Source organism: Panthera uncia (assembly GCF_023721935.1).
Source record: "Panthera uncia isolate 11264 chromosome A1 unlocalized genomic scaffold, Puncia_PCG_1.0 HiC_scaffold_17, whole genome shotgun sequence".
NCBI lineage: Eukaryota > Metazoa > Chordata > Mammalia > Carnivora > Felidae > Panthera > Panthera uncia.
Window position 1 is genome coordinate 62,758,543 of NW_026057577.1, and position 144,179 is coordinate 62,902,721.

At 35.5% G+C, this 144,179-nt stretch overlaps 1 long non-coding RNA gene across 2 annotated transcripts; it reads left to right on the forward strand.

Moving 5' to 3' along the window:
- Positions 1-47,777: 47,777 nt before the first annotated feature.
- On the forward strand, positions 47,778-103,026 carry LOC125935808 (uncharacterized). 2 transcript variants are annotated; one of them, XR_007461800.1, is made up of 6 exons: positions 47,778-48,154; positions 59,972-60,104; positions 60,235-60,402; positions 97,373-97,479; positions 101,178-101,282; positions 102,701-103,026. It is a non-coding gene; the product is annotated as an uncharacterized LOC125935808 (long non-coding RNA). The 2 variants fall into 2 exon arrangements; XR_007461799.1 differs by lacking the exon at positions 102,701-103,026 and having other exon boundaries at positions 101,178-101,716.
- The last annotated feature ends 41,153 nt before the right edge of the window (positions 103,027-144,179 follow it).

Here is a 144,179-nt window from a genome sequence, read left to right on the forward strand (position 1 = left end):
TACATATCTCATGCTACATATCTCATGGAAATTAAAAGGATAATAAAGGAATACTACTACCAACTGCATAGCCAAAAATTAATAATCTAGATGAAATGGGTCAATTTTTTTAAAAAAACTAATTTGCCAAATGCATACGAGAAAAAATAATTGGCCTTTATTTATTAATGAAATTTAATCAATGGTTATAACCTTATACAACAGAAAACACTAGGTCTAGATGAGTTAACTGGTGAATTCTACCAAAATTTAAGGAAGAAATGATACCAGTTCTCTATGATCACTTTTAAAGATATACACAGAAGGAGTATCTCCTAATTCCTTCTATGAGGCCAGAATTACCCTGACACCAAAACCAGGAAAAGACACCACAGGAAGAGAAAAGTACAGATCTTTCATTCACATAGATACAAAAATCCTCGACAAAATATTCGCAAGTCAAATCCAAAAATATATAATAAGAATTAAGCACCATGACCAAGTGAAATTCATACCAGGTATGCAAGCCTGGTATAACATTGAAAAATCTTTTAACACAATCCATCAACAAACTAAAAAGAAAAGTCTCATGATCACATAAATAAGTGTAAAAAAGCATTTGACAAAATGCAACATCCATTCATAATAAAAACTCTCAGTAATCCAAGAGTAGAGAGAAAGTTTCTCAACTTGATAAAGAATAGCTAACAAATACCTACAGCTAACACCATAGTTCTAACTTTCCCATTAGATCAGGTACAAAACAAAAAATGACTCCCTCAACACTTCTTTTCAACATCATACCTGAGAGTTCTTGCTAATGCAGTAAGGCAAACAAAACAAAACAAACAAACAAAAAAACCCACCAAAGACAGAAATGACACTTCTTTACAGATAACATGGTCATCTACACAAAAATCCAAAAGAATTGACAAAAAAACCCACATGCAACTACTAAGCAATTAGAGCAAGATTGCAGGATACAAGGGACACAGGGTTAATAAACAAAAGTCAATGGCTTTCCTATATACCAGCAATGAAGAGGCCGAATTTGAAATTAAAAATATAACACCGCTTACATCAATGACTCCCCAAATGAAATAGTTATGTTTACATGTAGCAAAACATGTACAAAATCTATATGCAGAAAACTACAAAACTCCAATAAATGAAATTTAAAAAGGAAAACAATAGAGAAAGATTTAATGTTTACAGATAGGAAAGCTCAATATTGGCAAGATACCAGTTCTTTCCAACTTGATATGTAGATTCAAGCAATCCCAATTAAAAGTCCAGAAAGTCATTTTATGGATATTGGCAAACTAATTCTAAAGGTTACTGGACAGGCAAAAGACCCAAAATAGCCAACACAATGTTGAAGGGAAAGCACAAAGTCAGAGGAATGACAATAACTGACTTCAACACTTACTATTAAGGTACAGCAATCAAGGTGGTATGGTATTGGTGAAGGAGCAGACAAATAGATGAATGAAACAGAATAGAGAGCCCAGAAATAGACTCCAATAAATATAGGCAACTGATCTTTGATAAAGGAGCAAAGACAACACAGTGGAGCCAAGATGGTCTTTTCCACAAACGGTGCTGGAACAAATGGATATCCACATCCAAAAAGTAAATCTAGACACAGACCCTTACACCCTTCACAAAAAAGAACTCTAAAAGGACCACAAACCAAATGTGAAATTCAGGAAAACAAAACCAAAACCCTAGAGAGTACCATAGGAGAAATCCTAGATGACGTTGGATATGGCCATGACTTTCATAAATATAACATATAGAAAATATAACATCAAACACATAATTCATAAAAGAAATAACAGATAATCTAGCCTTTATTAAAATTAAAAAGTTCTTCTCTGCAAGACATTGTTTTTTAATTAAAAAAAAATTTTTTTTTAACGTTTATTTATTTTTGAGACAGAGAGAGACAGAGCATGAACGGGGGAGGGGCAGGGAGAGAGGGAGACACAGAATCGGAAGCAGGTTCCGGGCTCTGAGCCATCAGCCCAGAGCCCGACACGGGGCTCGAACTCACGGACCGCGAGATCGTGACCTGAGCTGAAGTCGGACGCTTAACCGACTGAGCCACCCAGGCGCCCCAAGACATTTTTAATAGAATGAGAACACTGTCACGGACTTTGTGACTTTGAAAAAAAGCACAAAAAACATATTATAACCTTATTCAAAATATACAAAGAACTTTTAAAATTCAACAATAAGAAAACAACCTGATTTAAAAATGGGCAAAAACTGGAACAGATACCCCAGCAAAAAAAGATGTACAATTGGCAAATAAGCATATAAAATGGTGCTCCACATCATATGTTATTAAGGCATTGCAAATTAAAAGAAGATACCACTACATACCTATTAGAGTGGCCAAATTCTGGAATACTGACATCACTACATGCTGGTAAGTATGTGAAGCAATAAGAACTCTTATTCATTGAGAGACTGCAATTGGAGAAGGGCATCTTGATGATTTCTTTCAAAAAAAAGTACACCCTTAACATGAATCCAACAATCTTCACTCCTTGACCTGCAGAGAAGTACCCAGTCATGTAAAGATAAGGACAAAGTAGTCCAGACAATGGAACAGCAAAGGAAAGCCTTCTGTAATAAGAATGAACAGAGGGAGACTGTTGGGACTCGTACAGAGTGTGACCAAAATGAATGAAGCAGTTCCTAGGACATAGCCAGGGCCACACTCCCTTATGGTTGAGGGTTCCTTATTCAACAGGACCCACCTTCTGTACTCACAGGTACCACATGTCTTTATCACATCTTTTTCAAGGGTCAGAGCTGCTTCTCATTCATTGAAATAGACCCCATAAATTAAAAAAAAAATGAAAAAAGGAGTTGAAAACCTATGTCTGCAAAAAAAAACTGTGCACTCAGATACTTAAAGCAGCTTTACTTATAAGTTGTCAAAACTTGTAAGCAACCAAGATGTCCTTGAGTAGGTAAGTGGATACTGTGTTATATCCAGACAATGGAATATTGTTCAGCACCACAAAAAATACGAATCAAGCCATGAAAAGACATAGAGAAAACTTGAATTCACATTAGTAAGTGAAAGAAGCTAATTCGAAAATGTTACCATATGATTCCAACTATATGACATTCTGGAAAAGGCAAAACTACGGACACAATAAAAAGATTAGTAGTTGTTAGTGACTGGGAGTAGACGGAGGGATGCATAGTCAGGGCACAAAGGATTTTAGAGCAATGAAAATACTCTGCATAAAATTATAAGGATGGAAACATATCATTACACATTTTTCCAAACTTACAGAATGTACAAAACAAAGAGTGAATCCTAATGTCAATTATGAACTCTGAGTAATTATGATGTGTCAATGCAGAAACTTCATTTGTCATTACTGTAGCACTCTGGTGGGGGGCGGGTATTGATAATCGGAGAGTCTCTGCATGTGTGGGAGGAGAGAGGATATAGGATATCTCTGTACCTTACCTTCAATTTTCTTGTGAACATTAACTTTATTTTTAAGAAATACAGTCTTACTAAAGAAAAATAATAATCAAGGAAACTATAATACATGGTATGTGTCCTTACAAAATTTGTGATCTAATTATAGTAATATATTGTAAGCCATGAGAAGTTAAATAACAAATGTAAGATGTGATTCATGGTATTACATGCTGAGTGAGTCAAGAAAGAGCGATGAGTTAAGAACAAGGAAATCTCTGAATGACCTGGAGTTTCCCAGGAAAAATGAAATGCTTGAGATATGAGACCCAAGTTGATACTTGACAGATAGTTTGGTTATAGGGAGAGGAGAATGAGGAACAACAGCATTCATACCTTTAGGTAGGGTCCCTGCCCTTCTTGTTCTGAGATAAATACAGCAGTTTGCTGCTCGTGAAAAGATGCTTGTGTTGCTTTTTCAAAGGACTGGTGTGTGATTGTTACATAGTGTGGACAATCTTTATAATATTATAGTACTGGGTTTGAAAATGAATTTGATAGGCCACCTGGGTGGCTCAGTCGGTTGAGCGTTGGACTTCAGCCCAGGCCATGATCTCACGGTTAATGAATTCAAGCTCCACATTGGGCTCTGTGCTGACAGCTCAGAGCCTGGAGCCTGCTTCGGATTCTGTATCTCCCTCTCTCCCTGCCCCTCCCCTGCTATCACTCTGTCTCTCCCTCTCTCAAAACTAAATAAACATTAAAAAAACAACAACAACAACTTTTAGAAAATGAATTTGAAAAACAATTTTTTTTAGAATGTTTATTTTTGAGACAGGGAAAGCATGAGCAGGGGAGGTGGGCATGGGGCGGGGGAGAGAATCTGATGCTGACTCTGAGCTGAGACAAGAGAGTCTGATCTAGACCTTGAACTCAGGATCCATGAGATCATGACCTAAGTTGAATCTGATGCTTAACCAACTGAGCCACCCAGGCACCCTGAAAAACAATTTATTGATTTCATGAGAAAATGCTATTCTAAAGGAAATTTTATATTAAGTAAAACTTGTCTACTACTGCCTCATTTAAAATGAAAGGGTAGACCCCTTTCTTACACCATTCACAAAAATAAACTCGAAATGGATAAAGGACCTGAATGTGAGACAGGAAACCATCAAAACCCTAGAGGAGAAAGCAGGAAAAGACCTCTCCGACCTCAGCCGCAGCAATTTCTTACTTGACACATCCCAAAGGCAAGGGAATTAAAAGCAAAATGAACTATTGGGACCTCATGAAGATAAAAAGCTTCTGCACAGCAAAGGAAACAATCAATAAAACTAAAAGGTAACCAACGGAATGGGAAAAGATATTTGCAAATGACGTATTGGACAAAGGACTAGTATCCAAAATCTATAAAGAGCTCATCAAACTCCACACCCGAAAAAAAAATAATCCAGTGAAGAAATGGGCAGAAAACATGAGTAGACACTTCTCTAAAGAAGACATCCGGATGGCCAACAGGCTCATGAAAAGATGTTCAACGTCGCTCCTCATCAGGGAAATACAAGTCAAAACCACACTCAGATATCACCTCACGCCGGTCAGAGTGGCCAAAATGAACAAATCAGGAGACTATAGATGCTGGAGAGGATGTGGAGAAACGGGAACCCTCTTGCACTGTTGGTGGGAATGCAAATTCCCACCGCTTTGGAAAACAGGGTGGAGGTTCCTCAAAAAATTAAGAATAGACCTACCCTATGACCCAGCAATAGCACTGCTAGGAATTTACCCAAGGGATACAGGAGTACTGATGCATAGGGGCACTTGTACCCCAATGTTTATAGCAGCACTCTCAACAATAGCCAAATTATGGAAAGAGCCTAATGTCCATCAACTGATGAATGGATAAAGAAATTGTGGTTTATATACACAGTGGAGTACTATGTGGCAATAAGAAAGAATGAAATATGGCCCTTTGTAGCAACGTGGATGGAACTGGAGAGTGTGATGCTAAGTGAAATAAGCCATACAGAGAAAGACAGATACCATATGTTTTCACTCTTATGTGGATCCTGAGAAACTTAGCAGAAACCCATGGGGGAGGGGAAGAAAAAAAAAAGAGGTTAGAGTGGGAGAGAGCCAAAGCATAAGAGACTCTTAAAAATTGAGAACAAACTGAGGGTTGATGGGGGGTGGGGGGGGAGGAGAGGTAGGTGATGGGTATTGAAGAGGGCATCTTTTTGGATGAGCACTGGGTGTTGTATGGAAACCAATTTGACAATAAATTTCATATATTAAAAAAAATAAAGTTTCTTATTAAAAATTTTTAAAAATAAAATGAAAGGCATGTCATTGGTTCAATGTAAATATAATTTTATAGTCTTGTGAATTTAAAAACGTTAAATGAATAAAGGAGATTTAAAAAATTAAGTAAAAAAATCTGTAATAAATTCTGGGTACCTTGAGGATAATACCTAGTTTTACTTATTGATGCTTATATGAAACCTAGCATATAGAAGACACTCAAAAATCTTTTTCTATGTTGATTTTAAAATAATTCTAATTTAAGTCTAAATCTCACACTAAACGGTTTTTTCACATTTTTGATAAGGGTCCTTAAATAACCAAGTCATGGCTATTATACTGTATATATATATTTTTGCAAACCTGCACATAAATATACATACATACACATTTAGATCTTAAAGGTCTGCATGTATGCAGATTCTAAAATGTGCTCAAAGATAATTATTACATAATATTTATATTTAAGAGTTGGTGATTTATGCACAGAATTTTGAATACAGTAACTTTTATGCATATAAATTTATAGACCAGCATATTTTGATTATGGAATGGGGATTCATCCCCTGTTGAACTTAATTATCTGAATGATACATTTTTCTCATATATATTATTTCATCTCCCCTTATTTACAAATTTTTTTAGCTATTTCTTTAAATAATCAAGCAAGAGATGCTTTTTTAAAAAATGACAGGCCAATTCACTGCTAACAACTTGTTCAACTTAAAACTTAGAAAGAGATTATTAAATTTCTGAGACTCATTCTGCATTAACACTCATTTATACTGATTTTGACAGCTTTTTAGTATATTGAGCTTGATATAAAATTAATATAAATCACTACTCAATGTTATTTAAAAGTTCCTAAGCCTATCTGTTGAGTAGCAGACATTTCTATAAATTGCTCAGGTATCAATAAGGCCCACATCTGAGCTACAAAGACTGATGTATGTGATATAAGGGCCATGTTCCATTCACTTATCTGCTAAAGCAGTCATGCTCAGTCTTCTAGTTCCTTTTAATGTCTTTCACACTTGGTGACTTCCACATCAAGAGTGATGCACCATCTTTAAAATCTCTCACTGACATATTCTACTTTCTGAGCACATTGCTGCATCCATTCAGTTAATGTGCTAAAGAAAGCCCTTTCCCTGAGTTAGAATTCTACAACATTTTGAGAATACCAACCTATGAATCCTATTGCTTCTGTCAATTACTTCCTTCTTTTGTTGCTCTCCTCATCACACCTGTATTTCATGATTCCTAATAATCATATTCTTGCAAATACGTTCTCCCTATCTTCTTCATGCTTGGACCCACTAACTGAATGGTTCTGATAAAAGCAAAGAAGTTCAATCCAAATAAATAAGTAAAACCCCACAAACGAGGAGTTTGGTTTCACTGTAAATGTGTGGTCACCTTCTACGTGTTTCTTTCCATCTTCTCCTCTCCCACTGCCACCAACTTCTTTCTCCTGATCTCTTCCTTTATACTAGTCTCCAACCTTAGCTATTGCTCTCCCTACTGCCTAATCTTTGACCCACTTTCATTGTGATCTTTGTGAAATGCAAATCACTTACCACCACTCCTGAGCTTCAAAACCTGTAATGGCCTTCAGTGGTCCTTAAGCACTACCCTAAAATCCCTTAAGGAAGTTTAAAACTTGACATCACAGAGCCTGTTTATCTGCTTCTGCTTCTTCTCTTAGGCTGTTTTCCTCTTCAGTACTCTTACTCCACAATTTTATTTCATTTCCTCAAAGATTCCAAGCTCTTTCTCACCTCATCTTAGGTCTTCTTTCATTCCTGTAGTTAGGTTGCTGGAAAGTCCCTTCTCATATTCAGGGAGACCTTCCCTCTTCTCCAGATCTAAGGTAGATTCACCATTATTACCTCTCAGAGGACCTTGTTCTTCTATCAGTTTTCACCATGGGTGAAACTTTTATAGTTTTCTTTGCTGACTCTTCAATTCTTACAGTAGACTCTATGTTCCAGGCAGCAGAAAACATCATTGGATGCCTTTTGCAAAGTACAGTATGTGGAACACAGAGACTGCTCAATAAGTATTGGTTAAATGGATAAATGAATGAATAAAGTGTGCTATTACTTGGCAAATACAGTAACTTGGGAACATTATACTCTAAATACCAGTACCTAACTAGAGAAAGAATCCATTAGAATTTTTTTAAATCACCAATGGATTGACATGTTTTTTCCGAAAATATTCTCTCAATAGGTAATTTGCTCCTAATACAATGAGGTGTACCTTCACTTCTCCCACACAGATGTAATTGTGTAATTACTGATTTTTGTATTTTTAATAGCCAGCAAGAAGTGAATACATCATACGATTCTAATTAAACCTTATTATACACAGGTGGAAACAGGGCCACAGAATTTAAAGGAATCTCCAAATGCCACTACCTACTACATGGCAGAAATGCTACCAGAATCTATATGTAAATCTTACATCTTCCTTTTCATAAACTGTAATAAAAAATCTTCCAAAAGTTGTTTAGGTTTTACCTAACTACTTATTAAAACTATCATGAGAGAGAGTTTTAATAAGCTAAGTTACTGAGTATTTTAGTTCATACAGTGTAACAATAATTAAATACTTTCCAGCTCAATGGAACCCAGTGTCACTCTGCTGTAGTTGGTTTCCACTGAGCCTGAGGCATCCGTCCACATTACAGTCGTCTCCCCTGATCTATGGGGGGTACATTACAAGGATGCCAGTGGATGCCTTACACTGCATACTATACCCAATCCTAAATTCTGTCCTTTTCCTACACATACACATCTGTAATAAAGTTTAATTTATAAACTAGTCACAGTAAGATATTAACAACAATAGCTAATAATAAAATAGAACAATTATAACAAACTAGAAATAACATGTAATACAAATCTAACAAACATAACAATATAAAAACAAAATAATAAAAGTAATGTGAATGTGGTCTCTCTCAAAATAACTTACTGCCTTGTACTCGCCCTTTTTCTTATGATGATGATGATGATGATGCGGGATAAAATGCCCATGTGATGAGATGAAGGGAGGTGAATGACAGGCATGATGACGGAGGGTGACGATATGTCACGAGGAGAGCCATCAGCTTCTGATAACCAGATGACCCTAACTGAATTCACTGAAGGTGAAATTGTAGCGGTGGGGGGACTACTGTATTTCTTTCTCTTCCTTATGTTCCTGGTAGAGGTTTTCCTATATGAAAGATACTTGCTTACTAACATGCACACTGATATTTAAGGTCCATTGAGCCTAATTCAGCTATCACTCTAAACTTATTAAATTGTATTTAGTTCTTGGTTGAGAGCTGAAGATAAGATCAGATCTGTCAATTTAACTGTTTCTCTAAGACTTCCAGAAAGGAATTTACAGAGGAATTAGAAGGAGACAGGCAGCCTTCATACTGAATCTCTGTCCATCCAGAGTAAAAACAATAGGCAGAATTTGTTGTAATTACATTCCTTTCTAAAATGAATTAAAATATATAAAAATAAAAATTACATATATATATTCCCCTCAGCTTAATACTTGTCAATATGCTTGGAGAGTAAATTGTATTCAGCTTCTTTCCTTATCACCACTCTTTCCCAATTCTCTCCTGTCCTTGTCTCATTGTTTCTTCTTCCTATGGCTCATCTTTTAGTTAACTCAAAAATATTGAGACTTCAACAAAATAACTGTCAGAGAAATGTTTCCAACTAGGCAGGTTCATTCAATTAAAATAAAGTGAGCTGTATTTCATTGGAATAGGTAATGTTCTAGAGTTCCAAGGCAGAGATAATTGCATCCACAGGTCTTACTGTTTTTATTTATGGTTTTATTAAATTGTATTGCTTATTACCATGTACAAGTCTATAACCCACACTCATTCTGCTTTCTTTTTGTATTTCTTTGTTCCTAAAGAATAATATGCCTCTACATCTATTTCTAACCTCTCATTCATAGGTTGTTTTATGTTTTTCCCCTTTAGTTTGTATTGTGATTCTCTCCACTTTGTAGAACCTTTATGTAGAGATCCCTGAGAGCATTAGCGACAGCTATTCATAGCTTGTCTCTGAATTTTAAAAAGGTACAAACACAGTTCTCACTACAATAAGCCTGGCTCAGTTCATCTACATGCCCATCACATTGCAAATCTCTTGATCTACAAGTGGTATGAATCTCAAAATTGAGAAGCATTGTTACCTTGGGCAAGTCAAACCTTTAAACTTCAATTTCTTTAGGGATAACAATACTGTCCCTATGCAATCCATAAATTATTATAAGGCTCAAATTACATATTCATTGGAAAGCAATTTGTAACAGATAAATATAATAAAACAAGCTATCATTAGGTCATTGTTCACTAAGTCACATGCAGAAAGTAGGAGTACATACAGGGGGCTGTTCACCAGTGAGAAAACTCCAAAATGTTTTAGAGATTTTGCAGTCTTCCTCAGCTTCTCTTCTACTCAAAGTAATGTCAGTATGGAACTCACAGACAGAAGTAAGCATTGTACTTCAATTTTTAACTTGCCGCATTAAGTAAAAGATAGCGGTTTTTTTTTTCAAACTCAGATTTTCACAAATGCAAAACTTTAGCAGGTACATTAAAGATATTGTATTTTAATTTTCTCAGATCAAATTTAATCTCCGTATTTTAAAACTTTGTACTGTTTTTTAAGGTTTTTTTTATGAATTTAGCATTAATATCTGTTTGATGGCTTTAATATTGTTAGGGTCACAATAATCTCATCCATTTGCTCAAGCACTGGAACTTACATGTTATCTTATATAAATTATTCTGTTAAGTTGCTTAAAAACATTTTTTTTACATTAAGGTGTGGCTATTTTAATTCTTATACAATTCAGTTAGAATTAGTTAAGTTTCTAAGTTTCTTTCAAATGGTTATGTTTGAAGCTTCATTTTAAATATTCATTTTTATTTTTCAAATATATTGGGGATGAAGGTACATGTTTTTGGGGGGAACAAGCCCTTTAAGGCACTAAGTTTTAGCTAACAAATCAGTTTGGTTATTGGCTTCACAGAGTTCTAACCTAACATCCTAAAATCAATGGGATTCAAAAGATACTTATTCCTGGGACACCTGGGTCACTCATTTGGTTAAGGTGCTGACTCTTGATTTCAACTCAGATCATGATCTCACGGTTCGTGCAATTGACCTGGGCACTGGGCTCGGGGCTGACAGCAAGGAGTCTGCTTGAGGTTCTCTCTTTCCCTCTCCCTCTGTGCCTCACCCACTCACATGAATGCTCTTTCTCTCTCTCTCAAAATAAATAAATAGACATTAAAAATGATACTTATTCCATCAAACATGGTTGGTGAACATTGCTGTCCTCATCAGAATTTACTGATAAATACTTAGCATGACTGGCTGTAGGGAAACTGGACATTGCGTGCTCCTAACATGACCATTGTTCTCAGGTGTGACTGCACATTAGAGCTTCCTGAGGCACCATGAGAAAATAAAGGCAGCAATAAAGAATGCCCAATCCATACTTCAGACCAGTTAACTACATCTATCTCTGGTGGTAGAACCCATCCTTGCGAAGATGGAGTGGTTAATTCTCCCAGGTGTGCAGTCAAGATTGAGGATGAGTTTAGCCAAATTTGAATACGATCAAGCCTATAAAGCTAACTTCTATTTACAGAAGGGAATTCAGGTGAGAGACAAGAGCTTTTCAAATTTGAATGTGTACAAAAATCACCTAAGGATCTTTTTAAAATGAGGATTCTAATTGTGGTCTGGGGAATAGCCCAACATTCTGAACTTATAATAAGCTCTCAGCTGTCTGGAATCCATACCGCTCATTGGCATCCACATTTTAATCAGCACTGGGACAGAAGACACGTCAAATGACACCAGGAAGCACAAAGTAAAAAATGTGAGATTTGGCAAATCAAAATTACTTTAGCCTTTTTTATATCCTTATGGGAATTTTGTTGTTGTTTTTATTGTCATTGCTGTCAGATAAACTTTTTATTATAAAATATAAAATTTACTATAACTATTTTTTTTTTTTAATTTTAAAAGTTTATTTGCCATGCATGGCTCAAACCCACAAACCCATCATGACTCTTGATTTTGGCTCAGGTCATGATCTCGCAGTTTGTGATATCTCCTGGTTTGTGAAATTGAGCCCCTGGTTGGGATTCTCTCTCTTCCTCATTCTCTCTCTGCCCCTCCCCTACTCATGCTCATGTTTTCTCCCTCTGTCAGAAGAAATATATAAACAAAAAGAGTGGATTTTCTTTTTCTTTTTTCATATTATGTATCCCTACTGCACCCTTGGATGAAGGGTTTCTTAACCTAATGCTTGTTATTTTTTTAGCCACAGTTCCCATTTCCCTATTTACCTTCCCACTGGCCATGAGATCCAGTTTTAACATGAAACCAGAAGTCCTTTGGGAACAAAACCTTTTCTGATAAAAAGGAATAGATTTGGTTGGTTCATTTATTCACTATTTTTTTAATAAATGCTTTTATTTTTTAGTTTATTTATTTGGATTGAGAGACAGAGAGAGAGAGAACATGCACAAGTAGGGTAAGGGCAGACAGAGGTGGGGGAGGGGGGGGAGGAAGAGAGAGAGGGGGAGGGGGAGAGAGAAAGAAGTCCAAGCAGGTTCCCAACTGTCAGCACAGAGCCTGATGTGGAACTGGAACCCAAGAACCATGAGATCATGACTTGAGCTGAAACCAAGAGTCCAATGCTTAACAGACTGAGCCACCCAGGGCCACCTCCCCCCACCCTCGCCATTTTAACTATTTTAGGTGTACTTCTCAGGGGCATTAAGTACATTTGCATTTTTGTGCAACTATCACTACTCTCCCTTTCTGGAACCCTTGTCATCATCTCACACTGAAACTCTCTACTGATTAAATAATAACTTCCAAATCCCCCCACCGCCCAGCCTCTGCTGACCACTATGTTACTGTCTCTAGGAATTTCACTATTCTAGATACCTCATACAAGTGGAATCATACAATATTTATCCTTTTGTGTGGCAGTTGAATCACTTAGTATAGTTGTCTTCAAGACTCATCGTTACAGCATCTATGAGAATTTCACCCCTTTTAAGTCTGAGTAATATTCTAATGTTATCTGTATACCACATTTTGTTCATCCAGTGATCAACATTTACCTTCTGCATATTGTGAATGCTGCTGCTATAAACATTACTGTATAGTTTGTCTTTTTGTAAACAACAGAAATATTTGATAATCTGTACTGGATGATTCAAAAGAATGCCAATTTACTAAGGTGTGATTGTGGCATTGCAATTATAAAATAAAATGGTTGGTTGTTTCATTTTGTTTTTGTTTTTTGCATAGGAGTGAAATAAGATGGTATTTGGAATTAAGTCCTAACAACATTTCAGCAATGAACGATAGGGAAGAAAAAGTCATTAATAAAAGAAATGTGACCAAATCTTGACAAGTGGTGAGTTTGGGTCTTGGGTTTGTTGGATTGATGCTTTCTATTTTTTTGGATATTTTAAAATACTCAAATACAGAACAAGATATATTTGATACTCAATTTCAGCTTCTGTATTTGTGAGTTTGCCCACTTGCTAAAATATATGGGTAACACCAAAGCCAGTGCTTGTGGTGCTTTTGTGGTCATTTGCCAACATGGACAGAGGGCTGAAAAATTTGAGTCCTCCAAAACCGTATTTTCCCAGCTGAGATTAAACAAGGCTACACTCTGCCATCATGATGCACCTCTCATACTATGAACAGATGCCCTTTTTGCAGTTTAGTGTTATGCTTTGTGAATTTTTGTGCTTGTTATTGATGATTTTACTGTTTGAAATGCTGCCCCCCTCACACCAAATATAGCGCTGAAGTGTTTGCTAGTGTTCTTAAGCTCAAGAAGGCTGTGGTATGCCTTATGGAAAAAATACATGTTAGATAATCTTTGTTCCAGCATGGGTTGTATGGCTATTAACAATTAATTCAGTGTTGAGAAACAAAATATAATAAATAAGCCTTCTTTAAACAAAAACACACATAAAAGAAAGTTATGTATTGGTCTATTGAGGAAACATGTGGTTTGTAGAGCCCTAACCCTCTTTCTCCCCTAGGAACAATCATTCAGTATTAGCTGATTTAGGGTTGGCAGTGAATTTATAAAATATAACTACTGTGAATAATTACAACTGACTATATTTGTTAAATGCCTAGATAATTTATCCACTTAAAAAATTTCAAACTGAGTAGTAAAAATACAATGTAAAACCACACATGATTATTATATTGGTGGCATCACACATAGGAGTTACAGGTAACCAGAGGAAAGTCAAAATGGCAGTGGTGTGTGAGGAGCCTAGACCAAAAACCTGGGGACAGACATTAACTGCTTATTCCCTATTATTCTCCATCTGTAATCAATCAATTTGGACATCATCCAATAAATAATATGTCTGTACAATCCATCATTTATTCTATCATCACTCTGGATATGTTGAATAATTTACTAACCATTCTTCCCATCTCTAATATTGTCCTTCTTACATCCATTCTATTGAAAAGGCCATAATGATACATTATTTAAAGTGCCACCCTGATTAACATAATTCAATGACTCCATAGGACTCTAGTAAGGACTTTTAACCCTGGTCCAAGAATAGTGTTCACGGATCAGTCTCCATGAAACTGTATGCAAAACTTTTAAAATGCTACTAAATGGCACACTCCCCATCCTTCGAGTAGACAATGTTTTATCACATTTTACAAGGAGTCTTGGTTACATATCCTTGCCAAAAATTAAAAGCACAGGTCCTTAACAAAGCCTAGAAGACATCCCATAATCTCATTACTGCTACAATTCCAGCCTTGGTTTTCACCCTTTCCTATTTATGCTGCAGCAACATTAAACTCCTCATAGTCCCCAGCACACCCCATGGCTGTGTTCATCATTACCACATTCAATGAAGTGCTTTTGATCACACATTCCTACACTTTACTTGGTTAAGTTCTTATTCTTTATAACACCCTTATCTAAAATTTCTAAATAAATTAGATGGGTTAAAGTAATAAAAAGATCAGCATATCTGAGCATGGGGAGGAGGGAGGTAAAGTGGTGTGAAACGATGTCAGAATATCAGAGAGGTAGTCAAGAGTCAAAATGTGTGGAGTTCTGTAGACTGGGCTGGTAAGTTTGGATTTATTTCTTAAGTCATGAAATTCCATTAGAGAACTGTAATAGTAATAAGGGAGTTCACAATATCCAATCTCCATGTTTACAAATATTCTGATATACAGTGTGGACTGTAGGTGGAATGATGGGCTGAAGTAAAGAGATCAATTGGGAGGATGTTGTAATAATCCATTCTAGATGGTTGTAATTTGTCAAGGATGGTAGTAGTGAAGATGGAAAGAAGTAGACCTTGTGGATTTAGACTGGGATATGTTTTGGAGGTCAAACTGACTCTATGTACTGATGGACTCTATATGGGAAAAATGGAAGAACTCCTAGATTTTTTACTCCAGTAATTGGATGGATGATTGTGTCTTTTGGTGAGGGAGCAAAAGAAGAAAGGAAGCCTGACTCCCAATACTCTTGCTTGGAAGACTGAGTGGATGGTAAAAGGAATTATAAATATATAATCCGTAAGGAAGAACAGATTTTCTAAGAGATAGACTGGATTATATTTAAACATATTGCATTTTAGGTACTTGTGAATACCTTCTTCAGAAATCTATCTCTAATTCTAAGTAAGTTTTGTTTTCAATGAATAAGTAGAAAGACTCTCTTAAAACCAATACTCTTACCCTGATGACGTTTATGAAATAACTCTGTGGACATAATAAACTCTGTGAGATGAAGTCTTCTGGCCCATCTGGAGAAGATTCACATTTAATACAATTATCCATACAGTGTTTCAGATTTTCATGTCAAGCTTTTAGGAGTATTGATGGTAGAGATTTATAAACGACTTGACTCGAATCATTAAAATTAATCCATTTTTGGGGTGCCTAGATGGCTCAGTCGGTTAAGCGTCAGACTTCGGCTCAGGTCGTGATCTTGCCGTCCGTGAGTTCGAGCCCCACGTCAGGCTCTGTTAGCCTGGAGCCTGTTTCAGATTCTGTGTCTCCCCCTCTCTCTCTGACCCTCCCCCATTCATGCTCTGTCTCTGTCTCAAAAATAAATAAACGTTAAAAAAATTAAAAAGAAATTAATCCATTTTTAAACAACTGACCTTCTAATAAAATACTTAACAGATTCTTAACAAAATCCTTTGGAAATTAGAGGCTGTAATTTTAAATCCTGACAGTTGTGAGAGGACAATGGCTGTAATTCTAACTGTTGCATAAAAGTGACAGAATTATTCTTTTGATCTTACTGCACAAATACTTCAATTTTTTTGGCAACTGTGGAATAAATACTTTGAATTACCTTTACTTAAACTATGCTTTATGACTCAAATTCAATTACCTCATTAGGAAACTACTTTTCTCCGTTCTTTATACTCCTTGGATTAAAACTGCTACATGCCATGCCATGCTGACAATGCTTCCACCTGCCCTCTTCGCAGTTACATATGAAATCCAGAAGGACATTTCCAATCTCAAAATTCACATGGTCCACATGAGCTCCTTATTACTCCTTCAAGTAATTTTTGTCACTTCCCCTTCCATATGCCTCCATGCACTTGAATTTACTTAACCTCACTCATTTAAAAGTTCTGGCTGACTTTCCATTTCCAAATGCCAGTATTTGCATCTCTGAGCCTATGGACTCTTTCCCCAACATTAAAAAACCCACTCTGAGAGTCAAATTGCTGTGGAATTAACATCATCCAATGAGTGACTTGGAGTGGACAAGCACTTCAGCTTTTTCAATACCAAGGTGGGATAATTTGGAGCTGAGGTGCTGTTTCCCAGCCTTTTCACAAAGCAGTAAGTCTCAGACACTCTTTGCATCAACTGGCTTAATAAAATCTATATTGGCAGGCTTCCCTTGTTTCACCTCCACACTTTCCTACTCATGTTCCTTCAACTTCCCAAATACAATCCTCATGTTTCAACAGTGTCCAAACAGAGATGCTCTCCTACAAACCTACTTTTCTTGACATCTTTCCTAGGTTAATCAAAAATGAAGATTTCAATTCTACTAGCTGCTGGGCTAAAAGCCAAGGTGTCTTTCTTGATTCTCCTTTTTTCACATCTCACGTTTGCTTCATCAGAAATTCTTGTAGAATCTATCTCAAGTTTATTTAGAATTTCACCAGCTGTCTCCATCTTTAGTGACTGTGTTCATCTGCTCTGATTGCCGTAACAAAATACCACTGAGGGGCTTAGACAAATATATGTAAATTTTCTCATAGTTGTGGAGACTAGAAGGCTGAGACCAAGGTGTCAGTAGGTTTGGATTCTTTAGAGGTCACTCTCCTTGGCTTACCTTCTTCCTGTGTCCTCACAAGGCCTCTGGTCTGTGAGTACATTCCTGGTGTCTCTTTGTGTGCCCTAATCTCCTCTTCTCATAAGGACACCAGTCACATTGGATTAGAATCCACCTAAATGGCCTGATTTTAAATTACTTCCTTCTTTAAAGGTTCTATCTACAAACAGATTCACATTTTGAAGTACTAGGAGTCAGGGATTCAACATATGAGATTTGACGTATTCAATTCAGCCCAGAAGAGTGAGTCTGCATCTACTGACCCCAGTTTGGCCAAGTCATTAAACTTATTCTGCCTGGAAAATCAATAGCCTCCTGTCTGCCCCACTGCCCTTTTCCTTACTGCAGTGAATTCTCAACACAACAGCTAGAGTTATCTCACTGAAACCCTCTCTACTCAAAACCCTTTACTGGCTTCCCATCTGACTTAGAATAAAATCCTATGGCTAACATCATCTACATTGCCTCCACTCCTTTCCTCTCTGGCATCATATTCTATTACTCTCTCCCTCTGTCACACTCATCCAACCGCAATTGCTATTCCCACATTAGGGCCTCTACACGCTGTCTCCTTTACCTGAAATGATAGTCCCTGCTACCTCTGCATGGCTGTCTCCATTCCTCCTGCCAGGTCTTTATTCAAAACTCACCTCAGGGAAGCCTTTCCTGACCACTGTATCTAAGAGAGCAACTCCTTCCTGATACTTCCCACATCCTACTACCATGTTCCATTTTCTTCTCCTTAGCACTTGTCATCTTCTAGAATATATATTTTACATGTTTATATGGCTTCTTGACTTTTTCACGAAAATGTAAGCTTTATGAGGACTAAAATTTTTGTCTGTTTTGTTCTTTTGCTACCACAGCAACTAGAAACATGCTTGCAACATGGCAGGTGTTCGAGAATGATCTGTTGGCTGAATGAGTAATTTTCTTCAGCATATCAGTAAAATCATCATTGTTCTAAGAATTTGATCTAATATTGATTTGTCTGAGTATTACAGAACCTTTGTGTGTATCTTCACCATAATTTTTAGAAGAGCTTTTGTCTTTGAAATGTGATATAGACAATGTACATTTTGTTATAACCTAATGACTAAAGTGAAATTCGCCTACTGTATTACCTACAAGAGATGAAAATACAGGAAAATAGTAGATGGAAGGGCAACACAACCTAGTCTGGCAGCCTCTGGAAGATTTCCAGAATGGCATCACCGTTCTGATGTTTAAGGGGAAAATACCCATTCATTTAGCAATGGTTCACAGATTATTATGAACGTGCCGATCACTCATTTAAAAGCTTGGGGTACGAAGACAAGTAAGGCCTGGGTTCTGCCTAGGAGGACTATCAAGTCCATAAGGAGTCATTCCTTCTGTATGATTCAAAGTTTTAATTTCCAGCTTTGTGGGGTTATAAATAAAGAGCAAGAGAAGGAGGATCAATCACTTACATGTTAGTAGTACTAAATTTCTAAGCAAACACACATAGAAAATAATGGGTGTCTTAATGGTTAAGTGAAAAAAAGTATTTTCATGACTGAAGGGATAGAAGAGAGGAGAGTTCTCTCTATAGGCAGCCCTAAAATGATGCGTTGAAGCATTCTCGGAAGGCCCATATTGTGTCTTACCTTTCTTCTAGTTTTGACACAATTGATATCCAGCTCATTATAGGAGTGACAGCATAGATGATCAAGCAACCTTAATGAGGCTTCTGCTATGCCTGCAGTTGGATGGAGAATGCATTCAATATGAAGAATTTTTAAACTGAGGCAAACTCCATATTTACAAATATAGATTTCTTAACACGTTTTCCCATCCTACTGAGAAGCCTGAACCTGATTTCTTTCTAGGCATGTGCGTTTGTGAGTGGGGAGAGGGCCTTATTTGGGGGGGGGGTGCTTAAACCTGGGCATGATTATTCCAGTCCCAATGCTTCCTCACGGGCACATAATAGTTGCTGTTAGCAATGTACTTTTCTAAAGTTCAAAGCTACAGCATAAGTAAAATAAATGTTTATAGATATCAGGCCTTACAGCCAGTGAAATTGAAACAAACATTCTTAAGTTGCTCCTTAGAGATGCACACAATTAATTGAAGACAGATAATTGCATGTGTAATGGCTTCTTGTACACTAAGTACCTGTTTACAAATCAAATTATTCAATTTCGAATCTCAAGTGTGTGCTGTCTCTGCTCAATTAACCCCTTATGGCTATGCATAAACACCTAGTTTGTAAAAATGTGGCCTTTAATATTTTTAAGATCATTTAAATTATGACTCAAATTTATACAACCAATTGTGAAGTAAAAATCTGTTCTCATTTCCTAAGTAAGGAGATGTAACATATCAAATATTGCTCTGAGTCATTTGCTGCTATTGGTTGAGGCTTATATCTTTATTTGTAAACTTGTATTGAAACAAGTTCTCTATGCAAGTGATACATACTCTAAGAGATATTAAAACATGCCTTATAAAAATCTAAAAAGGCAATTTTCTAAAGACATTTGAGAGCGGCAACCAAGCTTCTCTAAAAAGCTGATGCTAAATGCAAAAGTAGGTGTATTAGAGTTTCTCATTTAATCATATATTCATCTGAATGTTACTGCACACCAGATATAAAGCACCATGGAATGTGTGCAAAGAAAATAAAGATACGGTCCCTGCATTTGACACACATTGAGCTGAATCTGATTCATAATGCTCGATTGCTGCAGGAAGCATAGACATGGTGCTCTGAACTCAAATCCTGTTGTCACACAGCCTTTAAAGTTAGCTCCATATATCAGGAAGTGAAGAAGTAAGATTTGCATCATCACTTTTGGCCTCAGTTTTCCTAGCTATAGAAGTAGACCAATAATGTAAACTGCCCAGGTAATAATTTGAGAATAAAATGTTTAGCATATTCTAAAAGAAAAAAAATACACTTCATTGCTGTCAAAGAAAAATTATTTTTTCTCTTTTGCCATGATTTAGTTGCTGTCATCTTTACAGATGGTTAAAACTGGAGGAAAAAGACTCATAAAATACGTAATGAAGCAAAGTCAAGTAGGCAGGGTAAAGAGAAGCAGAGGTAAGTTTAGGATTCATATAGTCAAGTGAGACTATTTCCTGGAAGGTTGTGGGACCACATGGCTAAATAAAAGGCAGAGTAATAGGGTTAGAGGCAAACTGTAGAAAGTATGCAGTGGATAAAAATTATGCTTGTGTTTATATTGTCCTTTAAAATGTTTCCTCTCAATAATAAAATTTGCTTTGGAGAACCTGAGTGGCTCTGTTGGTTAAGCTTCCCACTTTGGCTCAGGTCATGATCTCATGGTTCTTGCAGTTTGAGCCCCACATCACGCTCTCTGCTTTCATCCATAGCCTGCCTTGGATCCTCTCTCCCCTTCTCCCTCTGCCCCTCCCCTGCTAATGCTCATAATTGTTCTCTCTCTCTCCTTCTCTCTCTCTCTCTCTCTCAAAAAAAAAAAAAAAGAATAAATAAACATTAAGGGCGGCTGGGTGGCTCAGTCGGTTAGGGGTCCGACATCAGCTCAGGTCATGATCTCGCAGTCCCTGGGTTCAAACCCCTCATTTGGCTCTGTGCTGACACCTCAGAGACTGGAGCCTGCTTTGGATTCCATGTCTCCCCCTCCCTCTGCCCCTCCTCTCCCCATGCTCTCTCTCCATCTCTCAAAAATGAATATTAAAAAATTTAATAAAAAATCAAAATCAACATTAAAAAAAAGTAAAATAAAGTTGGCTTTTTTAGTGGTAGCAAATGAAAATACAGACATAACCCTGGCATTGCTTCCCCCAGGAGAGGAAAGTTGAAAGAAGGTTAATTAATTTCCCGAGCACTATTGTTTTTAACATTCACTTTAGTGACTGAATATTGAATGTTTGAATTGGGTGAAGTTTGCTAGTAATCTATATTCATTTTATTCTGCTTCTGAAATATAACTGCATTGTAAGAGGCTTACAGGTTCAGGAAAAACAAAGCTTTCAAAAATGATTTTCTCTTTTGTTTCATCTCCCTCTCCTCCTCCCCTTCCTTCCTTCTTTCCTTCTCTTTCCCCTCCCTCATTCCCTCATTTTTCCAAAAAGGTGTAAGCAATGCTCCCTATTTAGGTTTATATTAAAAGGAAGAAATCTTTATTTTTAAATTACTGGTGACTTATGCTCACGATGATTTGACTACATAGGTTTATTGTGTAGTATAAATTAAGTTTAAACAGAAAAGACTGATTCTGTTTTTGTAAAAGCACTAGGGAAACAGCTAAGTTTTATTGCATATGCTCCCATTGTTATAGTTAGGTAGCAAATATATATTCAAAAATAACCATACATCTGTTGCATGCCTTGTGCTGCTCTTTGGGGATTATACTGCCTATGGTGATTGCACATTTCCAGCAGTGATCCAAACCATAGGCTTCTGTGTCCCTAATGCATCTCAGCCTTTTCTGACTCAGACAGCCTTTGAATATGCTTTTGTTATGGCCATTTTCTCCATGCTCAGCAGTGTTTCACGAATGCATTGAGTTGTCAGCTGAAGTATATTTGTTATATACTCATCACTAGAAGAGGATATGTGTGTAATTCCATTAGATGGAAGAGGATTGAAAATATTACAAATTTATCAAATATTCATTACTGGAAAGATGATATCATTATTGTAGCTTTTCAAAACAGTAGGCTGTGGCTTGGCTTGTGTCTGAAATAGTGGCAAGGAAATGGGAAAAGAATCCTTGACTCCATCTATCTCCTTTTGCACTGGTTCTATTCCTTTGTATTGTAACTCATTTTTAACTTTGTTATTTTTTGAAGACAAATGTTATTTAGAACATGGTGGTGGAGTAAAATATTTTATTTGAGAAAACTGAAGCATAAAAGCAGCAAATAGCTATCTTAAAAATATCGCGAAAGAAAAAAATGGATATATGTAAAATATTGATAATGGCAGAGCAAGCATTTCTTTTAAAATGTGGATCAGTTTCCCAGAGACAGAAAAATGTGACTTGTTGCCAAAGGTGTCACAGTAACCTTCATATTATTAATAAATAGGTAAGAAGATTTGCAGAAGTAGCATGGAATAATGGCAAACATCTGAGTCTAAAATAGCATGGCATCACTGAATCTGACTGTTGTTCTGATTTTTATTTCTCTAAAGAACATACGGTATTGGAATATCCTTATCTTTTACCTTTTCTACCTCTTCTGGTAGTGTGTGTGTGTGTGTGTGTGTGTGTGTGTGTGTGCGTCTGTGTGCACGCGCGCACACACACAAGGTTTCTTTCACCAACTGAAAGAAAAATATATCAAGATATCTAAACTGCAGATGTCAACTTATTTACTGGATGGTATGGGTATTTTCCACATTTCTCCAAAATTAAAAAATGAAATCTGGCATTTCTCCTGTTTATCTGCCACTTATCATTATGTATCAGAATTCCTTAGTTCCATGGTTTATTTTGTAACAAGACAACAATTATCTTCTGTGTTATAAGGTAGAAGTAATGTCTATTTTAAGTATCTCCCCCACACAAGCAACGGTGCATGAGCTCTGTGTTCCTACAGCCGGTGATGACCTCAGATGGCCTGGCATATTGTGCATGGCTCTCATCAGATTACAACAAACTGAACTAACAGTAGTATTTGCTAGTAACTCTAGTAACCATTCTAGTGATATTGGTTGAATATCTGCCTTATACCACGTACTTGATGTTTTGGTCATTTGGTTCCGTCTTCTTGTTCTCTTTTTAGGGTTTTGGTAGCGTAAGCTTTTAACACAAACATGAATTATTAATTGTGGACTTCCTGTAAATTCTACTAGATTACAATAATTCAAGCACAGTTAAAGTCTACATATAAAGAATGTCTCTGGAACAGTGATGAGACAGTAGGTGTTAAGTGTAGCAAGGGAAGTTGTGCGGGAGGGAAAATACCCGGGTTCTTCCACATCACATCTAGATAGTCAGTTGCACCCTTTAAACAACACCCTTCTGGAAAAGAGTAAGACTTCATTGTCTAATTCATGTTTATATCCCTTTAACACAAAAGCAATGCATTGTAAGTAGTGAAAGCTTGAGACATACTGACTGAATTGGAGAAATTCTACTTCTGGAGAAGCTCTGGAAGAGGTCCTATTCAGAAACATTTTCTGGAACTTTAGTGTTCTTAGTAAGGCAGTGTTATTTGCCATCTACCTCCCCAGATCCACAAATAAAGTAAGACCATCATAAGGTCAATTTATCAGACATATTAGAAATGGGACCTTTTTGTTAATCAATTATTTGAATATACATCTGCATACCTGCTATATACTAATGACTTTTTACATAGTAGAGATACAACAAAATACACTTAGTACTAAAATTATAGGTATGAAAGATAAAACTACATCAATGGGAATTAGAGTTAAGCTCTAGGAATGCTTGATGGGTTATCATTATAAACGTCAATTATCCTATTATAATTCAAGCAGTCAAGAACATTTACTGAATTCTCATAGGACAGAGCATGTAACAATTTACCTTATTGGAACTAAATAGATGGGTCAGTAATTTACTTTTATTCTTAGGTCTCTAGCCTGAAACCAGAAAAATAATTGTCAGAGAAATATTGACATCTTTGCTTTTTTATGTACTTTTATTGCCTTTTGCTAATATTTCTTAAGAAGTTTTACATTTTTTAATTTTTATAATTGCATTTTTCCTTTTTTTCTTTTAAAAAAAAATTAAAAATGTTTACTTATTTTTGAGAGACACAGTGTGAGCAGGCAAGAGGTAGAGAGAGGGAAACAAAGAATACAAAGCAGTCTCCAGGCTCTGATCTTCAGCACAGAGCCCAACGTGGGGTTCAAATTCATGAACCATGAGATCATGACCCGAGCCAAAGTCAGACACTTAACCGACTCAGCCACCTAGGTGCCCCATTTTTCCTTTTTTTCTTATAAATGATTTAGTTCTTTTACAGATTTTTAACATGGGGCAGATTTTTTTTTAATTTTTTTTTAACGTTTATTTATTTTTGAGACAGGGAGAGACAGAGCATGAACAGGGGAGGGTCAGAGAGAGGGAGACACAGAATCTGAAGCAGGCTCCAGGCTCTGAGCTGTCAGCACAGAGCCCGACGCGGGGTTAGAACTCAGGGACCGCGAGATCATGACCTGAGCCAAAGTCGGCGGCTTAACCGACTGAGCCACCCAGGTGCCCCTAACATGGGGCAGATTTTATATTCACATAAGTATCCCATGCTTTCCAAAAGATAAGGTTCTTTTTACTAACTTTTCTTCATTGGTTTTAATTTTTCCCTAGGAACCCAAATTGATTTTGAGAATAAAAACCTTATTCATCAACCAGCTGCTTAGGTAATGATGCGATTTTCTATTTTTATTTTATGTTGTTAAATCATATGATTTACAGAACAATGCTGAAGATTATCAGGAGAGATGTATGTTCTATGCTTAATAAAGAGAAATTCAAAAAGGTGAGTCATCAAGACAGAAATATTTTGAGAAGTAATATTTTTTCCCTGACTTAACCTAATGGGTTTACATTGATCACACTCTTATATTAATCTACTCACTCCACGTCATTCTTATTGTGTTCTGCTAATATAAAAATGCTACCATTTTAAAATATAATTTCCTCCATAGGGGCTACATATCCATTATGCTATAATATTTGGAAAACAACAATTCTATAGGGTGTTATTTTTTTTCTGAAAAAGAGTAATGCTTTCTTTTTTATTAGCCAGAGAAAATGTGAAGGCCAATTGTACTATAAAATGTTTCTATGAGTCACGAAACAACCTGATAACCTTGAGCCATAACAAGGAATAAATACCATGAACAGGAATATCTTTAAGGTATGACTATCTTCAAGGTATGACTGTCTTTGTCACCAACAATTTTTATCAAAAAAGATAGTGGCAACAGGATGAATGCCTAAAAAAAAATAAAATATGAAATGGGGTTTTGGGGAGATACTCTACCAACATGTTACCAACAAAGGAATACATATTGAAGTGTAAGTACAGTCATTAATTGGAAGGTAAAAAACAACAATATTGGAAGAATAGCTAGTTAGCTAACTTATGCTCTTCAGAATTTCTGAAATACATCAGAGAAAAGCATTAGAGTCAAGAAATCTGTGTCCAGAGATTTTCCAGAGAGTACAAAGAAACATCAGAAATCTGCGCGTGTATATTAGATTTATTATTTAAATTTTACTTGGAGTTTTCAGAAGTTTTCACTTAGAGCTACATTTTAATCCACTGTTTCTTAACCTTGAAAAATAAACTTAACACATTAAAAAATCATGAATTCATGGTGTTGACATAAAATATTTTAATCACAATGGTATTTATAGTCATAGAAAAATAGGGGCACCTGGGTGGGTCAGTTGGTTAAGTGTCTGACTTCAGCTCATGGTCTGATGGATGGTGGGTTCAAGCCCATGTTGGGCTCTGCACTGACAGCTCAGAGCCTGGAACCTGCTTCAGATTCTGTGTCTCCTTCTCTCTCTGCCCCTCCCCTGCTCACACTCTGTGTCTGTCTCTCAAAAACGAATAAACGCTTAAAAAAAATTTTTTTAATAAAATCGTAGAAAAATAAACCCATATAGAAGTCCCTTGTGCTTACAGCTCTGGCACAATTATAAAGCCAAACAATTTTACAAATTAAATATAAACTATAAAAACAATAAAATTCAAATTATCAATATCAATTTTGTTTGACAAATAATGTTGTTTTGCTGAAACTAAATAGCCTTTCATGATGCAAATAGCAGCTTCTTACGCACAGGCTCTTCCAACTGTCATAAAATTTTCAATTTCAAGCTGTACTAAGATTTTTATGTGGAGGACAATGACACTATTTACTGTTCTCTCAGTGTGAATTGTGTTATTGTGTCCACTCAGTTTTTTTTTTCCCGTATTAGCTGGTGACAAAATAGTACTATTGCCAACTCAATCATATAATAAACACAAACAGAGTCACGCAAATACAGTGATATTTGGTCTTAGGCATCTAGATGATCCAATATACACTAAAATAACTTTTAAGGTTTTATTACTGAGTACTGAGTGATCTCCTAGGATATGTCTGGAAAGTCTCAGAGAGCCATAGAACTCAGGAGGGGAATATTAAATCAATTATAAACACAATACAGGAAAAAAAAAAAACTTAAAAAAAAACTATCATCTATCAGAATAAGTAATGTCAGTAGACAATGTCACAAAAAAAAATAAAAAAACAAAATGAAAAATCTTCCAAACATCATGCTAGAGTATCAAAACGGGAGAAATACAGGAAAAAAAAATTGTTTTATAAAAACAAAAGCAAACTGAATTTCTAAAAATGAAAATTATGAAGTAGCAGTTACAATGCAAGTCCTTGTATTTTTATTTTTTTCACCCTCATAGAAAGATAAAGAGTGTTCATTAGGAATAAGGCTAGGAGGAGGGTGGAGTCAAATTGAAGGTGGGCCAGGATTAGGACCGGATGCAGAACTACCAGAGCTCAAAGCATATCCTACTTCTAACCGATTCAGAGCCCAAAAGAAACTAAAGTGGCCAGAAAAGGACAAATATGTTCACAATTATTTTTTGGAGATTTAATTTTGTTTGGCAGCCAGGCCTTTGTCCTTTGATGTAAACTGACTTCCAACTAAACTTGAAATGATTTTCATTCTCTTTTATTTTATTTTCTTATTTTTAGCATCATGATACAGAATGTTTTCCCTGGTTTTTGTCATCAGAAAAGGAGCTGCCTTGCAGGACAGAAGGAAGGGCCCTAACTATTTGATCTTCCCACAGAGCAGTCTGACTATGATGGAAATAAAACCTTCAATGGCATTCCACATGAGGGTTATCTCTGTAGTATCCCAGGCTTGTGTTTTCTCTTCTGTGACTACTGAAATGGTAATTCTGTTGTGGTTTAATACAGAATTTTTGTCATAACATCACCATTTCAATCAGATTCTTGCAGCATTTACTGCATTTCAATCAGATTCTTGTTTTAATGATTTTCTCGAGATGTGTATACTGGGTTGACATCTGTATTAACATTACAATTTAAAGGAAATCCAAATTTCTAACATTTCACAGGTAAATCGAGTCCCAAATTATATTTTAGTTTGGTAAAAGGTAAAAGTAAATAGTAATCAGAACTTCTAAGATATGTGCCAGAGATTTGCTGAATGTGCAAACTTTTAAAAACAGATTCTTCAACTATGGTAATCGATTTCCTGCTTGTAATAACAAAAACAACCATAATTACATAACTATTATATTTGGGTTTCTTCCTTATGTGTTTGCTTAAACACATTTTACATAGATATAATGCATGCTCTCTGTACAGTCTTGATTCCCATTAATATATCATAAGCAGTTTCCATTCTGCTATGTAGCATTTTAACTATAAGCCTTACCACTAAGTTTTATTAGAAAACATTAGATTATCAGAGAAACCCCAAAACACTGAAAAGCTAACCAGAAACCCAAAATCTAACCATCCAAATATTATTATTAACATTTTTTTAGATTTCAGATTTTCCTTTATCTAAAAATTTACCCCAAATTTCACCTAGACTCTCAATGACACATGTTCATGATGTCCTCTTGAAAACAACCATCAGGCTCTGCCTTCGAACTTTCTTCCCCGGGGAGCAGTCCTTGGTCAATAAAGATAAAAATTAAAAGATGACAAGCTTAGTTTCTTTGAAATTCAGGTGGGATGACTCTAAGATATTGTGGTGGTCCACTCCTAAGAGACACGGGACTCCTCCAAGAAGCAACTAAAGCTGGAGAACTTGCCATGAGCCTGCTAAAGCTCATGGAGTCTCTTTCTACCCAATCCTCCTCCATTCCCCACTTCTTTTCATAGACCTGCACTGTGGTCTGAAGACTTTCCAACTCCTCTTCCTCTACTATATTCTTCAAAGGTATTTTCCCAATAACCTCTCTTATATCTAATTCTCTCTTGACTACTTTTTAAGAAATCCAAACAAAGGTAGTGCCAGGAGCAGTTAGAGAAAGTAAGAGTAAGTTTTGGAATTAGCCAATTCATCATTCAATGGGAAAAGATGCCATTGGTAAGATAAGGAAAACATGAATAATAAGTTATAGCCACCACTTTGGGGACAAAGGCACTTTGGACTCCAGATGAGAAAAGGAGTCAACATGTTGGCCAGAGTAATTGACCCTCATAAGCAGAAGGTGGTGGAGCTGCTTTTATATACCTGGGGCAGGTGGAGTATGTATGCAACCTGGTGATCCACATGTGCTCCTCAGTATGCTCATGTCTCTTGTAACTGTGAATGGGCATTTGTAACAACCAAGGCCCAAGAAGCTATGGTTGCCAAGGGTATAGTCCCTCAGGAATAAAGGTTTGGGTCACAAACACAAGGTTAGGCATCAAAACCTGCCAAAGCAATAGCTGAGGGTGAGGACATTTTAGAATAGAAAGTGGAAAAATAGAGAATAAAGTGGAAAATAGCTGAGTGTGACTTAGGTCTTCAAAACCAATTGCAGTCGTGGGTGCTGTAGGTGATGTCCTCAATCACTCTCTTCAAAGTTTCCCCTCAAAAATAAAGGGCCATGCCAACTGTACTGGAGCTATTCTTTAAACCTACATTGAAAATCAGATGTATGCACTACAATGGATGGACTACAGAAAATCCACTCTTCAGATCTTATTCTGCAGGGATCATAGTTGACTAACAGTTATAACGGCCACCTATCTGGACCCGACCTGATTTTGTGCTGCAGTCATACTTCCCCAGGGCTGTTCTCAGTGAATGATCAAGTGTGGTGGACTGTTAATGTCAGCACTTTTTGCAGTAGCTGAGATAACTTTAATGAGTACTCCCAATGGGCCTGACTGAAAAACTTTTAGAACTGCAGTGCTGTTTTGTCTTTTTATTAAAAAAAATGTTTATTTATTTATTTTGTGAGATGGAGATAGAAAGTGAGCAGGTGAGGAGCAGAGAGAGAGAGAGAGAGAGAGAGAGAGAGAGAGAGAGAGTCAGTCCCAAGCAGGCTCCACGCTGTAAGCAGAGCCCTATGCGGCACTTGAACTCCTGAACCATGCATGACCTGAGCTGAAATCAAGAGTCAAATGTTCAACTGACTGAACCACACAGGCACCCCCATTTTTTTTAAAGTTTATTTATTTTGAGAGACAGAGAGAATGGGCAGGAGAGGAGGAGAGGGGGAAAGGGAGAGAGACAGGGAGAGAGAGAATCTCAAATAGGCTACACACCATCAGCAGGGAGCTGGATATGGGGCTTGAACCTACAAACCATGAGATCACAACCTGAGCAAAAACCGAGACTCAGAAGCTTAACCGAATGAGCCACTCATGTACCCCTACATTGCTGTTTTAGACTCTGCCTATCAAATCTTCTCTCCTTTCCCTTCTCCCTTCACAGGGCCATGCCTGCATTGTAATCTACATGCTCTCCCTGCCTACTTTTTCTTCTTTTTAATTCTTTACAGGAATTTCCCCAATGCATTTATTACTCATCTAATTTCAGTTTGGTATCTGCTTCTCAGAGCACTCAAAATAACACAGGCATGTTCCACATCATCACCTAGAGGTTCCCAGTAGGAACTGAGCCCAGTTGCACACATTAATTATTAATCTGCACATTAGCATACCCTGTTTTGAATATTTTCCATTCCATGTTTTATATTTTTATTCATCTATCATTCCTTCTTGAGATTAAATTAACATGGTGGTTTTAAAATAATTCATGCAGGTTTTGAAACATCTTGCAAGATGTGGAACCTAATCCCTCACCCCTTGAGTGTGAGCTGAAATTAATCACACAAGTCTAATAAAGAGAATATAGCAGAAGTGATGGCATGTTCAGGTAACAGCCAGCAAGAAACTAAGGCCTCCTGCCAATAACTATGTATGTGAGCCCTGTTGGAAGCAGAACCCCCTGGTTAAGTCATCAGATGATGGGCTGACATCCTGACTGCAACCTCAGGAGAGATCCTGAACCAGAATTTCCCAATTAAGCCATTTCTATACTCCCAACTCCCAGAATCTGTGTGAGATAATGTGTGTTTTAAGATGGCATGGTTTTAGGTAATTTATCACTAACAGATAAATAATGCATCCCTTGGTGCAGGTCCCACTTTCATTCCCATGTTACTATCCCTCCACCAAAGAATCTCCGGGGCCAAAGAATATCCAAGGAGACACTGGTATATACATACCTGGGTTTCTTTGTAATTGCATTGCATCTTGCTTTAAGAGCAAAACTCTGAAAGGACAGCAAGTTTCCAGAAAGGGAATATCTGAAGGGTCTTAGCTTCTTGACAATCTCATTCAGAGTTTTATTTTGAAGAGTGCTGTTAAGTTTCTCAGGATCCACATATGAGTGAAGGCATAGGATATCTGTTCTTCTCTCACTGACTTATTTCACTTAACAGAAGACCATGTAGGAAGGGAAGGGGAAAAAAAAAATAGTTTCAAACAAAGAGAGGGAGGCAGGCAAACCACAAGAGACTCTTAAATACGGACTCTTAAAATACAGAATCTTAAATACACTGAGGGTAGATGGGGGTTTGTGGGGGAGAGGGGAAAATGGGCGATGGGCATTGAGGAGGGCACTTGTTGGGATGAGCACTGGGTATTGTATGTAAGCCAATTTGACCATAAATTATATTAAAAAAAAGTAATGCATCCTTAAATTTACCACATATACTCAAATTCTTTTCTCAGGATCAGCTTCTGGAGGAATATAATCACACATACTGTCACACATGTTTATCTACATGATATATATACCAAGAATATTATCTACAGGTTTCTTACGTGCATGAGTCACTTAGAAACAAGAGTTTGTTTTTTACTATTAACATATTTTGAAAGAAATTTCACAAATGTCTCTATATAGCATCACATAAGTCATTCTATTCTATTGTTTTAGCGTCTCAATATGTTCTAGCATCCCCCTTTTTTGTGAGAAAATGAAGATATTTTTCATTTTTAGGTGTCTAATTATTTAAAAAAACGAATAAAATAATACTGGTTGAAAACCACTGATTAAAAATGTAGAAACTTGGGGGCACCTGGGTGACTAAGTTGGTTGAGCATCTGCCTCTTGGTGTTGGCTCAGGTCCTGATCTCACAGTTTGTGAGATCAAGCCCTCTGTGGGGCTCTGTACTGACAGTGTGGAGTCTGCGTGAGATTCTCTCTCTCTCCCCGCCACTCCCCAGTTCATGCTCTTTCTCTTTCTAAATTAATAAATAAACATTTAAAAAAAATGTTTTAAATAAAACCATAAAAATGTAAAAAAATTAAATCAGTCTGTTTTGTTTTGTGACATAATTCCTACTTATATTCATACTCATCTTACAACTATAGAACAAAGGAAAGACAGTAAAGGTTTAAAATGATGTGTTTATCAAAATCATGTGCACTGTGACATAATTTCTCACCATCACAAGTATCCATTCATTAGCTGCTCCACTGAGACAGGGTCAATAAAATTTCAATGTTAATAGAATAAGTCATTCCATTATCTAAATATAAAGAGCATATTTATTATCTAAGGGAAAACAAATAATGCCATGAACAAGTGTAACTTATAGTCTCATAGTTTTGTCTTCCTTAAATATAATAAAATGTTGTAAGAAGTCACAGACTAGTTGATGGATTAAAAAAATGAATTAATGGGATGCCTGGGTGGCTCAGATGGTTAAGTGTTTAACTCTTGGTTTCAGCTCAGGTCATGATCTCAGTTTGTGAGTTGAAGCCCCACATCTGGCTCTGCACTGACAGCTCAGAGCCTGCTTGGGATTCTCTCTTTCCCTCTCTCCCTCTCTATGCCTCTCCCCCACTTGTACCCTCTCTCTCTCTCAAAATAAATAAACTTAAAAAAAGAATAATGTAGATATTATTGTGGGTATATGTTAAGTTTCTCATTTTAGGTATGTCTCTTCTGCTTGAAAAGATATATTTAAAATAATCTTAAGCACACAAAAAAGTCTTATTATGAGACTAGCAGAGTGGCTCACGGGACACCAACAGAGGAATTTACTAGACATCGAAGACAACAGAAGACAAGGACTCCAATACCATCAATTTAGTTATTTCTTATTTTCTGTAAATGAAGGTACACCTGCTCTAATTTTTGGTCTATAGTATTCTTAAACAACAACAAAACAAAAGTAACAGTAACAACCATCAGTTACAGAGTATGTAATAACTTCCAGGTACTCTACAGATATTTTACCCTATGTAATCCTCACAGGAACCCCAAGAGATAAGTACTTTTATTATTACTGATTTACATATGTGAAAACAGACATCAATTACGTGATAAAGAAAAGAACCAAACTGAGTCAAGTCTGATTCAGGAGGCTGCACTTATTACTGCTTTTCACACTGCCGTCCAGAATTAACTTGATTTTCTGAGTCTCAAGTTCAAATTCATGAGAAACGTATCCCCTTTACCAGCATGGATCATCTCCCTACACCTATTTACTTAGCTGTGGCTTAAAGATTGGACCATTTTGTGCTGTGACGTCCTCTTGAAACAAAGGATAATGAAATAGTGGAGGCTTTTCCTAGAAATAAAAACAATGTGTGGCAAAGTACAAAAGAATAAAAAACAGATGAGAAAATATGAACAAATATGAAGTTTTAGCTAAATTTGGATGAGTAAATAATAGTAACTATTTTTGGTTTTCAATGGATAATTAAATAGTACAGGAAAAGAGCACACAGCGATTAAAGAAGTGTGACTTCTTATCCAAAAAATACAATGATGACAGATTCAATTTTAGAAGCTTAATTTTTTAAATGAATGTTCTAAAAGCATGAAATATTCTTTGCAGTAGCTCAATTTAAAAGTATATTTTATTATTGAATGACACAAACCTGCACAACATTAAACATCCTTGAGAGTTACATTTGATGCTGGGTAGAGTGCCTATAAGAGGTGAATTTATGGTTTGGGTAAAAAGATACAAGAAGGATTATAGTAAGAGGTGAGTAAAGTGTACTATCTTTTGTATATCCACCTATGTAAATGCCTATCCTCAACGAGACTTTCTAAACTGGTCAGAGTTTTATTCCAAAAGAGCCAGGTATCTTCCATCATTTCCCTAGTATCCAAGAGCATGTGTGTATATGTGTGTAAATGTATGTTTATGTACATGTACACACACATACATATATATATACACACACAGACATATACACATATACAAACATAGATATACATATATATATATGTATGTTTATATATCTATATCTAGATATAGAGATATATAGATATAGATATATAAATTGTTAGCCCAGTTTAGGATTATATGTTGGGCACAAATAGCAAAAAATCGGTGATAAGCAAAGTTTAATGTTACATGGGAAAGTGAAAAACTGTTCCAGATTATTTTTCTAAGTATGGGATTTTTACTGATAGCGTTTTGAGGGGTTTTTTTTCCCCATGATCATGGCTATGCTTATTCATTATTTAATTAAAATTAGTAACAGTATATACAGAGTCTACATATTAAGGCAGAAACTTAATTAACCTGGCAGAGGTGATTTGTTTTTTTGAGATAAAAGGAGAAGAATCCTAACAATACAGACGTATTAGACAAAGTCCAAAATTGAAAAAAGACAATCAACCCAATTGTTAAAATTAAGGGAATTGAATTTAAGAAGCATAATGCATAAGATGAAAAAAGACTTTCTTTTCCTCCCCATCTTCTTCAGCTTATTTTTGTAATCATATTTACAAAGTGCATACCACAGAACTAGTATTCAAAATCCAAGCATGTGTGACCCCCCAAACATTTAAGTAAAAACAGAACATGACTCAGACTCTAAATATGACTCAAAAATGATTTTTTAAGTATTAAAGTATACATCATATATAGTGATTTCTTTGAAGTCTGGTTGAATCAGTTTTAAGCTTTGGGTGTGGGGAGAGATTAGAACTTTGCCTCCTTTCCTTCCATACTTCTGAAATGTCACCCATGGTAACGCCGCTTTTTTCCCCTGAGTCTTCTATTGATTTTCATCCTTCCATTGTAAATAGTTCACATTCAAGTTCTGGCTTTCAGATTTCTATCTTGTTTCTTTTTTTCCTAACTGTATCTAATTATATGTTGCTGTGGGAAAAAAAAATACACCAAAATCAAGCACTCTAAAGCACACCCATTTATGATTTCACACTTTCTGTGGGTCGGGAATCAGGCATGACCTCTCTGATTCATGGTCTCAGGAGGCTGCATTCATTTCAAGGTTCAAAAGGATCAGGTCCCCTTCCAAGCTCACTCAGTGTCTGTTGGCAGGATTTTGTTCTTTGCAGGCTGTTGAATGAAATCCTGTTTTCTGGCTGTTGACCAAAGACCACCCTCATTTTTCCCTTCTAGTGGTCCTCTCCATCACAGCAACCATGTGAGAAGAATGGAAAAATACCAGAAAGATGAAAATCAAAGTCTTCTATAATTGAATATTGGGTGAAATCACATCACTTTTGCCATATTATATATATTAAAAACAAACCACTGGAAATAGCATACACTCAGGGGAGGGGACTCCACAAAGGTGTAAATATGAGAAGGCAAGGATCATTGAGAATCATTATAGAAGAGTACCTAACGCATTTACTCTGTACCAGTATCAACCAGGCAACATCAGGATTATTGTGGAGATTTTATTTACTTTCACTTTTTATTATGAAGGGATTTTAGACTTACAGGAAAGTTGCTATGAATAAAATCCCTAGGAATAAATTTACCCAAGGAGGTGAAGACTTGAACACTGCAAACTCTAAGACATCAAAGGAAGAAAAGGAAGATGACACAAATAAATGGAAAAATGTTCAGAGATCTTAGATGGGAAGAATTAATGCTGTTGAAATGTTCATAATATTCAAAGCAACATACAGATTCAATACAATCCCAAACAAAATTCCTGTCTTCTTTCACAGTAATAGAAGAATCCTAAGATTGCATGGAAACACAAAAGACCCTGAAGAGCTGAGGGAAATCTGACAAAGATGAGCAAAGCTACAGGCATTGTATTTCTTAATTAAAAACTATATTACAAAGTTATGGTAATCAAAACTGTATGCCATTGGCATAAAAACAGATAAACAGATAAATACAACAGAGGAGCGAGCCCAGGAGTAAACCTATGCCTAAATAGTCATTTATGACAAAGGAGTCAAAAATATACAATGAGGAAAGAATAATCTCTTCAATAAATAGACCTCAGAAAACTAGATGGTCACATGCAAAGGAATGAAACTGGATCCCTGTCTTATACCATACACAAAAATAAATTCAAAATGGATTAAAAATATGAATGTAAAATGTGAAATCATAAAACTCCAGTAGAAAACATACACAAATCTTCTTGACACTGATCTTGGCAATTTGTTTTTGGATTTGACACAAAACACCACAAAAGCAAAAATAAAAAAGTAAAACTGTATCAAATATAAAAAAAAAAATCATTTTTGTGTGACAATGGAAACGATTAAAAAAGTGAAAAATCAATGCAGTAAATAGGAGAAAATATTTCAAATCATATATTTAATATTGGGTTAAATCCAAAATATATAAAGAACTCAGATAATTCAAAAGAAAAAAATCCAGTAAAAATGTGCAGAGGAACTGAATAAACATTTTTCCAGATATACAAATGGCCAACAGGTACCTGAAAAGATGCTCAGTGTCACTAATTATCAGGGAAATGGAAATCAAAACCACAATGAGATGTTATCTGTCACCAGTTAGAATGACTGTTATTAAAAAATATAATAACTAACAAATACTCAGTAAGATTGTGGTAAAAAAGAAACACTTGTGCACTGTTGGTAAGAATATAAATTGATGCAGCCACTGTGGAAAGCAGTATGGAAGTTCCTCAAAAAATTAAAAATAGAATGGTCACATGATGGAGCAATTCTATTTCTAGGTATTTACCCCAGAGATATGGAATTGCTATCTTAAGAGATAATGGTATTCCCATGTATGTTGCAGCTTGTTGACAATAGTCAAGAAATGGAAACAATCTAAGTGTCCATCAAAGGAAAGATGGATAAGTAACATGTGGTGTATACATACAGAGGAGTATTATTGAGACATAAAATGGAAGGATATCTTGTGATCCTGCAACAGCATGGATGAACTTTGGCGGGGCACCATGTTTAATGAAAGAAGTCAAAGAAAGAGAAATATTGCAGGAAATCACTTACATATGGACTCTTAATGAAACAAAACAGAATTCATAGATACAGAGAACAGACTGATGGTTGTCAGAAACAGAGTTTGGGGAGATGGGGCAGACAGAGTAGATGAAATTATTCAAATGGTACGAGTTACCACTTATAAGATAAATAAGTCCTGAGAACACAATATACCATGAGAAGCATAGTTAACAATACTATATTGTGTATTTCAAAGTTGCTAAGACAACATATTTTAAAAGATCTTATCACACACATGCAAAAATTTCTAATTATGTGGGATAATAGATATTAAATGAACTTACTGTGATAATAATTTTGCAATATACACAAATATTATATCATGTTGTAATCCAAAACTAATACAATGTATGTCAGTTATATCTCAACTAAAAAATATTAAAATGAAAAAAAGTTGACACAGTATTTCAGAGTTCATTTATATTTTTAAGCCTCTTTAAACTATTTTCACAACTTACATAACTATAATACAACTATTAAGAACACAATGTTAATAATATTAAATGAACTAAAGACCCTGCTCAGATATCACTAATTTCTCAACAAATATCCTTTTTCTGTCTCTGGGTCCTATAAAAGATTGTGCACTGCATTTAATTTTATTTCTCCCCCTATAAAATGCAAGGTTCTTCTGAGCCACTCAAATACCTTGAATGTATAGAAAAATTAATTTCACGTAACAAATAAGCAACAGAAAAGTTTCAAACTACATATAGAATTGATGATGAGAAAGTAAGAGAACAAAGAATATAACATTCCAATGAACAATCCAAGTCCACTGGACAGATCTACTCATCTGCTCATCTTATCTGCTCACAGAAGAGATGAAAACCATAACCTAGCGTTTCCAACTGATGAGAAAATGACAGAGGCTAAGAGGAAGGAAGAGAGCAGCGGAGCAAGAGGACCCTAGGCCCACCCAGCCTCACAAACACAACTAGATAACTATGAAATCACCATTAATACCCTAGAAATTGACCAGAAGACAGGGAGAACAAACTCCACAACTAAAGGTAGAAAGGAGGCCATATGGAAGAGAGGGAGTGCAGAGATGAGGCTTGGGAGAGAAACAGATCATGGCTTCTGTGCTGGGGAGGGAGCTGTGTTTGCACAGAAGGGTAAGAGACAGTAGCACAAAGGGATTGCATGGGGAAAACAAATTTCCATAGCAGTTGGCTACAGAAATGAGAGGGACTGTACTTTGTCAACTCTTGCAACCAGTGGGGCTTGAAGCCTGGAGTTTTAAAGGTCAATGGAGACTTAGATAAGATAGAGCCTGGGAGTCACTGGGGCTGCTTTTGGAGAGAATGCAGTGCAAATAGCCCACAGACCTACCAGTGCAACCAGTGATCTGAACAGTGCCTGGGGCATACAGGGGGGGAGGTTTAGTTGCTTATTTTAGATCATGTCCCAGAGAAGCAGTGTTCACAGAGAGATCATTCTAGAAATACAAGAAATGGTAGGTGCCACATCCCTCTCCTGTCCTTCAGCATAAACACAAGGCCACCTCTCCAAATTAGGCGAGCCCTTGACCTACTCACTTCAGAAAAAGGAGGGACTTATAGCTTTCTGGGGGAAGAATGTTGCTATTTTGTAAACCAATCAGGAATAGTCAGGACTAAGGTTAAGGAACTCAAGGAAAGAATTCAACGTAGACAACAGGAAAATATCACACAATGGAAAGGATGGGATCTCATGGATTGGGTATCCTGGCTTCCTACCCTGGCAGGGCCCCTCCTTTACCTAATTTTACTTGTGACCATCAGCCCCTGTGTATTAAATACCCTGGTACGTTTTACTGAAAACACTGTTGCTCGTCAAATTGTAGCACGTATCTTAACCCTCCCAGGGGACCAACCCTAGAACTAAAAAGTGATGTCTAATAAAAGATTTTTAAAAAGGCATCAAAGGGGGGAATGTTGGGAAAATGAATAAAGTTTTACACCATAAATGGATGATGGGACTAAAACAAGCTCTGGTCTCTGGCTTCAAAACCCCTCTTCTGAGTTCTTGCCCTGTTTGCCAGGCGCACACATGAGCCCTCCTGCCAAATATGGAGGCTGACAACTATAAATTACCCCTCCCACTTGCATTCGGAGCTCAGATATTTGGAGAAAGAGTCTCTTCTGAGCCCGCTGGTGTTAAATAAACCTTCAATCCACCAAAAAACAAAACAAAACAAAAAACAAAAACAAAAACAAAAAAAAACACAAAAGGCCACCTGTGGGAAACAGTGCAGTGTCAACACTCAGTACCTAACTGGCTTATACCAAACTCCACTCTCTGGAACCCTGGAAAAACCACCATTCCCAGTCATCTTTGCCTCAGTCCCAGTGCTGTGGGTCTCCTGAGAAAACTGGCCTCAAAACCTGCCAATCCTGTGTCTCCTGACCCAGGAGTTTCAGAAGGCCTCAGTTTCATTGGAAAGAGTGACAACAGTTCTCATTTTACAAGCAGGCCAGAGCACACCAGTGAAAACATGCCACATTCAGGCCAGGGACCTATCAGTGCCCACAATAGGCAAAGAGAGACCCTGTACATGACTGGCATTAACATGACACAACAGCAGAGTGCACACATCTCTCGGGAGACACACACATTGGAGACACTCCTGGAAACACCAGGCCCTGGGAAACAGGGGACATTACTTGACAGGGCATTATAAAACCTCTTCTTTAGGAGCACCTGGGTGGCTCAGTTGGTTAAGGGTCTGATTTTGGCTCAGGTCATGATCTCACAGTACATGGGTTCGAGCCCAGTCTCGGGTTCTGTGTTGATAGCTCAGAGCCTGGAGCCTGTTTCAGATTCTGTGTCTCCCTCTCTTTCTTCTGCTCCCCCACTCGTGCTGTCTTTGTCTCTCAAAAATTAAAAAAAATGTTAAAAAATTTAAAAAACATATAAAACCTCTTCCTTATAAAGTCATTACCCTCAAGAAGAAGAGACATAGCTGATTTTCCTAACATAGACAATCAGGTAAAGAGACTTAGACAAAATGAGAATACAGAGGAATTTGTCCCAAATGTCAGAACAGGACAAGTCCATGGCCAGAGATGTGAGCAAAGCAGATATAAGTAACATGCCTGATGGCGAATTTAAAGCAATGATTATTAAGATACTAACTGGACTTGAAAAGAAAGTGGAAAATATCAGTGAGACTATTAACACAGAGATAAGGAATAACATAGCAGATATAAAGTGATCAATAAGTCAAGTGAGAAATATGATTGATGGGATCAACAGCAGGATGGAAGAAGAAGAGGAACAGATTAATGGCCTAGAAGACTGAGTATGGGAGAGTAATCAAGATGAACAAAAGACAGAAAAAAAGAATCATCCAAAATGGGAATAGACTTAGGAAACTCAGTGACTCCATCAACCATAGTAACATTCATATTATAGGAGTCCCAGAAGAAGAAGAGAGAGATGATATCTGACGCCAGTCAGAGTGGCCAAAATGAACAAATCAGGAGACTATAGATGCTGGAGAGGATGTGGAGAAACGGGAACCCTCTTGCACTGTTGGTGGGAATGCAAATTGGTGCAGCCACTCTGGAAAACAGTGTGGAGGTTCCTCAAAAAAATTAAAAATAGACCTACCCTATGACCCAGCAATAGCACTGCTAGGAATTTACCCAAGGGATACAGGAGCGCTGATGCATAGAGGCACTTGTACCCCAATGTTTATAGCAGCATTCTCAACAATAGCCAAATTATGGAAAGAACCTAAATGTCCATCAACTGGTGAATGGATAAAGAAATTGTGGTTTATATACACAATGGAGTACTACGTGGCAATGAGAAAGAATGAAATATGGCCTTTTGTAGCAACGTGGATGGAACTGGAGAGTGTGATGCTAAGTGAAATAAGCCATACAGAGAAAGATGGATACCATATGGTTTCACTCTTATGTGGATCCTGAGAAACTTAACAGAAACCCATGGGGGAGGGGAAGGAAAAAAATAAAAAGAGGTTAGAGTGGAAGAGAGCCAAAGCCTAAGAGACTCTTAAAAACTGAGAACTGAGGGTTGATGGGGGGTGGGTGATGGGTATTGAGGAGGGCACCTTTTGGGATGAGCACTGGGTGTTGTATGGAAACCAATTTGACAATAAACTTCATATATTGAAAAAAAAAAAAAAAAGAAGAAGAGAGAGAAAAGGGGCCAGCAAATTTATTTGAAGAAATAGTAGCTGAAAAATTCCCTCATCTGGGGAAGAAAAAAGATACTCACATGCAGGAAGCAGAGAACTCCCATCAAAATTAACAAAAGCAGACCCACACTAATACATATTAATTAAAATGGCAAAATATAGCGATAAAAAAAATATTAAAAGCAACAAGATAAAAGAAGAAAGTTAAATACAAAGGAAACCCCATAAAGCTATAGCAGATTTTGCAGCAGAAACTTTTCAAGGTAAAAAGAAGTGTAATGATATATTCATTGAAAGGGGTGAATGGGAAAAATCTGCAGCCAACAATATTTTTCCCAGCAAGGCTATCCTTCATAACATAAGGAGAAATAAAACGTTTATTAGACAAACAAAACTAAAGGAGTTTGTGACCACTAACTCTGCCCTGCAAGAAATATTAAAGGGAAGAGTAAGTGAAAAGGAAAGATGAAAACTGACACTATCAAAGTAGGAAGTACAAAAGCAGTAAAAATTAATATTTCTGTAAAAACCAGTCAAGGAACATACAACATAAAAGAATGTAAAACATGACACCATATTCCTGGAACGTAGGGAAGAGAGGAGTAAAGAATGGGTTCAAATTTAAATGGCCATCAACTTAACATAGACTGCTATATGCAGGTGATGTCACACACAAACTTAACAGTCATCACAAGTCCAAAACTGCTAATAAATATTCAAAGAATAAAGAGAAAAAAATCCAAATATATCACTAAAGAAAAAAACCCAGCAAACTATGAAAGAAAGACAAGAGATGATCAGAAATGATCTCCAGAAACAACCACAAAACAAGAAATAAAATATGTATCTATCAATAATTACTTTGAATCTAAATGGATTAAATACTCAATCTTAGGACGCAGGGTGACAGAATGGAATAAACACACACACACACACACACACACACGACTAATCTATATACTGCCTACAAGAGACTCATTTTAGACATCTTTACATCACCTGCAGATTCAAAGTGAGGGAATAGAGAAACATCTACCATGCCAATGGATGTCAAAAGAGTAGAAATTGCTTATATTGGACCAACTAGACTTTAAAACAGACTGTAACATGAGACAACTAATGACACTGTATCATAATAAAGGCAACAATCCAAAAGATAGAACAATTGTAAATATTTATGCACCCAACATGGAAGAACTCAAATGCATAGAACAGTTAATAAAAGCATAAAGGAAATCATCAATAATAATACAATAATAGAAGGGGACTTTAACACCTCAAATACATCAATGGATAGATCCTCCAAAGAGAAAATCAACAAAGAAACAATGGTTTTGAATGACATATTGGACCAGATGGATTTAACAGATACATTCAAAACATTCAACCCTAAACAGCAGAGAAGACATTCTTTTTAACTGCACATGGAAGATTATCTAAATAAATCACATATTGGGCAAGAAAACAAGTTTCAAGAAATTAGAAGAGATCAAAGTCATAACGTGCATCTTTTCTGATCACAACACTCTGAAACTTTAAGTCAATCATGAGAAAAAATCTGTAAAGACCACAAATACATGGAAGTTAAATAACATGCTACTAAATGATGAATGGGTCAACCAGGAAATCGAGTAAAGAAATTAAAAATCATATAGAAACAAATGAAAATGAAAACACAATGGTTCGAAACCTTTGGGAAGCACCAAAAAATGGTTCTAAGAGGGAAGTTTATAGCAAAATAGGTCTACATCAAGAAGCAAGAAAAATCTCCAACAACCTAACCTTACACCTAAAGGAGCTAGAAAAAGAAAAATGCACAAAACCTAAGACCAGCAGAAGGAAATATTAAAGATTATGGCAGAAATAAATGATATACAAATAAAAGAAATAACAGATCAATGAAACCAGGAACTGGCTTAAAAAATAAAATTGATAAACCTCTACCAGAATTAAGAGAGAGAGAGAGACAGAGAGAGAGAGAGAGAGAGAGACAGAGAGAGACAGAGAGAGAGAGAGAGAGAGAGAGACAGAGAGAGAGAGAGAAGGGACCCACCTTCAAAATACACCACAAAAATACAATTATAAGAGAATATTGTAAAAACTCTATGCCAACAAATTAGAAAACTGAAAAAAAATGAATAAATTCTTACAAACTTTTTAACTACCAGGAATGAAACAGGAAGAAATGGTAAACTTTAACAGACTGAAAACCAGCAAAGAAATTAAATCAGTAATAAAAAATCTCCCAACAAACAAAAGTCTACAGACATGATGGCTTCACAGAAAATTCCACCAAATATGTGAAGAAGAGTTAATGCCTATTCTTTTCAAACTATTCAAAAAAATTGAAAAGGAAAGAAAACTTCCCATTTCATTCTACAAGACCCATATCACTCTGATACCAAAACCAGGTAAAGACACCACAAAAAAGAGAACTACAGGACAACATCTCTGATGAACATAGATACAATAGTCCTCAACAAAATATTAGCAAACTAAATCCAAGAACACATTAAAGAAAATAACCCACCGTGATCAAGCGGGATTTATTCTTGGGTTGCAAGGGTTGTTCAATATTCACAAATCAATTAACCTGGCACATCACATCAATACGAGAATGGTTAAGAACCATATGATTATTTTGATAGACGCAAAGAAACCATTTGAAAAAGAACAATATCCATTCGTGATAAAAACCCTCAACAAAATAAGTTGAGAGGGAACATATATCAACATAATATAGGCAATAAAGGAAAAAGCCACAGATAACAGCATCCTCAGTGAGGAAAAATTGAGAGCTTTTCCTCTAAGGTCGGGAACAAGACAAGGATATCCACTCTCACTATTCTCATTCAGCATAGTACTAGAAGGCCCAGTCACAGCAACCAGACAAGAAATGAAAGAAAGAAACACAACTGGCAATTAAGAAATAAACTTTCACTGTATGCAGATGACATGATACAATATAAAGAAAATCTAAAAGACTCCACCAAAAAATGGCGATAACTGATAAATTCAGTAAAGAGGCAGGATGCAAAATCAATCTACAAAAACCTGTTACATTTCTATATAACAATAATGAAACAGCAGAAAGAATTAAGAAAACAATCCCACTGAAATTGTACCAAAAATAATAAGACATCTAGGAATAAACCTAACCAAAGAGGTGAAAGACTTGTACTTAGAACTATAAAATACTAATGCAAGAAGTTGAAGATGACACAAAGAAATGAAAAGACATTCCATGCTCATGAATTGGAGTAACAAATATTGTTATAATGTCTACCCTAGTACTCAAAGCAATCTCCACATTCAATGCAATCCCTATCAAAATATCAACAGCATTTTTCACAGAGCTAGAACAAAGCATTTGTATGCAACCACTAAAGACCCTGAATAGCCAAAGGAATCTTGAAAAAAGAAAAGCAAAGCTGGAGACATTACAATTCTGGACTTCAAGTTCTATTACAAAACTGTAGTGATCAAAACAATATAATACTAGCAAAAAATAGACACATAAATTCATGGAACAAAATAAAAAACCCATATATCAACCTGCAACCAAATAGTCAATTAATCTGTGACAAAGCAGGAAAGAATATCCAGTGGGAAAGAATATTGTCTATTCAACAAATGATGTTGGGAAAACTGGAAAGCAACATGTAAAAGAATAAGAGTGGGCCACTTTCTTATACCATACACAAAAATAAAGTCAAAAATGGATTAAAGACCTAAAGATGAGAGACATGAAACCAAAAAAAATCCTAGAATTTATTTTGTCTATTGCACAGGCACTAATTTCTCTGACATCAGCTGCAACATTTTTTTCCTAGATACTTCCATCAAGGCAAAGGAAATAAAACCAAAAATAAATTATTGGGACTTAATCAAAATTAAAACTTTCTGCACAGAAAAGGAAAAAAAATCAATGAAACTAAAAGGTAACCTCTGGAATAGAAAAAGATATTTGCAAATGACATATATGATAAAGAGTATGCAAAATATATAAAGAACTTATAAAACTCAACACCCAAGGAACAAATAAATGAAAAAATGGGCAGAAGACATGAACAGGTATTTCTCCCAAGACAACATAGAGAGAGGCCATCATATGAAAAGAGGCTCAACATCACTCATCTCCAGGGAAATGCACATTAAAACTGAAGGAGTCATCACCTCACACCTGTCATCATGGCTAAAATCAACAACATAATGAACAATAGGTGCTGGTGAGGTTGTGGAGAAAAAGGAACACTTTTGCATTACTGATGGATATACAAACTGGTACATCCACTCTGGAAAACAGTATGGTATGGAGGTTCTTCAAAAAGTTAAAAATATAACTACCCTACAATCCTGCAATGATACTACCACATATTTACCCATAGAACATAAAAATAATAATTCACAGTGATACACACACAACTATGTTTATAGCAGTGTTATTTACAATAGCCAAGATACAGGAGCTGCCCAAGTGTCCACTGATTGATTAATGGATAAAGAGGTGGCATATATATATATACAATGAAATGTTACTCAGCCATAAAAAAGAATGCAATATGGAAGTAGAGAGTATAATGCCAAGCAAAATAAGTCAGATACAAATATGATATGATTTCATCCATGTGTGGAATTTAAGAAACAAAACCAATGAACAAAGGGGGAAAAAGAGAGAAACCAAGAAATAGGTTCTTAACTATAGAGAACAAACTGATGGTTACCAAAGGAGAGAGGGGTTGGGGGAATGGGTTAAATGGTAATGGGGATTAAGGAGTGCACTTGTGATAAGCACAGTGTGATTAAAACAAAAACTTAAAAAATGATAGATGCTATGAAAGAACATCACAATTCAGAAAAGAGATTAGAGGAAAATATTTGATAAAAGGAGTAGTCAAAATAAATTAAAAATTCATTTTATAAATTAAAGCTAAATTACAAAAAAACAGTAAATAAAAGGACATTATTGAAAGAAGAAAGATTGAAGTTATGAAAGTTTAAAAATGAAAACAATATAATTTAAATATAGAAGATAAAGATTATATAAACACTACATATATTTATAGAAAAAATACATATACAGGGTGGGGGGAGGGGGAAGAGAGAGCGAGAGAGATACAGACAGAAATCCTGAAGAACAAAACACTCAAACAATGAAACATAACAAAAGTAGAACTCCAGAAAAACTTCCTGACCTAAAAGATAACTGGAGGCTACATACTCAGCACTGCTAAATCAACCAAGAATTCTAAGACAAGTCAAACTTGTCAAACTATGAGATTTTGAAAAAAAATGAAAAAAAAAATCCTTAAGGCATTCATGTATAAAGATTAAGTCATTTATAACTGAAAGAACTTCAAATTGTCATATTTTTCAGCAGAAACACTTCATAGTACAAGATATTGAAATAACATTTATGATAATTCAAGAAATTGTCAGCCATACTTTTTATCTAGTCGAAAGAAACTTTTTAATGAGGAAGCTTCAGATAAACTGAATGGAATATCCATCCCATAATTCCTTAGTGAAACATCTACAAACGTAAGCCAAAAAAAGAAAAAAAAAATCAGGATACACTGACATTAAAAAGGGATGGTATTAAATATACATTTAGCTGTTTACCTAAGACTAAATTATGGCTAGCAATACTGTATACTTTGCCAATGTGCATATGCTAAATTTGTTAGAATTGGAGGAAGAAGGGAGGATATATGTAGGTATTAACTGGGCTAAAAAGGCTATTCAACTTAGATTCTGGGGAGACAAAAGAAAAGAAAGCAATATGATATAAATGACCACATATAACAATATAAGTTGGCTTAACTCACCTAACACAACACAATTTTAAGAACAACTTCTGATTGGTGATTGGTTAACAAAGCTAATTCAACATTCTGCCATTTATATGAGTCTCACTTAAAGATATTTGGAAGAATTAAAAATTTAAAAGATGAAAAAAAGACATTCAAGGGAAATGCCAAGAGAAAGATGAAATTGGTATCTGTTAAGACAGAAATCAGACAAAAACTATTAAAAGAAACAAGGGGGTGCACCTGGGTGGCTCACTCACTTAAACATCCAACTTATGATTTCAGCTCAGGTCATGATCTCACAGTTCTGAGATCAAGCCCCAGATTAGGCTTTGAGCTGACAGCACAGAGCCAAGAATTCCTTCTCTCTCTCCCACTCTCTCTGTCCCTCCCCTGCTCATGTGCATTCCTATTCTATCTCAAAATATAAAAATAAACATTAAAAAAACCAAAGAAGGATACATTATAACATTAAAGACTACATTTACAATACAGGTATATTTATATCCAATAACAACCAGCAACTTTTTTTCAAAGCAGAAAACAAACCATGCCAGCAGAAACAGTAATACATCGATTGACATGATACATTCTCTCAAGTTTCAGCAAGTCAATAATCTTAGAGAAAAACTACAACATAATGAATAAAGGAGACTATATAACTAATCATGAATACAAACAATATAACCTATTATTAAATTCTTTTAATTAAAAAAAATTAATTCCAGTATAGTTAATAGTGTTATATTCATTTCAAGTGTACAATATAGTGATTCTACAATTCTATACATTGCTTGGTGCTCATCATGATGAGTGTACTCTTAATCCCCTTCCCTATTTCACTCATCCCCCACCAACCTCCCTTCTAGTAACTATTAGTTTGTCTCTATAGTTAAGACTCTTTTTCTTGGTTTGTCTTATTTTCTTTGCTCATTTGTTTTGTTTCTTCTTTTCCACATGTGAGTAAACTCTTATGGTAGTTGTCTTTCTCTGACTGATTGATTTCACTTAGCGTTATACTCTCTAGCTCCATCACATTGTAATATAACCTAGTTTTTAAATGTTTATTTATTTTGAGAGGGAGAGAGAAAGAAATAGAGAACGAGCAGGGGAAGGGGCGGAGAGGGAAAGGGAGAGGGAGAGAGAGATGAGATCACAGCCTGAGCCAAAATTAAGAGTTGGACCCTTAAACAACTAAGCACCCAGGAACCCTTAATATAGCCTCTTTTTAAGTGCACATGGCACACTCATGAAAATGGACCATATTTTAGGCTATACCAGCTTTGTATTGTATCATTTTAGTTAAGATGGAACTACAGTTGTCCTCTCTGGATGGTTCTGAGTTAGAGTTGGCTACAAGAACACTATTGTGAGATGTGGAATGTGGAATGTGGAATTGAAACAACAGACATGTTTTCACTCAGAAGGATGCTGTAGCTCATGTACCTTGTGTGGGATATACTGTAGCGCTTTGTTGCAGTGAAGTAGCAGCTGTGTCATTAACTGTTCCAATTCATACTGGTTATTCTGCCTCCTTCAGTTTTTCTAATTCCTGGACCAGTTTGGGTACCCGTCCTTGGCACAGTGCATCACCATTTCTGCATTTCACCTGCATCATCAAATTTGGAGGCCTGGAAGCAGTGAGAGACAGATCCAAGTTCTGGAGAGAGACTGGTGTTAGTTCCAGGTCATCCTTGTGAATTTTAGTTTGTAGCTATACTCCTGTACTTCGGTTCCATCTTCCATGCCAAACTTCAGGTCCGCTGCTGGACTCAGGGACCCAGACCCCTTAATCAGGTACCATTATTATTTAGATTCTAATATCTATCCCTTACACCACTCCCAGTAGAATCAGATTTCTTTTTCTAAAAATAACCTTACAATATTTCCCTTTCCAGAGATTCTTCCAGAATCTTGTTACTGTATTCTATCTCTCCTCTTGCTGAAACTGGGAGAGTTTTTACAATTGCATCAACTATTAAAGTAGACTGGAAGTGACTATTGGAACTTATGAAGTTACGTCATAGAAAGTGATAGAGCTTCTGCTGACTCTTTCTTAGGATGGGTGATGTTGAAATACGGATATGATAATGTGAGAAAGCCCAGACCACAAAGCAAGATGCATGAAACAATAGCTGAGACCCTCAAACTTCAGTCCAAGCTGAGTTCCCAACCACATCCTACATACACTAACTGGCAACCATGTTAGTGAATCATCTTGGAAGTAGATCTTTTGCTTTTCAGTTAAGCAACCCCAGCTAACATAAACAGAGCAGAAATGAACTTTTCCCATTAAGTCCTGACCAAATTGCAAATTTCATGAGAATAATAAATGATTATAGTTGTTTTAACCCACTAAAGTTTTAGAATAGTTTGTTACACAACACTAGAGAATTAAAACAGTCATTTGATATTGCTTTAATGAACCAGCCTACCATTTTCTTTCATCTGTTTTATGCCATGGCTGAATAACCGTATGAGTTCAGTAAGCATTAGATATCCTTCCCCTCTCTAAAAGATATATTAATAGAACAAAGCCAAAATGTTCAATAGCAAAAGACGCTGTGGTTTGAGGGAAGGGCATATTAATCATTTGCACCTTCCTTCCTCCCCCACTCCAATATTACTGTGTCCCCTTTGTACACCCAAGAGGCTGAGAGGGATCTGACCATCTTACCTTGGCCTCTCTGGAGTCAGTTAGCAGGCAGGAAATGAGAGCCAACACCTGATCCTTGTAATAAATACAGTGGCAGTCTCTTAAATAGACAAAGTGGAGTTGTAAATATTTTCATCTCACCCAATTATTAATCCAAGGGGTTAATTAATTCCTGTCTCTCAGTAACAGCTTTACAGGAATTAGAAACCCTGTGTGAGAACTAAAGATATAACAATTGATACCAAGATTTCTACTCAGAAGACATAGGGAAAAAATAAGGGAATATTTCTTCATTTATGTGATGATTGTTTTGTAGAGATTACATAGGCTATAATGCTAAATATACCAAGATTCAGTGGCAAAAATCATTTTTTTAATAATGTTACTACCACCTGTTTTTAGCTTGCAGCACTTACAAGCTACGAAAATAAAGAAAAATAGAGAACCTAGCCACACAAGATTTATTTCCAGTAAAACATGGGACACTGTCATAATTAATTGTTCAATTATATCACCTCAGTTTTGAAGGTGGCAAGAAGAAGGGTTGGAAACTCTGCTTTTCCCTCTTTGCAGAGTTTCTTTTCCACTGTCCATGTGAATTTTCCTAAAACAAGTCCCTGCCATTATACTAGCATTTTTAGTCTAAAACAGTATAAAAGTAACAATACTGTTTTCTAAATTAATACATTATCTGTAATGGTTTAATTCCCTTATGCTAAGTCACTAGAAAAAATTAGCTTTTCCAAAAGAAGTTTGGGACTCACAGAAATCTTGCTGGGAGAATCAGAAGGTTAGTCAATGCTTTATTCATATCCGCTCACAAGACTTTAATTTATTTAAAATACTTTTTCTCCTTATTTTTTCCACTTAGTAAGGAATTAGAATTTCTGAGAAGTCTTTCTGCTCAGATCCTAAAAATTCATTCCCTAATAGTACAGTACTGAGTTGACTCACTGTTAATTCATAGCAGGTCTTGGGCATGTTGCCTGGAGTCAAAGGTTGTGGTTAGAAATCATACCAGTGGTGTTTTCTAAATGGCTTCACTGTATATTATATAACACAGTCAGAATTTATGTAAAGGCTGAGGCCAAGAGACAAAATTCACAGTGACTTCTGACTCTACCTACTCATTTGTCTGTGTTTGTACATGATAGAATATTATTTAAAAAAGAAAAAACAACTTCATAGGCTATTCTTCTGTAAGATTATATTCACAATTTCCACCACCACCCCCTTACAGAAGGAATGGAACTAAATTACTGGAGGATTTTGTTTTTAAATCTGACTTGTATTAGTTGGTAGAGGAAAACTGGAATGTAAATATAAATAGGACAAGGACTGGCTCTTGAGAAATTAATAGTGAAATAAGCCATACTGAGAAAGACAGATACCATATGTTTCACTCTTATGTGGATCCTGAGAAACTTAACAGAAACCCATGGGGGAGGGGAAGGAAAAAAAAGAGGTTAGAGTGGGAGAGAGCCAAAGCATAAGAGACTCTTAAAAACTGAGAACAAACTGAGGGTTGATGGGGGGTGGGAGGGAGGGAAGGGTGGGTGATGGGTATTGAGGAGGGCACCTTTTGGGATGAGCACTGGGTGTTGTATGGAAACCAATTTAACAATCAATTTCATATATTGAAAAAGAAAGAAATTAATAGTCAAACGAGGGACAAAGGTATACAACATGATACACTATCAAAGGTGTTCAAAGTGAGATTAGAACATGCTTCTATGGAAGCAAGGAACAATTATGGATTAAGAAGAATGAAATTTAGAGCTCTCAGAAGAACGGAGAGGAGATATTCCTTTCTAAGAGAAAAAAAAAAACCAGTAAAATATAAAAACATACCAAGTATATTTTCTAAGGGTAGGTAGCTAAAGTGAGGTTATAGCATATGGATACATAACAGCAAAACAAACTGAACTTATATCCACTTGAAATTTGAGTTCAATGATCTACTTGTTTTGTGTTTTACGCATTAAATTTTCAACAACCTGTTAAAAAATAGGTAGGTATTTAGGTTTATTTATTCTAATGGTTTCACAGGCTCCTTTATTTTTTCTATTGTTCAGTTCGGTGCTTCCCTGCACTTCAACCTTAGTTCTGTTAAATTTTATTTTCTCTACCTATGCAGCTGCACCAGGTATCTTTAATTGACATATTTTATAGGTGCGAGAATAAATCAGCTGTTATGTTCCCTTTCCAGACTCCTAGAGGTACTGTTTACCACAATGAATACACCATCATCTTGTCAACAACTCCCATGTCCGCACTGTCTGGAAAAAAAGTATACTGGGAAGTGAACCCAACCTCAATGGCAGTAAATCAGGACATAGGATTGAGAAAACATCCCTTAAAGGGACCAAACATTAATATTCTGACACAGAATTAGAAATTAAACTGAAATAGAAAAAGTGATTTGGGTAATAAATTTCACTGAAGAGCAATTTCACTAATAGTTGGCAGAAGGTAAGTTGACCAAAGTTCATCAATAAGTAACAGCATGTTATAGTGACTAAATTTCCCAACAGTTCCATTAATCTTTATTCAGAATCATTATTCACTATTTGTGTATATACTACAAAATCCTAATGGTGGAAATACATTTTAGGATTGGGATCTAAGTTAAAATAGTGCACAACTTATTTGACATATTCACATGATTGGCTTTGTCAGAAATGTATTTGGAAACTTACCAGACCAATTGCCTCATTGTCATTTGCAATAATCCAGATGACAAAATCTGTCAGTGAAATATTTTTCCCAGCATGTGGCAGCATCATCAGCTGCTCCACTGTGGACTATTTTTACTGTAGGAAGTGGAAATGTTTACCTTTCTTTTTATACGCAAAAAGGTAAACTGTATGATCATAATCTATACTTCCAATAACTGATAATTTTGAGACTGTGAAAAAAAACCAATGGAATACAAGATTATGAGAAAAAAGAGGGGTGGAAGTCAGAGCTGGATCCAGTTATACAAATGAGCAAGGGACGTGTGGATATTAGTATCACACAGACATGGTATAGAGAAAGACTATTGGGCCCCAGGTTTTCAAAGAATTAGTCTAATAAATTACAATTACTGATTACAATATTCCCACATTCAGGGATTAGTAATCCAATATTTACAATTTAATTTTTGTACTTTAAAATAGTTTTAAACATCCTTCATTATCTTCATGAATGTCTTGGCATCTCACTTTTCTATATAGGAATTTCTTTGATTGTCCAACTTTCCAGGATCCAGAGTAGGTCATTGACTTCCTCAAGATTGTATGGGAAAAATTACATAGACAGATGGCAATAAGCAGATGAAAAGATGGCCCACACTGTAGGTCATGGTATTATAAATTAAAACAGCAATGAGTAGCACTACATACCTATTAAAATGGCTAAAATTTAAAAAACCAAAAATACCAAATGCTGGTCTGGTCATTTTTTTTCCAGGTAATTTTTCCATGTAGTCTATCATATCTAAAGTATGTTTTTTATACTTAAAAAGAGTCTCAATTCCCACTAACTTGAAGATGTGACATGTTTAAGGATTCAATTCCTCCTACTACACTTCTGTGTACTTTTATATCTGTAAAAATTAAGTTCATTCTAGATTTCACTGGATCCCCTCCTATTCTATGGATGTTTAGAATAGGTAAGATACAATCCAGGTAAATTGAGTTAACCTCAAGTGTTCCTTTGAGACATTCTAAATATATCAATTGTTTTATGTAGTTAATAAATCAGCAGGTAAGCAGGGTAATGCTAAATGAGACTGACTGATGAATAATAGTTAGTGTGATATATAATGGGGGGAAATGTTCCTATTAAACATGCAAGTATGCCAAAACATGGCTAACAGTAGCTTTGATTTTCCAATACTATATTGTGAGACTGTAAAGCCAAAGGTCTTCGAACTCTGATTTCATTTTATTCTGAAACTGCCTTTAATCTTCCTACATTAACGATTGAGAGGTACCATACATGCAGCTTAATGAACATGTTGTGAGTTCCTTATGTCATCATGTGCAATAGGAAGGGACAATCAACAATACCTGCCCCTAGGATATATACCAGGCCTTTATAGTAATGACTTTACATTGTATTCTAAGGCTGCCCGGAAGTGAACATTTTTGAGGGGTCCTTTTGGACATAGTTTGATTTGCTTATTCTCTCACTGCTGATTCCATTTAGATACAATCATGAGCTAAAGCATAGCTATTTTACTGCTCAGCAGTCTAGCTTTACAAAATCAAGCTGTCTTCTTTCTACATCCTTGAACAAACAGAATGATCATGGCTTGTGAACTGAGTTTCAGTAATCCATGTGAGGTGATGACATCTCAAACAAAAGCTCATGATTTTTGAAATGTAAGATACACCCTTAAGTGAAAAGCCACAAATAAATTATTTACAAGATACATTTAGCATATTGGAATGAGAAGTGAAAACCCAATTCCAAAATTTCAAATTTTAGCTTTATTTCATAATGCATCAAATTTCAAACTTTATTTCAATACAGATAATCTTTGTTTTCATATATTCACATTAAAGCCAATGTGTCATTTCTTATTTATGACAAAACTCATTTCCATTAAACATATACCTAAGGAAAAGGCTTTTTTTTTTTTTTTTTCTTTTTTGGCACAGAATACTGAATAGCTCAGAAACATTTTTGGAATAGTATTAAGAGTATAAAAAGTCTCATGACATGCTTAAACTTCTAACTTGGAAATACATATAACATGGTCTTGGTATTCTTGCCCCAATAGTTGAGAAAATAATATCCATGAAATTACATGTAAGACAAAGAAACTTCTGAGAAATATGTGAAATGCTTAGGTTAAGTATACCTTGAGATTCCAACAGAAGAGACAATGCCAGTAAAAGATTTTGGTCTCAAGTTATCTTTCTGAGGAAGACAAAAGCCTGATTATTCAGATCTATTTCTCAGTTGAAGAAAAAACACTGTCTTTCTAAAATTCCCTTTTAAGGAAGAAACTCTTCTTACAAAAAACTGCAGCCAGACCTCATATTTGCCACAATTGAACAGATAATTATGGCTAAACTAGCCCAGGATTTACCACAAAATATTTAATTCTACTTCCAGAATTTTATGGTAAAATATTTTTTCTACTTCTGCTATTAAAATGGAAACTTGTCATAAATTACATTGCAACTATATTTCGAAGTCTATATTTTATTTTAATAAACACTAATGGATTAGTGTATGTCTTGCATAATCTGAATTACTGCTGGATGGCTGAAGTCTCTATAACCACCTACCCTTAAACCCAGTCCCCTTTCCAAACTAAATTTAGATTTAAAAATATATAGTCTTTAAAACTAGGTATGTGTTCAAAACCTTGTTTTTCTTTCTTTTAATGTTTTTATTTATTTTTGAGAGACAGAGCACAAGCAGGGGAGGGACGGGGTGGGCGGAGAGAGGATTCAAAGTGGGGACTTCAGCCAATAGCAGAGAACCCGATGTGGGGCTCAAACTCACAAACTGTAAGGTCATGACCTGAGCCAAAATGGGATGCTTAACTGACTGAGCTACCCAGCTGCCCCTCAAAGCTTTGTTTTTCTGTTAGTAGCTATTTATTAGTAGCTATTCTGGGGCAAATCTCTTAGGTCATTTGACTTTTAGTGTCCTTGAATGAATAAAGCAGAGTGTAGTTATAAACTTAGAGATACTGTGGCTAATATGTCTGTTAAGTACTAGGTGCTAAATACTTCTTAAATTACAAAAGTATTGGAAAATTGGATACAGTATAATTATTCTGACATTCTCAACCAAGAAACTAGAGAGGAGTTTTTTGATGCTGTATCTACAGAATGAATTCCAGAGGTGATAAGTCTCATTCCTCAGAGATACAAGTGTCTTATCTCTATGACAAAGAACCTCTGGAGCAGAAGCCAGGAACAGTGTGAAAAACAAAAATGTTGTGTACCAAAAACAAAACAAAGCTAACAAAAAACAAAATCTTATTTCCCGGTTTTCAAAGCTTAAGCCTTGAGCTATTAACAAGAGAGGACTCTCCTAGTCTTAATCTATCACTCCAGGAAAAAAAAGAAAAAAGAAATCAGAATTCAAAAGTATGTGGATTTAGTAAATTCTAGTCAATCTCAAACTGATTGCTTCATTTTCAAAATATTTTTGCTAAGGAGAAATTGACACTAAAAATACATCCCATATGATGTTTAAAGAAGGTCACGTAAACCTCCTTCAATGCAAGATGCTAAGCCTGTGGCTCAAGTGTCTTAAAACCATGCATGTTCCTATATAGGCCAGGTTTGTATGATGTTCAGTCAGACCACCATCTGACAGTTGACATTTATTGTGGCACCAGACACGAATATCACTTTTCCATTTATAATTTTAGAGACACTTTAAACCAATTGCTTCAACTTTTGAAGCTTACAGGCTTGCAAATTTCAAGAATACAAGCTTTAAAAATGTTACTATTTTGAGAGGAGGCTTGGTGGGGGAGGGGGGGTGGACACACATCACTGATGAGAGTAAAAGGGTTTAAGTGGAGGATCCTTTACTTTCCAAATGTAATATGATAGGTTTTATAAAACCAAATTGAGAAACAGGCAAGCTTTTAACTATGAGGGAAAGGAACAGGGCGTTACATATGAGATGAATAAACGTCTTTAAGAGAAGAATGAAATGGGTATTGGATGAATCAATGCCTGACTCCTTTGAATGAAAAAATTGGGTAACTTTTAAGAAAATAAAACAATAAGAAAAAAAAATAACGATCTGGTAGACAGGAATGAAAAGCCCACATTTGTGAAGACTCAGACACTATGCAGATTTTTAAATGTACAGTCTAATTTTAATCCCATGTGTGCAATAAGAATTTTGATTCATTCTCCTGTTTTCCCGAATAAGTCTTAAATTAGAATGAAGTTTAAAACATAGTAAATGAGTAGTACAATCATTCCTTAAGGGGCTGTTCATATTATTGGGCCACTGGCTCACTTGTTCAGATGTATCTCCATATTTTACGTATTCCTTTCATATAGTAAGTAGGCACTGAAACATAACCAAGAATTAGTAAAACTGGAAAGAATATCCTCATTATCTTCAGTCAATTTAAGAATGACATTGAATGACAGGCATTGTACCAAAATCATACAGAATCAGAGGAAAGCTGCAAAATGTTTATCAGTTCACATGTTAATTTCAATAAATATTGCAATGTGTTTAATGGGATTTTATCAAAGTCATTAAAAGAGTATGCACTTCCAATGTAAAACTTAAAACCAACAGGGAAGTTTAACTTAATTTTTTTTCTTTTTTTTACTGACAGACTGTAGGAGTTCAGTAAAAATAGACTCTTTTCAATGTTATGCTAATGTATTTATGAGTCTATTTTAAATCAAAAAGATAAAAAATTATGAAAAATAATATTTATAAAAGGAGAACCAGAAAGCTTATTAAATATTTATGGAGGACTTATAATAGATAAGTATTTTAAGGTTTAACTAAACATGATGCTATTCTCTATTTTTATCAGTGCCATGTTTATGTTGAGTAAGAGAAAACCTATATATACATGGGCATCTTTATCTAGGTCTTTCCCACATGCTCTCATTTTTTTAAAAAGCTGTTTTTTCCCCATTAACTGGATTTTAATTATTATATAATAGCAAAGTATTTTAAAAACTGATTCATGAAACCAACAGGGTTTGGATAGGAACCAGCACATTTCTACTGAGATTTATAGGATATTGATATTTTCTGGCACCCTAAGAAACATACTGAAATCCCTCCAAGCCCTCAGATAACACAGTCAGGCTATTAGAATTTTTTTTTTTCAGTTTTGTTTGTATTTTCAGGAAAGATTAGGAGCGGCATGATGTTTTGGATCAAGTGTGAGCCAGAAGCACCGATGTGCTAGTTGGAGGTACAAACAGAAACTTTTTTTGGTGGGTTGTTCCCATCTCAGCTTAGATTTTACTTCCTGTCACTGTTATTTATTTCTTATTTATTTATTTTGGGGGTGGGAAGCTATTCTATGCACTGTCTTGGTGGCCAGAAGAACAGCTGGCACTTGCTATTCTTGAAAGAGGTGCCAAGGATAGAAATACGTGGGTAACGGGCAATGTAAAAGACTTTGAAATCTGTCTCAGCAGCTGTCACTGCAATGGACATAGTACAAACACTCAAAATGTTGCTCTTCACTGCCAAGGCCTTCTGTACTCTTGGCAGCATATCGGCAACAGTTCTGAATGCAGTGTGGCTGCCTTCTAGGTAGCAGGGCTGTGTGGGTCAGTATGTAGGAAGATGCTGGAACTTTCTTTTTGGGGCACATTTGCTGAAGGAAAACAAAGGGAAGGTATCTTTGTTTCTCTGACTTCATACATGTCCTTAATTTTGTTTGTGTCTTATGGTCCACTAAATTTGGTGGTTTTAATAATCCTGTGGTCCTTAAGACAAGATGATTTGGCAGAGGGAAGCTAAATCCATAGGTACAAAATCTGCCAGATATATTAAAAAAAAAGGGGGGGGGGAATCTGCCAGATGGCTCAGTTGTTTAAAGGTAATTTTATGTAAACAGCTATGGTTTCTTCATTGTCTACAATGTAACTTTAAAAAATATATTTTGTGAACTTCAAAGACCATGGGGTGAGAGAATGTAAATGACTCAATAGATCAAACTGGGAAGAACACTCTATCTCTACATTTTTACATTTTCTTTTTAAGTGCCTTTGCTATCTTTGTGCTAGGTCTATAAATGAAAATCATATAATTTGGAAAATATTGTAAGAACTAGGTAAATAACAATCCCATTAGAAAAACAAAACATTAAATTTAAATATATTGGGGGAGCATTTAGTCTGCCAGACTGGTAACTGCTATAAACAAATACTTTATACAACCTAACACTTTAAATGGAAGATAACACTGATTGGCCAAATACAAGCTGAAAGTTTTTAACATGTATCTGGGCTTGAAGCTAAGCACTTAGTAAAAGCCTTGTTGAAGGCTTAACTCTAATAGTAGGGCTTTTCCACATCTCTTCCAATCTATTCTTGCCAGTAGCTGAGTAAGATGCTATAATATACATTTATTGTGCCTCTAAACTCAAGTAAAACATATTTTTAAGTGCATTATATAGTGTTAAGAGACACTTATACTAAATGAAAATTATATTGCCTTTACTTTAAGCAGCACGCTGTTTAGGGAAATATCAATGATAGAATTATTTTTAAAATGCTTGGGTTAAATTGCATGGAGAGAGAGAGGGAAGGGAGTCCCTACGTTTAGTACCTTTCCATTTCCTTTATATTCTGGTGTATATAACCATACTATAGCTTACTTTACAAAACTTAAAATAATAATAATTTGTATTTGTCTAACTACATTTTTAATCCAGTAACTTTTTAAAATTGTTTGTTCTGGACTAAATAAACTGTTGCCTTTTGAGAACACTTCTACGTGCACACTGCGATTAAGCGCAGACTTTTGTATGAAGTTCTTAACTTACTTTGGTAAATACCAAGTAGCATGACTGTTAGGTCACATGGTAAAAGTTAGTCTGGTGTTGTAAGAAACTGCCACCCTGTCTGCCAAGGTGGCTGTACCATTTTGCATTTACACTATTACCTAAGACAAACATAGCTAAACATTAGATAAAGTGGTGAAAATAGATTTTATTCGTTAAGTACTGACAGTAGGGGAAAGAGATGAACCTCATTCCCATGTGTGCAAAAGTGATTGGGAGTTTTAAAGGGAGAATGGAATGGGGATGGTGCGCAGTAGTGCAGCAGAGTCAGAAAAATGAAAAATTACAAAGTGTAAATGAGATTAGGCAGGTTGCATTTGCTAAATTGTCAGTTATCAGGTTTAGGATTCTATCCTCCCACAGTTATTGGGATAAAGAGGCCCTATATAGTTCCTAATGATTACATTTCAAAGGAATGGACCTCGGATCCTTAAAGACTCTTCTGACTTTTAAGGGATACATATCCTCAGTTCTAAGTCTTTTTTAAAAAAAAATTATTTCTTTAAATTCAAGTTAGTTAACCTACAATGTAGTATGAGTTTCAGGAGTAGAACCCACTGATTCATCGCTTACATATAACATTCAGTTCTCATCCCAACAAGTGTCCTCCTTAATGCCCATCACCCTTTTAGCCCATCCCCCCACCCCCCTCCCTTCCAGCAACTGTCAGTTTGTTCTCTGTATTTAAGAGTCTTTTATGGTTTGTGTCCTCTGTTTTTATCTTATTTTTCTGAAGTCAGTCAGTCAGAGAAAGAGGAGTATCATAGGATTTCACTCATATGTGGAATTTAAGAAACAAAACAGATGAACATAGTGGAAGGGACAGGAAAAAAAAAAAAGTAAGCCACTTGTAGGAAGACTCTAAGAAACTGAGGTCAGGGACTTATGTTCATGTGTTGACTAGAAGGAGCAGCAAATTCTCCTGACAGTGCCCAGCCTTTTCAGGAACCTACGTAATGGAGGGCTCAGGTCATCTGAGGGACACACCCTGTGCTGCTAGAAGCCATGATAGAAGCCATTTTTCAGGGCAAAGATTTACAGCACATTATTATGTGTCGAGAGTTCTGCAGTTCTCTTCAGTGTTGAGTGTGAGCTCCTGTTGCTCTCCATCCTCACTGGCGTTTGGTGTTGGCAGAATTCCAGATTGTAGCCATTTTTAAGTGTGTATCGGTACCTTGTGGTTTTAGTTCATATTTGCTTGATGACATACAATGAACATCTATTCATAGGCCTATTTACCATCTATACATCTTTTTTGGTGAGATAGCATTTCGGGTCTTATGCCTGCTTTTACATCAGGTTGTTCTTTTTATTGCTGAACTTTAATAGCTCTTTGTAGATTTTGATTAATTGTGTTTTATTGGATAGGTATCTTTTGTAAATACTACTTCCCAGGCTGTGGCTTCCCTTTTCATTCTCTTGATATTGTCTTTCACAGAGTAGAAGTTACTGTTTTTTAAGTAGGCTCCACACCCAGCTTGGAGCCCAATGCAGGGCTTGAATTCACAACCCTGGGATCAAGACCTGAGCTGAGATCAAGAGTCGGATGCTTAACCAACTGAGCCACACAGGTGCTCTTATAAGTTTTTAATTTAATGAAGTCCAGCATATTATTTCTTTCATAGATCATGCCTTTATGTATCTCAAAAAGTCATTGCCATACCCGAGGTTGTCTAAATGTTCTCTTATGTTATCTTCCAGGAGTTTCATAGTTTTGCTAAAGATCCGGAATAACAACCACAATACTGAGAAGAATAAAGTCAGAAAACTGACACTACCGGACTTTAATAATTACTATAAACTGACAGTCATCAATGCAGTGTGATCCTGGCATAAGAATAGACAAATAGATGAGTGGAACAGACCCATGTAAGTATAATCAACTGAGGGGCAAAGATAATGCAATGAATAAATTAACAATCTTTTCAACATATAGTGCTAGACCAACCAAATATATATGAGCAAAAAAAATAAATCTAGCCATAGAATCTATACTCTTCACAAAAATCAACTTAAATTAGATTTTAGGCTGAAATTAACAAAAGAATTATCTTCAAGAAAATATTGATCTCTTTAAATGTATGTGGCAGTTCTTTTTACGCCCAGGCTTCCTACTCCCAAATCTTGAGAATATTTTTTTATAATATTGGGATTATCTTGTTCTTCAGTGTTTGACAGGATTCTCAATAAAATTATTTGGATTTTATCTTTATTTCAGCAAAAATTATTTAATTTCTTGGGGCACTGGAGTGGCTCAGTTGGTTCAGCATCCAACTTCAGCTCAGGTCATGATCTCTCTGTTCATGAGTTCAAGTCCTGCATTGGGTTCTGTGCTGACAGCTCAGAGCCTAGAGCCTGCTCTGGATTCTTTGTGTGTGTGTGTGTGTGTGTGTGTGTGTGTGTGTGTGTGTGTCTCTCTCTCTCTCTCTCTCTCTCTCTCTCTGCCCCTCCCCTGCTTGTGCTCTATCTCAAAAATAAATAATTACATTTTAAGAAAAATTTTTAATTTCTTAACCTTTTATAGCTAATCAGGCTTTCCCCCACTTTTGAGCCATTTTTAGTAAGTTATATTTCCCTGGGATGTTGCGATTTCTATCCAGAATTTCAATTTTATGTATTAATCTGTTCACAATTGGTCTTTTTAAAAGTGTGCTATATCTACAGTTGTATTTTAATTCCAAAAATATTTGTGGTTTTTTTCTCTCATTATTAATGTCTGAATTGTTATTTTTTATGTATTAGTCTAGCTTATCCCAGAAGCAGATAAGAAGATGCAAATAAATGTGCGAGAGTTTTATTAAAGGAAACGCCTATGTAAGAGAAAATAGGGAGGGGGATGTGAAAATCTGAGAAAGCTGTCAGACCACAGTGCAAGTCTGAACACAAGAAAAGAGGAGGAGCAAAGTTTCCTAAACTGCTATCCAGTCTTTAAAAAAAAGATATGGCAAAGCCTTTGGGGGGTTCCTTGAGCTTAAGTCTGCCATGAGAAGAGTTCCAGTTCCTCTAGTTGGACGCCTGTGAGGTTCATTCTCATGGCTGCTATAATTAGTCTCTGCAAAGAACCAGTTTTCTTGTTTGTTAATTCTATCTCACTTCATTTGCAATTTCATCATCTCTCCTCTAAACTCTATTATTTCCATTTTTCCTAAAAAACACCTAGTGTTTTTTCTAAAGTGTGATTCTTGCTGAATCTCATAAAGTTTTATACATAAAGCTTTATTGTGCAACTTTAAGAATTTTCTAATTTTTACCATGATTTCTATTATGACCATTACGTATTTGGAGATTTTTCAAGTTTACTACTTTTTAAAAAGTTAACATTTGGTTCAGAAGTCAACAAATGTCTTGAATAGAAACCATATAAATTCTCATTTTTAATTTTTTTTCTCTCAGGGTTTTTAATTGCTCAAATACTGCATGCTTGATAACTCTGAAGACTTTTTTTCTTTTGGTCACCTCAGACTGGTGATAGCAGCATGATCTTTTCATTTGGATTTTAAGTCATTAGCTCCAATAGGCAAATGCCAGCAAAGGGGCAAACTTAAGGAGAATTCAAGGCTCATATCAATGTGCTATTGTCCCTTTTCTTAGCCTCTCAAGTCTGGTTGTCATAGATATTTCCTAGCAATTTTTAAACATCTCTATGTATGTATGTATGTATGGTATATACGGCTTATAAAGTATAGAGATAAATAATATATAAGGTAAACATTCATCTCTAAACATATTTTATATGTACACATCTAATACAACATATATTTTATAAATATATGAATCAGCCTTTTACCCAGTACTCACCTTGTATAACTGCCTTCTATCGGAAGGTTAGTTTTTTTTGTTTTTTTTTTTTTAATAATTATTTATTTTTGAGAGACAGAGAGAGGGAGACTCAGAGTCTGAAGAGCATAGTCTATGACCTGTCAGGGCAGAGGCCCACACTGGGCTGAAACTCAGGAACCGTGAGAAGCTTAACCAACTGAGCCACCTAGGTGCCCCTGGGAAGCTTAGTTTGATACCAGTTATTCTATTATGTATATAACCTCAAGTGTGATTTTTAATCATAATTTCATGCTTTATTTGGTCTTCTCAAGGATACTTTAAATACTTTTTTTTTTGAAGTATGATTGACCAAAATACTTCCTTATATAATATTACTCTTTTTAAATAATTCAAGGACTATAGAAAGTGGTCTTTGATCATTCTTCTTCTCCTGGCTCACACAGTAGTTTAAACAAATATCACAGTTCTATGTTTTCTTCCCTTTTTATTTTAAGTTATCAGTCATTCTTATGTCACATTTTGTGGTCAATATAGGTTGAGATTTACCAAGCTGAAAACTTTCTTTACTTGCCAAATTTTTCTTGTAGTCAGGACTTCCTGTTAGGGGTGCCTGGGTGGTCAGTTGCTTAAGTGTCCAACTTCAACCCAGGTCATGATTTCATGGTTCGTGGGTTCAAGCCCCATGTTGGGTTCTAGACTGACAGCTCAGAACCTGGAGCCTGCTTTGAATTCTGTATCTTCCTCTTTTGCTCTCTGCCCCTCACCCACTCACACACTGTCTTTGTCTCTCAAAAATAAATGTTAAAAAAGTTAAAAGAAAGAACTTCCTTTTCTACTGCTTTCCTACTCCTTTATATTACTCCTAGAATTTTTAAGATTTTTGAAAACATTTTTTAAATGGACATTTTCTCTTAGTATTTTGGAAAAATTATTCCACTGCCTTTCCAATTCTGTTTTTGTTACTGTGAATTAAACAGCTAACTCTTACTAGGTAATTTATTTTCTGCCTCTAGTCCCTTTTCTTCATCTTTGATGTTTAGTTTTAAAATGAGGGGTGCCTGGGTGGCTCAGTCGGTTGAGCGTCCGACTTCGGCTCAGGTCACCATCTCGCGGTCCGTGAGTTCGAGCCCTGCATCAGGCTCTGGGCTGATGGCTCAGAGCCCGGAGCCTGCTTCGGATTCTGTGTCTCCCTCTCTCTCTGCCCCTCCCCCATTCATGCTCTGTCTCTCTCTGTCTCTAAAATAAATAAATGTTAAAAAAATTAAAAAAAAAATAAAATGATATGCATTTATTTTTTATTGATTTTTTGCAATAACTGTTTGTTGATTTTGAGTGTATATTTCCTCTCAAGAGAAAATACTTAGTCATTACTTCTAAAATGCCTTTTTTCTCTCATTTATTAGAACTCACTTTTTCAAGTTTCAAAAACCGTCTATTTTCTGACATTCATTTTGGATGTGTATGCTGGATAATTTCTTCATATAGTTCACTAATATTCCTATAAGCTATTTCAAATATCTTACCTCTAAATTTCTAATTTATAAATACGTACATATGTTTTCAAATCTTTTAATAATTAAAAAAATTATTTTTACCACCCTAATTATTTACAAATATTAACTAACTTGTTTTCAATTGAGTATTTCAGACTTTCAATTCTTGCCTAAAACACTGTGCCATCTTACTAGGAAATAGTAAACTGGTGCAGCCACTCTGGAAAATAGTGTTGGGTTTCCTGAAAAAATTAAAAATAGAATTACCCTATGACCCAGCAATACCTCTACTACGAATTTATTTAAAGGATACAGGAGTTCTCATTCATAGGGGCACATGTACCCCAATGTTTATAGCAGCGCTATCAACAATAGCCAACTTATGGAAAGAGCCCAAATGTCCAAAGATGTGTTCTATATATACAATGGAATACTACTTAGCAATGACAAAGAATGAAATCCTGCCGTTTGGAACAACATGGATGAAAATAGAGAGTATTATGCTAAGTGAAATACATCAGTCAGAAAAAGACAGATATCATATGCTTTCACTCATATGTAGAATTTGAGAAACTTAACAGAGGACCACAGGGGAAGGGAAGGAAAAATAAATTGCAAAGAGAGAGGGAGGCAAATCATAAAAGACTCTTAAACACAGAGAACAAACAGAGGGTTGATGGGGGAAAAATGGGAGATGGGCACTGAGGAGGGCACTTGTGGGGATGAGCACTGGGTACAATATGTAAATGATGAATCAGGAATCTGCTCCTGAAGCCTAGACTACACTGTATATGGTGTTATGTTAGCTAATGTGACAATTATTTTTTAAAAATAATAAACACTTAAACATAAGAAAATAAATTAAAAAAATTTAAAAAAAAGAATTGTAACTGCCTCCTCCCACAAGAATAAAAAAGAAAACTCATCTATTAAATAAAATGCATGCTAAAATACTTGTCAGAGAAATGTAAATCTGAAACTGTAGTCTAATAGGTAACCTGACATACTTTCTTTGTTAATATATTGCTATAATTAAAAACCTGTGAAAATAATAAATTAAGTGAACAAATAAAAAGGTAGGCTGCAACATGATATGCAAATTAATTTATTATATTAACATTTTTTATAAATTCCTTTCTGTGATACTTTTACCAAGTGTCAGGAAGATAGACACTCGATTTCTATGTTAGCTGCTAAAGCGGCATTTACTTTACTTAGTCAAATGGAGATAACGTGGGAGAAATATATATCCATAATATAATTTATAATACACTTAATAAATTAATGAATCATCTTATGTACATAGTATTTGGGGAAGATAAAAATGATCTCTTTTCTTTGGGAGTTTATATTCTATTCAAAAAGAAAATAGAGTAAAACATTGAGTGGATGTTAGTGTTGTCATTTAGGTGTGAGGCTGTATTTTCTCTAAATCCTGCTGTAACAAATGAATGCAGGTAAGTCAGTTCAACTGTCTTTTAGTGATCTTTCTCATTTGTCTATGTCATTACTGCCCTACCTAATTCATGGTGTCGTAGTGAGATACAACCTGGTAGTATATAAAATAGTGCCTTATAAAAATCACAACTATGGTTTTGATTTTTATAGTGGAGACATCACTAACACGGTTTCAAAAAAGAATTAAGTGTTGCTTTGTCTCTCAGAGAGTAAACCTGAGCCCTTAAGGTTAAGTTACTCAAGAACAAAACAAAACAAAACAATAACTTATAAATACATGTGAAAAGGATAATAAACAACTGGTAGGCAGTCTCATTCTGTTTTCAGTTCATAAGTTAAAGTCTCATTTCCAAAGACTATCTTGAATATATTTTTATTACAAAGGAGACTGGAGGAGATTAAAGAATGAGCATAATTAATAGAAAACAACGCATCTCTTCTAAAACCACACCCAACAAGGTAGCCTTTTTTTGGCTTGGTAAAATTGTACCATACCATGCCTCATGGAATGAAGAGTCCAGTGGTGTACAGGGACACTACGGGCAACTGAGAATGGTGTTCCAAGAGCCTCTTGAGAGAAAAGGGTTGACAATTTCCCTTTTTCTTTCAACTTCACTACTGATACATTTTTTAGTGATTGAGAAGAAAAAGTTTTACTGATACCGATGAGCAAAAAAGGTACCAAGCCTTCCACTCTATGAAAGGCAGCGAATGGGCTTTGGTGGTTACCAGAACTCACTTTGCCACCTGGATTATCATGAGAGAAGGCATTATAAGAAGCATGACATTTGGCTGAATCCTGAAACATTTCCTGAAAGTTACAGATAATTAATTAGTATTTTTTGATTTAGTGAGTGCAACATATTTCACTATGCATTTCAGGTGACAAATAAGTACAAACACCATCCTCTAAGATCTCACATGCTAAAACAAATGTTATAGATGTTAATTATATTATGAAGCAGAAACTAAGAAGCAACAAAATTAGACGATTTATATAAAATTAGATTAGCCTTCTACTATTTAAAATTGGGAAAGATTCTACAGATGAAATGGCATTTGAATAGAACTTAAAAAATGTAAAAAGTGGATAGATTAGTATAATATAGAGACATAGAGCAAGGCATTTATCACTGAAGATGGTAGATAAGAAGGGAGAAAAAAATACAGAAAAGAGATCTGGGTAGCAATGGTAGTATTTTTGTCAAGAAAGCCATGTATCAAGTCACAATATGCCTTGAATAGCATTTAAAATTAAAATATTCATTTCTTTTATAATCAGGGCTTGTAAAAGACATAAAATAATATAATCTAGCACCATGCCACACTTGCACTCAACTGAAAGAGTTTATAGTAAGGGTGATCCATTGGGAAGTTTTGTGCCACTGCCCAGACAACAAAGACAACGAAGTCGGAAAACAGGAGAGGGGAGGTGGGAATGGTGAAAACATGCTAATGCCAAACATTGTAGAGAAGAAAGATGGCAACTTTATGGTTTGAACTATACAGAGTCTCTTGTATACCTTGTATACTAACTCTGTCCTGGATTAATTAATTGTATTTTCCAACTTTCCTATTCTCTTTTCTGTTCTGCTCTTTAGTCTTAGACACTTGTCTTACATCATCTTCTCAGTTGGGGGGAGATGATTTTAAAAAACACAATGATACAAAATATATTAAAGGTCTATATTCCTATCAGAGCTGACTAAAATTTTGGTGTCATTTTTAATGTTCTTAAAATAAACATAAAACTGAAAGTTGTATTATTCATCACCCTCCTCATTGCAATTATCATGAGTTCTGATATATACAGTTCATATGTCAGTATCCAACTCTTTAATAGTTTATATTTCTAATGTACATTTACATATACACAAAAAATCATCTACATCTTGTCTTTTCACTGAACATTAAGCAACAAACTAAATTATGCCAACAATGCCTATGATCCATCAATTGGTCTTCTTGAAATATAACTAAAGAAGGATGAAAACTTATGACCATACAAAAGCCTGCACACATGTTTATAGCATATTTATAAAGGATTGTGAAAACATCGGAACAATCAAGATGCCCTTCAGTAGGTGAATGGAAAAACTGTCGTACATGTAGAAAATGGAGTATTACTCACTGCTAAAAGAATCAGCTATCAAGCTATAAAAAGATATGGAGAAAACTGAAAATACATATTACTAAGTGGAAAAAGGCAATTTGTAGAGGCTACATATTGTAAGATTGTAAGGAAACACTGTGGAGACGGTAAAAAAACAAAACAAAACAAACAAAGAAACAAACAAAAAAAAGATAATAGTTGCCAGGGGCTGGGGGAATAGAGGATGTATAAATGGAATATAACATTTCCAGGGCAGTGGAACTACTCTGTATGACACTATAATGATTATTAACAACACTAAGAATGAATCTAATATAAACTACAGACATTATATAACAATATTGTATCAATGTAAGTTCATCGATTATAACAAATATACCACTCTGGTGGAAGATGTTGATAATGAGTGAGGCTGTGCACATACTTGTAAAGGCAGAAAGTATATGAAAAATCTCTCTGTCTTCTGGTCAATATTGCCATGAGCCTAAAACTGCTTTAAAAAATAGTCTAGGTTAGGGGGGAGGAATCAAGTCTAGTAACACACATACACACATGCATGCACACATACACAGATGATGCCAGGGTTTGAGTCTTGATTTCTGAGAGATGGTACAGTCAACAGAAATAATGGTAGAAAAAGGAAAAAAGAGGGCCACGTTGGGATGAGGAGCTGTGTTCAAAGATCACGGGGGATGTGTGTTAAAGTCAATGTGCTGGCAACACATCTTGGTGGAAGGGCACATAAGAAAGGTGGAAATGTGAAACTCGATTTTCAGAAATACATCAGAACTTCATGGAAGTTATTCTCAATAGAAGTAACTCAATGGAGCCATTTACAATTTTGTATTTTAAAACTACTATTCAGACTTCAAAGTTTTCCAGGCCTTTCATTTCCTAGACTTATGACTGAAGGAAAAAAAATCAAACTAGGTAAAATCACCTTGATATATGTAGACCATTCTAATGTATTTTAATAAAAATTAGGGTTTCCTTAAGTTGAGACTAAACTTTAAAATTCCTCTGCCTAGTTTCAAAGTCAAGAGACATTATCATTTTTATATGAGCTACCAATATAACAATAAATAGTTGCTCTGAAGTATTATACTAAAAATGAATTATGCCCTCAAAACAGGTAACATGCCCTGTTTTCTTTTGAGAACTTTTTAATGTGTGTTTTAACAGGAAAAATTCTTTTCTTTTTTGCATACATGTAATTTGTTTTCACTTTTGTAGTTTTGTAGCAGAGTTCAATTAAAATTTTATTCACAATCAGGCACATGGTTTTATTTAAGTTACTTATTTAATTCAAATGGAAGAGTGTGCCCGAGAAGCCCTTTCCAAATAATTAAAAACTGTCTTTAGTTTAACCCAGATCAAGTGCTTATATTTTAAAACACATGTGAATAGGTTTCCTAGCAATTACCTGCAATCTGTCCCTGAGCTTTTGACATTAAACAATTAAGCTCTATTTCTTGACTTTCAATTAGTATATTCACTATCCCACTCCATATTTGAAAAGTTGATTAATGAATCACCAGAGCAATTTCAATCCTGTCAAAATAAGGGAGAATTCATGATGTTTGTTCTTACCGACTATATTTTAAATGTTAATTCAGTCTCTAAGACAGGGCTTAGTGCGGAGATCAGAAAGAAAGATGCAGAGTGGGAGAGAGAAGCGTAGGTGTCTCCAGAAAAGTTCTAGTGGCCATGTTGAAAGGAGATTTAGGTGTGGACCTTCCCAGAGAGTTCACAATGCTGCACACAAATTACCTTTTTTTATTATGGTAAAGTTATAGACTATTTTTGACTATTGAGAGGTTATAAAAATATTTGGTTCAGAAACATTCACTTCCATGTTTCCCAATACAAAGAATTGCTTTAATGATTCTGTTTGGACATCGGAGGCTGCCTCCCATCCCTCTAGGAACCAATTACTCATGCTGAAACATTTGTTTGCTGTCATGAAGACCTGGGTTAGGTGACAGAAATCACAGAATTTCAAAAGATTAGCTGAGACAGAGGAAGAAAATCTTTAAAGAGCCTGGGGGGCAAACATAGAAATAACCCATATGGAAAAATGATGAAAAATTTTTCATCATTTTTGAATGATGAAAAATTCCTCCTTTGATCTTTTACAGAGGCAAAAAAAATGTGGAAATCATGTTGCTCAAAATAAAATTTATTTTGTAGTTGTATGAAGCCACTTTCAAGGATTATATACTGTGGGAGGCGAAAGGTAACAATGGGTTTGTGTAGGAAACGTTTTATCATGGATTCAGATTTACTGATATCACATATGAGAAGATACATGCCACTGACTATTCAGGGGAGAAATGGAGTTTTCAGAGCATAAACATCAGAAGGCCCACTACATCTAAAATATTAAATACACTAATGAACGTGAAAGATGAGAATTTCAAAAATTCACAAATTCTCTCTAAAAGAGAGACTGGTTCCTCATTTGAGGCTTTGCAAATATAGGAGGGTCAAGTTCTATAGCTCACTGTACTGTTCCTATACAGTCAGCCAACCTTCTGCTCCCTACTTACATACCTTGAGGTAACCTATTATGTCCTTGTCTTCCAAACTGCTAGTCTTCAGTGTCTCTGCTTTGGCACCAAAATATTTGTGTTAAATGGGAATCACGGATCCTTTAACTTTTTTTCATGAACACATTTTGGCACGGCTATGTTTCCCTTATCTATCCTGAGGCCAAGTCCCAATTTCTAGTTTTACTGGTTCACTATTGGCTACACTTGCCTTTTGTCCTTTTCCATGAATGGTCATTTCTTCCCTATGACTCTCTCCACCCCTTCACTTGGCTGCAAACCAGGTTCTTGTTGTAAACGAGCAAATTCTCTCCACTTCATTTCCTACTCTAGGAGAAGAACATTTCTTTTCCAGAAATGTTTTCCCTAGTTGTCTACTTCATCGCATTTCTTTGTCTGAAATCCACAATCGTTTCCAAAATAGCAGTTTCCTATAGAGACTGCCCCAAGGAAGTCTTTTTTCTCTGATAGCCTGTGACTTTACCAAAGAAAAGGCTAATGAACCTGGTCCCTGTTCACCAATTTCAGATTGCTATTCTCTTTTCTTACTCAAAGGATTCACTGTTTTCAAGTATAAGATTCCATCATGGAGTCAGATTCTAAATGTTAGAGCATGTCTATTACAGATGTCTCTGCATGGGCATCACTCTTCCCCCTAATTTCCACAGCATCCCTCTACGTCACTGAACAGTCTCTCTCAATGGAGACTGTAGGTAGGGCTTGGTCTCTCTCTACTCTTTCTTCCTTACCATCTGTTATAGTATTGACTTGTGTACCAAAATGACATCAATGGTGAATTGTATACTTTAACATCAGAATTCTCTGACTAAAAATGACCATCATTCTTTGAAAAAGACTCAGATACTTGGATTTAAATTTACACCCTCCATTACCACATGATAAAATCTACTGTAAACTACTAAAACCACTTATATCTATAATTTTTAGAACATTTTTAATGCATCAAATGTCTCCTTTTCAGTAATGGATCACTCCCAGCTCTTCAGTCACATATGTCATATATTTCCTTACCGTACTTTCACTATTATGTAATACTAACCAGACCCAAATACAACCTTACTACCTCTCAGCGGTTCTTTAATTCTTGTTTTCTCCCAACTATATTCCCCACAATGTCTGCTTCAAATCTTTTCTGATGGTACATAACTGTGAGTCAGGGGCCCTGTAATCTTCATCTTTGCTTTTTCCATTTTTTACCAGAGAATGAGATGATTGACAGCATGCTTTCATCAACCCCCACAATCAGAACACTTTCCATACAATATCTGTGTTTCATCATTTAATTATTTCTTATCTCCTTTCCAAGATAGGTTGATACTCCTCTACTTTTTTAAATTTTTTTAATGTTTATTCATTTTTTGATAGAGAGAGAGAGAGAGAGAGCTCGAGTGGGAGAGGGAGACACAGAATCCAAAGTAGGCTCCAGGCTCGGAACTGACAGCACAGAGCCCGACGCGGGGCTCCAGCACATGGACAGTGAGATCACGACCTGAGCTGAAACCGGACGCCCAACCGACTGAGCCACCCAAGTTCCCCAACACTCCACTACCTTCTATGGTCTTACTTGTATGCCTCCTCCCCACCATGCCCCGTTTTCCCCCTGTAAGCTTTAATGTGACATTTCTCAGGATAAGCTTGGTATAGAGGTGAAGAGAATGTGCTCCAGCATAGGTCATCTGAATTCAGATATTCATGCTGCCATTTATTAAACCAAAGAACAGTTACATAACACTTGTATCAGCTCCCTCATCTGTACAAGGCACTGTACTCCTATCAGTGGTGAGCACAGTGTTTTCAAAAAAAAAAATTTAATGTTTATTTCTGAGAGAGAGAGAGAGAGGGGGAGGGGGGGAGAGGGGGAGAGGGGGAGAGAGGGGGAGGGGGGGAGGAAGGGGCAGAGAGAGAGGAAGACACAAAATCCGAAGCATTCTCCAGACTCTGAGCTGTTAGCACAGAGCCTGGCTCGGAGCTCGAACCCATGAACCAGGAGATCATAACCTATGCTGAAATTGGACGGTTAACTGACTGAGACACTTGGGTGCCCTTGAGCATAGCCTTTTGTATTATAAAAAGTATTTTTCCTAATTTCAGCATGACTGATTTTTGTACTCTGCCAGCTCTTTCACCACAATGTATTAAATGGTCAGATTACTCATTTTAAAATAAAATTCTCCATAACTGGCAAATGTAATTGAAATGAAATGACTTGTCACAATATTTTTATTAAGACCTGTGCACTTTAGTTTTAGAATCACACTTATAGGTTACTATATTCTCAGATCAATATATAGAAATTAGTGCTTACAAATATTTTTAATTGATGGAATGGCTTACTTCATCTAAGTATTAATAGTTATAATGGCTAGAAATGCAAAGTATCACTTGATGCTGTGATGTTACTATTAAAGAGCATTCACATATATTAAATCTATCTTTAAACTTTCCTGTGTGGCTTTTAAAAATGTCTTCCATGTATAGAATTGTTGGATCACTATTTTACACCAGAAACTAACACTTTACATTAATTATATTGGAATTTTTAATTTATTAATTTCAAACAAAAACAAAGGCCCGTCTTCCATGTTTTGTTCTTGGAAGGAGGGAAAGTCTTCCTTTTAGCTATTCAAATTTTATATTCCCCTGTTCTGCCTAGGATGAAACACATTCATTCTTGAATCCTAATCAAAGCATATAAACTTGTCTGTTACTTCCAACCAGGCAGATGTTACTAGGCTCAATGTCTCTCAGTTGCTATTACTATCTGGCGATGATGTTTGGAAGAGACCTGATAGGGGTGATTTCAGAGTTAGTGGATCCTGTTGGGCACCCACGTTACTCTGAAGAACACTTTGTAATTTGTCTCCATGCACATCATGTTTATTTCCTTAAATGGTAATGAAAATGTGCACATGTACAGATATGAATATTAGGTGTGAAAATACAGAAACGTAAATGTAAAGAATATTAGAAAAGAAAAAGTTTCACTACTGTGAAACTCTGCAGTGGTTTAAGACATATAAGCAATAGTTTAAAGCCTTAAAACATCATTTGCAATTCATATTGAAGCCCATATCTCTGTCGCAGGCTTTTTAAAAGGTTGTGTGCATCAGAGTAGAAAAAGAAATTGCCTTAATCTAAATATGGTCTTGCTACAACCGTCTGGGACAAAAATATCAAATTGGATTCTCTTACATTCAGTGTGTTCTGCCTTTGACCATTATTTACAACCCTAGTGGCTGTTTCGAAAGTACATAGGGAATCCATGTTAAATAATCAAGAATCACAAAAATAATATGTTATGACAAGAAAAAGTCACAGTGAATAGTTTTAATGTCTAATGAGATTTGTCTTTAAACTCTTCAATAAGTTATTTAAATCTAAGCTAATAAAAAAAAAATCACCTTTTAGCAAAGTTTTGGCCTCGATATACATGATAGAAGGTTCCCTTAAGAAGTAAATAATAAAACTCAAGAGATTGGGAACGCATATTCTTCTAATTTAAAATTTAACTTTAAAGGAATTCTTACAGTGAGTTGCATTCAAATGTAATAAAAAATGGCAACTAATTGTAGAATAAAATGCATGTTAAATTTAATTGTAGTAATTCAGTTTTGTTAATTTATGATTGAATTAGATTTCAATACTTGGGGAAATATTTTTTTTCTGTGCAACAATTCTAAAGTAATCAATTCTCATAAGTTCCTGATTGAAGGCCTATTTTGAATGTCAGAAAATACATAACCTAAGTATTTCAGAAAAATAGTATTTTCTGTGGCATGGACAATTATGCCTTAAGCAACACTACAATATCAATTTATCAATATAATTGACATAAATTCCTTTAAAAACTGACAGATATTTATCTATTTACTCAGCATCCAATCTAAAGGGCGCTGGCATTTTATACAGTACATTATGTATTATCTACCTATTTTCAGATTTATTGAGATTATGCTATTTAACTTGTCAAATTTACTTTATCTACATATTATGATATACTTTAGTAGTTTTTGGTTCTCAATAAAAGGTCTTTCTGTTTCATTTATTTTCTGAGATTTTCACAGTATGTCACAAGGACTAGAATATTTAGATAATGATGGTGATAATCCATGGTATTCTATAAACCTTACAGCCTGAGTACTTTGTCACTTCTAAATCTTCTAGAGCTGAGTATGATTCCTGCAGTTCCCAAGCAGGGAGAAAATGTAATGGACATAATCAGGCTATCTGCTCTAAGAGTATTCTAGTGCTTAATAGCCCTTTATAGACAGGTTTTGTCAGTAAAGAGAAAATGCAGGAACAGACTCTCTTGATTCACTGATAAAAACGGAACAATGTACAGATTATATTGGTTTCTGAATTTTTGATATGGACATCCCTCAAGCATATGAGGCAAATACTATTCCCTTGTCATTTTTTCTTCCCAAATAGGTTTGTATTATACTGAAGGTGTCATTTATTTTACCAACAAGCTATTATTTCTGTTATTTGGGGCACAAGTGAAGAAAGTATACACAAAAGATCTTAGGGAGGTATATCCTGCAAATTTGATAAGGAAGAACTATTTATCGCTCTTTCCCATCCTTTTTATGTTTTGCATTTTGGCAATTGCCCTATTCTAACAGATGCCTGCCTCGTTACTTTTGTGGCTCTCCTTCCCATCTCCTAATGGGACATTAGCGTAACTTCACGGATGCTGGGTCAGCAATGATTTTTCTGCTGCTTGTGGGACAATTCTTGATATGGAGGATAATCTCATGATTGTAGCTAATTACAGTTGATTAGTGTGTGATCTTTCCTTAGAATGTGATTGCCTTTGTGATAGTAATTCAGGAATCATAGGAAAGACATGTGACTACCTAAAATGCATCCTTCTATCCTGGTTAAGTTTTGGAATCCTTGAACAAGGCAACTCCTTTCATCATATAATTTTAAAAAGTTTTCAAAATGAAATACCTCTGATAACATATTCTTCTTAATTGTACACTAATGTAAGGATGTAAAATCATAGACAAGGAGAGCCAAGTGGCATTGATTTTTGTAATATTAAAGGAGAAGGGGTGAAGAAGGAATAAAAAAATGAAATTGACGTCAATTTACATCTTCAAAATTTTAAAAATACAATATGCATAGATTAATTATTTTTACTCTGCATTGTTGTGAGTGTAGGCCAACTGGTTGATTTTCTGCAACTATTAAATAGCTTCCCTGTTTAATGATGAGTCCCCTTTAGGCTTCTTTTCCTTTGGTTAGACCTTCAGTGTAACTTAACAGCCAGTTAAAAACATTGGTTTGAAATCATTCTGTGTTCTGCAGGTAGTAAACCACACTCACTGACTTGTATGAAGTGTAAAGACTGAAAAGTATTAAAATTACATTTTGATTTAATGACCAATGGCTGATCAAAGGCAATCAAGGAGAGAAATCTTTGAATAATGAAAGACTATTTTTAAAAGGGTAGAAGACCTATCTTCCCAATATTTGTAATACAGCATTATAATAATGGGGTTTTTTCCTCTTATTTTTATCCTCTTATTTTTTCCTCTTATTTTTACTTCTTTTCATCCTTCCTCCTTCCATCTCCTTTTCTATCAATCTTTTTCCTCTTCTGATTTTTCTTCAAAAAATAATGTCACACTCTGCCTTAATTTCCTTCCTCTGAAGCTATAGGGAAGCATCAAATGTCAACTCAAAACACCTGAAAACTTGTTTCCATTGTGGTTTGCTGAGGTTTGGTTTTCTTCCTGACAGTAACATGCCAAGAGTGGGTATTGAAATAATCCAGGCAGCAGGCATTGATCTGAAATTTTGATGGTTAATTACTGGATCAGGTATCCACAGGAAGTGTGTAATTATTATGATTTGTGAAAAGTAAGTCCCTTGTAGGCTCCTTACCTATTAAAGCTATAGCACGTGGCTGTAATGAGTGCAATGTGTAGCCAACTACATTTATAAGGATGATAAATGGGAATCAGATGCAATTATTCCTGATGCTTGACAGAGTTGTGCTGAGAGCATGTGTTTAGATAGTGATGCTCTGTTGAGTGCTTTTTGTTTGGGGCACTAGAGCTTCCATTACTGAAAGATTTTAGGCTTATTTTGTATTTAAGCTGCAGACAACAATAAGGGCTATTATCATTAAGGTAATTTGCAAGTATACTCCTCTCCTGGGTTCAAGTTGGTATTAGAGTATTTAGGCCACATATAGTTAAGTGTACAACTCTCAGGTTTCCTTGTTAGATGGGTTCTTTGGAAATTTTAGATGTTTACACTGGAGGAATAGCATGGTATTCATTTGTTATATAGTGAATTTATGTCTGTAATATATAGGGGAGAAAAACATCTGAAACTTTCCTTTTCCTTTCTTCAACCAGTTTTCTACTTCATGCTCATAAATAACAGAATACATCAACCACCCCATGATATTATAATAGTAAATGTTCATATCTTAAAACATATTTCCTCTCTAAAACAACTGCCTACCGAGAACGTAGGGAGAAATTTATTTTCATCTGAAATTTAGGAACCTCAAGGTCAGTTCCAAAATGTAAATAAAATGTGTTTGGAGGATGAAAATTGCTGCTTTCCTTCTACCTCACCTAATCACAAGTAAATGGTCTTAGAATTGGGAAATATCTTATTTCACTATTTGTCTACTACAACAAAATTTGTCTTTTAGAATATGAAATGTGTTATGCCCAATACATTTGCAAATTAAGATAAAGAAAACAAATGAGACCCTGGATCAAGGAAAGCTTTACAAAAATAGTTTCAATTTTAATAAAAACACAATTTCTTATTTGACTTTTCTTTTTAACGTCTTCTAGCAACCGTACCAGTTGGGTCGCTGGTGATAAAGCTATGTGTAAAATAACCTAGAAATACGTGAATCATGATTTAGAATCTTCACAAAATGAAAGTTCATAGTAAGTAAAATTGGGCTTTGGACTGTAGAGAAGAAAGATTAATTCCCAGAAGGGAAAAGTAAGAGAGGGAAGAAAGGACAGGTCTGGTCTGACCAAAAGTATCAAAGGTGAGAAATGGAAGATACAAGAGAGACCTGAGGAGGTGTCTCCTATGACCCTATTCTAAATAGGCTACAGCCATCTCACTGTACACACAAAAGGCAGTATGTCATGGAATTTCCCATCTGCTTTTGTTTATTGTCTTTTTTGTTTTACTTTGTTAACTTTTTTTTCGTGTTTATTATTTGGGAGAGAGAGAGACAGAGAGCAAACAGAGGAGGGGCAGAGAGAGAGAGGGAAACACAGAATCAGAAGCTCCAGCCTCTGAGCTGCCAGCACAGAGCCCGACGTGGAGCTCAAACCCACAGACTGCAAGATCATGACCTGAGCTGAAGTCGGTTGCTTAACCGACCAGCAACGCAGGCACCCCAAGTTTTACCTTGATTTTTAAATACAAAATCAGACAGTTATCTAGGGAGGCGGTGTGGAGAAATAGGACTACATTCACTTGAGTTGAAACTTATTAGGAAGAGCCTTGAAATACATCCAGGCTAATCAACTATGCACTGCTAGTAATTTTTAGCATTTTCCTTATTTTCTTATAGTCTCCTTTATTTCATTTCCTCTCATCATTATATATGTGGTTACATGTAGTTATTACATATGTAGTAGACATGACTACATGTTATGGTCATAAATATGTATTTAACAAGTTATATATTGTATATGTAATAGGCATGTGGTGATATATGGTTATATACAAATAATACATATGTATTCTATGTATTATGATTAATATGACTTCAAATTCTCAGTTCCTCAGAGTATTTCACCTTTTCATTTTAGAATTTCAACATCAGTACTATTACATTTTATGTAAAATGTTAAGATATTGTGGATATTTAACAGAGAATGCTTTAACATATAAAAGCAAATTAGTATATTGAATTCCAGGTCAAATTTGTGTCCTATAATATGATTTTCTAAGTGTGTATACATTCTATTTATATTAAATGTCTTAAAAATATTACATAGGTTTTAGAAGATAAAAGACTAAAAGATTTTAAAATTTTGAACCTAATTTTGCGCATGCATATGAGTGTGTATTAAGAGAGAGAAGGATGAAATATAGAAAAAATAAAGGAGAAAATGCAAATGGGAGAAAAGAGAGATAACCCAGCTTATAAGTCCTATAATTGGAAGAAGAGAAACAATAATTTCTTTAACTGAAAAATAGTTTCAGTTCAAAGTATGCAAAAGTTGGTGTGCTTATAGTCTCTAGCAAGGATCAATTTTTTACTTGCATGAATAATGTGAATGATCTGCTTGAGGGACAGGTTGACTAATACAAAAAATGTTCTGAAAATTTAATTTTAGAAAATTCAGTAAGCTCTCTGAAGTTGTTAATGGAGCATGACAATATAAGGCTGAGAATCTGAATACAAGTACCAGTCCTGCTCATGTAATTTCCAACTCATTGATTCCTAGGAAAGAGAAGGAAGTGTAGGAATTTCCCAAGTATTTTATAATGGGAAATTTTAATTAAAATCCAACAATATCTTTTGGCAAAGTTCAATACATTTAAAGTGTAAATCAATAGCATATGTCCAGAAATGCTTTAAGTTATAAATACTGAGTTTCTATAACTAAACAATTTCTGTGGATATAAACTTTTACATCATTCAAAATGTCTATTTTTTTTTCTTCTACTGGAGTTAAAACATCTGTGCAAATATATTAGGGCAATTAGCAAAATTTATATTGGTTTAGCTATTTTGAAACTCACAAAACAAGTATGTATTACTTAAAAATTGACTCACAGTTTACACCTAGAGCCTGCCTAGCTACCTTGAACAATCCTTCTTAATACAAAGATAGAGATATTTGATCTTGTCCAATGAAAAGCATAAAAATACATCAAATACTTTATTATACATTAAATGTTCAGATTTAGCATTTTAATAGTTTTTGATGTTATCTAAAGGCCACAGGATTTACTGAGTTTTAGGCCAAGACATTTTAATAGGATTTAAGATGAGAAATCTATGCTATTCGAACACACAATTTGACAGTAAAAACTGTAATAGAATCCACACATCTGACTTTATTTTATGTCAAATACACTGAACCTGATTAATCTCTCCCACAATCATGGACTGAAAAGCTGGAGGATAGATGCTATCCATCTCCTTTCTCCACTTACCAAGGTCATAGTCGTTCTCTAAGACTCATCCTACAAACCACATTTTCTGGAAGCTTTACTGTCTCAGGATTATTAACCCATTTTCTGTGCTCACATAGCATTCTGTCCCCCTCTAGTGTAACACTTGCACAATATTATAATTTTCTATTTCATTATGTGTCTCCTCACTAGACAGTTAACCTCCTAGACAGGAGGAGTATCGGGCAGTCAAATTTGTAAGTACAGAAAAGGATGATCAAATGGAGCACATAGATCATGAACAGATATTAGGAGAGTCACTCGTTCTGTCCTCTGAGGAATGTCACCTCAGAATTGAGAATCACAGAAAACAGTCTCTGATCTTGTTATAGCACCAGGGTCAATGATTATGATGTTTGGCTTAAAAACCCAAAGTATGCTCTCCTCGATCACCACCAACCTTAAATCCATATAGTCTGGTCCTGATTCGCTATTGTCTTGAAGTAGTGTTCTGAGGTACATTATCAGCCTTCCCTCATCGAGGACTGTTAACAAGATCCATGATTAACAGGGCTGTGAAGGTTTGGACTCTTGGAGAATACCTGTCTAGATAAACAGTAGTACTAGTTGCTCTTTCTTTTCCCTTTTCTGGGAGATCGATTCAGTCATTGCTGGTAAAGAAAATATCAGAAAGAGCCTAGTGTATGCATTACGTACTGAGTTAGAAAGAGAGGAGATTGACTTTATTTTTGTTGTTTCCTTTGCTGTGCAGAAACTTTTGATCTTGATGAGGTCGAGTAGTTCATTTTTGCTTTTATTTCCCTTGCCTTCGGAGACGTGTCAAGCAAGAAGTTGCTGCGGCTGAGGTCAAAGAGGTTGTTCCCTGTTTTCTCTTCTAGGATTTTGATGGTTTCCTGCCTCACATTTAGATCTTTCATCAATTTTGAATTTATTTTTGTGTATGGGGTAAGTAAAGCGGTCCAGGTTCGTTTATCTGCACGTTGCTGTCCTGTCTTCCCAGCACCATTTGCTGAAGAGACCATCTTTTTTCCATTGGATATTCTTTCCTGCTTTGTCGAAGATTAGTTGGCCATACATTTATTTGTGCATGCATTTCAGGGTTCTCTATTCTGTTCCAATGATTTATGTGTTTCTTTTTGTGCCAGTACCATACTATCTTGATGATTACAGCTTTGTAATACAGCTTCAAGTCTGGAATTATGATACCTCTAGCTTTAGTGTTCCGTTTCACGACTTCTTTGTCTATTTGGAGTCTTCTCTGGTTCCATACATATTTTAGGACTGTTTGCTCTAGCTCTGTGAAGAATACTGGTGTTATTTTTATAGGGATTGCAGTCAATGTGTAGATTGCTTTGGACTGTATGGACATTTTAACAATTTTGTTGTTCTAATCCATGAGTATGGAATGTTTTTCCATTTCTGTGTGTCTTCTTCAATTTCTTTCATAAGCTTTCTATAGTTTTCAAGGTATAGATCGTTTACCTCATTGGTTAGGTGTAAATGGAATTGATTCCTTGATTTCTATTTCGGCTGCTTCATTGTTGGTTTATAGAAATACAATAGGTTTTTGTATGATAACTTTGTATCCTGTGACTTTCCTGAATTCACAGGTGAGTTCTAACAGTCTTTTTTTTTTGGTAGAATCTTTCAGTTTTCCATGTACGATAACATGTCATCTGTGAAGAGTGAAAGTTTGACTTCTTCTTTGCCAAACTATATGCCTTTCATTTCTTTTGTTGTCTGACCACTGAGGCAAGGACTTCCAGTACCATGTTGAACAACGGTGGTAACAGTGGACATTCCTGTAGTATTCCTGATCTTAAGGCAAGAGCTCTCAATTTTTACCCATTGAGGATGATATTAGCTGTGGGCTTGTCATATGGCTTTTATGATATTGATGTATATTCCTTATATCCCTACTTTTATCAGGAAGGAATGCTGTGTTTTGTCAAATGTTTTTTCTACATCTATTGACATGTTCATATGGTACCAAAAGAATGAGAGAAGATATTTCCAAATGACATTTTGGATAAAGGGTTAATTTTCAAAATCTATAAAGAACTTATCAAAATCAAAATCCAAAAAACAAAGAATCCAGTGAAAAAATGGGCAACAGACATGAATAGACACTTTTCCAAAGAAGACATCCAGATGGCTAGCAGACACATGAAAACAAGTTTAATATCACTCATCATCAGGGAACTACAAATTAAAACCACAATGAGATACCACCTCACGCCTGTCAAAATGGCTAAAATTAACAACTCAGGAAACATCAGATGTTGGTGAGGATGCTGAGAAAGGGGAACGTTTTTGCACTGCTCGTGGGACTGCAAACTGGTACAGCCACTCTGGAAAACAGCCCGGAGTTTCCTCAAGGAGTTAAAAATAAAGCTACCCTACAGCCCAGCAGTTATACCACTAGGTATTTATCCAAAAAACACAAAAATGCTGGTTCGAAGGGGCACATGCACCATATGTTTATAGCACGGCTATCAACAATAGTCAAAATGTGGAAAGAGCCCAAGTATCCATCCACTGATGAATGGATAAATTTGTGATATATATATATATATATACGTATATATATATATATATACATATATATATACGTATATATATATATATACATATATATATACATATATATACATATATATGTGTATATATATGTATATACACATACACACACGTGCAAGGACGCACACATACACACACAATGGAATACTACTTGGTGATCTAAAAGAATAAAATTTTGCCATTTGCAATAATGTGGATGGAACTAGGGTGTATTACACAAAGCAAAATAAGTCAGAGCAAGACAAATATCATATTACTTCACTCATATGTGGAATTTAAGAAACAAAACAGATGAACACAGGGGGAGGGAAGGAAAAATAAAATAAGAATAGAGGGAGGCAAACCATAAGAGACTCTTAAATACAGAGAACTAACAGGGTTGCTGGAGTGGACATAGGTGGGAGAGATGGGCTAAAGGGTGATGGGCATTAAGGAGGGCACTTATTGGGATGAGAACTGGGTATTACATGGAAGTGATGAATCATGGTTTTCTACTTGTGAAACCAATACTAGACTGTATATTAACTAACTTGAATATAAGTAAATAAATACAAAAAAATAAAATAAACATGAGAAATACCAGGAGTGCCTGGCTGGCTCAGTCAGAAGAGCATGTGACTCCTAGTCTCGGGGTCTTGGGTTCGAGTCCCACATTGGGTGTAGAGATAAACAAACTTTAAAAAAAATAAGGAAGACCAAAGAGAGGAAACCACCTAAATATCTATCAACTTGTAATAGATAAATAAAACGTGGTCTCTCTATGCAATAGATTATTATTCAGTAATGAAAAAGGACAGACTATTGATATACACAACATGATGAATGTTGAAAACATTTTCTAAGTGAAAGAAACCAGCGACAAAGGACCATATACTGTATGATTCTATTGATAGGAAATGTCCACAAAAGGCCGATCTATAGAAACAGGAAGTAGATTAGTGATTGCTGGGGGACAGGAGCAGGAACAGAGAGTTAACCCTCTGGGCAAAAGGGATCCTTATGTCATCCATAAGGAAATGGAAATGTTCTAAAATTTAATTGTGAAGGCTGCACAATTCTGTAAATTTCCTGAACTTATTGTACACCTAAAATGAGTTAATTCTGTGGTATGTAAATAAATCTGCTTTAGAAAAAAATGAAAAAGATGAGAAATTTGACCTCTAGAAGTCATCACTTACCCATGAACACTCACTCCCCAGTCAGTCTTATGTAGAACAATGTATTTTCTACCAAATAATGAAATGTAAACTTGTAAACTGGCATAAAGAGACTAATCTGGGATTTGTTTCTCGTTTTTAGGTTATATATTGCTGTGTAACAAACCACTTTACTACTTACTTACTTAGAGCGACTATGGTTTAGCGTTTCTCACAATTTTATGGGTTGCTTGGGCAGTTTGTCTTTTAGTTTCTCCTGGGTTCATGCACATGAACATGTCTGGCAGTTAACACTGCTGGCTGGCTGGCCACACCTGTCTACTCCATGTGGCCTGTCAGCTTCCTGTAGGACTGACTGTCTTCCTTACCTTCCTAGCCTCTTAAAGCCTAGGTTTTAAAACTCACAATGTTACTTCTACCACTCCGCGAGAAGCTATTTAAGCAGCCATGTTTTCAATCTACTGCAGCATTCTATTACACATACAGTGTTCCCAGTATCCAACATCACCTTCATTCTGTCAAGGTCAGCTACTATTCATGGATAGAGATTAAAATCCTATTATTTGTGGTGGTTGTGCTTAGTGCTTTTCTCGTGTTTCCTCTGTTGACTTGCATGAAAAATGAGGGTAGATCAAAAATTTCCTATTTCTTTTTTTAAGTGAATACTCTAAATGAGTAAACAATGGATTTCTAAACATTGTCTCATGTTTGTGAAAAAAAATAAAAATGGAGAAAAAAACTCAAGAGTGAAAAGCACTTGGTGCAGAATGTTGAAGGGGGGGGGGGGTTCTGTTTCTCCTGCTTTCCTTAAAGGACCAAAGGTAAGGAAAGTAGTTTTTATTATTGTAGGACCATTATCCTAAAGACACCTCCAATGGATGGCCACTTTCCTAGGTTTATGAAGATACCACTAATCCTCTTATCCTTATCCCTAGTACACAAACCAGTCTACAGAAAGACCATAAATAAGCAGTTCACTAAAACAGGGGATTTCTAGGTGCAGTGTAGACGGGGTAGCTAGTAGTGTGTTTTGGGAGAACAAATTTTCATAAAGTAAGTAGCAGAGAGAAGAAGCATCCAAAAGAACCAATGAATGGGATTGCCAGCACCAGCCAGAAGGCTGTGCGCTTCGTGCTCTCCATACTGCTGACAGGCAAAAGCATATTCTAGGGGTCCCACTGGCATGGAGCACAATGGAAGAATTGAAAGCCTGTAGGTTGGGGGAATATACATTAATGTAGAGACTAAGAACGTTTTTGTTGTTTTTTTTTGGGGGGGGTTCTTTTTTTGCTTGGAAAATTGCAAAAGTCTGAGATTACGTGGAGTAGTCCTTCAAGTCAAGGAGAAGAGAAACTGCAGAAGTGGAGCGACCTGGACTCCCACTAAGGGATTTTCCATTGGGCTAAGTGGATAATCTGAAAGAAAGCCAGGCTTGAGGTCGTCTCAAAATTACCCCACCCAAAAGCATAACATTTTAGGGTAAGGGAACTTCTATAATAAGAAGCTGTGAAAGCACTTCATCGAGCATGAGAGAGGTTGGAAGAGATTCATAAGAGTATATTTCATAGACTAAGACCCACAGGACCTTGATGGGCCCACAGATGTGGCTTACAAGAGAACCTGCAGTGGGGTACCTATCATAAAGAGGTTATCTGTGACTATGTTACAACAGCATGAGCATTCTAAACTTTCTACCTGATCCTGACCCTCATTTCTCTATTTTAACAGAATATCAATTTCCTACTTTTCAGCTTAACATGTGCTATTTTAAGAAATGGCCAGTAACAAATTTTACTAAAACATAAACTTAAGGTAGGTCCCTCTGCTACTTAAAGGCAATGACCGGACACTGTTGAGGTGAATAAACCTCTAGGAGGTTCAAACATTATCATCTTAGAATCTTCCCTTTTATGTCGAGACTTGATACATTTACAAGGAGTTATGACAGACCCAACAGCATAAATCTAAACACTAGGTCATAGCCCAGTGATAAAAATAGACTATGACATTTACAGAATAAAATTTCTACAGCTTTTCACTCTAAAGTGTATTCTGTCTTTAGACGGATTATACAAGCACAGTTCCATTGCTTATATAGCTCATTTCCAGGAGCCATTTCTGAAAATATGAAGTATATTAGCTCCTGTCAGAGTGATCCAGGACAAAAGAAGATGTGAATTCAAAGTTATTGCCAGACCTTTTGCATAGTTTCAGCTTTTCTCCCTCTGCTAACCTTGTCCCCCATGTCCACACTGTCCCTTGCATTATTCTAGTCCCCAGTTGTCGTCTTCCTTTGACTGCTTTGTAGCTGCCAAGCCCTGCACTATGAGTTCCTTTACTTCCTTTCCTTGGTCCAAACACCAAGGTCTGCATTACACTGTCCCACCTGCCACGCATCTCAGAGCCTCTGTTCTAAGAAAAAACTAAAATATAACAATACATACTGCTTGATAAGCTAACACTCAGAGGTACAAAAAATGCATTTAAAATTTCATACAAAATAACACTTTTGGGTAATTGAAGTCTTTTTTAACTGCCTCAGATGACACCATTTTGTTTACTGAGTAAGACAATAAAGGGCATTGAAATTGATAACACGTATGCGGCATTTACAACACATTTCCTACCTTTAATTAGAAAATAATATTTCAGGGGCACCTAGGTAGCTCAGTGGGTTGAGCATCTGACTCATAATTTAGGCTGAGGTCATGATTCTGGGGTAGTCAGATCGAACCCAATGTCAGACTCCATGCTAAAAGCTTAAGATTCACTCCCTCCCTCTGTCCCCCTCCCCTGCTTACGTGCTCTCTCAAATCAATCAATCAATTTTCAGTCTGGAGTTGGTTTGAGGCACCAATTCTCTCTTAAAATTTTTAAATGAATAAAGTTCAGGTATCTTTTTCTCCTCTAAATGCCTAAGTCCTTTCCTCCAAAAAAACTTTCCTCCAACCATTTACTGTATTATAACAACATATGATTTTCATGATTTTCTTGTTCCAAATTTTTACGTATTTATTGAGATATAATTGATAAATTATAAACTACATATATTTATAGTGTATAAGTTGGCAAAACTTGACATACATACATACATACCTGTGAGATCACCACCACCAAGATACTGATCATATCCTCAAAAGTTTACTCAAAAAATTCCCTTTGTAATTCCCCATACTCTCTCTCCCCACCTTCTACAACCCCATCCCAGGTGAACACTGATTTGCTGCTATCATTACACAAAAGTCTACATTTGTGAAAGTTTATGCAGACGTAATTACACTGTATGTACAATTTTGCTGTTTGTCTTCACTCACTCTGCACAATAATTCTGAGACTTATCCAAATTGTTGTATTAATGTTTTATTAGTTTTTGTTGTAAGTAACATCCCACTGTATAGATGAACTCTATAGATGAAATTTGTTCATGTATTCACTTGTTCATGGACATTTGCGTTGCTACTAGCTTTTTGGCTATTACAATAAAGCTATCTTAGGAACTTCTGTATTTATGTACACACCTTTTTATGGATGTATGCTTTCATTTAAAAAAATTTTAAGCTTATTTATTTGGAGACAGAGATAGCACGAGTGGGGGAGGGGCAGACAGCAAGGGAGACAGAGAATCCCAAGTAGCCTGTGTGCTGCCAACACAGAATCCAATGCAGAGCTTGAACTCACAAAACCACGAGATCACAACCTGAGCTGAAACCAAGAGTCAGATGCTTAACTGACAGAGCCAACCAGACACCCCTATATGCTTCCATTTCTTGATAAATACGCACAAGTGGAATGGCTGGATCACACAGGGGGTATATGCTTAACGTTTCAACAAACAGCCCAAATATTTTCCAAAGGTGTTACACTAGTTTACATTTTCCTCAACAGTATCTGAGTATTCCAGTTTTCCTGTATTCTCATCAACACTTGGTGTGGTGAATCTTTTTAATTTTAACCATGTTTATGTAGTAGAAACTCATTGTGGTTCCAATTTGTGGTTCCCTAATGACTAATGACATAAAGCATCTTTTCATACGCTTTTCATCTGTGTATCTTCTTTGGTAACGTGGTCATTCAATTCTTTTTCCTTCATTTATTTTTACTTGGGTTATTTGTTTCTTAGTGTGTTTTTAGAGTTTTTAGAGCAGAGACTTTTCTCCCAGGATTTGGCTCATCTTTTCATTCTCTTAATAGGGTCTTTGAAAAAGAAGTTTTGTTCATCAAAATGTGTGAGTTTATTCTTTCCTAACTTGCACATTTGATGTTTTTTCTATGAAATTTTCAGGCAAAGATCTCAAAGCCTTTTTTTTTTTTTTATATTTCCTTCTGGAATCTTTATACTGCTAGCTTTTACATGAAGGTCTCTGATCCATTTTGAGTCAATTTTTACACACAGATAGAGGTATGGTGTAAGGTTTTTGTTTTTTTTCTTTTTGCATATGTCTATTTTTCCAACATCATTTTTTGAAAACAAAATCTGCTTTTCAACATTAATTATCTTTGTATTGTGAAAAATTAGTTTGCTGTATTTGTATGGATTGACTTCTGGACTACTATGTTCCATTCAGCTATTTATTTTTGCATTAATGTCACACCATCTTGATCATTGTAACTTTATAATATGATTACCTGGTGTTAATATTTCATACTGATATTTTCAAAGTTGTTTGGGCTACTACAGGTCATTTACATTCCCATATGAATTTTACAATCAGCTTGTGAAGTTCGATATCAGAGTCTTCGGGAGATTGTCACTGTGTTGAATCTATAGATGATTTAGGGAGAATTGACATCTTAACAATGGAGTGCTTCACCCCATGAATATGGTATATCTTTCCATTTATTAATGTATTCTTTAATTTCTCTCAGCAATATTTTGTAGTTTCACTGTGAAGGTGATTTATAGCTTTTGTCAAATTTGTACTTAAATATTTCTTGTGTTCCATATTATAAATACAATGTCTACTAGGAATGAATAATCCCAAATGGGTATTAATCACTAATCTGAGTATATATCTCATCACCTTTTCTACAGACTCTTATGTCTATTAATAAAGGCAATTATTCTTCTCTCTTTTTAATCTGGATTGCCTTCATTTCTTTTTCCTACTTCAGTTCCAGTACAATGTTGAACACTGGTGGTAACAAGCAGATATATTGGTCTTATTCCTCATTATGTATTCAAGTTCGTGACTTTCTTCTTCGGTAGTGTTTAATCTGCTACCAATTCCTTCAGTTCATTTTTTATCCTCCACATTGTAATTACCATTTATAGAAGTTCTATTTGGGTCTTGTTTGCCATATCCTCTATGGCTTTACTTAAATGTTTATACATTTCTATTATATAGTTGTTTTAATGTTCTTGTCTGATAATTTTAACATTTGTGTCATCTGGGTGTGTTTAGATGGATTCATTTTTCTCATGAGTTTTGTTTTCTGCTTTTTACATGCCTGGTACATTTTCATTAGTTTGAGATACTGTAAATTTTACCTTGCTGTGTCCTAGGTAATTCTGTATTTCTATAAATATTCAGGAGCTACATTCTGGGAAAGTTATTTGGAGGCAGTTCAATCCTTTCAGAATTTGCTTTTAAAATGTGTTACATGGGACACATTAATGTAAAATGTGTTACATTAGCCCAATCTAGAGCTAATTGTTCCCCACTACTGAGGCAAAACCCTTCTGTGTATTCTCCCCAATGCCTGTGAAACAAAGTTTTCAAGTCTGTGAGAGTGCCTGGCATGGTTACCTATACACCTTTGGGAGTGCATCTCATGCCTTGGGTAGTTTCCTCATACACATGCTCTCATTAGGACTAAGCTAACACTAGATGGAGACTCTTTGTAGATCTCCAAAGCAAAGCTCTTTCTCTGGTACTCTGACTTTCCCATGAAATCTCTTCCATTTTCTGAATCCTTAGCTCAGTCTCAACTTGTGGAGCCCACCAGGCTGTGGATTCCATACAGGTCTCTCTACTTACGCCAGACCCTGGGAAATTTTTCAAGCAGGAAGCTGGACATAACACTGCTGGACCAATTCTAGGATTCATCCATATTATTGTCTCTCAAGGGTCACTATCTTTGTTGCCTGATGTTGATTCTCTAGAAAACCATTGTGTCACAAAATTTGTTCATGTTTTAGTTGTTTCAGGCAGTAAATCCAGTGAGTATTGCTCAACCGTGTCTGCAAGTGATAAGCAGTTCTTAAAAAATGTTAATCATCCCTTTATTTCCCATCTTTCCATGGGTAACTAGAATGTTTTGCCAAAAAAGGAAAAAAAAGAAAAGGAAATATTCCCAGATCCAAAATCCTTCTCTTATTCTAATGCAGACAACCTTTTAAGATCTTTTACTTCTTTTATGCTATCCAGACACAGCTCTGGGGTAAGTTACATCTCCAGTTCATTCAGTTGACCAAAGATTCTAATCAAATTTATGTTTTGGGTTAGACATGTATGTAGGATACTGGAATCCTTAGCTTGTGGTTGATAGACATCTTACCACTAGTAATCTACTCCAGCCTTAAATCCATGTGTGGATTCAACACATGTATTGTTGGCTTTGTTTACAATGAATTGGTAAGATTACTGACCAGATCAAATTTATAGTAAGTTAGTGGAAAAGCAAATAAAGAGCTATAACTAACATTTATTAAGCCCTTTTCACATGCCATGCACTATTTTTAATGGTTTACATGTATTAACTCATTTAATTCTTACAATAACATTTTGAGATCAGTACTATTACTGTTCTCATTTTAAGATGAGGAAACTGAAAAAAAAATATGAGGAAACTGAACCATATGCAAACCTATGGTGATTGCATGCATTTACTTGTCCAGCAAACCAGTTTTAGGGAAATATAAGGGAAATACAATTAAGGGATAATTATAAACAAATTGCTAAAAAAATATAGTATGTATTTAAATAACAAACCAGAGAGATAGAAGATGAAAGAAAAAGTGTAGCAGACAAATTATTAGCATTCAGAAAACTATAGATACATTAGGAAACATTTCTTTTTCCAAAGTTTAAAGGTTTTATTATCAGTACTATTCCTGTCAATAATAGAAGGCAAAAAGAGGGTTTCTTGGAGGTTTTTAATGTTTATTTATTTTTGAGAGACATAGAGAGACAGAATGCGAGCAGGGGAGGGGCAGAGAGAGAGACACACACAAAATACGAACCAAGCTCCAGGCTCTGAGCTGTCAGCACAAAGCCTAGCACGGGGTCCGAACTCACAAACCATGATATCATGACCTGAGTATAAGGCGACCGCTTAATCGACTGAGCCACCCAGGTGTTCCTTGGAGGTCTTTAAATAGGGAGTTGACTGGTTGGTGAGGAAGAACATAAGACAGCCATTAGAATAGTCTGAAAATGAACTGGAGTGGGTTGGCCCCAATGGAAATAGTAAGGAAGGACATTTGTGAGAGCTATAGTGATAGCGTAATTTAGTATGGCTAAGTGAACACACAGAGGGACAGACACCGTGGTGGGAAATGACAAGCAGAAGAGAAGAGGCAAAGATGGTTCTAATGTTCCAACCCATGGATGATGCTTTAAAATGGTGATGTTACTGATAGAATTAGGGTAGAGAGGGATAAGGAGGATAATAAAAGATTTTTAAAGAATCCTTTTTATGGATGGTAGAATGATCAGGTGGGCACTTTGTAGAAAAAGCTGATAACTCCTTTTTAATCAGTGATGTGATCACATGAAAATATTAATGCAGCTTCCAAAAACATTTTATGATTTGAGAGAGATTCAGTTCCCAGAAGAACTGTTATTTAAAATCATTTGTGATTGAGTGTGAAAAGACAGAATAATAGATAACAATATTCATCAGGGGAAAAAATCTGGCATATACTCTATTCCTATTTTTAAAACCAATTTTTTTGGGTTTTAACATAGGTCTGTGGTTAATGATATGAACTATGTTACATATGTTATGAAGCTAGAGACCATCAGTTTATAGGGAGATAATTATAAAATTATTGACAAGATTTTCAGAAGGGAAAAGTACATTAAAAAGTAGAAAAGTAACATTTCTTGTCTGATTAAAATTGCTGTTAGTTTTGGTATCTAGGTTTTATACCACTATTAAATCTTTATTTGTAAATGCTAAATTATCTATACATGGCAAGAAGATCTACAAGAACATCTACTAAGGATACCCTTATTCTCAACAGTGGCGGTTGGCAATAGGCCACTGGACTCATTACACAGTATGTAATGAATGCAGAGTTGAGAAAACCTTCCATTTGGTGGCTCAGACAAGGAAACCCCTCAAGAAAGCTGCAGAGCCTTACAGTCAAAAGCTTAATCAGTCTTATCTTACTTGTAAAATTCATGCAATTTTATTTTCAGTTTTGGTAGTTTTCTACATAAACTGAATATTTTGATGGTTGTGTATGTGCTTTTCCTTGAAGGTAAATTCAGTAGCTTCAGAATCACTTTATTATATACTAAAAGGTAGAGATTTAATCACTTCTTTACCCCTTGCCTAGATTGATAGTTTCCCGAATTTCATTCTTTTTTTTATTTTTTTTATTTTTAACTTCAACTTAATTTTGAGCCATTCATTAATAAAATACTGATCTACTGATGAACAACATAATTCTACTGATTATTATGTAAAAAGGTTTTAACTTCTTAGTCATTTTTATCTCTTATTTTTCATATTTTCTGTTTCCTTTTTTGAATTTTGAGTTAGTTTTTTTCTTTTTTTTTTAATATATGAAATTTACTGTCAAATTGGTTTCCATACAACACCCAGTGCTCATCCCAAAAGGTGCCCTCCTCAATACCCATTACCCACCCTGCCCTCCCTCCCACCCCCCCTCAACCCTCAGTTTGTTCTCAGTTTTTAAGAGTCTCTTATGCTTTGGCTCTTTTAAAACAAAACTTATTAACATAGATAAAAAGAATTTTTGTTGTTTTTGTTAGCACAGGTAACTAGTGAAGAGCACTGACCCTGCAGATGGAAGGCCTCGATTTAATCTTGGCCCCCAAATTCCGTTGTGTGAACTGAGGCAGGTTGCTGCCTGTTTGTGCTTCGTTTTCATTCCCTGGTAAAAATGAGATTGTAGGAATTATATGTAGCAAGCCAAGCAAAGCACCGATTGCTGAACATATTTTAGGATACCGTTGCTGCCATTGTTAGGGCAAAGTGTCATTTCACTAATTCTGAGAGTGCTCGTCCTGTTTAAAAGAGGCTCACAACGAACATACTAACTGTACCTTTTGAAAGTCTATCTTTTGCCTATAGATAAAAGTAGTGTGTGTGTGTGTGTGTGTGTGTGTGTGTGTGTGTGTGTGTGTGAGAGAGAGAGAGAGAGAGAGAGAGAGAGAGAGAAAGAGAGAGAGAGAGAGAGAGAGAGAGAGAGAGAGAGAAAGAGAGAGAGAGAGAAAGAGAGAGAGAGAGAAAGAGAGAGAGAGACAGACAGACAATGGAGTAAAAGGTATACTGAAGTGGCTAATCATATATAAAGAAGTGATTCTGAATAATTACAAAGCTCTAATTATTGAACAGATTTCCCCATAAATTTCGTGAGTTTTTATTAGCAGAGTTAGTCAAGCAGGATCAAATTACCACTTACTGGTGATTTTTTTGAAGCGAGTCATGCGCTTAAAGAGTGTTGGAATCAATGACCTCCACAATCCATTAAATTAAAGGATTTTGTGAATTATATACACATAGTAACAAACTATCCTACCATATAATCTAGTACCTCTGGCTCTTCTCTCCTTTATCACCTATTAAATTAGAGATACAACTTCCCTTGAGGCAGACTCTCATTTTTTCCCTCTTCTGAATTAAGTCAGAAGATGAACCCTCAGCTCTAGTTAAGTATCATGGCCCCTTTGCCATGCGGCCACCCTGACTCTAATACCTTGTGGATCTGGCTTTAGCAGAATGGTAAACCTACAGACTAAGCATTTATTTCATTTATTTTACTTGGTGATGAAATTAGGAATTAATTCCCACCTTTTCTCTCCATCCTTAAATTAAATTCACTGAACATGATTAGTAGTTTCAGAGTGCTGGTTCAATATACTTTACAAATATTTCTTTACATAATTCTCCAAATCAACACTGAATATGAAATAATTTAATATGTTACCTTCAAGACAGACTCTTGCATACCAAATGCACCTGACCTACTGGGCACAGATCCTTCCTCAGGGTCTATGTATCATTTACTTCAGTCACAGCTGACACCTACTTTCCACCTACCACTTTATACTCTGTCCTGAAACCTTCAATCTTAGAGTCATTTTCAAATGATTCTTTGTGATCCCATTCAATTTGCAAGCTGATTTACATGCCCTATGTCTGTGGGAAATGGCATGATACTTTCAATCTGTTCCACTTAACAAATTTGTTGCACAGTAGGAAAGCTATTCCAATCATTCTTTCATGATGTAAATTTGCATAGAAAGGAGATGTCCCTTTGTCATCTTTTGAAGGTTACGGACTTCACCCTGTTTATTAAGTGAACGATGTCAAGAAGCAAATTTTAAGGCACTATTATCTCTGTCCTTTTATCTCTTCTTCTTGTTTGTGGAATTTAAAATCGTGCTGTGCAAGCACAAACAAAAAGTACATCAGAGGGAAATTAGATTATTCAAACAAATATATACACCATTTTTAGAATTCACCAATAATAAGTATCTTGCTCATATCAGCAGGAATTATTTGTCCTCTTCCCCACATTTAGGGGTGGGTATTAGAAATACAAGCTAAAGGAATACAGGTATTCTGTATTATTGAGCTTACTAGAGGACACAATATCAACTTCTACAACTGCTTTATTGTTCTTAATCATTGTAACAATCCTCGGACTTGCGTATTTCTACTGCCACTTTTATTAAAGAGAAATGTGAAAGTTAGAGGAGTTTTATGATCATCTCATGGTAGCACTTGCACAACACCAAAAATAATGGAATCTACTCAAAGCTTCCAAATAAAGAACAATATGATCAAAACAGTGTTTAATTTTAACACTTCCTCTCTATATATTTGCCCCAGTCATATCCTCTGGCTAATCCTCTTTAACAGAGGATTAAAACCTTTTTGTTAAAAGCTTTAACAGAGCTTTAAAACCTTTTATTGCCATTGCCTTTTATTATTTGGCAATAGCCATTAATATAATACCAACAGTATCTATTTCAGAAATTTGTAATACAATTGAAAATTCTAAACCCTAATATGATATTTACAATCTTTTAGCATGTATTTATAGAAATAAACCTTTCATGGAGTAGGACTTGAGAGGTAAACAAAGGTCTTCTGATATTTCATTATTAAAATTTAACTTCATGCTTCATTGACAATAAAACTTTCCCTACATGTGGTGGATATGTAAAGAATTATTCTTTCATTTCTACATTAATATAAATGTGGAATAGTCTAATAAGGGGCTGAAAGGTAAAAACCTGAAGAAACAGAGCATTTCAAGATTAAGGGAATTAGGGCTATGGCTGGGATGGAGAAGTTAACCAACCGAAGTGGCTACTTGAAAAAACCAAGATGAATGCCAGTGAAGATAGTCTTGCAGAGAACAGAATGGAAATTAAGTGATGGCTAGATAATAAGTGCTACATTTCCACAGTTCTAACATACCATCAATTTATTAACAACCTTTCAGAAGTGTTGTGTCATAATTTTGGAAATGTTAAAATGTACAACTCAAGGAAAGAATCCTTGGTCTTAAAATACCTAGGTACCTTAAAAAAAGGTTAACATAAATATTGTGACACTTAGACTAGAAGTCATTTTTCTATTCCTTCTAATAAGATTGTGAATACCCAAGTCTACATCACATCTGCCTTTCCTTTAAAATGCATAAGGTTATTCCTATATTCATTACTAAAACCTGGGGGATGCAAGGCTTGGGGCTAGACATGTTTTCTAGCAGCAGATAGTGTTGTGTTTTCTGTTTTCTTTTTTGTTTGTTTTTAAGGATAAATGGTATACTGGAAGTCTATAGCATAAGATGGCTTATGATTTTTTTAAAGCCTCTTATGTGCCTAATGAATACCAAACATTGGTGAACCAAGTGGCTGTTGCGAGAGATCACTGGAGGAGGAATAAGGACTGCAACTGTTGGGATGCGCCAACACATCTGGCTGTACTGGAAAGCCTACACAAAGAAAATGGCTTGATCAGACTTTAAATTCCTGGCTTGAGAAATACACAGAGGGCCAAGGAGCTATGATAACTATACTAATATAATCCCTTCTTTCTATTATCACATTGGTTGATGTAGCTGGAAATCAGGCAGAAGTTTAATCCACCATCTCCAATATTTTTTTGTGAAATTTAATGTATAAACTGTTAATGACCAAAGCTCAGAAATAAAAGGGTATAGAAGCAACCTAACTGTCCATCAGTGGGTGACTAAATAAAGAATGTGTGGTATTTGTGTATATACACATGCACGCAGTGAACTATTACTCAGCCATAAAAAAAGAATGAAATCTTGCCATTTGGGACATGGATGGACCTAGAGGGTATTAGGCTAAGTTAAATAAGTCAGAAAAATATAAATACCATATGATTAACCTGTATGTGGAATATTTAAAAAAGGAAGCAAACAGAGAAAAAGATTCATAAATATAGAGATAAACTGATGGTTGCCAGAGGGGAGGGGAGGCAGGTGAGTGAAGGGGAGTAACAGATACAAATTTCCAGTTATAATATAAGTCATGTGGATGAGAAGTACAACATAAGGAGTGTAGTTAACAATATTGTAATAACATTGTAGGGTGACAGATGGTATCTACACTTGGGATAAGCAGTGCATAATATATAAAATTGTCAAATCACTATATTGTACACCTTGAACTGATATAATATCATACATCAACTACAATTGAAATTGGTAAATTAAATAAAAAATAAAATGTACTTTAAGTATTCATTGTTTAGCTCATGAATTCATGCATAAGTATTCTTGAAAAACTTATTTTTTTCTAACGTCTGTATCTGCAAATGGAACCAGAATTTACCTTTGCCCTGCTATAGTATAGAGGATGGAGTAGCCTGAGTCAACCAGAGGAATAGTATTTGTAAAGACACAAGAAGGTGACAACTATGAATAGTTTAGTATGGCTAGAGAAAAAGATCAAAGTTGGCAAGTAAAAGATTACTATAAAATGAGACTTGAGAGTTTGAAAGGAACAGATAATGAAAGACTTTGGATTTTATTTAATAAGGCAATAGTAAGCAATTAAATTTATATGAGAGTCACATCATGTTTTTTGAAAATTGCCTTGAAAGGTATGATCAGAGACCAGGAGTTCAGTAAACGGTATGGCATAATAATTCATGTGTGATTAGTAAGAACATGGACTTAGGTAGAACCAGTGATGATAAATGTAGTTACCAATTCTAGAGACATTAATAAAGTAAAATAAACTGTACATAATGATGGGCATGGGTGGAAAGGGAAAAAAAATAGCAAAGGATAAAACCTAGGTTTCTAGCCCATAGTTAAGAAATGGTGCAATGATGGTAGTAATAAATATGGAGAAGTTACTAAAGCAAAAAAAAATAATGCTTTTCGGTCCTAATGATTTTTTAAATTATCTGTTACAATGGACTAAAACATTAAACATAAAGCTTTTGTGTCCTTAGGGCTGGAAAAAGATTTCATGGTAAATTAGCATGCAAATAATTACAGCTGCCTCATCTTTTTAAATACTTAATCTCAGTAGGCAAGTGTGCTTGCATGTGTAGTAAGTGCCCCCTTACATTAAATCATTGTGTATAAGGAACCAAGCTGATTTTATTCTAGACAGAGCACTTACAGTAAGTGAGTTATAGTTGTGCCAATATCCTATGAAACCATTAAAAAGAACAGTGGATGCAGGTATTATTTATGAACTTAATGTGATAAAATGTATCTGATATAAACAAGATCCATTCATTCATTCATTCATTCTCGTGGGCAGATTTGGCAATCTCCCTCCAGATCACAGTAAGATATGAACCAAAATCTGAATTAAGGGCTGGCTCAAAATAATGGGAATCAATTTTGATGAGGAATTAGCCAATAAATAGAATAGGCATTAAATGTTACTGAAGTCCCAAGTAGAGCTGACAAGAAGCCATTCATATTCCTTGTTCCATTATGGCATGTCCAGGGTTTTGTTAATGCTCAAAAAGTTCTTTCTCAAAAAATGCATTTAGATTCTGATGTCTCAGAGGAAAAGAATGTATTTTAAAGATAATGAATTACTTACCAGATGAAGAAATCAGTGACTTAGGACTTTAAGAGATTTATTTATTTTTGAGAGAGAGTGCACACGTGGGGGAGGGGCAGAGAGAGAGGGGGGCAGAATATCTGAAGTGGGCTCTGTGTGGATAGCAGTGAACTCAATGTGGGCCTTGAACTCCTGAGCCATGAGATCATGACCTGAACCAAAGTTAGACGCTAAACCAAATGAGCCACCCAAATGCCCCCAATGACTTATACCTCCTGTTGTTAGAAAAAGTGGACTAGAATCTGAGATTCTATTTAATGCTTGTTTACAGCCTGAAATCTCATGAGAATATACAAGAGGAGTAGAGGGAGCTCTCATTGTCCAAACTGCCTGGAATGAAGATTCAGGAAAAACCGAAGATATTTTCCTGTCCATCAGGTAGCTATTTTCCCAAAGAGTGTGTGTTCTAATGAACAGAGAGATTTAAAGAAAAAGGTGCAAAGACATGAAGACCTAAGGGAGAATCTGCAAGGAAGGTCTATTCTTCTTGTGCAAAGTCCTCATCTTAAATATTCTACTGTAATGTGGTAATAGGCAAAGTTTAAGTTAACCGCCTAGTTCTTACTATATTGTATTTCTTGTCTCTATATTAGTTTTGGGTTTTATATTTGAATTGCAGTCCTATCATTGGTCTTATGAAAGTTGACATGATAAAATGCTTTTACTATGTTCCATCCAATTTCCTTCAGGGTTCATTGTAATAGGGGGTGCTAACATATTCAGTGGTCTACTACACGAAGACTAATAGCTATTATTAGCGATGGGCCAACTTAAGACATGGAAAACATCAGAGGGCAAACATGTAGGAGGAACAGGAAAATTAAGCTTTCCAATTGATACATTAAGAGAGACACCATTTAGAAAAGGGAATGGTAGATATTAGGGAGACACATTCAATAAACATTCTTTTGAGCCAGGCCAGAGGGCCAGTGCTATGAGTAAAGATAGAAAAGAAGGGTACTTGGGTGGCTCTGTCTGTTAAGCCTAGGACTTCCCCTCAGGTCATGATCTCAAGGTTCATGGGTTTGAGCCTTGCAGTGGGCTCAGGGCTTACGGCTTGGATCCTGTAGCCTGCTTCAGATTCTGTGTCTTCCTCTCTCTCTCTCTCTCTGTCCCTCCCCCATTCTCTCTCTGAAAAATAAACATAAGAAAGAAAGAAAGAAAGAAAGAAAGAAAGAAAGAAAGAAAGAAAGAAAGAAAGGAGAAACCCTATCCTCAAGGACCTTATGGTTTTTAGCTAAGTAAAATAATATAGTCAATAACTAAAATGGAGAGAAGTATGGGGAAGAAGGTGTGTACAGAGGGCTAGAAGATCCCAGATAATGGGACGTTTAATGTCTGGTGGGCAAAAATAATAGAAGGGGATTTCAAGACGAAAAGTGCAGTGCTTTCTTATTGCCAGGCAGAATTAAATGAAACTTGTGTAAACCATGAATAAATTGTACTTGAGAATGATAGTTTTATGCTAAAGAAGACCTGAATTATCTTATTACTTGACACTTATTCCTCTAATTTTCCCCCAGTTTTTATCTTTTTCAGTATATATGGTGGTCTACCAGCCACTATCTCAGACTTAATATTCCCTTCTTTTTGGGGGGGCATCCACAATCATTTATTTCCACTACTACTCATAGGTTCTTTGATTCTTAAGTCTTCCCAGATCCCTAGCCTTTTTAGGGCTCCAGCCTCAGAGTTCAGCCTTGTGTCATCTTATATCATTTTTAGATTTCAAACAAAACAAAACAAAAACAAAACCCTCTGTCAAGGTTTTAACACATATCTGTGGACAAGTCAACTCCAAATTCTTCTCTAGGCTTTAGATCTTAACATCATCCTGAGAAAAACTGAAATGTGCTCCAAATTTATTTTTCATTTTGTATTGCCTCTCTTAATTGAATTGTCACTATTCTCTCACTCTAGCAAAAACCCTTATACTGAAAGCATTTCTCTCCCAGCCCTCAAATACCTTTAATAATGTAAGATTCTCTCTCCTAAGTCCCGTTCCAACCATATCCTCATCTTAATTCTCACTGCCATTGCCTTAATTTAGATCCTCGTTGTCTTTTGCTTAAATAATCAGAATAATCGATTAGTATCTCTAACATCATTCACTTTGACTTATAATCTATCTTCTCTTCTTCCACAAGAATGATCTTAATACAAGTAGAAATGCTATTCTGTCTCTTGCTGGAAACCTTTCTTCAACTCCCATTCATCGGCCCAAGTGATAAATGGTAAGTTCCTTAGCAACTTGCTTCACATGCAGGCCCTATATGAACCGGCCAGTGCACTCCCTTGCCAACCTCAGAAAAAAAAAACATACCTTTGCCCCAGGCCCACTGCTCTTTATTCTCTATCAAACCTAAAGTATAGAGTATTCCCTTCTACTCCTTTTAGAACTCTTACATTCTGATGAGGCACTTTTATTTATCACCATGGCTATGATTACCAATTCTTTATTCATGACTCCTAATTCTGTATCTCCCTCCTGTACCTATTTCCTGTGCTCCAGACATGGATATCCAACTTAAATGTCTATTTCTGCTAATGCGTATGACAGTATCTAAAACCAACATTTCTACAAATTATGTTTATAATCTTCCACAAACATACTGCATATACAAGTTTTAAGGATTTGTAGTTACTTCAGGAAAATCCACTTATTACTACAGCAATACTTCATTTTATATGCATAAAAACGGACTCAGGAAGGTTTGTCAGGATGCTTAGTGTTTCAAAAATCCTAATTTCAAATAGCTTAGTGAAAAGGACAAGGATCATGTCCTATAATTTAAAGGCCAAAGTCAAATCACATTGGACTTAAACAATCACTTTGGTCTGTTATTCATATTCTTTTTCCTCACCTCCCAATTCCATTTAGAATTTTTCCTCATTGTCTCCTCTCTCAGACAGAAGTTCCCCTTTTTTAGGAAATATGGAAGGTGACCACTTTAGATTTGCATCACATCCTTTCAGCAGCCATCAGATAAATATAATAGTTTTCCTTTCCTAAGCATTAAAAAAAATTCCAGTGGAAAATATTGAACATGTACATCCTTCTGAAACAATCAGTGTGACCACAGGAACAGGTTGTTGAGAAACATATTATCCCAGAAGCTAGGAGATGGAACCCCAATGGAACCACATGGACTGAATAAATGTTTAGAGCCATCCAGGAGGTAGGGACGGGGGGGGGGTTATCACACTGTTAGCGAAAGGAAAAATGAATGCTAAGGAGGCAAAAGCAATAGCTACTTGCACAGAGTTACTAAGCAAGTAAGTGGTCAAGCAAGGACTCAGACTTAGGCCATTTAGTTCCCACACTCTGCTTTTTATGCTCTACAACAAATATAGTCAGCTGTAACTTAGCAACTAGAGACACAGGGAGATGTAAGACACAGCCCTTATTCCTAGGGAACTGTAAATCTTATACTGTGGGTCATTAGATCCCAACCATTTTATCAACAATTTAGTGTTTTCTCTCAAGAAAGCTATGGTTGAAAGAAAAAGCAAGCAAGCAAGCAAGCAAGCTAGCTATGGTTTAAAAAGCCTTGTAAATGTCATTTATTATGTATTAATTGTGTGCACTTTACTGATATAGTGCATTCTATTTTATTATTCAGAAAATTACTTACCGAAATTGAGAATTACTATTTTTAGTGAAGAACACCAAAGGCTAGTGAGCTGGTATATTGCTTCTGCAGAAACCCTCCTGTCACTTGGATAGGTACCTAGCCTTATGTTTCTTCTGTGCCTGTTAGGTTTGTCTTTTATATTCTAAAAGCCTATTTTTCCTTTACCCCTCACATACCAATTTCTACCCCTTATTGCAGAGAGCTGTCAGCTAGAATCTGGTATACGAAACTAATTTACAATAGAGTACTGTTGATCACTGGGGCTGTTCATAAATGTTCTATTCCTTCTCCCTCTGGTTGGACTGTACCTTCCTATCATCTTGAAGTTAGGCATGGTCATGGGACTCATTCTGGCTGATGGTGAGCAGTGGTATATGCCACTTTTCTGAAGAATTTTGAAATCTAGTTTTTAATCCAATGTCTTTTCTTTTCCTGTTCCAGCCATCATGAACACGTGTAAGGAAATGGAATTTCATGAACCTTCATCCTTGAGTATAATGCCAAACCACATTGGACTGGTAGCATGAGAGAAACACATTTGTTATGGTATTCACCTACTCAGATCCTATGTCATTATAGAATAACATAGCCTATTTGGACCAAATCAGACATTTTCACTCAAGTCATCCAAGTATGCGGACATGTACCTTTTCCAAAGAATTTACAATGTTATAAAATGTGTGGAGAAATGTACCAAAGGAAAGAATACACAATGGGGAAATTTTAGAATTTAAGAGCCCTAAGGAGTATTCATATTTGAAAGATTCCGTATTAGATAAGTACTCTCCTGCTTGCTAGCAAATAAAAAACAAACCAACAAAGAATAGCCATAAAACTTCAATCTGGAAAGATGATCACAGAAATTTCTTTTAAGTTCATTATTCTCTGAAACAACTGCACACACAGATATGCCCACTTTATTTTTTAATAAAATAAAGCACCTACCAAATGTAAGGAGGTGTCATTTATAGCAACTTCTAATTTAGTGACATCCAGAACATTAAAAAATAAAGTTCTGAGTCCCTATGCTTCTGTTCAAAATTCTGTCTTGAAGAAAAGAACACGATAAACTGCCCTTTAAACACTGTGAAAGGGAAATAAAACTTTATTATCTCTCTCTAAAGTTAGTTAGGGAACGTTCTTCAGCTTGTCACAGGAATCTGGGAGGAAGGCTGAAGTTAATGAGCTGCTTGCATTGTGATGGGCTTCTTTGAAAGAAGCAGTGCTTCTCCACAGTGAAGCCATCAGAAAAAAAAAATCAGCATGGTAGCAGGAAGCATCATAATTAATAAGAAACCCACAATAGACTGCTGTTTAATCTAACATGACTACTACGAACTGTAGACAATAACAGCATGAGTCTTCATTTACAAAGGCAATCTATCACTTTTCTTCCCCAGAAAATGAGAAAGTATCAATCTCTTCAGAAGTTCCAACTTAAAATACTGCAGAACAAAATAAACTTTCTAGAACAAAAAATATTCTAAAAGATGTGGAGACAAATGTGAAAGAGATTTAATCTCTGTATCTGAGATGCAGTAGAGAGTGGAAATCCCATTTACCATCTGTGACTAAATATTCAAATGGCCAACTTCTACTCTCTATAGTACCTTTAAGTGGCCTGTAGCTTATTATCTGAAGGCTTGGGAATTTTAAGTTCTCTCTAATGACTTGATAATTAAGGTAAAGGATAGCTTTAAATATTTCTTGGGGGAATGACTGATTAACCAAGAAACAAAGTTTGCATTCCTCAAATTGGCATTTTGAGAATATGGGAAAGAAAAGCACTGGGAAATGAGAGCTCTTTTGCAACCTTTATTCAGGTGTCCAAATTTGTCGTCTTCTTATAAGACCACTTCCTTTCTCTACACTGCTTTCTAAGTAGCAGAGTCCTGAACATCCACTTTAAAAGAAATAGAGGATTAGCAAAAATGTAACTTCCTTTTAAAATTTTTGTTCCACAGAAAGTAAATGGACAAGGATATATGAAAACTGGATTAACGTGACACAATTCAATTTATTGATAAGTATTAGCATTAATCAAGTCATCTAGTTGAGGACTGTCTTTGGAAGATTAAAAATATGAAAGATTGTCTCAGGATCAATGACCTCCATTATGGACCATCAAAAATTTTACTTTTATTAAAACATGTTTTACAGCACATATTTTGCAGCAAATCTATTTGCAAGTGGAATTACAATTTTTTAAATGCCTGACAGTATGTGTGACGAGGAGGTTCTAAGTGCTGTTAAATGAGCTTTGACTCTTGCCAAAAGCATTGGAAAGATAGGAGATGCACTGTGGTCTATTTTTTTTTCAGAATTCCTGGTTATAAAATAAAATCCTTCTCAGGAAGAAAATTACTATAAAGAATTATTCAAAAATTAAAAAAACTTACTAATAACAAATTTATTTGTATCTCTGGAGAAACTGCAAATATATAAAAATTTCAAGTTTGAAATAAATTTCAAGAAGAAATTTATAAACATTTTCTTCTTCCAAGACTTCTGGCAAAGATGAGAGAGTAGGGGGATTCTAGGCTCATTTTATCCAATGGATACCACGAGATAACACTCATGTGAGTGTAAATAACCCAGTAAATGACCCCAGTGACATCATAAAATCCACAACTAAATGTAGAGAAGAGGCCACAACAAAGAGGGTAGGAAGGGCGGACCTATGGTCAGGAACTAAATGGACTCACAAGACTATCTGTGGAAGGGACAGAAATGGTGGGTATGGAGAGGGGAGAGAAACAGACCCCTACATTAAAGAAGCCCATGTGGGGAAGATGAATCCCCTTAATATTTGGTTTTGAAAATCAGAGGGGCTGGATTTTATGACTTCTTATAACCAGCAGGACTTAAAACATGGAATTTTAAAAAAATCAGAAGGCTGGGCTCTGGGAGAGCCAGGAGGGCAAGAGGAAACTGTATCCCCACCCTTAAAGAGACAACAGAACAAAGAGCCCTTGGAAACAAAACCTGGAAGCAGCACTTAGGCACCTGGGAGCACCTGAGAGGTTCGGTTGGTTAAGCATCAGATTCTTGATTTCAGATCAGGTCATGATCTCACGGTTCATGAGTCTGAGCCCTCTAACTGCTGGCAGTGCAGAGCCTGCTTGGGATTCTCTCTTTCTCCCTTCTCTCTCTGCCTCTCCCCGACATGTACACTACATTCTCTCTCTCTCTCAAAATATACAAACTTAGAAAAAAAAAAAAGATAAGAAAGGCATCAGGGACATACAAGAGGTAGTTATTTACTAATCTCAGAGCCTGTCTCAGAGGAGCAGAAATTTCTGAGGAACTCCTCCAGAAATAAAGGAACTAGCAGGTGTCATTTACCTCTTCCATCCTCCAGCATAAACAGAGGGCCACCTACAGGACTCACTACCTATCTTGTTAGCACTACAGCTAACTGTGTCCCACTCTGTGCTTCCACTAATCCATTCCTTGGACAGCCCATCAGTCTGGGTCCTCTAAGTCCCCTTCCACAGAGGAATCTGGGTGTGCAAAGCTTGTTAGCACCACTGCACTCCCCTGCTGTGATTTGGCAGATCAAACCTCTCCAATATGCCCTTGATCAGAAGCCATACAGGGTGGTTCCACAGGCCTGGCAGTGTTCACGTAGCTCCTACGATGGCCAGTACCACTCCAAAATGGCTCTTGCCCCAGAGAGAGGAAAATATAACTACATAGATAAGCCAGTCAGATGAAGACGCAGCAGTGGGCTGGAGGCCAACAACTGGTCTGATGGCAGTCCCCATACCTTCCCCTGCCACCAATGAGAGCTTCTCAAGGGACAACACAGGAAAAGTACCCTGCTGTTTGGTGCTACTGCATCTCTGGCAAACACCTTGTCTGACTCAACTCAATCCCAAGGCATCCCTAGACTGGCCCACTAACACCAAAGGGACCAAATATTGCCCATAACAAAGAGAGCCATTACAGAAAACTGGACTGAGGGAAAAAGTGGCTCAGCCACAACAACAGGGCACATACGAGCTATCCCTGAGTCCCAGGTTCAGGTGAAAAGAGGACTCTTCACAGCACGAGACTAGAGGCCCTTTTCTTCATAAGGCCATTACTTTCAAGCAGCAAGAGATGTAGCTGTGTTTCCTAACATACAGAAACAGACACAGAGAGTTAGTCAAAATGACAAGATAGAGGAACATGCCACAAATGACAGGACAGGACAAAAATCACATAAAAAGACCTAAGAGAAATGGAGGTAAGTAATATGCCTCATTAAGAATGTAAAGTAATAATCAGTAAGATACTCACTGGACTTGAGACAAGAGTGGAGAACATCAGTTAGATCCTTAACAATAAGGTAAAAAAGAACCACAGATGAAGAACACAATAAATAACAATATACTAGATGGAAGAAATAATATACTAGACAAAACAGAAAAATAAATGAGCAACCCTGAGGACAGAGTAATAGAAAGCAATCAAACCAAACAGATGAGAGGAAAAAAAAAAAAAAAAGGCAAAGTGAGAACAGACATAGGATACCCAGGAACACCATCAAGCATAATATTTACATTATAGCAATCCCAGAGGGAGAAAAGAAAGTGGAGGTGGGGGGTAGGGGGTGGACGGTATTTATTTGAAGAAATAATATGTGAAAACTTCATAAATCTGAGAAAGGAAACATTCTGATCCAGGAGGCACAAAGATGCCCAAGCAAACTGAAACTAAAGAAGATCACACCAAGACACATGGTAACTAACATGGTGAAAGCAGTTACATACAAGGGAAACCCCTTACGGCTATTAGTTGATATTTCAAAAGAAACGTTACAGGACAAAATGAAGTGGTAGGATATATTCAAAGTGCTATTATAGATGGGTTTTCCTAATTTTCGTTTTAGATTGTTCATTTTTAGTGTGTAGAAATGCAACTGATTTTTTCGTGGTTTTATATTTTCTAACTTTATTGAATTTGTTAATTTTAAGCTTTTTTCTCAAATCTTTAGGATTTTCTACATATATCTATAGACAAAATTTTTCTTCTTTCTAAAAAATGGTATTATTAACACAAACTTTAAAACTATATGAATTTAACGTTTGTTACCTTCTGTAACATAACTGTAATAGCCTAATAGATCTAAGGAATCATATATAAATAAAATATACTTGGAAGTATAAGATAATCATTAATTCTGGGGAGTTAGTGTATACAATTCCTTTCCAGTTTCAAACACCTTATATAGGACTTAATCCTCTAGTCTATTAACTTCCTTAATTATACTTCTTGTAATTACTTACTCTATTACCCAAACTAGTATTTCAATATGTGTATTCTTAATAGTTACTGACATTTTCAATCACATTTCCTGGAATTCACAATTTTCAAAGGACAAGAAGAAAGACTAATCAACATTAATCCTGACAAAACTAAGGCGGCCACTACATATACCTTTCATGAATTAATGTCAATACTGTCAATTCTATAAAACATAAATTCTCCATCAGTGAGAACAGCATTCTTAGCTCTATGGTCCTAATTACACATTCATCTTATCTGTGATTTATGTGTGTATTACAGTTTGATTAAAATATTACTATATGAACAAAATTCAAACTTTTATCCATAGCTGGGAGTTTACTTCCCTCCCCACCCCAAAACCTTAAGTTCTGTGAAAGATTTGGCCAGTTGCTTCAATTATATGGGCCTTAGTTAAATCAACATCAATGAAAAGGGTTAGACTAAAAAAAGGAGTTTTCAGATCCCTTCAATATGGAATATGTAAGATTATATAATCTCATAACCCATGATTAAAGAGCTTAAGAGCCATCTACTAAGGGTTAGTTACATTGGAGTCTGAAAGGCTACCCATGTTGAATGTTTTTTAAAAAGCACATTTAATGGAACCAAAGTATAAAGTGAAATAATACAAGTTCTTTGTTTTTGGGCATATAGTAGTCCTAAATTTCATTCCACAGCCTTTCTGGAATGCTTTTAAAATAAAAATTTACCGATAAGTTCACATTGATGATCTTATCTACTTTTACCTGTAAACATAAGCACTAGAAAACTTTGGGAAATCAGAATCACTGAATAAAGATGGACTGTCTACAAAAGGAAAACTTCACATCTATTTTACATGTACCATTTCTTTCTACTGAAATACTGATTTATCCAAAATCTTTAGTGTGGGTTTCATGATCCTAAAGTTTTATTCAGTAACATAGGAGCTAAAGCATCACTCCTAATTATTATCGCAAATTAAAGAAAAAATAAGTATTATGGTGGTGAGCTCCTAAGAAATCAAAACACCCTTGGCAATAGGTGGATTCTGTCTACATTCACGTAAATTTTGGCCTATTTATAAAAGTTGAATACTCCTACACTTACATATTCATAAATATAGTGTCTGTACTTTATTTCATGTTTTAAATAGGCAAATTAAGCAGATAAATTCATTCTATCATTATATGACCCCAGTATTCCATTGTTTTTTATATTTTTTAAAAATATTCATATAGTAAATTCCACATATTAAAAGAATGAACACAGCAAAGGGTCAATCATGTACCTACTCTATGGCCCCATTTTAGTAGAAATGTAATGCTTACAACTGGATCTGTAGTAATCAATAATACATTCATATAGTACTTCCTCATCTACCATCCCTATGGCAAACATATAAAATATGCATAATATGCCAGGAAATATGCAAAGTGTCTTCATTTTAAAACACAAACTTCTGCCTTCAAAGAGTTTATATTTTCTAGTGACAGATTTGGTGAAAGAAATATACCAAAGTATCTGCATTAATTTTAAGATAGAGATTTAGGGGCGCCTGGGTGGCACAGTCGGTTAAGCGTCCGACTTCAGCCAGGTCACGATCTCGCGGTTCGTGAGTTCGAGCCCCGCGTCAGGCTCTGGGCTGATGGCTCGGAGCCTGGAGCCTGTTTCCGATTCTGTGTCTCCCTCTCTCTCTGCCCCTGCCCCGTTCATGCTCTGTCTCTCTCTGTCCCAAAAATAAATTTAAAAAAACGTTGAAAAAAAAATTAAAAAAAAAAAAAAGATAGAGATTTATAGAGCATATAGTAGAACAAAAGAGAAGGTGTCAGTGCTACTTGATGGGGGGATGGGAGTTAAGATGAAAAAAATTGTCATAGTATCTAAGATATCACAGAGAAATGAATCAAGGCACAGAAGCATGAAACAGCATGGTTTTCTGGAGAAGTTCTAAATGGATTGTCTTGGAAAAGAGGGTCCTGGGATGAAAGGAGAAGATGAAGTAGACTGAGGTGACCAATCTGTTCAGGGTCTTACAGGCTAAAATATTGTTTGGACTTGGTCTCATAGTGGAAAACATTAAACATTGTTAAGAAACAATGTCTTGAGTACATTTATACAGATCTCGCTGGCAGCAAAGAATTTAAGATGGCTTAGGAAAATAAAGATGGCAAAAAGCAATGAAATGAATAGTTGAGGAAATCAGGGATAAAGCATGAAGATGATAGAGTCTGGGCCAAGCTAGCAAACAATTAGCAAGAAGGGCCAAATTTGATTCTGAGCTTCCTGAATGCATGGTAGAGAAAGAAAGGCAGACAAATTAATGATCCCTAATATTCATGAGCTAAAGAGCCTCCTCACTTGTAAGAGGAAAAAGCAGTCACCTGCCAGATTCTATGCCCAAAGAGGGGGGAAAAAAAAAAAGCAAATAGTAATTAAGAATGAGCATTTTCTGAAATAGCTGAGAGGGGCATCCATGTGGCTGAGTTGGTTAAGCGCTGACCTTGTCTCAGGTCACAATCTCACTGCTCCTGAGTTCGAGCCATGCATTGGGCTGTATATGGCCATCTCAGAGCTTGGAGCCTGCTTTGGATTCTTTGTCTCCCTCTCTCTCTCTGGCCCTACCTGCTCATGCTCTGTCTCTGTCTCTCTCTCTGTCTCTCTCTCTCTCTCTCTCTCTCAAAAATGAATAAACGTTTGGGGCACCTGGGTGGCTCAGTCGGTTAAGCGGCCGACTTCGGCTCAGGTCATGATCTCACGGTCCGTGAGTTCAAGCCCCGCGTCGGGCTCTGTGCTGACAGCTCAGAGCCTGGAGCCTGTTTCGGATGCTGTGTCTCCCTCTCTCTGACCCTCCCCCGTTCATGCTCTGTCTCTCTCTGTCTCAAAAATGAATAAATGTTAAAAAAATTAAATAAATAAAAAATGAATAAACGTTTAATTTTTTTTTTAATTGCTGAGAAAAATTTCTGAGAGTCTTCTTAAAAAAAGCATTGTATTATACACTGCAGCATGTTCTCAACAGCATCTCCAAAATAGAAATAATTACAAGTTCATAGTATTTATTATTTCTCATGCCCTTAATTGTCAGTTGGTAGGATAAATCCAGAATCAATGCGATAAAAGCATTTAGATGAAAGACCGAAACGGCAGAATCCAAAGCTCTTTAGTGGTCTAGCCTGATCCAAGGATAAAGTTGAGATTATCAAATGGACTGGATGAACTGAGGATATCAGTGTATCACAGGAGCCAGAGCAAGTATCTTCTCTTCTGAAGGATTCTTCCAGTACTTGGGGATGTACTCTCGTCATTAATTCAGGTCATTTATGCTTCATCTGTGTGGGACATAAAAGCTTCATTCTGTAAATGAAAAACTTCCAAGTTCTTGTTCTTCCCAACTATAAGAAATGTGAACATTTCTAACAGTTCACGTGCTTTCACCAATACCAAAGGAGGTACTGTCAGTAAATAGGGAAAACATTATACTCCCCATGCAGCCTCATGATCACACAGTGCAAACTTCCCTTCATAAAATAGTCAAACAGGGGCGTGTAGGTGTCTCAGTCGGTTGAGCATGCAACTTCCTCTCGGGTCATGATCTCGCAGTTCACGTGTTTGAGTCCTGCACCAGGCTCTGTGCTGACAGCTCAGAGCCTGGAGCCTGCTTCGGATTCTGCTTCTCCCTTTCTCTCTGCCCCTCCCTCATTCATGCTCTGTCTCTGTCTCTCTCTCAAAAATAAATAAACATAACATTAATTTATTAATAGACATTAATAAAAATTTTAAACAATAAAATGGCCAAACAACCTATCTATAAATTTTGAGACAAAAACAAACAAACAAACAAACAAACAAACAAACATGTAAGATCTAGGAATAGTGTCAAAAGTAAATAGGGAGTCATTCTCTCAAAGCCAAACATAGATGTAAACGTTAGTTTAATGAAATGGTGCAAATTAAGGAAAATGCTATGCCTTATTATTTAACAAACAAACTTGTTCACTCCTTTATTTAATACATCACTGCCAGGCATCATGCCAAGTGTCATGATGTTGGTATGAATAGCATTTGGAGTTTACATTTCATTGGAGGGGACAGTCAAAAAACAAATGAAAAATAAACATGATCTTGACAATGGCTATGAGGAAAAAATGCTGATTATGAGAACAGCAAGCTGAACTTAACATTACAATATCGAAGGGTATGTCAGCAAAGAAACTAGCAACTTGAATAAAGATTCCTGAGTTATGATGTCAGTTCTAACAGTAGCTTTTCTAGCTTATAATTCATTTTAGGCTAGGCCTAATTTTATTCAGGCCCAAAACCTTACTGGTCTTGTCATTTGCATAACTAAAAAAAGAGACCTTCTTGGACTAGGATAGAAAAAAACAATCAGCTGAAATTGGTCTCGTAAAGGTTGCTTCAGGCCAAACAGGCAATAATAAGGTAATAAATAAGACTTTATATGAGTTCATGGAAAGAACTCATTAAAAGATGACTATATTCTACTCCAGAACTTTTCTCCTAGGTAGTCTGCAAAGTAGAATTTCAGATTTTAGATTATTGCTCTTAATGTGGAGAGTCTGGCTGTACTTGTGATATCGTTTATTGTAATTAAATAAAGTGAGATGTGAATTTATCTTTTTTGGTATTTCTTCTCTTTCTTAATAGGATTTTTAAGTGAACATAATTCTTAATTTAAGCTTTATTTTACTAAGTGATACATCTATCAGTGTTTTAGTACCAATACAGATTCTCTCCTTTTCAAAACTGATTGATGAAAAGTTCAGATTCCCTAAGAAAAAAATAAGTCTCTGATTTTTCTCTTATGCATGAATTTTACCAACACTAGTAGGGACTGTTTCCTGATTTATTATGTCTGCGGCCATTCTGTTATTGCAGTGTCCATGAAGGACTATTTTCTGTGCTTCATAATTGAGAAATAAGACATGGACAAGTGCCTTCCTCTGTCTCCAGAGAATATTTACAAGAGTTAAGGCTGAAGTGCAAGTGATTTCAATCATCAGAACAGTGTGATAATCTCAAAGGAAAAAAATAAAAACTTATAGCCTCTTTATGCTATTAAAAATAGAAATCATAAAAATGGAAACATCTCCAACTACTGGGTCATTCAGTAGGTGTTATTAATTCGGGAGGCTGTTCTTGGCAGCAAACCAGAAACTTCCATTTTGTGTCCAGAGTCCTGAAGCTGTCCCACAATGAGAAGTTACTTAGTTCTCTACTGAGATTCTCAAAGAAAATGGCTTATCCCTGCAATTCACTTGATAGTAAAACTATGCAAATATATCCCAGGAGAAAATGCTAACTTTGAACAAAGAAGGAAATTTCATTGATTATTTGCTTGTTTCCAGACTTGGAAGCTGGAGAATGACTCTATCTCTGATAGAAAACACCCTATTTAAATCCTTAATTCATTCCTGAGCTACAAAAGTTTGTATTTGTTATTGCCTTTTGAAGTAAAAAATATAAGTGAAATCATATTCTGTTCTATATAGTCATTATCAGCAGGCATAGTATGAGGCAGAAATCTGAAGCATATATTTATTGAACCTGAAATAACGGAAATCCAAATGTTTGGAAAATATTTAACAAATTTAAAGAAATAATCTGAGATAACTCCAATGCAGATCAAGATTCAAGACCAAGAAAGAAAATCAGAGTATTTACCATTATCTAAGAAGATAAAGTATTAGCTGCAATCATATTTTTTTTTTTCAATTAACTGCATGGCTGTCAGGGAAGATGACAGTTGTACTAAAAGCTCTTTTACAGAACCTGAGTGACATGCAAGACTAAGAGGCTTAATCATTACATTATTACTAGTTGGTGCTCATCAAAACTCTACTAGGCCAGTCAGATGGTCTCTACAGGAAAGGCCAGTGGTAATTCTTTTCTCTTTTTAAAGACAACAAAATATATTGGGGTCCCTGGGGGTGGAGCGTGGGACTCCTGATCTCAGGATCATGACTTCAAGCCCCACCTTGGGTGTAGAGATTACTTAAAACAAAAACAAAAACAAAACAACTTATATATGACACAGTTAGAGGAGCTCAAACTCCACTCCAATTGAAGACACTGAGATGTAAGGACATGTTTACCATTAGCATTTGCAGGGCCTAGCTCAAGAACCTAAATCAAGGATAGGGTATAAACCTCAATCTTAACAGTTATAAATGAAGCCACAGATTTTAAGTAAACCATGTTTCATCTTCCTTCCTGGATATCTACAAGTATCAAAATAATATTTAAAACACCCACGTTTTAACATGTTTAAACTTGGTAAAATATTCTAAAAATTAAATTCAATGATTACTGCACATGTCTGGGTATTCCGGCAGTGTCTGAATGAGTAATGAGGACAACTCATATTTTTGTATTTCTATTAAACGCAGGTGCTTTGATTTAATTTCAGAAATAAAATCTCTTATTATAATTAGGATGTTCGTGTAACTTGTGCTTTGTTGAGAGTAATGCCATATTAAATGTTCTTGAGTGATTCTAATTCTTACATATATATTTTTATTTTAATTCCAATATAGTTAATATACAGTTAGTTTCACTGTATGGCTTATTTCACTTAGCATCACACTCTCCAGTTCCATCCACGTTGCTACAAAGGGCCATATTTCGTTCTTTCTCATTGCCATGTAGTACTCCATTGTGTATATAAACCACAATTTCTTTATCCATTCATCAGTTGATGGACATTTAGGCAGATACCATATGGTTTCACTCTTATGTGGATCCTGAGAAACTTAACAGAAACCCATGGGGGAGGGGAAGGAAAAAAAAAAAAAAGAGGTTAGAGTGGGAGGGAGCCAAAGCATAAGAGACTCTTAAAAACTGAGAACAAACTGAGGGTTGATGGGGGGTGGGAGGGAGGGGAGGGTGGGTAATGGGCATTGAGGAGGGCACCTTTTGGGATGAGCACTGGGTGTTGTATGGAAACCAATTTAACAATAAATTTCATATGTTGAAAAAAAATTAAAAAAATATGTATATATAAAAAATATATACAGTTAAAGTGTACAATATAATGATTTATACATATTTTTAATATTAATTTCAGTGTAAAAAAGTTTGCTGGGAACTGGCAGGTGTAGTATTTAAGATTAGCATACTCATATCTCAATTTGGAAAAAGCCATTCATTTTACAGTGAATGTTAAGGGCTCAGACACACAAGACTGCCAAACACTACAAGGTACAAACACTGTAATGGACTTCTATATGATTAATTTGTTTAAAAAAACATATATTTTAATTTTTTATATAATTTTCATGTGACTTAAAAATCATATCCTACTTCCGAAGTTCTAATTTTATTTTATTTTTTATTTTTATTTTTTACTGAGAGAGAGAGAGAGAAAGACAACATGATCAGGGGAGAGGGGCAGAGGGAGGTGGGGGAGGAGAGTGAGAGAGAGAGTGAGTCTCTCAGGCAGGCTCCATGTTCAGCATGGAGCCTGACACAGGGTCCATCCCAAGACCATGAGATCACGACTTGAGCCAAATCAAGTGTCAGACTCTCAACTGACTGAGCCACCTAGTCACTCCAGAAGTTCTAATTTTAATGCTGGGATATCATAAAGAAAGATTTTAAATGCACTCTGTAGACAACTTTGTTAAAATGCGTCTTCAGTTAGAAATATACCTTGATATATCTATACATTGTGATTGCTAAATATATATATTTATATATTTAGCATATATATATATATATATATATATATATATATATATATATATATATTTAGTCTTCATCCCTTTTCTTGTAGAGACTTCCTAAAACCCTTGGAATTTCCTGAGTGGTAAGACCCATACAGGTGTCTTTTATTATTCATAATACGTGCCATTCAACCATGTCTGGGTTGATGTTAATGAAGTGATTTCTAGAAACCCCCTGAGGATGGAAGGTGGTTACCAGGAGAACTATCCATATAATTTCAGGGTTGGAACTTTTAGCACTGCCCTCTAAAAACCAGGGCAAGGAGAGGGGCTGGAGAATGATCAAATCATTGATTTTTTTGTGATTAATGAAGCCTCCATAAAAGCCGAAAAGGACTGGGTTCAAAGAGTTTCTGGGTTGGAGAATTTGTTAAAGTAGCAGTGGAATAATCCACCTAGAGAAGTCATGAAAGCGTTGAGCCTGAGCCCTTTCCTTATACTGTGCTCTATGCAACTGGCATTCCTGAATTGTATCCTTTTAAAACAAATGGCAATCTGGTAAGTAAACTGGTTTCCTGAGTTCTGTGGGCCATTCTAGCATATTAATTCAACCCAAGATGGGGTCACAGGAAATTGTAGCCAGTCCATCAGAGGAACAGGTGACAACCTGGTGTCTGAAGAAGTCAAGCTGTCTTGTGGGACTGAGCCCCTAACCTGTGGGATCTATCAGATTGACAATTTAAGAATTGAATTGACCCAGCTGGTGTCTGGAGAATAGGGCAATTTATTAGCATGGAAAACCCACACATTTGTTGATCATAAGTGTCAGAAGTCAAGTATTGAGAGCAGTGCTTTGACTAGAGAAAGCAACAATAGTTTTGTGTTTTTTTATGAAGGCAAAAATAATGGTATGTGCTGTAATTAATCTCAGCATTCATTGTATGAGCTTCCACTGTCACAGAAATATTTATTTCCTTGCTGTATTTTCATTATATTAGAATATCAATTTTGTCATGTATTCTTGAAAATCTCAATTTCCTGTAAATATTTTGTAATTATTTCAACAATCATTTTAAGTACAATTGTTAGTTTTCTTTGGTAAGTTTTTTACTGACATTAGTACCAAGTAGAAGGTTATACCCAACTGATAAAGTAGTCAGTTAGATGTGAGCAGGGGACAAGAGCTGTCCAGTGATAAAAGGGTGCAAACCAAGTTCAAGTAGCTGGAACAGACCCCAGGGCATATGCTCTCATTCTCTCCTATGACCACTTTCCTCCTGTAACCTATAGCTTCATTATAATGCATTTTCATTGTAGTTTTAACCCCCTGGTGGACGAAGACTGCCATGGCTGTTTCCGCAAGGACCACACAGGGCCATAAAATTCCCCCTCTCCCAACAGGTAGGAGGAGTCCCTTAGATGATTGGCTGCAACCTAGTCAGGAACCGCCCCAACTATGACCCATAACCTATTCAAACATAAAAGAACAACCCTGAATCCGTGCTGCAGCTGTCACCTCTGGGTCTACCCCCCTTTCCCATCTTGAGAGTATATTTTCATTTAAACTACTCGTAAACCCTTGCTTGCTTCAGAGTGTGGCTCTGAATTCTTTCTTGGCAGAACTCAAGAACAGAGGCCAGGGAATGGGATTGCTGTAGAAACGACTATTTATAAAGCGAATGACCTCTAATGACCCTAATTTAGTTTATAGAAACCACGATTTTCTCTTAAAAATTGTCATTTCAGTAGTTTTTCTTATGCATCTTGATAAACTTAATCAAATTGCTTTAATACAAATTAGCTGACAGTCATGTGTCTGAGAGTGTCTGTAGGGTCAGGTTAGATATATGTTACATTCACCAATATGTTTCATTTTGTGGTTGATTCAAAATATACTATATTGAATGAATTCTTACCAAAAATGTCAGCATTCTGATGATGTCAAAATGCTGATCTTTTGATGATGTCAAAATGATGACATTTTTGGTAGCAATCCGGTAACAGCCAAGGCTATGACCTGTATAATCAAATTTAAGCTAAGTGGTATATATGGCACACGCACACACATAAAATATGCTTCTGGATTTGGGGCCAAAATGCCAATAAAGCTCATTACATTGTCATATGCTTGTAATTAATATTTTAGATTTTTTTTAATATAGAATTTTTCAAGTTTCTTCATGCAGGTTATATATAAATATAGACTAAGAATGTAATTGCATAATATACCAAACATTCCTTAGCCGTCATGTGTTACCATGAGAATATGCATTAATTTGTCTTATCTCTAGATAAAGGAAACAAGAAAAAATGGATACTTAGCACTGCCAGAAAATGATACTTCTTTATGAAAAGGCTACTGCATTCATCTTCTCTGAAAGGAGGAATGTGACAATTTGATTTGTTTTTATCTGTACACTTCTCCTATTCAAATCGTCCCCATACTCTGAAGCAGCGTCCATCTCCCACTTTGGCTGTGGCACTACCTGCACATCTTTACCTCATTTGAATATTATTGCCATGTGTTAAAGACACAGGGCAAGAGATGTCAAGACTTTTCTGGGCTTCTTTGAAGCAGTTAACATTCTCTGATACTAGCAGCCCAGGGCAGGGTCTAAAAGCCAAACTGTCTACGACAAGGTATTTAATTGCTCAAGATTTATGGCCATTTGGCAATAGTTTCCTCATTCCCTGTGCAATGCTTTCTTCCCGCCCCCCCCCCCCCGATGCCATTTCCAGTGTAAATCTATATACAAATATTTTAGTATTTCAAATTTTATCATTCAAAGAAAGCATGAGATAGACTAAAAATGCCCTCCAGTAAACTGCATTCTGTGACTCTGGCATATCATGTATTATAGATATTACACACTTTACATAAAATGAAGAAAAATTTATGGGAGAAAAGGCCAATGAACTCAGAGTTCAGAAACCTTAATTTTAATTTCACCTTCATAACTGGTTATGCAAATCTTCTAGTCTCTCCATTTCATGTTTTCTTATCTACATATTTTCTTATTTGTTTTGCCTAAGATGGTTTTTAATGTATGAGCCTATGAATATTTGTCATTTATGGATAAGTTCAAAAAAGAAGTCTTAGATAGAACTATTATTTAATTACATGTTGGTGGAGACTTTTTTCCACACAAAAAAAGAAAAATTCCCTGCATTTTCTTCCAAAGGTGCAGTTTTCAAAATGGGCCCCCAGAAAGAGTATTATCTGCATCATCTGACAGTATGTCACAGGAGTAAATTCTCAAGTTTGAGAACCTCTACTCCACAACCACTGGAGTACCACTGCTCTAGATACATTTATATTTAGAAAGATTTAAAGAGCAAGTGATAAAATTTGAAGGAACTAATTATAGAAGCATTTGACAGATATTAAAGATAGAAACTGTAGGTTTATATAAATAAAGCTGTATAAATGTAACCTTCCCAATATAATACATAATTAAATGGTAATGCTCATCACCTATTTTCTCTGAGAAAAGGGTAAATCATTTGAGGCCCTAAGTGTCTTTCTAGTAACCACAATAGCTCGTCCTTCAAGTAATTCAAACGGGGTCTACATTATTCCAGGTGGCACCAAAATCCCAAATGTGGCCAAGTGAATGCTTGTAGCCAAGAGTCCAGGAGTCCCAGAGAGCTTAGATTTAAGTATACAAAGAGGACCACCACTCTCCATCACTGTGAAGTGAGAAGCCAATATTTCCAAGTTTTTGTTTTTTTTTACCAGAAAGCAGTAATTTTTATATTAATGACTCAAATTTCAAAAATCATACTTTGAGAAACGGCATTAAGCCCAATAGGTAAGTTATCAATGTTCAAAGAAGCAAATATCTAGGATATGTGAGTAGTAAGAAGGACAGGCTCATGGAGAGCCAGTCTCTAGAAGAATAACATAACTATCCTTGCTTAATCTCATTTAGGTTAATCAGGAATTAAATAGAGAAAAAAAATTAACTACTGATACCACAAATCAGGGTGTGTTATGATGCAGTAGGTTTAGGAAACTCATTTTACTGTGTGATTTTAGTCATTTGATGTTAATTAGGAAGCATGTTTAATAAAGCTACATGTGCAGAAGAATCAGCTAGATATGGTTATTCATAAACATGTGAATTGGGTGGATTGACTATTTTAGTTCACATTGCGCATGTATAGAATGCAGTAACAAGTCTCATTTCTTCCTGCGCATGTATACCTTACTTCAGCATGATAGAAGTAACAAGGCAGAATACATTTATGGACTGAGGAGCTAAGAATAGCAAAAGATTGGGGTGCCTGGGTGGCTCAGTCGGTTGAGCATCTGACTTCGCTCAGGTCATGATCTTATAGTTTGTGGGTTCGAGCCCCACATCAGGCTCTGTGCTGACAGCTTGCTCAGAGCCTGCAGCCTGCTTCAGATTCTGTGTCTCCTTCTCTCTCTCTGACACTCCCCTGCTCATGCTCTGTCTCTCTCTCTCAAAAATAAATGTTAAAACAAAATTATTTAAAAAGAATAGCAAAAGATTAAAATAGAGGGGCGCCTGGGTGGCTCAGTCGGTTAAGCGTCCGACTTCAGCTCAGGTCACGAACTCATACTCCGTGAGTTCGAGCCCCGCATCGGGCTCTGGACCGATGGCTCAGAGCCTGGAGCCTGCTTCCGATTCTGTGTCTCCCTCTCTCTCTGACCCTCCCCCGTTCATGCTCTGTCTCAAAAATAAATAAACATTAAAAAAAATTAAAAAAAAAGATTAAAATAGAGATAACTTTGAAGAAATGGAAGAATTAAAAATTTTGGGAATACACCAATATCCCCTTAAGAGATATTGATTAGCGACAGTTATGTCAAAACGTAGTGTTATTAAAAGCTAGATAAAACCTGAAGTCTCTCAAAAAAATAAATGAGGAAGTTGAACATACAGTATGAAAACATCAGAAAGAACTATGCAAAATAGATACATAATTTAGTTTAATAGGACAATGTTAATACAGTTAATATGTAGAACATTTTCCCTTTTTGAAGTATACACAGAAAGATGGAAAGAAGTTGGTATCATTCTATAGATTTCTATTATTACTATCAAAAGTCCTATCAAACCAGACTCCTTAAAATTACTATTTCTCTAAACTCAAATTACAAGTCCCAAGTATTTAACTGTTCACTGATATTAAAGTAACTTTGGATCAATATTATTATGCACTCTTTAAAAGGCAATTAACAATATGCAAAATATTTTAATTAAGATTTCATATATTGATATTTGCATTGAGAGTAAAGCATATTATCAGTGATGTTTTCTGGCATACCAAAATATTCTCATATAGCTAAAAATTCATCATTTTGTGAAATTCAGTATTCAAGTTCAAAGAACTATTTCTAAAAATAAAATGCATCATCAGATTTCTTAAGCTTTCTACTATCTTAACTATAGACACGTAGAAGAATTTCAAGTAATTCCTTTTAAAGCCTAGTTTATCACTGCAGTTGTCTTCATACTAAAAAGTTTTTCGTTTCCATTCTGGCATGTAAGAAGCTTCAAAGTTGCTATTACATCCTGACATGAAGTAGAAAGTTAAACAGAAAAAATTCAACAACTCTACTTAGGATCTTTATGAATAGTAAGGTCACAGAAAACAGTACTACCCCCCAAATTGGAGAGACAGGCAAATACAGAGCATTACAATTATCAGAACAGAAATACATGAGCAGAAGCCTCCTTGGGAACCAGTGCAAGGTAAGAAAATCTACACTGTAACAGACTAGTTCTGGAGACTCCTTATGGCCAACTTTAAGACTAAAACCTCCAGGGAGATCCAGTCACAGGAAGACTTCCCCATTTTTGTGGAAAAACTTAGGGTGAATATGAGAGAGAAATCAGTTTATGCTTCCAGCAGGGGAGAAGAAAAGCAACCATTTTGAATAATACTAGAGTACTCTGTTCTTAACAAGGTCTCCCTTCACCTAACCTGCTGGGATTTTATCAAAGCCTAAACCAGGAGAAGGGAAATGCTCCATTGCAGTCCACTCTAGACATCCTGTCCTGCTTAAGTGGTGACTGGACTGAGAAACACTTGTCAAGTTCAGTCTAGAGGCATAAGCTCACTAAAAGACTGAATCCTAATCCAAGGACTATAGAATGCTTTCCCCTTTGCCCCACACTTCACGACAAAGCCTGTTTATAGCAGTTCTTTTTACCTAGTGCATCATGTCTGGCTAACACGAAAAAATTTACAAAGCATACCAAAAAGAAAAAAAAAAAAATAGAGCAAGCATTAGAACCAGATATGGCAGGGATATTGATTTATCAGAGTAGGAATTTAAAACAACTGTGATTAATAATCTAAGGGCTCTAAAGGACAAAGCTGACAGCATGCAAGAACAGATTGGCAATGTAAATGGAGAGCTGGAAATCCTAAGAAAATCAAAAAGAAATTCTAGAGATCAAAAATACAATAGAAATGAACACCTTTGAAGGGCTAATTAGTACACTGGACATAGCTGAGGGAAGAATCTGAGAGGATTTATCAACAGAATCCTTGAAAACTGAAAAAAAAAAAAGAAATCCAAAACCTATGAGGCAACTGCAAAAAAGTATAACAAATGTGTAATGGGAATACCAGAAAAAGAAGAAAAAGAAAATGTTTGCAATGATAATGAGTGAGAATTTTCCCAAATTAATGTCAGACACCAAACCACAGACCCCAGAAGCTCAGAAAACATCCAGCATAAAAGTGAAAAAAAAACTATACCTATTCATGTCATTTTAAAACTACATAAAATCAAAGATAAAAATTCTTTCCTACACAGGGACAAAGATAATTACAACCAACTTCTCAGAAAATATGCAAAAACCAAGTGGAGTCAAGTATTTAGGGCTGAGAGAAAAAACCCACCAACCTAGAGGTTCTACACCCTCTGAAATTATTTTCACAAGTGAAGAAGACATGAAGACTTTTTCAGACATACAAAAATTGAAGGAATTTGTTACTAATATGCCTGCCTTGCAAGAAATGTTAAAAGATGTTCTTTAGAGACACAAAACTAATATAGGTTATAAACTCCAAAGTATGTAAAGAAAAGACGAGCACTGAAGAATGAATAATTGAAGATAAAATAACAACTTTCTTATTCTTAAAGTGATCCAATAGTTAAAGTTTCCAAATAATAGCAATGATGTATTCAATTATGTTATACTTATGTGTGCATATATATACTTGTATCCTTATTCTAAGTTATGTGAATTGCAACAATGACACAAGGGACAGGAAAAATAATTAGGATTGTTTTTATAAGGCATACATACTACACAAGAAGCAGTATAGTGTTATTTGGCAGTGTACTTGAATTAGTTTTAAATGTATATAGCGAATTCCAGAGCAGCACCAGTGACAATGAAAACAATAAAGAAGAAATAAAATTGATACAGTAAGAAAGGAAAGAATGAGATCCTAAAATGCTCCATTAAATCCATAAATGACAGAAAAAAGTGAAATAGAAAAACAGGATCGAGAAATATGGGCAGCAAATATAAAAGTAACAAATATGGTAGGATGTAATCCAACTATATCAATAACTACTGAAAAGTGATCTACATGAACAAATTAAAAGATTGTCAGAGTAGATCAAAAAAGACCCAAATATATGTTGTATACAAGAAATCCATTTCTATTAGAAAGACACATCCTTATTAAATGTAAAGGGAGAGTATCAAAACAGTACAGTCCTTGGCACAAAAATGAACACATAGATCAATGGAACAAATAGCCCAAAAATAAACCCACACTTATCTGGTCAATTAATCTATGACAAAGAAGGCAAGAATACACAATGGGGAAAAGCAGTAATTTTCAATAAAGGGTATTGGGAAAAGTTAATAGCTACATGTAAAAGTATGAAACTGGACCACATTCTTATACCTTACTCCAAAATAAACTCAAAATGGGTTAAGGATTTCAATGTGATACCTCAAACCATAAAATTTCTCAAGAAAATTTAAGTAGAAATCTCTTGGATGTCAACCTTAGCAACATATTTACGGATAGGTTTCCTGAGGCAAGGGAAACAACAGCAAAGGTAAATTAGTGGGGCTAAATCAAAATAAAAAGGCTTTGCAAAGCCAAGGAAGCCACCCAAAAAATGAACAGGTAACCTAGTGAATGAGAGAAGTTATTTGCAAATTATGTATCTGATAAAGGGTTAGTACTCAAAATACGTAAAAAAACATGTACAACTCAACACCCCAAAACCCCCCAAAAATCTAATTAAAATGGGCAGAAGTCATTAACAGACATTTCTCCAAAGAAGCCATACAGATTGTGAACAGACACATAAAAAGATACTCAACATCACTCATCAGAGAGAAATGCATATCAAAACAATAGTGTTATATCACCTCTTATCTGTCAGAATGGCTAAAATCAAAAATACAAGAAACAAGTGTTAGTGAGGATGTGGAGAAAAAGGAACCCTTGCACACGATTTGTTGGAATGCAAACTGGTACAGTCACTCTGGAAAACAGTATGGACATCTCTCAAAAAATTAAAAATAGAACTACCCTACAATACAGCAATCACAGTACTGAGTACTGTCAATTGGATATAATGGACATCTATACACTCCATCTTCCAACAACAGAAATATACATTCAAGCTCACATGGAACATTCACCAAAACAGACCACATCTTGGGCCATAAAACTTATCTTAACAATTTAAAAGAATAGAAATCATAGAACATCTGCTCTCAAACCACCATGGAATTAAACCGAGAATCAATACAAAAAGACAGCTGGAAAATCCCAGAATTCTTGGAGATTAAGTAACTTCTACTTAACACATAGGTGAAGGAAGAAGAAAAATACTGCAAAGAAAAAATGAAAACACAAATCAAAATTTGAGGTATGCAGTGAAAGCAGTGATTAGAGGGAGATTCATAGCATTAAATGCATATACAGTAAAACCTTGATTTGAGAGCATAATTTGTTCTAAAAACATACTTGTAATCCAAAACACTTGTATATCTAAGTGAATTTCAAGAACTGCTGGCTTAGTTGTGATCATGTGACGTTGGGCATCACATACTACTCATATTTTAAGACATCACTCATTCATCAAGTTAAAATTTGTTAGACACGTTTGCCTGTATTCCAGAACACTCAGAGAACAAGTTACTTACAACCCAACGTTTTACTATATTAGGAAAGATATCTCAAATTAATCATCCAAATCATTCTGCCTCAGGAAACTAGAAAAAAAGAGAAGAAGAAAGAATTAGAGTAGAAATCAATGAAACTGAAAACAGTTAATCAATATAGAAAAGTCAACAAAACCTAAAACTAATTCTTTGAAAGTATCAATAAAATCAATGAGCCTTTAGCCAAGCTAAGAAAAAAAATAAATGACACTAATTTCTAATATCAGAAATGAGAGACAGGATATGACTATAGATCATGGATGCTAACAGGATAGAAAATAAATACCATGATCGACTCCAGCCCACAAATCTGATACCTAGATGAATGGACCTATTCCTTTAAAGACAAAATTATTTCTACACGAAGAAGTAATCTGAATAGGCCTGTATCTACTAAAGAAATTGAATAAAAAATTAGTAACTTTCCAAACTAGAAAGCATCTGGCCCAGATGGGTTTATTGGTGTATTCTCACATTAAAGTAAGAAATTTTACCCATACTCTATAATCACTGTCATAAGACAGAAGTAGAGATAACACTTTCTAACTCATGCTATGAGGCCAGTATTACCCTAATAGCAAAACTAGTTGAATGAGTTGCAAATACATACCAGTATCTCTCATGAGCATAGATGAAAAAGTCAATAAAATCTTAGCAAATTGAACACAAAATTAAAAAAAAAAATACACACCATGATCAAAAGTGATTTGGCCATGTATACAAAGCTGATTCAACATTAAAAAAAAAAAATCAATAAAAGTCCTATCAACAAGCTAAAGAAGAAATCACATAGTCATATTACAAGTACTATAAAAAGCATTTGACAAAATTCAACATCCATTCATGATAAACACTGTCTGTAAATTAGAAATGAGGGCACGACTTTTCAACTTGATTAAGACTATCCACAAAAACCTACAACTAACATCGTACTTGATAAAGGTGGAAGCTTTTCCACTGAGGTCAGGAACAGGCAAGCATGTCTCCTCTCATAATTGCTTCCCAACATAGCACTGATAGTACTGGAAATCCTCGTTAATACAACAAGATTGCAGTGGGGGGAGATAGACAGCTTTGAAAAAATAAACTGTCTTTTTTTACAGATGACATGACTATATTCAGAATAGGCATGTAAGTATTGACAAAGTAAGACCCCCCCAAAAAAAAACCCTCATGGAATAAGTGATTGTACCAAGATTGTGGGAAAGAGGTCAACATGCAAAAGTGTATTTTCTTCCTAAATACCAGCAATGAGTAAGTGGGATTTGAAATTTGAGATGTAACTTACATTCACACCACCCATTATCTACAGATTAAATTCAATTCCAATCAAAATTCCAGAAAGTTATTTTATGCCTATCAACAAAATGTTTCTAAAGTTTGTATGGAGAGGCAAGACAGAGAAGAGCCACCACAATATTGAAGGAAAAGACCAGAGTAGGAGAAATGCACCTGAGTTCAAGGCTTACTATAATGTTATTATTCATCTGGAATTGTAGAACTGGTGAAAGAATAGACAAATACATCAATATAAGAGAATAGAGAGCTCAGTAATAGACCCACATAGTCAACTGTTATTTGGCAAAGAAGAAAAGGCAACACAATGGAACAAAGATAATCATTTTAACAAATGGGGCTGAAATAACTGGTCATCCACATGAACAAAAATGAATCTAGACACAGACACTACACTCAAAACAAAAATTAACTCAAAAGAGATCACAGACCTAGATGTAAAAAAGTAAATCTATAAACCTTCTAGAAGCAATCTAGGGGGAAACCTAGTTGATCTTGTGTTGGTAGCATCTTTTTAGATATGACACCAAAGCCATGAAAGCAAGAATGGATATGCTGAACTTTGTTAAAATTCAAGTTCTCTGCCAAAGACACTGTCAAAACCATGAATAGACAAGCCACAGACTGGGAGAATGTATTGTTAACAGACTTGTATGGTAAAAGGTTATTACCCAAAATTACAAATAGTTTAAAATTCAACAAACAACCTGATTAAAAAATGGGCCAAAGACTTTAAACGACTCCTCACCAAAAAAGCAGATACACGGGGTGGCAAATAAGCATATGAAAAGATGTTCAATATCCTAGGTCATCAGGGACATGACAATTAAAACAAAGAGATACTATGAGAAGCCTAGGATAATGGCTCTAATTGGGCACACTGATAATACCAAATGCTAGTGACAATGTGGAGCAATAGTAATCCTCATTCATTGCTGGTGGAAATGAAAAATGATACAGCCACTTTGGAAGTCATTTTGGCAGTTTCTTATAAAACTAAACATACTGTTAACATACAGTCTGGTTAGTAACCATGCTCCTTCATAATCATTCAAAGGAGTTAAAATTATATTCATACAAAAATCTGCACATGGACATGCTTCTAATGGTTTTATTCATCATGGCCCAAAATTAAAAGCAACAAAGATGTCCTTTAGTAGGTGAATGGATACCTAGACTGTGGTAGAAAAAATGGAATGTGACTCAGTGCTAAGAAAAAATGACCTATCAAGCCACGAAAAGACATGCAGGAACCTTAAATGCCAATCCAAAAAGTCTCTTGACTATATTATTCCAACTGTATCATATCCTGAGAAAGGCACAACTATGACAACATTAAAAAAATCAGTTTTGGGTTTGGAGAAAGAAATAAATAGAGAGGCAAAGACAATTTTAGAGCAATAAAACTATTCTCTATGATGCAATAATAGTGGATACATGTCATTACGTATTTGTCCAAAGTAAGAATAAACACCACCAAAGAGTGAACCCTAGGAATAAATGTAGAGTTTGGAGATTATGACATGTCAGTACAGGTTCATTAATTGTTAACAAAAATATCACTCTGGTGGGTGATAATGATAATGGGGGAAGCTATGCACATGTGGGCCGGGGACTAAATGGGAAATCTTTGTACCTTCTGCTCAGTTTGTGGTGAACCTAGAAGTGTTCTAAAAAACAAAGTCTATTTAACCAAAAATCCAAGTACTAGGTACAACAACAAGTATTGACTACATTTCTGAAAAAAAGGAGTGGAATAGGTTTCAAACCACTCTCAACTCTTTAAAAAACAAACAAACAAAATGAAAATCTGTAGTTTAATATCAGATAAAAGTAATGTGGGGGTGCCTCACCTGGGTGGCTCAGTTGGTCAAGCATCCAACTCTTGATTTTGCCGCAGGTCATGATCTCACAGCTCCTGAGTTCGAGCCCCACATTGGGCTCTACAATGACAGTGTGGAGCCTAGTTGGGATTCTCTGTCTCCCTCTCTATCTCTCCCTCTCACTCTCTGCCCCTACCCTGCTCATATGTGCTCTCTCTCTCTCAAAATAAATAAATAAAATTGAAAAAAGAAATAAAGGTAATGTAAACACAGTAGTGCAGAGGGCCAAGTGATGAAAGTAGCCATTTACTAGGAAACTTTTAATTTCTTAACTCTTATAACCATAATAAGAAGTGTCATGTTACTAAAATATAAACTATATTTGTCAAACCTCAAAAATGAAGTGAGCTGTGATCTTGGTTTATATGATCTCGCTATTATTAATCTTTATTTTCTACTTGAGAATGATGGTGACATTTTAACATAGATATAGATTCGTGACTTAAAAAAAGTTTTAACTTTGTTCTACCACATTATAGTGTGAAAAGTTAGTTACAGTACTTTAGATTTTCTTTCAAATTTTATGTATTTACCACATTCTATTATATTCTTATACGTAAAAATAAGTATAGATTACAATTTACAGATACATTCTTTAACAAAAGCACTTCAATTCTTTTTTTTTTTTTTTAACATTTATTTATTTTTGAGACAGAGAGAGACAGAGCATGAACGGGGGAGGGTCAGAGAGAGGGAGACACAGAATCGGAAACAGGCTCCAGGCTCCGAGCTCTCAGCACAGAGCCCGATGCGGGGCTGGAACTCACAGACCGCGAGATCGTGACCTGAGCCGAAGTCGGCCGCTCAACCGACTGAGCCACCCAGGCGCCCCACTTCAATTCTTTTTAATATAAATTATACTTAACTATCAGTGTTCTGTTAAATATTTATCTTTACCTCCAATACATCCAGCCCAACTCACATACAATTGGAGTTCAACCTGTGTTACTAACTCAATACACCAATCCACATCACATGAGGTTTATACAGTTCTAGATTAACCACCGTTTGGAGAACAAGAGAGACAGTAATAGCCATGGAGACCTTAGAGAAATCATTCATATTGGCATCAGGATAGATACAGAAGTAACTACTGACCTCAAATCTCCAGAGCAGTCCAAATACTTGTCCTGACTGACCAAACATTTGCACATGCTTTTTCTTTTTTTAAACAGTTCTCAGAAATTATAATGGATTTGGAGAGAAGTCTGCACATGAATGTATTTGTTAGTTTAAAAGGAGAGTTCCACTTTTTTCACTGGATTATTTGATATGTTGTTTGTTGTGGGAGGACTCTTGTGTCTTAAATTACAAAAACATCCTTGAAGTTGGGATTCAGAAACTTGAATTATAAATAAGCACACACTTGGGATCACCAAGTTAACCTATGATCTGATTACTGCTGCTAGTAATGTTTATTGTACAACCACATCTAGAGTTTGGTTCTTCGCATAAATGAACTTTTTAAAGGGTTTGTTTATGTAATGGGGCACCTGGGTGGCTCAGGTGGTTAAGCGTCTGCCTTCAGCCTTGAGGCTGAAGGAAGTATCAGAAACACACTGACTTTCTCTGAAGCAATTTCCTTGTACACAGAGTCTGAGCAGGGACAGCTCCAGGCATTTCCCTGTAAAGGCACCTGCCAATGAGGATTTGACTGGAAGAACCTAGGCAAGAAAGGGGAACCTGTCACGCAGTCTCTGAGGGCAGGCCTGGGCTTAGCTCTTAGCACACAGGGTGTGCTTAGGCCACACATGATGCTTGCCTTACTGTAAAGCTATTTGCCACAGTCCTGTTAAATAGTGTGGTCCTTTTGCAGTCTGGTGTGCATACCATATGATCAAGACAGCTTTTCCACCTTATTTGGTCTCCTACGAGCAAGTAGGAAAAATAGTGAATTTACCCTAAAATGTCCAATCTGTATTTATGTACCTTGTCAGTGTTTTGTTGCTGGTTTTCTAAAACAATCTGATCAATAAATCTTATCCAAATCTAAACAAAAAAAAAAAAAAAAAAAAAAAAAAAAAAAAAAAAGAAAGAAAGAAAGAAAGAAAGAAAGAAAGAAAGAAAGAAAAGCCAGCCTTGAGATTCTCTGCCCCAACGCTGCTTGTTGCTGGATCCTACAAACCATGACATGATGTCCTGAGCTGAAATTAATAATCAGACACTTAACCAACTAAGCCACCCAGGCACCCCAAGGAAAAAATTAACTTTAATATCTCGCATTAGTAACTGAACAAAGAAAGCTACATTATGTCCGTTAGTTTCATTATTAGCTCTTAATTTTTACAGAAATATGAACATATTTTTTATAATATAGCAGTAATACTTAAACTATTATAGAAAAACTCAATCTTCAACTCAAAGTGGGGTCAGGAATTTTATATTACCTTGGAAATTTTCTCAGTTTTATAATAATACTTAGTCTTTAATTCCTTTGCTCAGGTACCTTCTGAAGTTTATACCCACAAGAGAGGTAGAGGTGCTTGACAAGCCCCACACTCCTAGACACAACCCAGTGATATGTGGTCAACTTGGTTGAAGTCTCAATAGTGAGTAGTTAGAACTCTGCCTTTCCAAATATACAGGAAAAAAACATTCTTCAGGAGAATAGAAAAAGTGAATTATTTAAATTATCAAGACTAATTAATGTCAAGTTTAATGTTCTAAATATTTAAAATACAAATCATATGGCAAAAGTGTAGTCACCCAAGTGGAGAAATGGAATTTGATACTGTATAAGCTTCTGACCAAAAAAAAAAAAAAAAAATGTAATTCTAACCATATAGAAGTATGGACACCTGTTAGGGAAATAAAAACAAGCTACAATGGCTAAGAATCCAGATAGATGTGTTGCATTTTTCATTTTGAATAGAAAACTCGTCCTAGTTTGATGACAAAGGAAAGTGAATAATGTAAATCCCAGAATAAGCCAGGTATCTAAAAGCACCATAGGGAATATAACAGAAGGACACACAAAACTGAAAGAAACAGGTCTTCTTAAATTACTTCTAGCCACAGTACCAGAATCCAACAGATTGTGGTGTCCTCTTCATCATAACCAACACAGTGATTGATTTGGGGCTGTTCCGGCACCTATATTTGGGGATCTAGACAAACAAATGGAATTATATCTTTTACATATTTTTCTTATAAATAGTGCTCTCCCAAGATTACTTTTCATGCTAATGAAGATATATGTATATATAATATATATCTAACACATCATGTAGAAGTCTATGCTTTGTATTAATCTATACAATGTTGAGTTGGATACCCTATTCCAGATCTTAAAAGATAGTACACGTGGTAAGTATGAGAATTATTGATTTCCTAATTACAGTTTGCCAGACATAGATTGCTTTTCAATTTTAATAAATTATGGATTTTAAGATTAGACCCAGTATTAATTTGTCTGAGTCCCCAGTGCCTCAGTATAATGTAAAGTCTCAAATGAGAGTGTTGGATGCAAAGGCCTGTCTTTGGGACCGGGTACAACAGGAAGGTTATGTTTTGGTGTCTATTCTGCTTACATGGAGACCAAAATTCCAAAATCTTCTCCTGAAGAGTAGCTAGCTGCTTTCAGTTCTTCCAAGGTCAATACAGTTTGGCCATGAAGGAAGTCACTGAGTGGAAAGTACAACGATGGTCAGCATAGAGAAAGGCTGATATTTTAACCAGTTGAGAGTTCTACTGTATAAACTTATCGGCCATGACTGAGATATTAAAGTGTCTAGAAAGACCAATTTGCCAGTAGTGACTGCAGAAAATTGGTGACTAGAAAGAGAAGGCACATATATCTCTGAGCATGGCTCACTTCTGCAGGCAAAAACATGCAATTTAGGGCCCCTATCTGGCTCTCTTTCCAAGACTATGAAAATCTCTCATGGGTAACATCAGTTTAACATTTTTTTCCTACATCAAACTATTCTGCATTTGAACATACACACGTTTTCCAAGATTAAAAACATCCAATGAAAAGGGAGATTGTTGGAAAGATTATCAAGATTGCCTTGACCTATGGGGCACCTTCACAGAATTTTTATGTCCAGACTTCCTATGATTTAAGATACCTTTCACAGGTAAAGATCTTGCAAATGGGGTTTCTATTTCTCCACAGAACAGCCTCTGTAAATTTCCTGGCAACTCCAGCAAGTTAATCTCTGCTGTTGCTGTTTTGTGGTAGGCCTCTCAAGTACTAGATAGGTAATCTAGGATGATTCATTCTTCAGCTCTTACACATTCTGTTTGTGATGAATGTTCAAGAAATTCATTGATGTTCTGCCCCGATAATAAAGTTTTTGGACTGGTTTTGCAAATCTTTTACTTTAACCAGAGCAACACTGTAATACTTAAGTGCCAGACAGCATCACAGTCAAATTACATTGTCTAGAGCTGGAAAACAGTTTTTGCCGGTAAGATATAGGCTGACATAAATGAGGTGAAAGACAAATGAAGATATGCATGTATTCTGTTTGAGGTATATATTAAAAGTTTTGATGTAGTATTTTCTTTGCACAGCTTTAAAAATAGACTTTTTTTATAATCTTAATCTAAGTTAAGGTTTGAAGGACCCAAGGCAGACAAAAACAAAACATTTGAGTAATTGAGTAATATTCAGACAAACCCAAGCAATGCATAAAGTAGAGAAATCCAGTCACATCTATGAAGAAGTGGAATAAATCTTTAAGGCTTTCCTTATAAATATTCATTTACACAGACTACACCAAGTACTATGTATGTTCGTGTGTCTGCATATCTATCAAATGCCAAAAGTCCACTAGCTAATCTCCATAAAACTAAAACTAGCTAATCTCCACAGACTATAAACCATTAGGTAATTCCTCTCTCAAGTCTAAGTTTTGCTCATAATTTTTAGGCAGCCATTTCTTTTTTTTTTTTTTTGACGTTTATTTATTTTTGGGACAGAGAGAGACAGAGCATGAACGGGGGAGAGGCAGAGAGAGAGGGAGACACAGAATTGGAAGCAGGCTCCAGGCTCTGAGCCATCAGCCCAGAGCCCGACACGGGGCTCGAACTCACAGACCGCGAGACCATGACCTGAGCTGAAGTCGGACGCTTAACCGACTGAGCCACCCAGGTGCCCAAGGCAGCCATTTCTATTAGCTCCTAATAGTGTATGTGTTTGTGGTGCTGGGAATGTAGGGAGTTTTATTTTTGTTGCCTATCTTGTTTTCAAGGTTTATTAAACATGTATTAAGTGGCAGCTATGTGAGGACTAAAAAACCAAAGTAACAAAAACAGACACAGACCCTCCCATTAATGAGCTGTAAATAAGAAGGGGGTCTAGAACAAACAGCATCATTCCAATAGGGCAAAGTAGAGAGTAGAGAACCATTGAAGAGACATAGTATCAAACTTCCTAAGAAAGTGAGATTTATTACACGTAGGGAATTAGTTAACCAAAAGAGAGACTCTACAAGAGGGATGACCATGCTTAATTTTGGGTTTAAAGCATTAGGAGAGTTTCCATTCCATCCTCATTTACATGGAGTTTTATACTTTTTATGCTACTAAATCTTGGGAATTAAACAGTGAAGTATAGGATCTGCTGCATATTGGGAACAAAACTTTCTCCTTTTTGCTGATAAACTTTGTACTGCTGTCAATACAGCATTTGATATGAAGTCTATATTTACTTTATTCACCAAAGGGACATTTTTTTTCTTTCATATGAAAGGTAATTGCTACAAAGGATTATATATTGCTTGCTAATGGAAAGCTGAAAGGAAGCGGTTTAACTTTGGAGTCTGAAAATTAACCTCAGTGGATGGTCTTAAAGAGAGGTTTGTTTTTTAAACTATCCTTTCACAGTAGTTCATTACTGTAAAATATTTCAACTAGATAAAACTTCTTTTAAATGATTAAAGCATATAGAGATGGGCCAGTTTGAATTATAAACAAATTTCTTAATTCAGGGGGTAAAAGGGCCTAAAGAATGGGTATACAATTCAACAAAGTTCATTTTAAGAAGCCATATGGGTAAATAAAAAAAGCAAGAAAGTATTTTCAGATAAAAGGAATATTCCACTCCCCAATACATCTCACTTTTTAATTTACCTACTAAGGTCTTATTTGGATCAATGGTCGACCCTCTCCATGAAGCTCTTAAGTATATGTTTGCACAGGTTTTCATAAATGAGTAAATTATATGTATATCTTCAATTTGGTATCATCAATCTTACTTCATTATATTAACTAACATTCCTGATGCATTTTTGCTTATACTCCCATATCATCATCACACCTCAGACACAAAGAAGTTCCTTGATTTAACGTAGTTTTATATGCATGTATATCTTTTTATACAAAGATTAAAAATATGTATGTATACATAGATGCATATGAAGAGTTTCATATAATAATTAGTTCATTTATTATCATAATTATGCTCAAACACATGTTTTTGTTCTCAAGTACCTCCATTTAGAAAAATAATGGTTTTCTTATGCAATAATCCATCACAACCCTATATGAAGTGATACAGTTTTCACAGCAAGATTAGATAGTGTTTTAATCTCAAAGGTTATAGTAATGCATCATACCAACAGAAAAATAGATCAAATCTCCTTTGATCTAATTTTCATTCCAGCACACTCACATGGAATTTTCAAAAGCTTATGTCTCAATTTCCCATTTAAGGGTAGCCTATTTCCATAACCCCAGAACGTTCTTTCCAGCTCTTTTTCAGTTAATCCTCACAACCTTTGCTCCATAAACCATTACTGTTTTCTTACAACATACATTAGTTCCACTTCTTCTAGAGCTTCATAAATATAAATCACATATTATATAATTTTTGTTTCTAGTTTTTGTCAACAAAATGCTTTTAATATCCTTCATGCTGTTGTATCAGTTTATTCTTTTTTATTGCTAAGAAGTGATAAATTACATAATAAAATTAGTTGATCATTCTCCTGTTACTAGATATTTGGGTTGTTTCCTAATTTTGAATATTACTAATAAAGCTGTTATGAACTTCTTTGTGAATTTTCCCCATTTCTCAGGTAAGTAATAAGATTATAATTGGTGAGTCACAGGTACGTTTATATTTAAAAAAAATTTTACAGAGCACTTTATAGTTTTAACTTCCATTTTCTTGACGACTAATAATTCTGAGAACTTTTCATGTGTTTATTGATCATTTGTAGGTTTTTGAAGTGTGTTTACATCTTTTGCCCTTTGTGGGGGTTTGTTGAGCTTTTTTATTAAGGATTTGTAAGAGTTCTTTATATACCCTGATATAATTATTACAATGTTAGATATATGTACCATGGTTGTTTTCTTCCATTTGTAGTTTGCATTTGCATTTTCCTCAATGGTGTTTTTTATGAACATAAAAAATTTAAAAGGCAATCATTTTTTTCTTTTAAGCATCCTCTAAGGTATCTTTCCTACCTTGAAGGTTGTAAAGTTATGCTGTTTCTTTTAGAAACTTTAGAGCTGTATTCTTCACATTTGTATCTATGATTCATCTCAAAGTATATGGTGTGAGGTAGGGCTTAAGGTTCATTCATTTCTTTAGGGATATCCAGGTGTGAAAATGAAATGTAATTTTCCTTAATCTTTACATTACATTGGCACCTTTGTTGAAAATCAACTTACTGATTACATGTCAGTTTGTTTCTGCATCTCCTGCTTTGTTAGCTTGGTCTTATTGTTCCTTCTTAAAACAATTTCACACTCTGTTGAGTTTTGTAGCTTTATAATAGGTCTTAAAATTAGATACTCTATCTTCCTAATAATAAAGGAACATGCCCCAAGTTTATTAGTACCAAGTCCACTGTCACTACATTGTAGACCTAATCTGTCTCAGATCATTTTTGGTGGTTAATTTTGGAAAGCTGACTATATGAAATGATTTTAAAATTTAAGGATGATAAAATAGCTCCAATAAAATATGGATTGATCCATAGTTAAGCAGGTTGATTACATTCATGTATGGGTGAATTATAGGCAAATGTTGGAGTAATCATAATGGAATGGAACCAAAATGATTCTATTTCATCAGCTTTTCATAGCAAAAGTAACTGTTGTCAAATAAATAAAAAGGTTTCTTAGTCTTGTTTCTCAAATCTCCTATTCAAGGTGATTCCCTCATTCTGTGTTCTAAAATGGTTCTCTTCCCTGGTTCCTACTTTGACACACATGCTCATGCACATACACACACCTCATCCCTCCAAAGCCTGGTATCTTTAGGTTTCCCTTTTTACAAGTCTATCTTTAACTTCCCACTCCAACATCTTTTTTCCTGTTCTTTCTATGCAAATACATTTAGATCATGCATGCCTACAAAGAAAACAAAAGTAAAAAACCCCACTAATCTCTCTTAACATTAATAAACATGTCCTTAATTTACTGCTTATCTCTTCCCTCTCCACAGTGTCCCTTGTAGTATCAATTCATATTCATTCATACTGCCTCCATATTCACCTGTCCTCATCTTATTTTCAAACAAAGGGCCATGTTCTAGATAGGTTCTTCTTTGTGTAGCCTTTCCTCTAGGCTTCCTTTTATCTCATTCTATTTCTCCTCGGCTTCTGCCTTTCCATTACTCAATTTGTCATTAAACCAAACACTTTGGAAATAAACCAAACATATGAAACCATTCTCAGATGGTGAAGGATTACAAAACTATGCCTGAATTTAATGTGATAGGTGGAAACCATCAATATAGAACAAAGATCTTTTTACAAAAGCGAGTAACATTAAGTTGGAGATCAAAACAGTATAATACACTGATCAAATATCTAACTATACTGTGTATAGAGATTTAATATTTTCTTTAAAAAAACCCAATTTTAAAAATTAAAATTAACAATACAAATGTCCCAGTCATTATTAAAAAGCTTTGACCTCCTAAAAATTGTGTATAAATTTTAGCATCCCACATTTCTGCCTACTTAACCTACTGAGCTCATTCATTCATTTAGTAAACATTTCATGACAGTGTAGCTCATTCATGAATTTTTCTAAATTGCAAATCAAAGATTAATGAAATATGGTCTTCTATCCAAGAAGTTCCTATCAGAAATCTAAGGTGTGAGGGTTTTTTGTGGAGAGGGGATGATAAGTCTGGCAGGAACATACAAAAAAGACAAGTTCTAGGAAACAAGAAGTAGAACATTTACAAAAGTAATTTCTAAATATTTATGATCGTAAGATTCAGCTAAATCAAGTGTTTAAGAAATGGCTGCTCGGGACCCTGACTTCAAGTCTGTGACAGTGGTTTGGGTAGGAGGCAAATGGTCACATTTTTGAGAAATATAGACTTAGGCACTATTTTGAATAGCTACGTGAGAGAGTGAACAAATTAAAACTGTGAATGTGGACATGCAAAAGGGGAATCCTGTCAAATGCTGGTTCTCAAACATGGTCTCAGAATTGACATCTCATTTGATGGAATCGGTTAGATTTAGGTAATGAGGAAAATGGGGATAGGAGTTGAGAATTCTTCCAAAATGTGTAAGTCTTTGTGTGCTCTCCACAGCCTCTCTTGTCTCCTTTCTTCCTCTGCTCACTCACTCTATTCTGGCTACATTGGCCCATTATTTCTCAAATACACTTCATTGTGGAGAATAAGCTTAGGAATTCCCTGAGCCTTCAATGATAGGTTAACAAGGCATAAAGAATTACAAAGCCATAGTATGATCACACCCAAGTTTGGGTAAGCAAGATTAGGTAAATAATTATAGAGAGGCCTGGGCAAAGACCCTTATGCAAAGGTATATGAGGTAAGATTAGGCATTCAGTTATTTACCCCCCAATTTAGTACTATAGCATAAAGCTGCTTTCACAGGAAGGAAGGACCAAATTAAGTAAACAGGTAAATAGGGCTATAGGCTTCTGTGGGGTGATGTTGCCCAGAGTGGAGCTAATTAGCAAAACAAAGGTGCCTTTTTGACCCTGAAGTTGTATGCTCTGTCTTATCCCCTAGGCTAGCTAAGATAAACAGATATGGTGCCTCACGTGCCTCATGTCTGCCTTTAACAACCATCTTCCCACTGCCAGGATTTTGTTTTATATTGACCTAAACCCCTAACACCATACATCTTCAAAACCCCCTTTCCCTCAGGCCCATGAGTTAATGATCACAGATTTATTGTCTCTTTGTTCACATCCATCACCATGTTTGTAAGCCTTCTGATCCTAATAAAAATTGAGCAAGGATGCTTATTTGGGGCTCTGGCCTTCTCTTGGACATTAGGCATCTTTCTCATTTTAATCCTGTGTCCTGCTTTCTTGCTGGACAAGAAAGAATTCTAGACCCAGAGTGTAAAAAACTCCATCAAGGTCTATTTCCTGTGGCTTGAAATTCTCTCACCTGAGTTATTCATGTGGCTCAGTCCACAATATCTTTCAGGCCTTTGGTTACAAGTCACCTCATCTGAGACTTCTGTCACCGTTTCACATAACATAGCAGTCCACACCTTTCTCCCATTGCTTTGTCTTAGTACACTCTGGTATGAGGTTGATGCTTAAAAAAAATTTGGTTAATTGATTTTAAAAACTCTAGTAGATACAATGAAAGTTTTGATGAAATCTTTTCATATCCAAGGAATTAATCTCAAATGTTGGCGTGTCAGGCTCCTTTATAGATTTCAAAAGAGATCATTTTAAGGAAGAGAGCCTTTCCTACTTTGACAGAGATAACACAGCCATGCACTTATTTGAAAGCCCCACTGAATGGTGCTGTGTATTGAATTTGAGAAAGCAATGACCTGCAAATACCAAAGAGCTCCAAAAAAAATTTAGCCTGACTTGTAAAATCAAGTTTCAGAGTTCATGGTTAGCGTTATTTCTAATATAACCACTGTAATATAAAATGGCTCTACTAGTGAATTGCTCAAAAGAGTTAAATATCCAGCTTCAACTTGGGTCTCCCTTAACTTACTTATTATTTTTTTTTTCAAGCAATGTCCTTAAATTAAAATGATTCCTAGGAATTTTCTGTGAAATACTGACAGGTTTGACATCAGTTTTTAAAGAATCCTGGGACTTATTCAGTTTAAGTATATTTGGTTTGTGGAACGTGCAGATGCCAAACTGTGTACTGAATAAAAGATACAATGTGGTGATTTGTTCTGAGGGGCAATGAGCCAGAATTCTGCAATTTCACATTAGATGGTAGGTTGCAACAATAAATCTCTTTTAAGAAATGAAACAAATGGGACTGATGGAAAATTTTTAGAAAGGAAATCAACAACATATAGAGACAATACCTGTAAAATGTGTTATGTATTTTGATATATATCATTTATAGTACAGCTGCTTTCTAAAAAGGCAGCAATATGAAAGCTTTTGAGAGGCTAGGTACTCCATGTGGTTATATTTTCAAATACAGGATGCATAAATCGAACTTAGTTTTATATGGTACATTTGAACAGAATGTAGAAAATAGAAAATCTACTCTCTAGAAACACTATGAATATGTAAATGATGTTTTTATAAATATAGTTCTAAAAGTGAGTCTCCGTTTTCTAACATAAAAATTTCAAATAAGGCTACATCTTTAAGAGAATATTTTTAAGTAGTATTGTTGGAGAAAAAGACAACAACGTTTTAAATAACCAAGTATTTGCCCCATACAACAAGTTTTAGGAACTACTCATTAGCACAAAATATTTTTCTTTACACACCAGAATCAGATGAGAAGAGCTTTAAAAACTTATCTTTGCACTGAAAGCAAGTCTGAAACACAACAATTTAATAGTAAATATACTTACATACTTTCTATTAGCCTGAGATGTGATAAATGCCAGCATGTGACATAACAAAGATCAGAAAGTAGACAAAGAGCAGAACAGAAAATTAAATACCCTACACATTAATCTTAATTCATTCATTTATTACATATTCAATCTATCATCTAAGTATAATTTATAGTATAGCTTTACTGTTTTTATATTACTGCCAAATACTATTATTTCCCTTTAGAAGGAAACTCAGAAGGAAGGATTTTAGGTATTTTCACATTTCTTCATGGAGAGTTTCCACTTCTCACTATGATAAAGTCATTTCAGGGGAGGGGGGTTGCCTTTCTACTACCAACAATTACAAAACTGGATGAAATATATCATATAACCATTTTTAGGCATTGGATCAGAAATACAGAACTGAGGAGTACCTGGGTGGCTTAGTCACTTAAGCCTCCAACTTTGGCTCAGGTCATGAACTCCTGGTCTGTGGATTCAAGCCCTGCATCGGGCTCTGTAGTGACAGCTCAGAGCATGGAGCCTGCTTCAGATTCTGTGTCTCCCTCTCTCTCTGCCCCTCCTCCACTCACATTCTCTCTCTCAAAAATAAACATTGAAAAAAATTAAAAAAAAAAAAGACATGCAAAGAAGAAAGTGTGCTCTATAAAGAAAAAAAAAAGCCAATTAACAGGAAGGGACCACTACTAGTCTCTAGAAATACAAGAGTTTAATAATTAATATATTTAGTAACTTAAAGAAAGATCTGGTATTAAGGAATTAACAGCCAGGAATTCTCAACAGAGAATTTGTTTGTTTAAAAACAAACAAAAAACAACCAATCAAGAACTAGCAATTCTAGCATAAAAAGTAAAATACAAAGTTACAGATAAACTTCAAAACTGTTAATTGTGAGTATAAGAAGCTAGACACAAAAGCATATGGAAGATTCCATTTATAGGAGACTACAGAATAGGGAAATTTAAGATGACAGACATAACAGAGATTTGGGGTGGGGATTAGGAGTGATGACAGAGAAATTCTCTATGATGTGTGTGGTATATGGTAGAATAATAGCCTTCCAAGGATGTCCACATATTGTTGCCCAGAACCTGTGATTATGTTACCTCACATGGCAGAAATGGAAGGTAATGTCAAAATCATGAAAGTAGAGGTGATAACAGAAACAGAGGTTGGAGTAATGTGCTTTGAAGACAGAAAAAGGGCACAGATAACAAGGAATGCAGATGGTCTCTAGAAGCTAGAAAAGTTCAGAAAATGGATTCACCCCTAGAACCTTCAGAAGGAACCAGCCTTGCTACATCTTTATTGATATAATAAGACTTATTTCAGGTTTCTGAACTCCAGAACTGGGAGTTAATCAGTTTGTCTTCTGTTAAGCTACCAATATGGCAATTTGTTGCAGCAGCAAGAAGAAACAAATACAAGGTGGTTGTTATCTGGGTATATAAGTTTTGTAAAAGTCACTGAAGTGTATAATCACAACTTGTATATTTAATTGTGCGTAAATTATGCCTCAATAAATTTTCAAATACACTGAAAAAAATCTCTATAGAAAATAGGTTTTGCATGACCAGTTCTAAGGCTATGTTGTCCAACATAGTAGCACCTGTTACATGCTATATGTACATGGGATTTTGAAGTTTTAGCACAAAATAATCCGTCAATAAAATTATTACATGTTAAAATATTTTGCATATGTTGGGTTAAAATGTATGAAACCAACTTTACTTGTTTATTTTGTAATGTGGCTTCTACAAAGTTTAAAATTACATTTGTAACTTACACTATATTTTAACAGACAATCCTGCCTCAAGTACTTTATGAGTTCAGAGGGGGTTAAATTCACATCTAGTTAGAAGATTCTGGGAGGGAATTCAACCCTGAAAATTTTTCCACAATGCGAGGTTAAGAAGAGAACACAGTATTCCAGGAAATAGGAAATGCAAGGTCAGAATTAGAAGGTGAGAGCTCAATGCATGTTTGAAGAATACCAAATAATGGAGGTTAGTTAGAACACAGAACTAATAATGAGAAGTAATTGCAGATTGAGTGACTAATCTCATTAATTTTGTTTGAAGTAGCACAGACTCCCAGAATATTAGAAGAGCCCATATTCAAATGTAAACATAAATACCTTGTAATTCCAAACATAAAGGATGTTGGTATTATGGCTAATATTTTATATTGTTTACGAGACTATTCCATTAGCTCAGATAAATTACAAAGATAATGTCTTCCATTAGCACAGAGAGTCAATTGTCTAGGGAATCAATTTTTTTTTTTTTTGTGGCAGTTTCATTCTTAATTTGCTCATCAAGAGAGTGAATAACCTACCAGAGGTCCCACTCTAATTTTTCTGTAACTAAGCAGGTTTTAAAATTCATGAAACAGTTAAAACGTGATTACAGTATACAATTTTTAAAAGAAAAATGAAAAGATAATTGTTTAAATAGTGGTATCCAGAATATCACCCATCAGTTTATATAACCTGGAATACAAAACAACTTCTAGATTATCTGGGAAAACTATACACGTCCACATCCATTTAAATCACAGGAAATATTTGGCATGGGAAAAAAATGCTCTTGAATAATGGTGATTGCTATAGATGTGTGTCTATACCATAAACACATATACCAAAATGTAGTATATACTTAAATGATAAAGAAGTTTTTGCCACTCTGGTTAATTCTGCAGACTGAACATGCATTATGGTAGCCTTTGAAAATAGGTCTTTATTTTTACATATACTAGGGAGAGATATGGGTATATAAATACACATATACACATATGAAGGGTAGATTACCTTGTACATAGGAATAAATCTTAATATATATCAAATGTCTTAATAAACACCTCTTTTTTCAACCTTGATAAAATCAAGAGGAAAAACTAGAACTATCTATAATTTGTTGAAATAAAAAAACTAAATTCAATACTATCAGTTAAAAAATTAAACTTATTCTTTGTACTACCCACTATCACAATTAATAAAATGTTAGTTCCTGCACTCAAATTGGCAATCTATGGAAGAAGACACACGCATGATAGATGTCATCCAAAGTCAAGGATAGTAAGAGAGAGCTCACAAATGTTGTCTTTGGAAGGGTAGCTTGTTAATGGAAACCTCCTGTGATGTGTCAAATCTGAACATTTTCCTTAGAAATAATGCTTTCAATGCAATGTTAATGATTTACTTAATGGTTTTAAGAAGATTCTTTGGAAGTTCTAGAACAAAACGTGAAATTCTAAAAATACTGACTAGAACATGATAATATAGAATATCATTACTACAAGAAAAAATGTTAAATTAATAATAGCCTTTTATAATATAACTTCTGTTTTAGAAAGTAAAATTATATATAATTGATCTTGAAAAATATACTATTCAAATAAGGTTAGGTACATATTATAAGCCTGATGAAATGCTGTGTCAAAGGAAATCAACACTATTGCTAAGTTGTGTTCCAACAAAGCATTTCAAAGAGGTTTCATGTTAATTAATAATAGGCTAATAGATGTTCTCTGCTTTTTAATTAAAATAACTTGAAGGTGACTGTGAAAGTACAAAATGATCAACTTCTTGTTTTGTGTGCTTTGTAATTTGAGAACGAAAACCTACAGTATTTGATCCATGTTTATGTGCAGTCATTACTTCCAAAATATTTTATTAGTACCCAGAAAAGAGATAAAGAAGGTTGATAAGTTAAGATTAGTATATAGCCCACCTAATATTGTAATAAGATTGTCTAATTTCTAACTGGAGTTACTTATTTAAAAATGAGTGATGTGGGATACAAGAATTTGGATTAACGAGGAATTGGAAGGACTTCCAAAGCTAGCACTATAGCTGAAAATACTTTTAGAATTCTTATTCCTAAAATGCAAATCATGTCATAAAGGGGTGGGGGGGGAGGTAGAAAGCACTGAAGGATGGCCATCGTTGATTGGGCTGAATCAAGGTTCAGCACACTCTAGGTACAAATAGGGTAAAGAATAAAGAGCTGACTGGCCTCCCTCACTGAGGAATTGGAGGCTTTTACAACTTCAGTGTAGAAGATTCATTTTTCCTCTGTTCAGCCTAAGCCAGAGTTCCTAAAACATTGATTAGGAGACTCAATGGTAAGACAGAGGAATTTATGTTGATATTATTATTCAGGGTCTATCTCCAACTGCCAAGTTTACAGGCTTGTAATTACAGCTTCCCTCAATGGAATAAATAATCTCCAAAAATTATAGCAATAACTGGCTGTATGACTTCAGTAACCAGCTCTCTGTTGTTGAGAACATGCAACTTTAAAATGTTTGACCATCTTCCAGTATTTGTGAAGATGAAATAAAATGTGATATAATGCATTCATTAGGTTGGAAAGAATATGGCAAAACTGCTCTAATTTTTGACATTGGTTGCTGATTATATTAATGCTTCTAAGTGATACACCTTATTGTGTTAAAAAAATACAACTTTAACCTAAGATAATCTAACATTGAATTTGAGATTCTTCACAATATCATTTGGCATAGTGGCATAAAACAGATGATAAGACTGATTCTATGGATAAATAATGGAATATGGATAATGATTCCATAGTGAAGTTCTCAAGAAATTTTATGCCTAATATACCTTATGATCTTCATCAATGTACCTCTATAAATTACCCAGAATGTTCATGTACATAAGATTTTTAATGGATGTAAACATTTTAAAGTTTTGAGACCCTTTATTACCTCTTGCAAATCAAATCTTCCTGGTAGAAATTTATTTTATCAATTTCCCTAAATCTATTTTTAATCTTTTTAAGTTTATTTATTTTGAGAGAGACAGAGACAACACAAGTTGGGGGTGGGCAGAGAGAGAGGGAAAGAGAGAATCCCAAGCAGGCTATGCCCTGCTAGCGCAGAGCCCAATGTAGGGCTTGAACCCACAAAGCCATGAGATTATGACCTGAGCTTAAACCGAGTTAGATGCTTAACCAACTGAGCCACCCAGATGCCCCCTACTTTTTTTTAATACCCTATATTGCTCCTATTTCCTATTTTAAATATTTCTGTTTTATTTAAGAATATTTGATTTGCTATCGAGAATAGATAATACATGCAAATTAAAAAATTCAAAAGGTATACATTGGTAACAGTGAAATACATGACTCTCTTCACTCTTTCCCCCAGCTACTGGATTCTCTTTGCTAGAAGCAATCTCTGTTATCTTCATGTTTATTTTTATAATTATTTAATGCTTACATATATATGTATAATTTTTTTTAACTTAAAATTTTTTTTTTTGAAAAAAAGGGAGATGGGGAGAGGAAAGGGAGGGAGAGGGGGAGAGGTGGGAGATGGAGGTAGAAGAGTGAGAGTGGGAGAGAATGGGAGACACAGAATTCAAAGTAGGTTCCAGGCTCCAAGCTGTCAGCACCGAGCCCCACATGGGGCTCAAATTCCTGAACCATGAGATCATAACCTGAGCCAAAGTCACACGCTCAACCAATTGAGCCACCCAGGTGCCCCACACATTTTTAATGCAATGGCATCACTATTTATATACACTATTGCCTAACTAGGTTTTTCCCCCTTTAATCATCTTATCTATAACGGACGTTGGCAAACTGCATTTCACAAGTAAAATCTATTCAATCTCTTGTTCAAATAGAGTCACTCATTTATTGTTGTATTATTTATTTTTGCTTTCATACAACACAAGAGTCGAATTTTGTCACTACAGAGACTTTATAGCCCCCCAAAACTAAAATATTACCTGGCCCTTCATAGCAAAAAAGTTTGTGCAATAGCTAGAAGGTCTTTCAATACATATACAGAGAGAAGTACCTAAATCTTTTTAACAACTTTATAATAGCCCATGGAGGAAAGGGAGCATGTAATCTTGAAGCTATCTTTATAACTATACTAGTATATAGTGTTCAGTATGTTTTTAGACTGTATCTGACTCCTTCTATATATAGTGAACATAGTACATTCCCCCCCTACTTCACTTCCTAACTCCCTTTCCCACTTTAATTGATTGTACTTTTCAGAGTTTACCCTTATAGCTTTAAATATACTTGTATTTCATTACTTTTGTTATCAGCATAACATTGGATCCCAAGAAATTATATTATATAAATAATATCCGCTGTTTAAACTTCATCTATCTGTGTTAAATTAACTTCTACCTTTCCTCTCCAATCTCTAACTTTGCTACTTTTAAGGTTGACAGTCTGAATTTTTAGCACTCACCTTCTTTGGAAACCTAGTGCCCCATTTGCTATCATTCTAGTCTCATAGTAAATGTGAATTTACTGACACCATTTGCTCTGTTTTTCTCTCTCTGGAGATCCAAGAAAAACAGAATTCTATTCTTGGTTATTTTGTGTGTGTGTGTGTGTGTGTGTGTGTGTGTGTGTGTGTGTGT